Here is a 144,179-nt window from a genome sequence, read left to right on the forward strand (position 1 = left end):
ATGATTTTGATTCTATTCTTGTTAATTTCATTCTTTGTGTAGGTGTAGGCATACTACAATGGAAGAAAACATAGATGATCATGATGAACAGGAACAATCTGGTGACATGGATGCCTCCACTTCCCAAGTAAAATCTTCTACAAAAAAGGGACGAGGCCCGTCTAGAGCAGTCCAAACAACTACACCCATGTTCCTCGAAATTGATGAGTTTGACATGCCTATTGGAAAGTGGGAATCTGCTTATGGGAAGCAAATTGGTAATTGTGCTCAAAGAGTTAACATTAATGTGAAGGGATAACCGAAGTATGATAAAGTTCAAAAGGAAAACTTGACGGAGGAGAGTAAGGTAATTACGATATAAATATGGTTTATTGCTCTAAATTTAACGATACTTATAATTAATTATGAATATAAACATTCTCTAATTTTGTAGCGGAAGTTCCACATTGACGATCCCAAGGGTAATAAAGAGAAGAAGTTCCACGAAGCTGTTGGTGCTAGATTTAGGAAGCACAAGTCTTGGTTAGTTTCACGATTCATTACTAAGGAAAATGCACCTCCGCCTGACTCACCAAGTGCAAACATTAAGTCCTGAGAGCTTTATGAAGGTTACATCACAGAAGAGCAATGGAAAGAGTTTGAGACATATTGCAATACAGATGAATTTAAGGTGTGTAAGATATTATGAAAGTATTTTTCACATATATACTTTATTTCAACTACAATAATACTTACAACAGCTTTCCATTTTGTAATAGGCTCTGAGTGAAAAAGGCAAGGAAAATGCAAAGAATAATAAGCATCGCCACCATCTAGGCTCCAAGAGTTATGAGAGGGCTCGAGTTGATTGGAGTAAGACCAGTAGAATTCCAGCAGAATCTTCAACCTCAAGCACCACAAAGTCCACGACAAGCTGTGTAAAGAGTGAAAAGCTTAAAAATCGGTCTCTTTATTGGATTTTGGCCCGTCAAACTCGTAACGCAGATGGATCGTGGGCTATAGACCCGAAGAATGCCGAAACCCAGCAAATAGCCAATGCTATTGTAAGTGTTGTTCTAAGTAACCAAGTATAGTTTTTTTTTTCAGTTACTTGTTTATACTTTTAAGCTGATCAGTGATCAGGCCTTTTCTGTTTATTGCTCATTTCCTGCATTGTTTAATGGGAGGCCTTTTCTGTTTATTGCTCATTTCCTGCTTCTTGCGTTGTTTAATGGGATTTGCTAAAATTGAGGCCATTTCCGATCAGTTCTAATTAGTTTCGATCTGTTCTGATCCGTTCCGATCAGTTCTGAAATTACAGTTCTGATCAGTTCCGATCAGTTCTGAAATTACAGTTCTGATCAGTTCCGATTAGTTCTGATCCGTTCCGATAATTTCTGAAATTTCAGTTCCTATCAGTTCCGATCAGTTCTGAAATTTTAGTTCCGATCATTTCTGAAATTTCAGTTCTGATCAGTTCCGATCAGTTCTGAAATTTTAGTTCTGATCAGTTCCGATCAGTTCTGAAATTTCAATTATGATCAGTTCTGAACAGTTCCGATCAGTTCTTGTTGTTTGCTTAGTTGTTGTTAACCATCACTAAAATTGAGCAGAGTATTCTCTGGTCTTCCATTTTCTTTCTTGCTTTCTCTCTTGAAAGCATTTCTTAAAGGTTGCTAATAATAATAATAATATAATTGAGCTTGATAAAGAGAAACAGGAATTTTGCACACTATGGTCGAAGCATCCAACTTATTATATAAAGCCTTTCTCTATAGTAGTGAATCTAGTGATTTAGTCCTATTGACTAATTACAGCATTGCCTAAACTACTGTTGTAATTAGTTGTCAATAAAATCATACTAAATCACTTCTGATCCCCTACCACTTTTAAATATGGTTTCTGTCATACATAAGTAAGAATTTACCATCAAATTTAAGTTTCACTTTTAAAATAGAAATACTAAACAGGATAATTAATCTACAACACTATTTTAATTTGAGTTGTATTTATTAAGGTGAATAAGTTGTTTGGTGCAATTTGGATAATAAAACATTAATTATCAAATGCATATGTACTTTTATTTTTTTGGTGATATTGTAGGGTGCTAATCGATCTTAGAATAATTTAATGAGGATCGGATTTGTTTGTAAATAGAGTGACGTATGGGTTTTGACTTTTGAGCTAGTGTTGGCTTGCACCAACAGTACAAGGTTGACATTAACTCCACAACAAATCCCAATATTGTTCTTCAACAAATTTTTGGTACATTTATTGACAAACCACTAAACCCTTAATGTTCCATTATACATATACTGATATACTGGTAAAATATATCAGTATTGTTCTTCTACTATATTCTCTGTTTTCCCTATGTTCCCCTCTGTCCCTAATCTGAATGTGGCTCACCATGTCATACTAGTGGTAAGTATCTGTCTTTGTGCAAATAATCAAGTCCAGCAATCATGTCATAAGCTCTTCTGAAATTTCAGTTCCGATCAGTTCTGAAATTTCAGTTCTGATCAGTTTTTATCAGTTCCGATCAGTTCTGATCAGTTTCGATCAGTTCTGAAATTTCAGTTCCGATCAGTTCTGAAATTTCAGTTCCGATCAATTCCGATCAGTTCTGAAAATTTCAGTTCCGATCAGTTCTGATCAATTTTAAATTTTCAGTTCCGATCAGTTTTGAAATTTCAGTTCCGATCAGTTCTGAAATTTCAGTTCTGATCAGTCCCGATCACTGAAATTTCAGTTCCGATCAGTTCTGAAATTTCAGTTCTGATCAGTTCTGAAATTTCAGTTCTGATCAGTTCCGATCACTGAAATTTCAGTTCCGATCAGTTCTAAAATTTCAGTTCTGAAATTTCAGTTCTCATCAGTTCTGTTCACTTTTATGCTATATATGCTGTAGGCTACAAGTTTATTTATGCATATCATTTTTTTCCAATTCTGGTTCTTGTTCTGCCATATCTTATATATGTTTTTTTTTTAAATAGTTGGAAAACTTGCAAAAGAATGATGAAGGAAACAATTCAAGTGATGGTATTGGTATGGATGCCCTCGACAAGGCTTTAGGAAAAAGAGATCACCGCGGGCATGTAAAAGCACTAGGAAGGTGTGGGGTTGGAGTTAGTCACACACAAGTATTTGGGAAGGGATACAAAAAGGGTAAATCATCCGGCCAAGGTGGATGCTCATTAGAAGAGTTAGAATCAATGAAAGCTACCCTAACTCAAGAATTTGAGGCGAGGCTAGAAGAAAAGATTGAAGAGAAGCTTCAAGAGAGGATTGAAGAGAGGATCGAAGAGAGGTTGGAACAACGGGTGGCAATGGAGGTGAAAGCTTATCTCGCCAATTTACTACCACAGATGACCGGTGACGTGAAGGCATTTCAAGGAATGCAAGTGATGACGAACATGGAGGCAACACAAAGCTCTCGTGTAATAGAGGTATATGTCTTTAACTAATACTAAAGATATGACTTTACATGGTTAACATGTATAATATTGATTGAGTTTTTTGTAATATGTAGGTAGCCACTAAATGTCGCCTAGCATTGAAAGATGAGTACAATCAAAATTTAGTGGTTGTGGCAGATGGAACGGTATATCCTGTTACCGGTGAAGTTACTCACAACCTGAAGATGTTACCTGATCATTACAGGGTTAGTGTGGACAACCCTTATCCCGACTGTTCCCTCCTCGATATACCGGTACCGTCTCCCGATGGTGTGACTAAGTTGGGAAAAACCAAGTCTTCCTATGTACTATGGCCTATAGACATGGTTTTTTTTTTGAAGAAGAGGTATATTCTCCTACTATTAACATTAAATCCCATAATTTTTGTATACTTTATCTAGACTAATATTCACCTATTTGTAAAGGTTTCACCATCGCCCAAAAAGAAGCATAGATCTCGCCAAAGCAAAGAAGGGGACGATAGTTGTGGTGTGAAATCAAGGCAATCTACCATCAAACCCACAAAATTCCTACCACTTGAAGATAAAATTGTCGATACTTTTGGCGAGGGGTGTGAGTTGTTGTATTGGTTAATGAATTCTGATGATGCAAAGTATGATACAACATCGGTACTTTAAAAGGCCTCAATGTTTAATTTTGATAGCGACAAACAGATTTGGGTAACCGCTACCGATGTACGTGAATTTCTAAGAGGATTGTAGGCTAATGTTTCATTGATTCATGTTTATATCATGTAGGTTACTTAATCTTCCTTTACTTTGGTTCTTATATTCACTATAGTAATATTTTTATTGCTAATAATGCTGAATTTTTTGTTTTCTATGTCTTTATCATGTAGGTACTTAGTAGACAACTTCATCGACCTTTTCAACAGGACTGAGATCACATTCTTTTGTCCTCAACTCATTTCTGAATCTTCAATTGAGAATGATTACCTTGAAACTTATACATATGTGAAGAATACATTTTTGCATGAAGTAAGAAAGACGGGTAAACGTTGCAAATTCATCGTGGCTCCATATGTCGCAAGGTTCGAAATATGTTTTTTATATTGCCACTAAACTTAATCATATAAATGATATGTTTTTCTCCAATTTTCCAATACTCTAACTTGTGTTTTCCTCTTAAATGATGTAGTGGTCATTGGGTTCTTGTGGTGGTCGATCTACAATTAGGTTTAGCTTATGAGTTTGACTCTATGAAGCTACCTACAGAAAATCCACGAAAATTGAAAATTGCCGAGATTATGATGACGTGAGCCACAACCTTGAAATTATGCCCTAGTTTCTATATCATTTTTGTATGTGGTGTTGTAGATTATTTTGTTCTAAGTGTTAGAATATATATTATTTTTGTAGGGCTTATAAAGTATATCGGGCGAATCTCACAGGGAGTGAATTGAAATCACAAAGGCAAAAATTGAAATTCATACAAATGGAGGTAAATACACTACTCACCCCATATTGTTATACATTGTTCACTTTGAAAACAAAATTTTTAACTATTTGTTATATATACTAGTGTGCTAAACAACAAGGAGGCGTTGAATGTGGATACTACATTATGAGATACATGTATGAGATTGTTACTTCTCACTTGGAGTGCAAAGGTGTCTTAGAGGAGGTTAGTAGTTTTATTTGCAAATTTTGAAGCCTTTTTAGCTCTATACGCTCCCAAGAGTAAGATAATGGTCAATTGTTATTGATTTCAATTCATAAAAACCAAAATATAAGGTAATTAAGGATGTTTAGTGTTATATTGTGTTAATTTGAACAAATACTTGAAAGATGGGAAAGGTAGAAGTCCCTTAGGCAATTTTGAAGCGTTTTTGGCTCTATACGCTCCCAAGAGTGAGATAATGGTCAATTTTCATTGATTTCAATTCATAGAAACCAAAATATAAGGTAATTAAGGATGCTTAGTGTTATATTGTGTTAATTTGAACCAATACATGAAAGATGGGAAAGGTAGAAGTCCCTTAGGCAATTTTGAAGCCTTCTTGGCTCTATACGCTCCTAAAAGTGAGTAAATGGTCAATTTTCATTGATTTCAATTCATAGAAACCAAAATATAAGGTAATTAAGGATGTTTAGTGTTATATTGTGTTAATTTGAACCAATACATGAAAGATGGGAAAGGTAGAAGTCCCTTAGGCAATTTTGAAGCCTTTTTGGCTCTATACGCTCCTAAAAGTGAGTAAATGGTCAATTTTCATTGATTTCAATTCATAGAAACCAAAATATAAGGTAATTAAGGATGTTATGTGTTATATTGTGTTAATTTGAACAAATACTTGAAAGATGGGAAAGGTAGAAGTCCCTTAGACAATTTTGAAGCGTTTTTGGCTCTATACGCTCCCAAGAGTGAGATAGTGGTCAATTTTCATTGATTTCAATTCATAAAAACCAAAATATAAGGTAATTAAGGATGTTTAGTATTATATTGTGTTAATTTGAACCAATACATGAAAGATGGGTAAGGTAGAAGTCCCTTAGGCAATTTTGAAGCCTTTTTGGCTCTATACGCTCCTAAAAGTGAGTAAATGGTCAATTTTCATTGATTTCAATTCATAGAAACCAAAATATAAGGTAATTAAGGATGTTATGTGTTATATTGTGTTAATTTGAACAAATACTTGAAAGATGGGAAAGGTAGAAGTCCCTTAAACAATTTTGAAGCGTTTTTGGCTCTATACGCTCCCAAGAGTGAGATAGTGGTCAATTTTCATTGATTTCAATTCATAAAAACCAAAATATAAGGTAATTAAGGATGTTTAATATTATATTGTGTTAATTTGAACCAATACATGAAAGATGGGAAAGGTAGAAGTCCCTTAGGCAATTTTGAAGCCTTTTTTGGCTCTATAAGCTCCCAAAAGTGAGTAAATGTTCACTTTTTATTGATTTCAACTCATAGAAATCAAAATATAAGTCAATTAAGGATGTTATGTGTTTTGTTTCTATATTATGAGTTTTATTTCTATAATTTGGTTCATCACATTTATTCTAATGATTGTTTTTATTATGGATTGTTTTTATTTTGTAACCTCTTTCATATGTTTTTTTTTTCAATAGAATTTTTGTCCAAGGACCGCCCCGTATGATGTTGACGAGTTGAATGTGGTTCAAGAACAATGGGCGCAATACTTTAGAAGTAAATATTTATTGAATGCATAACTATTAGCATAGGTAGAACAACGTATTATTTTTAGTGTTGTTGTATATGTTGGATAAATTTATACAAGTTTTTATTTGTAATGTGTTACTACTTCAGTTTTTATATTACGCCGTATTAATTTTTACGAAAGATTGTTCGGTACAATTGCTTATTTACAAGAACAGGTTTATTATAACAGGTTTTAATTAATATATATTAATTATATATAAATACATGCTGTCGAAATTAAATAAATTGAAAATTTAATTTAATAATTATTTGTAACGGGCAACATAATTGTCAGTTACAAATAACCAGTTATTCGTAACGGGCATTTTTGTTGCCCGTTACAAATAAGTGTTAAATTATATACAATAAAACTTTATTCGTAAGGGACATTAAAGATGTCAGTTACGAATAATCACTCATTCGTAACGGACGTTTTAGGTGCCCGTTACGAATAAGGACTTATTTTAATACAAAAAAGGATTTATTCGTAACTGACATTTCATATGTCCGTTACGAATAACCCCTTATTCGTAACTAACATTTCAAATGTCTGTTAAGAATAACCCCGTTATTCGTAACGGACATTTGAAATGTTAGTTACGAATAAGGGGTTATTCGTAACGGACATATGAAATGCCCGTTACGAATAACTCACTATTCGTAACGGACAGTGCCCGTTACGAATAACAATGGTCATCCATAACGGCCGTATACGTAACGGACGCTGCCCGTTACGGATGGCCCCTTTTTGCCCGTTACGGATGATGTTTTTTCCACTAGTGTAATTTAATAACAAAGTTTCAAATCTCTAACTTATTCAAAATAATCCATCAAAACAACTTCAAATTAACCATTAAAAGTAACATACCAAATTTCATTTATTTAAGTACCAAGGTTAATATATATTCTATAATTAATTCAAAATTATTCACCAAAACAAATTAAATTAACCATTAAAACATAATAAAATCCAACTAATTGAGTAACAAGGTTACTAATCTCTAATATTTTCACAATTTCCCAATTATATTCAAACCTAAAATTGAGAAAAATTATATTCAAACATATACTTTAATTTGCTAACAATGGTTCAAAATGCAAAACAAATTAATATATATAACTATACAATTGGAAAATAATGTAAAAAAAAACAAAAAAAATTAAAAGGAAAACCTTGAATGGAAGGAGAGAAGGAGGGCAGCAGATGGAGGGAGAGCCTCGGGGCAGGGTACGGCTCGGTGGTGGAGGAGCCTCAGGGTGGTGGCGCGACTCGGTTGTGGAGGAACCTCAGGGCGGTAGCGCGACTTCAACACATTGATAGGTGCGGCTCGATGGTGGTGGAAACCTCAGGCCTCGAAATCAAACCTCAAGCCTTGGTTGACGGGAGAAAGAGAAGGGTGGTGAGGGTTTTTGAAGCGCCATTGAAGGTGGCACCTGTGGTGGAGGGAAACGGAGAGTAGGGAAGTAAGGGTTTACGCTGGGTCGAATGGAACAGTGAAGGCTGAGCTGAACGAAATGAAAAAGGAAAGAGAAAAAAGAAAGGAGGGGGAAGGAAGGAGGAGGAAAGGCGAGTTTTTTTTTTTAATTTGGCACCGGTTCAATTGGCACCGGTTCAAACCGGTGCCCTTTTCATTTTTGGCACCGGTTCAGGCCAAACCAGTGCCATTTCTCTTATTCTAAAATCCCTCCCATTTCTAGACCGGTTTTGGCCACCGGTTTGGCCTGAACTAGTGCCATTTGGGGGCTGCCTATTGCTATTTTTCTACTAGTGATAAGTGGAAATAAGGTGAACTTATCTGAACTCATTCCTAAGACACCCCACCCCCTCCATTCCCCAACCCCGATTCACAACTAATCTAGGAACTTCAAAACTCAGCTCTACAATTTCAACCTTCACCTTCAATTTCGTCGGCGTCTTTTTTTTTTTTTTTTATCAATTCGCTTCAAATTCGATATTTTCTCTCTTTGTCAAGATGTGATGTGTGGATATTTCCCTTGGATCTTCCAAATTAGGATTTTCAATAGAGAAGTTGGGGATTTTTTTATGGTTATGGTTAGTGCTCCCCATTCTTGCCTGCCGTCGGCGACCCAAATTCCCCCCGCTGGACTCCCCCTCTCATTCTCTCCACCTCGGTTCCCCATCCCTCCTCCCAATCCCCGATTTCTATAAGAAATTAACCATAGTTAATGAGTTTATATTAAAATAGCTTATTATCTATGGTAATCAATATTTTTTTAACGTTTAGCACTAAGAAAATTAAAAAATTTGAGCTTACAAAAGAGAATTTCCCTAAATTGTTATAAAATGATTTACACTTTTCTATTTGCTACAATATTATATACTAGTTAAATTCATTTTGTCCATTGGTGAATACAAATTTATATGGACTCATTTAAGGCCGGGCCAAAACTTGTGGCCTAAAAAATTCGCCGAAGCCTGACATCTTTTCTCAAGCTAGGCCAACGGGGTCGAGCTAACTTCGGTTAGGTCTAATGAAGCCAAAAAGCTACACAATTAGTAAATTATGTTTAAAAGACTATTCTAATATATAACCAAAAGAAATAATATGATTAGAAGAAGGTTAAAAACAAATAAGAGCCTAGGACATAGCAAATGATTCAAGCTGAGTTAACCGAATTTTGGTCTATTTGGTCTAAGCTTGACAATAATTGTTAATGTTTAAGCTATCTCAAGCCTGGAAGAGTTTTTAAAAATCTTGTTCGAAATTTACTTGCATTGTCAAAGGTTTGGCTTGTTTGAGTTTTGTTCACAGTTGTTTACACTTTGTCATTTTAATTTTAATCTCAAGATTGATAGAGTTTAAATCGGGTTTGATTAAATAAATGAGTCTTGATGTACCATTAAAGTGAATTCCTTTTAAGTTTTTATGCATTTACCTAATTTCGAGTCCAAAAAGTTCAGTTTAGGAACAATGAGTTCTGATAAGGGTTAACAAAGTTCAAATTACAACTAAATAAAATTTTAATAAGGTCAAATAGGTTTTTGTTTAAAAAAAAAAGTGTCTATTAATTCTGAAAGGTATAATTCTTTTTTGACGGGAAAAGTATATTTTTTTTAAAGAACGTTAGCAGGCAATATTATTAAATCAAATCAATTTCCGTCAAAGTGATAAAGCTTTGAGGGAAATTATCAAGCCATACAAAAGTAGTTTCACTAACATTGTATCTAGCAACTAAGTGCGCTAGAGTATTACCCGACCTCCGAACATGACAACATTTATAGGATATAAAATCAGACTTCATTCTCTTAACATCCTCATAGAGCAGCATTAAAGGAGAAAACCCCAAAGTCTCATTGTTGATCGTTTGTACCACTGTTAAAGCGTCACATTCTAGCACAATGTTCATGTGTCCTAATTGGCGTGCGATCTGAACCCCAAACATGGCAGCAGCAACTTCAGCTTGTTCAATAGCCCATCTTGCATACACAACCTGTTTCGCAGCAGCCACCGGACCACCATTCTCATCACGCAAAGACACACCCAGTCCAATGACATTTCCAGCAGCCATGTGAGCATCAGTATTCACCTTAATGGTGCCTGCAACAGGGGGGGATCCAGTGATTTTGTATGCCAACTGACACAGCAGTAGGTCTGAAAACACGCTTTGCATATTCAACATAGTCAGACAGCAACTTCAAGTAGTTCACAGCAACCTGAATAGGTTCATTCACTGGTTCATTATGCAAGCGTTCAATTCATTCCTACAAAACCAGGTAGCCCAAGCAAACATGCTGAATTTGCTGATCTCCTTTTTACCAATTCTGTCAGCCACCCAAACCAAACGTGCAACAAAACTTGAGTTTGGTGCGTCAGCTAACAGGCCTGTGTAATCATTTTGAGCCCAAATTGCAGCAGCATCACGACATTCAAAAATAGCATGTAGCACTGTCTCAGAAGCAGTCCCACACCCTTGACACACACTGTTAGTCGCTATGTGACGGTAGTAAAGCCTCTCTTTTACAGCAATACTCTCTTTGCAAGCCCTCCAAATAAAGTGACGAAGCTTAGGCAACCCTTCAATTACCCAAACTATTTTCCACAACTCTTCTTCCTGATTGCCATTGACAGTTGACCATGCTTGAGTACGCCCAAGTCTTTCCAGCCAATACCCGGATTTAACCGTGTAACACCCATTTTTTGTAGTCCACCAATACCTCTGATCAGATGGCCAGTAAGGTGAGATGGGTAAATCTAAGATTAAATCGCACTCATTCTCCGCAAAGGTGTTCTTAACAAGCTCTACATTCCAGCATCCCTTCTCAAAGTCAATTAAATGAGCAACCTTCATGTCAAGATCAGCATTCAAATTTGGAAAAGGCACAAGAGACGCCCCATTTCCAGGTAACCATGCCTCATCCCACACTCCTATGCTCATCCCATCACCCACCCTCCACTTTAACCCTTCAAGTAACAATTCTTTAGCACCCCAAATACTTCGCCAAGTGTAACTAGGATAGTGCCCAACTCCCGCTGTCAAGAAATCACTATTCTTATAGTACTTTGCCTTCAACACCGAATGAAGCCGAGAGCTTGAATCGTTTTGCAATCTCCATGCTTATTTAGCAAGTAGGGCTTTATTTAAGCATTTGAGGTCTCGAAAACTCATCCCTCCCATAGACTTTGGCAGACACATCGTATCCCAATTATGCCAATGCATCTTTCTTGTAGTATTCGTCGAACCCCACCAAAATTGAGCGAAGAGAGCATGAATATCATCAAGGAAACCATCCGAAATTCGAAACACACTCATCATATATGTGAGAATGGTATGTGCTACTGGTTCAATTAAAATTTCTTTTCCGGCCCGAGATAACAATTTTTCCTTCCACCAGTTCAACTTCTTCCATAGTCTCTATCCCAAACACCAAAAGCCTCAATAATGTCTTTTCTTCGATCAAAGTTCACCAATTTGCTAAAAGTAACTTTAGACTTGCATAAATTAACTTTTTGACCCGATGCTCTCTCATAACAACTGATAATTTCAGCCACTTTAAAGCATTCTTGCACGTTTGCTCTAGCAAATAAAATACTATCATCAGCAAAGAAAAGATGGGACACCCTTGGTGCCCCTCTGCAGACTCTAGCTCCGTGAATCAACTTATTCCTCTCTGCATATGAAATAAGCGTGGAAAACACATTGGCACAAAGAAGGAACAAGTATGGGGAAATAGGATCGCCTTATCTAAGCCCGCGTGTCGGAATAACAGAGCCCGAATTTTTCCCATTTATCTTAAAAGAGAAAAAGACACTTGAAAGACACCCCATGATTCTCTGAACCCAACCAAGATTGAATCCCTTTTTCAACATTACTCTTTCCAAAAAAAGTCCATTCAACACGATCATAGGCTTTGCACATATCAAGCTTGTGCGCCACATTGCCATGTTTCCAAAAAATCTCAAAAGCAATCAGAGCATTATTAGAGCATTAGAGCACCCACAATGGTGGGGTGGCTCGCTACTTTCTCTTCCCTACTTTTCTCCCTTCACATCATATTCCACTATCTTGAGTCACTCTCTTAAGTCACTCCCTTATTTTTCCTACAATGGTGAGTAACCACACTACTCTCTCTCATACTTTTATCAATACCCCACCATAATTTATTAGTACCGTTTTAATTCACAATATGGAAAAAAAAATTGAAAAGATGAGCTAAGCTTCACGTGGGCCGAGGCGTCAGGTGACCCGCCAGAGAGGGCATCCCCAACCTATGGGTTACCCATGAGTCACCTCCTATAATGGTGAGGTAGCTCAAATGGAGGAAAGAGAGAGTTGTGGGGAGGAGGCTCCCCACCATTGTGGGTGCTCTTAGTAATTAGTCTACCCGACACAAACGCACTCTGATTTTCCGAAACAATTGACCCTAGAAACAGTTTCAATTTATTTGCCAACGTCTCTGAAATAATTTTGTACAACACATTACAAAGACTAATTGCTCGGTACTCCCCCATATATTTTGGCTCATTGCATTTTGGTATCAAAACAATACAAGTCCTATTTATCGATTCAATATCCACACTCCCATTCCACCATGACTTCACAAAATGCACCACATCATTTCTAATAACATGCCAGAATTTTTGAAAAAATAAAGCGTGCATGGCATACCATCAACACCGGGGGCCTTATTTGGGTGCATCTGAAAAAGTGCATCTCTAATCTCATCCGTTGTTGGTTCACGATCCAATGTCATATTCATCTCTTCTGTCACCACCCTCTCCACACCCACCAGAGCATCCTCAAAATCTGTCGGATTATCAGAGGAAAATAAATCAGTGAAAAAATCAGATACAATCCGCTGCACTAAAGGAGTTGTGTCTTCGATAAGTGCAATTACTAGATATATCAAGGATCATTATTATGGAGATAATAAGTTCGTTCTCTTGGGGCGTCATCATCTGTTGCTAGACTATGAGAGATGATCTTTGGGCTAGTCAAATGGTCCAAAGCCCGCTAGAATGGATCCTATGAGGTCACACACAAGGGTATTGGGTTAAGCAAGTAAGCAGTCATAATTCACACACAGTGAATTTTGACATCAAGGCAACCAATCCCAAAACCCTAATTCCTCTCTCTAACTCACGGCTTTCTATCTCCTCCCCTCGTCCGTACGGCCGGCCACCTTGGTGGCGCGTGTGGTGGTTCGTGGTGGTTCATGGTGGTTCGTTGCTCGCACTTCTCCATAGAAGGTCAATTGAAGGGTTCAATTGCAACTAACTAGCATTAGTGGAGGTCTTAATCTGTGCCCGTGGACCAAGTAGAGGAATCACGTTTGAGGTTCTTTATCTCCCATTGTTCTTGCTCGATCGCACGTGGAATCACGCTTCAAAGGTACGATTATATGTTCTTTATATGTTATGCATTAGATCTTGGGATTAGGTACTGTATGAATATGATTCATGGTTTTCCGCTGCGTAGTACCTATAATTCCCTACAGTGGTATCAGTTAGCCTATTGCATTTACGCATATTGACTATAATTCTTTGATAGTCCACAATTTTAATTCAATTAGGAGGGAGAATAATTTAATTATGGTTCAATTGTTATATTTAATGTGATTAAACTTTTGGAATTAATTAAATGTGATTTAATTATGCTCAAAATAGCCATGAAGAGGACCGAATTAAGCCCTAGACCATTCGAAAATTTCGAATCCTAGAACACTAGTTTCGGATTTTCGAAAACCCTAAACTAATTTCGAATTATTTCGAAAATTCCTAGCCTAAAATGTGATTTTTGTGCTTGATTTTGATTTAATTCGATTTGTTTTATGTTTCATAATTTTAATCGGATTGATTTATGCATAAAAACGTTTTGTGTATGATCATCGATTTCATTTTAAAAGTTAAAATTAAATTGGGATTAATTTTATGATGAACCCTAATTTTAAGATTGAATGTTGATTTAATTTTAATTGGATGAATTAGCATAAAAGTTATGTTTTAATTTATCATGGACCACATGAATTTTATTTAACAAAAGTTGTTAAATAAAATTTACATAAAAAAAAATTGGTGTAGTTTTGGGCGGCAGCCACGGCTAGGTGGCGCAGCCACGGTGGCTGCCGCAAGTGGTGGTCCAAGAGGGAGGGCAGCAGGGTCCGAGAACAAAAGAGCAGCAACAGCACCGTGCAAAGTGTTGCACGACACTGTTGCCGCTGCTGCTGCACCGCTGCTTCGGCAGCGTACACCGCAAGGTGTACGGCCACCGTGGCCGGCTTAGGCTGGCCACACCACGGTGGCTGGTGCACGGTTTTCAAAAACAAAAAAAAAATTATTTTAAAAATATTTCAAGATAAATATGATTTATTTTGGATGAGATAAAATATTTTGAAAATATGATCTTTTATTTTGAAAGATAAAATCAATTTTATTTGGATAAAATATTTTATTTTAGGATAAAATCAAATATTCAAAAGTTGTTATATTTGATATTATCCATATTTAAAGTTGTTAAATTGGTAATTATCCATAATTAAAGTGGTTAATTTTGGATAAGATTTGTTAGGATATTTTGAGCATATTCCAAAAGGATAATAATTGATTTAAATAATGTGATTATCCCATAATTAATTTTGGATATAATTGATTTAAAATTTTGTGATTGGCTAGTAATTAGGATAGAATTTCCTAACTTTGTTAGGATAATCTTTGAGGATAAATATGATTTATCTTTTAAGATTAAAATAAGATTTGATTCTATCTCATGACTAATTTAGAATATACGATATTTTATTGATGGTCATGAATAATATATGATATTATCTAATTGCATTAATTAAAATATGAGATATTTTGGTGTCATGTTTCCTTAATTATGAACATTCGATGTTGTAGTTTAGGAAAGCATGATGAGTGATTTATTATGTGGCACTTTATAATATATGATATTATTTACTGCTATATAATGACTAGTATGGCCCAGTAGATTGCTAAATACGATCTGCGCATCGTGATGTATTTTTGTAATCTTAGTACGGTCTACGTACCGATAAAGTATTTTTGTAATTTTATTTCATTTTATTTAAGTAGTAGATAGAATAGAGTAAAATTACAGGTTGCAGTTAATCCAAGAAGCCCGTGAAGTGAAGGCCTAAAGGAGCAAGGTGGATGAGATCCATGAAGGTTCAAGTGGGAGTTTTTTGCTTTATTAGTTTCTTAGGATTAGGGGTCATGCTATGTCTTGTTTATGCATTCAGTTTATTATGCATGTTAGATTTTATTAATGTTTTGTGATGATGCGCTAGAGTTCACTATTTAATCACAACATAATAAATCTAGGTCCTAGTAATATTGAGGTTGCTTTTCCAATTAAAAACCCGATGAAACCTTCGATATTTATGACAGGTCATGCCTCAGCTGGGTGTCATACTATATCTTAGGGGAGTGGGGGTAAATCACGTTTTACACTTTTAATTGGTTATACTCAACAAGGTTACCTAAAGAGTTTAGAACCTTGAAGCTAAGGGTGATAATTAAACATGTGATGGATAATTATTCAACCAAGAATTACAAAGAGTTGTAATCAGTAAAGAGTTTACTCACCTTGAAAATGCAATACTTGATGGTAGGGCCTCAGTCCGGTCAATTATTGCACAAATAAAGGATCTTGGAATCATTCTATTCAATAGGGATCAATTACAATTGAATAAATGCTTTAAAGTTGCCAATGTAATTCGCTTATGGCACTTTAAATTTTTATTAAACATAATTGAATTTTGCGTTTACTTACAAGTAACATGTCGTTCTGATTTTATTATTATAATCTCCTCGATTGAAAATAAAGTTGAGAAACGTTCTCAAAAGGTTAAAAGATAATCCATAAACCTATATTCTAATTTTGCTAAGATGGTTCTAAAAGGCAAGTTTTAGAAATCCATGTCACATGTCTAGAATGGTTTTATTCAAAATGTTTGAGTAAAATGCCAACACATCTTCATTTTGAAAAGTGTTTCAAGGGATATAATGAGATGGGAGGTACAAACCCTCTAACAGACAAGTATAGAAGTCCAATAAAATCTCTTATCTTCAATATGATTGAATATAAGAAAGTGATTGGAAATTTCTATGATCAAAAGTTGATCAAATGATGCTATTCTTCATCCATTTTATGTAAGAGTTAAATAGTTGATTAAACTCTAATATGAATGATGATTGTAGACTTAGAAAAATCATGAAAAGTGCTTAAAGTATTTACGCAAAGCATAATTTTGAACCTAAGAGAAGTGTTCTAAGTGGGTCAAATGGGAAAGGTTTAGGAATATATGAGGATTGCATTAAGAAGTTATAGGCCAAGAAATGCAAACAAGTTGCTACTTCTCAAACCTAGAACTACTTACATGCTAAAAGTTGTTATGAATAACAAATGTTTCAAATTAAATGGACCAATTCCAATTGATTAGAAACTACCTCATATAGTTGGAAGGTAAAAGAATGGAAATGTTCCAATTTAAGAAGTATATTATAGAAATTGTTTTAGCACATTGATACTTCTTGGACATATGATGTCTTGTTTAGTTCTCTCATTGAAAATGAGGTTGAACTAAATGAAGAAGTATGGCTAAAGGAGAAATAAATCTACAAGTTTAGAAGCAAATGTTGCTACTTCACAAGTAGAGTCTACAAGTCTGGAAGCAAACGTTGCAACTTTACAAGTAGAGCCTATATTTCACCTTACCTTGTTATTGGCTAGAATTAAATAAATGTTATTCTCTCTTGCCATTATCAAAACACCATTCAATTTTAGTAATGACTAAGCATCGAAGATTCAAAAACGTGGAATAAATTTTATTCTATGCTTCATTGAGTTATAATGTGTTTTGAGATTGCTAAATAGGTTCAAAGTTCTATATGATAGAAATAATTAAATCATTTCTATATATATAAATTGTCTTTAAAATGTCAAAAATTCGACTGAAAATGAACATTGCATGCGAAAGATCCAAAGGGATGGACTTTGAATATCATTGGATTATGAATCCATTGATATATGTAAATATCATTCTAATTTGAAATTATTGACAAAGTCACCATTTAGAGAAATGATGATGAGAACTCAAGGTCGAATACATATCGATGTAAGAAAACCAAAGGTTCAAAGGCTAGAGACGAACAATGAAACTTCATTTGTGATACAATCACTACTTGTGCTTAGTTGAAGCATAAGAGTGAAAATTTTTGAAAAGTTCAAAATGTTCAGTATGAAGTTCAGTATCAACTTGACAAGATAATAATTGCATTACAATATGATTGTATTGTGAAAATTTGAGTCAAGACATTTACTTGGCAACACATTCAAAGTATTGTGATATGATCGTAATAATGAGAATTTAAGCCAAGACCTTGATGAACATCCAAGAGTTGGGAAATCGTTTTACAACAAACTCCGAAAGAAAACCTTGTGAAATGTTTATGAAGGGAGCTATCAGTCTATATAAGATATATTTTGATAATGGATGAAAATTACCTATCTTCCAACCATTGTTCAAGGGATATACTTTTAAGATAAGCTACAAAACTAAACAAATTATATATGCCAAATCAAGTGTAGCAAAGACTCCATATATGATATGGATAAGAAGAGTTCTCATAAAGTCTTTCTACAAAGCAAGGAATAAATATTGTATTAAAGCGTTTAATGCACGATCAATTCCTACACAGAGCACGGGGTACTACTACACAAATCATACTTAGCACAAAATGTTTGTTGCTCAAGTAGGTGCCCTTATGGAAACTGTTCCAAAAGGTCAAGTGGGAGTAGTGTAAATCTTGACAGAGTTCGAGAAAAGCAACAAACAAACATGGTTCAAACCATGGTTGGTTCACCCTATGCTGAAAAGTGTCTCCTCAAAAACCATGGTTGGTTCACCCTATGCTGAAAAGTGCCTCCTCAAAAAGGCAAGTGGGAGTATAAGAATCTTGAAAAGTTCGAGAGCCTTGAAAGAGTTCAAGAAAAATGATTTCAAAATTCTTGAAGAAATTTGAGAAGTAATCGAATCAAAGCAACAAAATGACCATGATTCACCTCATGTTACAAGTGACAACGCATGGTCTCATTAAGTGTAATGGGAATAATAACCATGTGTCGAAGGTAGTACATTCCAAGTGCATATCCTCAATTGTCGTTTCTCAGTGAAAACTAAACAAAGTTGTTGTATGAGTTTCAATTATTGCATAAAAACCCACAATGATGACTAGCATATGTAAAACTTAGCCAAAGAAATATGATTTAATATTGACTAAGAGTTCTAAAATATTTATTTTGGAACATGATGATTATGCAAGTAATAAAGATGATTTGACAAGTTATAACTCCAAGTGGTTTAAAAACCAGGAAATCTGAAATAAATTCTAAATATGTAAGCAAGTGTATGACACTTGAATAATTTGCCTAATTGGGTGAGACCCATTATAAGCAAAACAGACAAGAAAGAAAAATGTTTTCTAAGTACGCAAAGACTTGTTAAAGGATTCAACTAATTCATAGTATGACTATGACTACGACGAAAACTTTACATTAGTCATGTTGCAAAGATCTATTAAAGATATTTTAGTGATTACTACCTTATAAGATTTGGTAGATGGATTTCAAAACACTTTCTTGAAAATGTTCATGAAAGAAGATCTGTATACGATACAATCAGAATGGTTTTGAAAACCAATAATCATAGGGATGCATAAAAGATCATTAATGGATTGAAGTTAGCATCTGGGAGTTAATATTCTTAATTTTGTGAGTTAATCAAATCGTTTGATGTTCTCGTAAAATGAATAAAAGGTCTTGTGTGTACAAGATGTTTAGTGGGAGCTATGAAGTTTTCTTGGTCTAGTATAAAGAGCAAATTATTCATTGCTTGAAGAGTCAAGTGGTGGGTAATGCATTTTGTATGAAAAACCTTGAAGAAGAAGATGAGTACATTTGGGATTCAAGATCTATAGAGATAGGTCTCGAAGGATGTTTGAGTTTGGTTATGAAGCTTATATTGATAAGATTCTCATAAGTTAAACATTATATTGAAAGGAGTTTCAATCCCATGTAATATGGCACGTTGCTTAATGATTCAATGCTTTGAGAAAGGTTGATGAAATTAAGGTTTTGAGTGATGATCCTTATGCAATTCGCAAAGGATGCATCGCGCATGCCATGGACTATACTCGTCTATTTGATTCACGTGTTTTTAGAACAAGTGATAATAGGTTTCAATCGAAATCCAATGTGATGTTGGAATACAAATTAGAAATTCCAAAATTCCTAGTAAAGGGATTAAAGAAGATTCTTAGTGTATGGAGATGAGTATTATTAAAATTTAGAAATTGCAAAATTCATGTTTATGAGAATGTCTCATGAACTTTACTTAGTAAACCCCTTCCATTTCCAAAGCATGAGAAACATGCTAATGAAACTGGATTGAGGCAAATGATGTAATTAGAAGTTGTATTTGTTTTTGGAGAAAAACAAGTTACATATGTAATACATTCATTTGCAGAATTATGTTTATCAATTGAAACAATGTTTCAATCTTATTTAATCGTGGTTTCAAGATTAAATAAAATGTCCAAAATAACTATGAATTGATGGGCTCATCAGGTTGATGACCTGGTGAATGGAACCCCACAGGTGAACTAAATTCATATATTATTTAAGTTCCTAGTTCGAAATCATTAAAGTGGACATAAATGATTTCAATTAATGAACTAGCATGTAAGATTAATTGGATAGCGCAGTTTCATAGGCTATAGGAGCGTAGTGAAGCTCGGTCAATCACATGGATATGCATGAATGATGCATGATCGAACTATAGACCTACTTTGAAGTTCAAGTATAGAGCTTCCGGATATATTAGTGGATTCCTTTGACATGAGTGGAACACTGATTCCATTCAATGGCTGATTTGACTGTGGTACATTCAAACGTCTGCCCGTAACTGGAGATTATAAAGGATGTTTCCCGGTTACTTCAAAAGTTGAGTGGGAGCTTTGGTTGCCATAAGATTGGATTGAGTCTACCTATTTAATTAGGAATGTGTCTTGGCCCCTTGAAGAGGGAGAATTCAGAAAAATGCATGGTCGTGCTCAAATGCATTACATAGTAATCAATTGTTCTGTGAATCTCACCCAATTTTTTCAAGAAAATATTTGTAGACTAATATGATCACGACATGAGATGCAATCATATTATCAAATCGACACAAATTGACTTAAGGAATTTGAATATTGCGCACTTGTCTCAGACAAGTGGGAGATTGAAGGAGTTGTGTCTTCGATAAGTGCAATTACTAGATATATCAAGGATCACTATTATGGAGATAATAAGTTCGTTCTCTTGGGGCGTCATCATCTGTTGCTAGACTATGAGAGATGATCTTTGGGCTAGTCAAATGGTCCAAAGCCCACTAGAATGGATCCTATGAGGTCACACACAAGGGTATTGGGTTAAGCAAGTTAGAGGCCCATTAATGGGCCTCATGAGCATTTAACTAATCATGAAATGGATTGGGCTAGCAAGGTAGATTGGAAATAAGTTTGGGCTTTTGACATGGGCTCTTATTTAGAGATGAGATCTATAAATAAGATCCATGCCTAGGGTTGCAAGTAAGTAGTCATAATTCACACATAGTGAATTTTGACATCAAGGCAACCAATCCCAAAACCCTAATTCCTCTCTCTAACTCACGGCTTTCTCTCTCCTCCCCTCGTCCGTACGGCCGGCCACCTTGGTGGCGCGTGTGGTGGTTCATGGTGGTTCGTTGCTCGCACTTCTCCATAGAAGGTCAATTGAAGGGTTCAATTGCAACTAACTAGCATTAGTGGAGGTCTTAATCTGTGCCCGTGGGCCAAGTAGAGGAATCACGTTTGAGGTTCTTTATCTCCCATTGTTCTTGCTCGATCGCACGTGGAATCACGCTTCAAAGGTACGATTATATGTTCTTTATGTGTTATGCATTAGATCTTGGGATTAGGTACTGTATGAATATGATTCATGGTTTTCCGCTGCGTAGTACCTATAATTCCCTACATGCACCTCCTCCTTTTTAGAACACCAATTCCCATCTTTATCATGAATGCCTTTAATAAAATTCTTCTTTTTCCTCTGACTTGCTTTGTGGTGGAAATAACTGGTATTTTTATCCCCATCACGAAGCTCATTTGTTCTTGCCCGGACATGCCAATACGACTCCTCTAACATATGAAGCTCATTTAATTCTGTGCTAAGCTCCTTACACCTTGCAAGAACATTTGCGTCCGGGCTTTGATTATGAAGCTGCTTCAGTTTTTTCTCAGCTTTTCGTATTCTTTTCCTCACATTACCAAAAGTTGCAGAAGCCCATTCAGAGAGAGCAATGGCACAATACGCAACACTATCAGTTATCGTTCCATGTACACCCGAGCTCCATGCTTAATTGTGACACCACAGTCCCACATTCCTCTCTGGATAACCATAATGATTCGAACTTGAACAATCTCTCCTCCTGATCTCTTCCACTAGTATAGTCCGTCCTCATAAGCAACGGTGCATGATCCGAACGATTCATGGGAAAAGATAATTTAAGTAAATAGAACACACCCTTAAACTGAAAAAATAACAGCAAAATTTTCTCGCCTATGTATAATGAGATCATTTGTAACTATTACTACAAACATGGAAAAGTAAAATTTACTTGTATTAGTTGCATACGAGCGTTTACTAGGGCCTCATAGTTAGACACAAACAAATACATAAAAATAACAAATTTGTAAATATTGACATTTTAAGAGTACTACTGAGAGGGAATATAGTACTAGTGAACAATCTCAGTAGTACTATATATGATTTCAGTAGTACAAATTAAAAGACACTCTGAGTAATACTAAAAAAAAAAAAAATCTCAGTAGTACTAATAGAACTTTTAGTAGTACAAAAGGTTATGCAATTTTGTTTGTGTCTAACGGTGATGAATTAGGACTTCTTTAGTTATATACTCCCTCCGTCCCTAAATTACATTCCTCTTTCTAGCATTTATTCCTCACATAATAGAGAGAAAGAGGAATGTAATTTAGGGACGGAGGGAGTACAATGGTAGTAAGACCATGTAGTTCTCGTCACCTTTTTTTTTTTGCTAAAGTGAATTATTTTTAGCATTTTTTGTAAAAACACCACCTCCGAATACACCACTTTTCTAAATAACCACCCTTTTTTTTACGAAATTAAAAAAAAAACACCGGCAAACACACGAAACCTACTGATGATTCCTACTGGTTTCGCATGTGTTTTTTTTTGTTTTTTTTTTATTTTAAAAAAATCGTAAATAAAGGATGATCCTTTTTTTTTTTGAAAGAAGTCCTAAAGGACACTAAATTTCATTAATATAAGTCATACGACAAATACAATTTACAATGAACGATAATGAAAACGAATTTAACAAAATCAAACAAGAATTAATCGGGGAAGGGCTAAGAATCCAAATACATAAATATAACAATTCGACATATTCTCGATTCGTTGTCTCATACAACTTTTTGAGTGGATCCGTCGTCGCTTCACAATTTTGTGAGAAAGTAAATTCTTCTGCTTATTCCATAACTCGAATCCGAGCCATAATCAACGGTAGTCCCGCACTACCGGAGACCAAATTAAGCACAAATAAAACATTGTCTTTCGAAGGAGATCGAAAAAACCTTGTCTTTCAAAGGAGATCGAAAAAACCTTGTCTTTCGAAGGAGACAAACCCTTTCTTTCAAGGGAGACATTATTGTAACCTAAAACAAAAAGCTTAAAAGAAAATAAAGATTGGGGCTTTCCACCGGTGAAATCCGATGGAAGCCCCTTTAAAATTGACAATGGAGACTAGGTTTAGGAGAGAAAAGAGAGAAAAGGAGGCTAGGGTTTAGAATTAGAGAGTGTGTTTTATAAAGGATGGTTCTTTAGAAAAGTGGTGTATTTGGAGGCGGTTTTTTTAACAAATTTTTCTTATTTTTATCAAATCGAAATTATTTTTATTGAATTGATATTATTTTTCCTCAATTAAAATTATTACTGACTCAAAACTATATCCCTGATTCTTAGTTATATTTGTTATTTGAAGTTCCTAAATTTATAGAATAAACGCTATTTCTACTAAATTGAAATTATTTTTGCTAATCTAAACTTATTTTTATTGAATAACAATTATTTTTATCAGATATTATTTTAAAAGTGTAGAGAAGGGCCTAAATTATACTCCATACTTGTATACATTGGTAGCTTACCTCATTTTGTTGTAGTGAGTAATTTTATTAATATAGTATAAATTATTTTCTACTCATTCACTACTTTACGAATTTTTGCTTCAAACATCAAGCAACTACTTATCACATTAACATCAAACAATTACTTATCACATTATGATGTCAATATTTTATTGGGCGTGTTCGACAAAATATAGCTGTGAAATTTATCCACATTTGATCTTCAAAAATTTATATTTCTAACTTTGGGAAATTTTTTAAAAACAATCCCAACTTTCACCTGTTCGCTCAAAATAATACCAACTTTGGATTATTTTTGTAAATCCCCCAACATTCGAGTGTTTTTAGAACAATAAGAATAACCTTTAACTTTCAAAACCCAATCATCGAAGTCAGGGAGTGTTACTGCTGCACTTATTTTCCGTTGAAAATAAATGCAATGTGTTTTGCTGAAGCTGTGCACTGTATTTGGATTCAAAGGAACACTATGATTTCACAGGGAACTATAAGTCTACTGATGTTGTTGTTAGAGACATAATTTTTGCACTGGTGTAGGGAATATTTCAAGCATTATCCCTAGCTTGAACCCCACTGTGGTCATACACTAAAGTACGGTGTAACACCCCAATAATTCTCTCTTTAAACCTGTGAGGACCCTGAACAATATTCAAGAGAATTACTGGCGTGCTACCGCCACGTGTTCAAACGTTAAGGCTTTATCAGAAAATAGCAGCGGAAAAACTAAATCAGTTATAAATAAGTTTCAAAACCAACGAATGAAACCAAATTAAGTCATACAACTTGGAACCATTAAGGCCCTTATTCAAAACCCAATCAAAGTAGTAAGTGATTAAATTCAGTGTTCAAATAATTTCAAACCCAAAAGAAATAGTGTCGAATAAAATCGAATTAAAATAAATTCAAACTTGCAAAAGAAATAAAATGCAAACAACCAACTCTCTACTCAAGATCCCACAACCCTGATGAATGCTGCATGTGTAAGAACCTGTGGTAATTCTGCTCCCCAATATTACAAGTGTAAAAATTGGATCGTCACAGGGTCATTGAAAGGCGAAGGCCATGACCAAAGAAAGACACACACAAAAGCACGCAATCAGCAAAGCTGAGTACATACAAGCTGCAAAATAAATTAAGAAATCCATAACATGCTACTAATAATCAATCATCATGCACCATTAAATTATAGACTCAACACTCGACTCAACTATTTATATTACTAAGACTCCATTAATTAATAATAGGTAAATCATTATTTTTATTCATTGGATTACGCAATAGACAAGGTTGTCCAACCCATGCTCTATTTGGAACATCAATAAAAGAAAAACCCCATGCCTCCTTTCGGAAACATCAATAAACATCCAACGAACACGGGCGCGACTTCGTGACCGTAGTTAGTATGAGATCTCACCTAACTCCTAGTTTTGAAAAATATTTGAAATAAGAGACTCGTAGATCAGACGGCCTCGAGAAAAGTACACGGCTAATACCCCATGTACCCCAACCCCTGATTGTCATTACTCCAGAAGTGCACCAATCCAGAGTTTTATTGCTCATCCATCTTGCACTTTACGTGATTTACAGGTTTAGACTTGGTGATGACTCATATACATAACAATACAAACATTCTAAACACAATTTAATCAAACAAGACAAGTTTCCAATTTCAATTCTTGATTTATTAGTGACAAACAACATTTATTATTTAATCCTTTACTACCTCGGTGTATAAACACCTTGAGTGCATAAGGCACCCCAAAACCTTAACCTCGTCTTATAAGACTTAAATCCTTCCTTTACTCATCCTGTTTGCATAATCATGAATGAGTAATAAATTAATCTTTTTACCAATCACATACCTTTGCCTCTAAACGCACCTTGCATAATTAGAGCACAAATAATACTTGCATTATAAAATAGTGCACATCATTTGAAATTCACAATGTATAACCAAACAATTTAACCCGGTCAATCCTATACATGATACTAAGTTCTCGATCCGTCCTTAAACATGCACCTAAAAGAAAGGTTTCGTAACTCGTACGTACCTTGAGCAAACGAATTGGTATGCCACTTTACTAACTAGAAATCACCTTCAATAAAATCCTCTCCTAAGCCAAATAATAACATCTCAATCAATACCCAATCAATCAAATTTACAGCAATACTAACGTACTTTAAAACCTTCAAAATCCAAATCAAACAACACTTTAAAACCTTCCCTTTAGTTAAAATTAAAGGCTTATATATAGTTCTATAAATTTTCTTCATAAAAACCTTAAAATACACTCTTATACATGAAATTACAGCAAGTTCAAAGTCTAATAAAAAACTGAAAATTATATAAAAACCCCTATTAATCTCCCTTTTTAATGGGTGATTAAACCCTCTTTATAAAACATCAAAAGTAGTACTTAGAAACTATTTCCAACACTTAAAACTTCAATAAAAAAATATATTTATACTTAATTAACTTTAAACATAATTAATTTTATTAATCAAACTCAAGGATAATATTTTAAGTATAAAAAAACTTCGTTAAAATCAAAAACTGCCCGAAAATCATATTTGGAGGCTGAATTTGGCCACGAAAGGGTGGTGCTCAAAACCAAAGGTAGTGAGTCTTTCTTAAAACGTTGTTTCCACATGGAAAACACTACTTTTTCATCAAAATCGGATGAGTTCAGAATCTGATCGGGATTAAAACGGGATTAATATTAACGAACGAAAATCTAAAAATTAAAACACGAATCTATGTGTTCAAAATAATCTGGAATTAAGTTAAACTAATCAGTAGTTATAATCACCAAAATTTCAAAACATCATTACTATAAAAGCCCTAAATCAATTGTTCATAAAAACCCTAAAATCATGATTTTCAATAAGTTGAAACCCTAGGTTTATAATTCATAAAATATGAAATTTATAACATAAATATAATCTGAAATTTATAATCTTTATACCATTAAAATATAATTTGATACTAAAAATATAATCTTTATACTAAAATCAAAACCCAAAACAATTAAATTAACATTAAGCAAAATAATGAAACAAAGGAGGATGAAAATAAGACTAACCTTTTTGTGTGGGAAATTTTTGGAGATTCATGGGGTATTTATAGGAGGGAATTATTGTAGGGTAAAAAGAAAGATTGGGCCTCATAAAAATAATGGGTCGATTAAGTAAACAAATGGGTTAGGCTTGTGTGATTGGACATAAATTGTAGAATAAAGGTGCATAAAATAATTTGTTCAAATAATTTTCGACCCAGATTAATAATTTGAAACTTTTGAAATTAAATTATGAAAAATAACAAATAAATATTATAAATAAAATAAATTTTCATTTATAAAATATTTAAAAATACGGGGGATTACATACGGTGGCGTCCAAAGGGAAAGAAGATAGAGCAAAAGAGTCGCCAACAAGTTTTAGGAACTTGTAAACCGTTCACGAGGTGAAGGTTACACCCCTTAACGATCCAGGAGATCGTCAACTCCAATAGGTCTGGAACCATGACTGGTAGTTCGGGGATGAAGGTACAAATCCAACCTAAAAGAGATTGAACCTGCCCTAATAATAGGCCTCTACTTTATTCTGATCGTATTCATGTGCGCTTTCTGACTAACATGCAATCAATAGGTTTATCCTAAACCTGTTTATCTATGTTGGTTGAATATTAATGCACAAATAAATCTATTATTGACGATCACTTGAATTATAATCAAATTAACTCTAAACAAGATTATTAATTATCTTATTAAGCGTGATTATAAGTACAAATTCCCTTTAACATGCATAAAAAGGCGTGATCAAGCAATAACAATAAATATCAAGCAACATAATAAATAATCAAAATCATAATAATAATCAAAACAATAATCATCATAAAAATAATTAAAATCATAACAATAATTATTAAAATAATCATCATAAATTATAACAATTATAATCATAATTAAAATAATCATATTAAAGCTAAAGCATAATAATAGCAAGATCCTAGGCATGATACTAACATGATTAATAACAAATCCTAGCATGTCACTAAACAATAAAAATCAAATATATTGCCCTAACATGATACTAACATTAATATTAGGAAAGAAAATAGGAAGCATCGCAGGAATCATAATAAGCATATTTGATATTATAACATATGCATTTTCTCTAAACATAATACTAGGAATCATTGTTGTCATTCAAAACATCAAGAATCCTAACATGATACTAGGAATCATAATAACAACCTAGACATGATTTCTATATCATAATATCAATAAAGCAATTAAAGCACTTACTTGGATGCCTCGTATCTCTTTCTAATAACAAAATACAGACGTTAGTAACTTGAAGGAAAATAATAATTAAAACAATCAAATTAAATAATTGAAAGAGAGATTTGGGACCAAACCCTCAGAAATTAAAACCTTTCACGTCTAGGGCGAAGGCAACTTCGAATATGGCTAGGTGTATCTAAGTCTTGCGAATGCGAAATTTTGTATTTGAGAAAAGGGCTAGTTTAAAAAAGAGAGAGAGAGAGAAAGTAATCAAGAATATCTTGATGAGAGTTGGTGAATGAAAACGGAGTTTTTAGGAAGCTATTTATAGAGAAAATCAGCCAAAAAGATAAAAAAATCAAAACAGAGTTCTGACGCATAAAACCGAGGTTAGCGCCAGACGGTGACATTAGCGCCAGGCGCTAACGCTAGCGCCAGGCGCCAAGCTTAGCGTCAGGCGCTAATGCTGGCGTTTGGCGCTGACTAAAATATTGACGCGTTTTCTAAAATCAAATAGAAATTGCCGTACAGGAGGATAAAATCGTATTTTCCTCAAAAACATTCTTTTATTCTGATTAAAACTCTAAAAAGTCAACAAAAGTCAATTTATCAATGCTAATTGAATTAGGAATGAAAAGAACCTTCTAGAAGAATCTAAAAGACTAAAATCATTCCTAATTGCATTAGGAATGATAAATCTATATTAGGCCCTCCTCTAGATCATTGGGCCGCATATGAGGCTCAAACTAGGCCCAGTTCAGTAATTTGGCCATAACTTCCTCAATATTCATCGGAATTGGGCTTATAATATATCGTTGGAAAGCTCTTTTCAAGTCCTATCCAACTACACTATTATTGGACCCATATCATGGACCAACCAAACTGGATTGGCTGTTTTCTTAAAATAGGTTTTCAAAAACAGAGAGAAGAGAAAAGAAATTAAAACTTTCCGCAACACTAAACGTTCCACACTTTCACTTCATTCAATTATGATTCGACGTGAAAGGTACTCATCACTGGGTTTGGTTTTGGGGAGACACAAATGGGTGTCTACAAGTGGCTTGAAGAAGTATTGAAGCTGATAGAAAATTGCTTTATTTGTAATTTAGTTTGTTTTTGGTTGTGGTTTGTTGTATTGCCTTTGTTGTCTAGTCCTGCTGTTGGTTTGCAGTTGAGTCTAGGATTGGCATTTGTTTGTTTCTCCTGTTCTCTTCTCTTTGCACCCTTCCTGGAAGGTGGCTAAGGTTGGGAATAGGTGTTGTTCCTGGTTCTATGGTGAACCCTTCCTAGAAGGTGGCATCATAGGTTCCAGGAACTTGTTGGGGGTTTGTGTGTCTGTGTTTACAGACTTGTGTAGTTTGGGGGATGCAGCTTAGCTTTTGTAAGGCACTGTTCTCTTCACCTTAAAAAAATAATATTAAGTAAAAATAATTTCAGTTTAGTAAAAATAAGTTCAGTTCAGTAAAATTAATTTCAGTTCAGTAAAAATAAGTTCAGTTCAGTAAAATTCAGTTTTCTTAATGAAGAATTATAATATAATAGAAAATCAGTAAAAATAATTTCAGTTCAGTAAAAATAATTTAAGTTCAGTAAAAATAATTTCAGTTCAATAAAATTAAGTCCAGTTCAGTAAAAATAAGTTCAGTTCAGTAAAAATAATTTCAGTTCAGCAAAATTAAGGTGAATCAAACCGGGCTTAAGTTGTATTGTTCTTTTCTCCTTTTGGTAATAAAATTTTATTTGCCAAAAAATAAAAAACCAACAAAACTTAAAAAAAAAATAAAAAAAAAAAACAAAAAGAGAGAAAAGAAAACAGAAGGAATGAGATGAGAAAAATAAAAACTAGAAGTAGAAGAAAAGAGAAACATTAACAGGTCGAAGCTCGAAGCCTGGCCAGTCGCCGGTAAGTCGCTTCTCTAAGGGAATCGCCGTTCGCAATTCTTAGGGTTTTGGAGAATTGGGGGAAATCAAGTCCCGGAATCGCCGTTCGCAATTTTTTTTGTATTGTTACTTTGTTTCATTGATAACTTTGAACAATAGTTTCTTGCTTAATTTTGATTTTTGCAATTTTCATTTGCCATTTTGTTACTAAAATGTTGAATTTGTAGGATATAAACAATGTTCGAGGGACCAGTTCGACAATTGCTACTTGGTTATCTTGGAAAATACATCAAAGATTTTCATCAACAGCAACTTAAAATCACTTTAGGTAATTGTATATTACTGCGTTATTAATTGATAATGAGAATTATGATACATTCGATTAAGAGGAGTTTACAATATAGTGATGTTTGATACTTGTATTATTGTTTGTGTTGTTTATTTTGTTCAGATGAAATTGTATTGAAGGATGTGGAGCTTATTCTTGAAGCATTTGACTATCTTCAATTGCCGGTTGCTCTCAAACAATGTAATTTCCTATTCGTACTTGTAAACTGTAATTTTTGCTTAGGAAATTTCATGAAAGTGCGATAATACCACGTGGCTCTAGAGTTTTTGAGATGATTGAGAAAAATGTTACTCCCTCCGTCCCTAAATTACATTCCTCTTTCTAACATTTATTCCTCACATAATAGAGAGAAAGAGGAATGTAATTTAGGGACGGAGGGAGTAGTTAATATTGTGAGGTTAAACCAGAATTGTTTGTTATGTTTGCCGAATTGACAAATATTATGGGATTGCCTTAGTGTTGAAATTTAGTAAATTTGTAAATATCATCATTTTTACCTTATTTTTTTACAAGCTATAAATCAAAAATCATTTTTCTAATAATTTCTATGTTTATGTTCTACCACCCATTGATAATTTATACGAAGTATTTACTTGTATTTAACGTGTATACTGATACTATTTGACCCTTGTCTAATTAGAAAACTATAAGTTTTACAAAACCAGAGTATAAAGCAGAAAAAGGATTATAACTTGGTATCATAGAGGTTGCGAGATGTTTTGGAGATCTAAATTTTCTACCATGTGCTATGCTCTTAGGAAGATTTAAGAGTAGTCTTGCTAACTTGGTTGTGACTTATCTGAAAATCTGAACACTATACTCCTTATTTCAAATTAATATCCTTGCTAGGTTTCAAATTCCACAATTTGAGGCCTTTACTAGGTTTAATATATTAGTGATTATTGAATATATTTTTTTCCCCACCTTGTCATTTTAATTTTCATGATTTTAGGATAAATTGCTGAATGATTGGTTAAGGTCCTTGTCGGCATGAGCCTTTCGGTTGTTAGCCCTCCTTTTGTACATGAGTGATACTCCATTTGTGTCTTTGTAATATATCTCCGTTTTTTAATTGTTGCAATACTTCTCTAAAATAGAAATGTCATAATACTTGCAACACACTATAATTAGAAAGATTTTTGGGTAAAAATTGTACTGTTACAGCTCATGGCCCACATAATAATACTCTTTAAATCACTCAACCCCATTTTATGTATATTTGATCACGTGACCCACTTTTCTTAGATTCCGTGAAAAAGTGTGTTGCAACTATTAAGAAAACGTAGGAAATATATATTAAGGAGGTAATAATTTTTCTTTTTCCCTGGAAGATTGCATATAGAGGAAAATGTTGTAAAATTTTTGGGCCTTGTTAGTAGCAAAACTAATGCCACTTGGATGTTGGAACCATATTTTCCTAACTATTGGGTAGGATGATACGTGGAAGGTTAAGAGTACATTTATTCCTTACCTAAGTTTTCATAAGTTGGGGTTATGCCAGTTAAGAATGGGGTTAATATGATGCTGCAATATTAGTTTGTAAGAAAATTGCCTATCATTGCTGAAACTTGCAGAGGGTAACCCTTGGGGGGGGGGGGGGGGGATCTTTTTTTTTTTTTTTTTTTCCTTATAGTTGTTTTATTGCTATTGTTTTAATCCGAATCACCTGTCACACAAGTCAAACTTATGATGATTTGTGCCAGTGATTTTTTTCTTGTTTTCTTTTTGGTTTTTAGAGTTGTTTAAAGTATGCATGTTTAAATTTTATGACTTATTTTTCATTAAAATCCGCATTTGATTGACTGACAGGTCATGTTGGTAGGCTTAGAATTGGAATTTCTTGGAAAAAGCTGAGTTGGGAGTCTTGGGACCCTATTGTAATAAGCTTAGAACTTGAAGATGTCCATTTTTGTGCTGGTCCACGTGATGATCATGAGGTATCCCTATCTTCTATGCACTTCCCTAGATGAATTCCTTGGGGAAAAGCATATGATGCTAGCCTGTTGTTTCTCTTTCTTGCGCATTGGGTAGAAAATGTACTTTGTTATCTCATTTACCCTTATATCTGCAGTGGAGCGTAGATGCTGTTGAAAGAAGAGAATTAGCTGCTAAAAAAGCAAAGCTTGCTGCTGCAGAGTTGGCAAAACTGTCAAGACGTGTCTGTGGTGAGACATGATCTTATGCCTCTTTATCATCTCTTAATGATGTACTTGTTGTTGCTCGAATGAGTCGTATTGAATGTTATAGTCTAGGCTAGTGCTTTTATTAAGATGTTCTTGACAGGAAGGTAAAGGTAGGAAGGTAAAGGTAGACAGATAAAAGTATAATCTACTAATCAAGAGACAGCCAATTGTCAAAAAAAAGTTGTGGAGAAGATGAAGGATGGCAAAGCAAAATTTGTTCTGATATTATAATTTGCCCTTACTAGGAGCTTCTTAGTTTGGAAAGGAACCATCAAAGTCATTGGTAATGAGCCCTTGGTCGACGTTTGGCCCTCGTCAATCGTCATCAAGATCCAAGGTTTCCTCATCCCAGTCTACTACAGCATTGCCAAAGTCTGTCACTATTATATGCTGGTTGATTGTTACTTAGTCTAATTAGTTATTAGTGGTGCTGTTTGCTGTTTTGTCAACTACACCTTCTGCTGTCTGCAATTTAGACAGTTAGCCTAATTATCTGACCATATAGTTTTTGGAGTTGTTTTGGTGTCATCTATAGATGTTTAAATAAAAAGGTAGATGTGATGGGAGATGGTTGGGTAGTAATATGCTAGAGATTAGTATGAGAACAGTAAGTAAATCAGCTAATTAGAGAGAGAAAATAGCAGCCAAGGGGATATTTGTATTACTAAACAGAGAATTCAGTAATACAATGCCTTCAATACGAGAAGAAGGAACTCTCCTACACAACAATCTTCACAATTAATTTTCTGATGCCTTCCCCTTAACCCTTAACACCTATTAATACCCCATTGAGCAAGCTACAGCTAAGAGAATCCAAAATAACAAACTCATAACAAACTTTCATATAGATTACTATTCTACCCTCTTCTCCCCAAAACTGATTTTAACAAACTTCCAACTCAGCATTCTGATTAATTCTTGAGCCTTCTAGAATAAGTGAAGCGTATATTGGGCTGATTCCTTGCATAATATTTTCGAATTAGTTGTGATAGAGATAAGTGGTTGGCCAAGGGTAGTAAAGAGAACTAGAGAAGTAATAATAATAGTTGGCCGTTGCCAGAAAAATAGGCAATCTAAATTGGGACAGCTGAAAAAGGTAAATAGGCAAACTAAGTTGGGGTGGAAAGAGTATTTAAATAGATGCATGATTAAGTAAAAGAAGAGTATGACATATGCTTGCCTTGTATTTCTTTCTCTCCTTTTCTTTCCTCTCTAAATTCCTCTTCTCCTTTTTATTTATTTGTTTGTTTTTTTGCAGATAATCAAGCAGGGCAATCATTGATCTCACATGTGACTGGAAGGGTGATTTTCTGTTTTGTTATTGCTGTTATTATTGGAAATTAATATTCTCTTTAAGTGTTGCTCTATGAGTTTAGTGACTTAAGTCTGTCAAAGTACTCACATTATACAAATTTGTTTGTACAGATCCTTGATAGCATTCAAGTATCTATGAGGAATGTTCATATAGTATATTGTGATACAGAGTCTCCATCGGTATTACTTTTCTCTTTATAGTTACTCTCTTTAATTTCTGTGAGATGAATTTTCTTGTTATTCTATCTATGTGTATCTGATATGATGGTTTTTTGTTTTGTTTTTTTTTGTTTCAATTTTTATGGCTTTGATTTTCAGTATTTGTTGCTGATAATAGATACCAGAGTTAGTGTTTGTGAGCCTGTTTGTATGTGTATATCTGGTCCTAGATTTTGCTCATCCACACTGTAGGATTCTATTGTGTGAATGAATTTCTATTTGGTCTGACAATCATCTTCCTCCCTGTTTTTCCCTTGTTAATTGTTATCTTCCCTTATTATTATTTTCTCTTTTGAAGTTTTATGTTATTGAAATGACAATGTTATCGGTTATGCTTGTATATACTAACTCCATTTCCTTAAAATTGCAACAACTTTACTTTCATATTTACCAGCTTACATTTTTTACCATTAATATCATTAATTATCTATTAGTAAAAATTTATATAAAATTGATTCTTTGAAAATATAAATAGTGACTAATCCAACAACATTTTACATTATATAAAATACGGTTGATTTATTTATTTTTAGAACTTTTTATAAACATATGCATGTTTGTAAAACGTGTGCTCAAAGTTAATGTATTGAAAACATTAGAAGTTGTTTTTGTAGGGAAGCTTACTCTGATGTGGATTTTGTATGTTTTGATCGAAGTGTTACATTTGCAGTATCAATTCATGTACATGGTAGCTCGATGTCATTGTAGATTTGTAGTTTTCACTTTGGTTATTTCAATTTTGGCCTCTTTAGCTATCAAATTCATAAGCATCCAATCACCTTATCTGTTTTCTTAGGTCAACATGCTAATGGTTGATTCCTTTCATTTATTACATTCATTGTACGAGTGTTTTTAATGGATAGATATAGTGGTCTCCATGAAATTTAAGCAAAAGTTTGTTTCATACTAAACAGTCTATGTCTTCTAATCTTATTTTAGGTCATATTAGCCCACACTCGTCTTTGGAATGTAGGATCTAGAAACAGATCACATTTCTTTTTGTTTTATTTAAATATTTATTTATTTAATTTTCTATGTGATATGAGCTGGATGATGTTTAAAGACTGAATCAAATGTGCACCAACTATTTCTTTGATGCAGATGCTTTTTGGTTTAAGATTTTCAAGCTTGGAGATGAAGCAAGCTCCTGATGGGTAATCATTTGTCCCTGCAAAGAAATATGTGTATGTTACAAGTTAACTGTTCATAATGTTCCTTTGGAAATTAGAGCAATGCATAAATATGTACTTCTTGCGTTGCTGGCAAAAATTGTTTGAGAATTTCAATGTTAATGAACATCATAACCAAATCAAAGATGTTCTGATTTGAACTGCTCAATCTTTATGGTCTGGTTTGGTGTAAGCTGAATGTCTGATGCCCTGATGTGATTTAACTTAAACTGTATTTAACACTATTGTATAAGACAAAACATTGTCATGTGGGTTCTTGTTAGATTCTTCTCAATCTTTACGGTCTGGTTTGGTTTGGACTTCTCTGATGTGATCAGATGCTTTCAAGAATAACTATGGAGCAATAAATTTCTAAAATAAGGTGAAAAGAACTAGTTCATAGTTTTATTGTTTACTACTCCGTATATATCTCATATAAACTATATAAATGTTGTGAGCTTGTTGCATATTGCCTCTCAAAATGTTTGTGAGACTTGCTGTGTGTTAGCAGCTGATGGTGGTCTTGAGTGAGCACTTGTCAGCTCTGCTCAGTCCTGTCTTGCCAAGTGACCTCGATGAAATAAAGTAAAAAAGCTTACCTATTATTTACAAGCTAGGAAAAATAGTAGCCCAGCTAAATGGGGGATTTGATGATTCAATAGAAATCCTTTCTTCTTGTGCGTGTTAGGTAAATATCAATCTGAAATAAGAGGGATTTGAAAGTTTTCCATAAAAGTGTTTTTTTTTTTTTAATTTTTTTTTTTATTTTTATTTTTTTTAATTTTTTTAATTTTTTTTTAAACGGTGAACAATACTATTAACTCTTGTCAAAAACAAAGTGCTTTGAAATTCTGCTTTGCTTGTTGGTCTTTGCCTTTACTACTCCAATCTTGGCAGTTAGGCTGTTGTATTATTTAATATTATTGGGGTTATATCACTTCAGCTGTTTCAATCCTTGTTGAGCCTTTTACATTGTCTTCTGACTGTACCTACCTCATCTATAATTGATTACCTTCCAATCTTCAATTACTTGCATTGGTCAATGTAATGCCTTTTTTTTATTTTTATTATTTTTTTGTTCCTAGTTTAATAGTATAAGTAGCATGATTTTTGTCCATCTACTGTTTCCAGGCCCTTGAGCTCAAAGGCAAGAGGTGGTCAGGTCAACAAGACTGTGGAGATCTATGGTCTGGGGATTTACTGTTGCACCCTTGAAGGGTTTCTGAATTCCTTGAATGCCAATGTTATTAAAGAAAATGTATTGTGGCAATATGCAACAACTAATGTGGATAAATATGACTATTTAGTGACACCCTTTGATTTATCTCTACAGGTATTGATGTCTGCATTTGTCTATACAAAAAACTTAAAAACCTTATTACAGTATAGTTTGTACATAAAGTTGCTTCTTTTAAATTCCCATTTTTTAATTGATCTAAATCGTATTGATAGGCTTTACTGTGGCTTGTAACCTGATTAAATTTTTTGAAAGCTTTATTTTTTTTCTAATTGAGAAACTAGTACCATTTGTTCCTTGTCATTCTAGACATGATGAATCTTGTTTTGAAATGAAAATTGTAACTTATGCCTGGCCCTGATACGATTGTCTTGCTCTACTCAAGGTGACAAAGTCTGGAAAGCTTGAGCTTGATGCTCCTCAATATTCTGTTGCCGCTGAGTTGACTAAACTGGTTGGTTGATTGATACGGAGCAATCTCTGGGTTCCAAGTTATTGAATGTCTAGTTAGTTTCTTTACTCCCCTCATTTTTTTTCTGTCAGGTCATGACCATAAATCCTACTCAGCTACAGCACATCTTGAAGTTTTCAGACTATATCTGTACATGTCAGCTGAGGGAAAAGTAATTTCAACTCATATAATCTACTACTTTCTCTTTTCATGTTTGCACATAATGTTTATCTGCTTCATTAGTTTCTTGTTGGAAAAAGTTATCTTTTGAATTTTAAGCTCTTGAGCAAGTTTAATTGGGCATGTATTTAAACAAATGCTATAGTCCCAATTGACACCGCAGCTTTAATTCTGTTGGACATAATGTGTTAGCTTATCAGTTGTCTGTGCAAGTGTATACACAACTGGCTGCCTTTCAACCCTAGGCTCAATTAGGCTGTCTTTTGCTTATCATTTTATCAGACATCTTAAGATCTTGTTTCTTTTGGTATTGTTCAAATTTCTGCATGCTCATGTAACATTGCTCTGATAGTCTGATCTATTCCACTTTTATTAATGTTTATACTGTTTCAAAAATCTGAGCTACTGACCACTTACCTACCAAAACAAGCTATTTTCCACAGGACACCAACTGAAGATGGTCAAGTGTCATGTGTTTCTGAAGCTAATATCAAATACCATTTCGCAAATCTATGTACTTTAATTGGTTTAATATTCACCTCTTGTCAGTTCTATGACCCTGGGCAGAAGCAAAAATGACTTTATCATAACCATGATGCTATCTTTTGAATCCCCACTGTGTAGGTATGGACGCTACCGTCCTTGGGACTGTCCATTATCAAAGAAAGTGAAAGGATGGCAGAAGGTCTGGTGGCGCTATGCTAAAGAATCTGTTCTTTTTGATGTTCGTAAGAGACGGAAGAAAACATCATGGTGGTATCTCGGGCAAAAACTGTATGTATATCAATATAAAGTTTTCCCCTTGTTTTGTTTGTGTGTTTTTATTTTTTATTTTTTTTAAGTCCGCGTTTCAGCTTTGAATTGAGTATGCTGGGCTTTAGTTTTCCTTAGTCTGGTTGTTTTGTTGAATCAATTTAATTTTTTGCAGGAATTTTATCTGATGTTGTGACATTGTATGGTCAAGATTTTAACAACATGCCTGTGTTATTTTGGCTAATACATGCTGTATGCTTTAGAAATACTTATTTAAAAATTTTTCCAGAGTTTTGTACCATATAAATCTGGATCATAGACCAAAGCTCGTACTTAAATAGTTTGCGTCAGCTCGAATGCATGGAACTAGTGGGACATTTTTATTGTTAATGTCAGCAAGGGTGACTGGGGCTTGGTTTAGTTGGTTTTAAAAATGTTTACACAGTCTAAAGAATTCCTCAATATTGTAGATACTAGTACCACCATTTAGAGAATGAGATCAAAAATTTCTGTTTAGTGTTTACTCCCTCCACTTGGAACTTTTTGAGTTTATATGTATTTTTAGGAAGTATTGCGGGTATTACATAAAAATGAAAAAACTGAGATGCTAGTAAATTGAGTTGGGGTATATTAAATTGTTTGTGAGATAGAGAAACAATAAAAAAATTAGTGCAAGTAAGGTTGGGAGAGAAACATAAAGATCGTATACTAGTGGGGCTATTGGAAGAGAGAAACAATTAAATATGGTGGTCTCTTGCTAAAGTAGGAAGTGTTGTTATAAGTACTTGTATTTGGAAACAGACATAAAATGCAGCTGTTGCAACTTGCAAGTGTTCAGGAATGGATGCATTATTATTTTTAAATAGAACATTTTGTAATTTTTTTTTTATATAAATAAATATCTATGACAAGACTCTCATTATGACATTTGTGGTCAGTCCTTTAAGCTGACCACAGCTTTGTTGAAAATTCATGGATTTTTAAATTGTAAAATGCTTTTTTTTTTTTTTTTTCTTTTTCTTACAAAAATAATTGCTCTCATAAGCGCATGCTTTTATAATTTTTATGGACATATAATGGTAAAGTACACATTTTAAGGTTTAAATAAATGGTTAAATTTTGTTCCTATGAGGGGAGTACTCACAAGAATATAAGTTCCCACAACTTTTTAAGGTGTAGTATGATGAAGTACGACTTTTCGCCCAGTTGACATGTAGTTGTGAATTTGTTTTGAACTATCTGTCCACCTGATCATATTAATTTCAGCTCCACTGGTATCATTTATATTGATCATTGTGTCCTTCTGACTGAAAATTTTGAAGTCTGTATTTATTTCTATCATTAGTACTATGCAATCTTAGCGGCAGAATGGCAGATTTAGCACAATGTCACCAAAATGTTTGGGATGGAAATCATAATTCGCAACTCATTGCTTTAAAGTTTATCAAAATGTAGTTCTGTTATGTTCAGCTGGCTAGGGTTTATTGCCAGACCTCTTTATTAGGCTGGACCAAATTCATTGCCAGTCTAAATCTTTTCTTTTGACGTGATGTTTTGAAGTTGATGTTGCCATTTTTTTATATGCTTGATTTTAGGATATTTGTCTTCTGAGCATCTTGACATTCGTTTTTTCTTTTAAATGGGTGTTGTCTCTCTCTCAGGATATATGTATATTATTTTTCTTGCTGAAGTAATTTACTTATATCTCCCAGAGTTCATCTTCGGAAATATGTGAATTTGTACAAGGTCAAATTGGATTTCCTTCAGAGGGAGCAGGTAACAATGGTTACTGATTTTGGAATTTGATACCTTTAAGACAATTATATTGTTCTTGTGCAGTTGCACTTTTGCTGTGCTACATCGACCTACAATTTTTTTTATATATATGGCGAATGCAATTGTGCGGAAGTAGAAGTATTTTCTGTTGCAGAGACCAATTTTAGAATCTGTATTTGTTCAACCTCCTCAGTCTCAGGCTCTCAGCCAGTCAGCCACCTACCCTACATTAAATATGTCCCAAGATTTAGTGCATAATTCCATACCTAGTCCCTGCTCAGACTACATATCCAGTCCAGCATGCAAAAATTATTTTCCAATCAAATTTCCCTTAAGGCTTTCATTTATTGCATTGTAGTATTTTACTCGATTAGTTAAATCGAGCCAGCCATGTCTTTATGGTCAAGGCCTTACTTTCAAGAATCTTATTCTATAAGAGCAATTGGTTTGTGACTTTCCTCAACCAATCACGTATATGATATTATTCTATCCAAAGAAGTTGTGGATGCTCTTTTTAGTTTCGTCGTGTTTATAACTTTCTCCAAGATTGTCACATGTTTACGACTTAGGCACTTTAATTGATGAATCACTATTGAACTTTGTATGCAGTAAAGATTAGGTTTGGGGGCTAGACCTTTTCAGTTTACAAGATATAAACTAAAATTGAGTATGCTTCAAAGATATTACACCAAGTACTATTCCAAATGAGACTCAATCAGTCAAATAAAATTCCGTATAGCTAAAACCCCCCCTATCATATTCAAACATGATAATATGAAAATAGAGCTGAAAAATAAAATCAAACTAATAGATGTTTGGCCTTTTTAAATGACTTTCAATTTCTGATATGGATGGAAATTAAAGTTCAATATGTGGTAGGATGTATATGTTGTATTTATGGACATGGGTGGGAGTGTTGTAGCTTTTGTATACTTTTATAGTTGTTTATATATAGAAGGAAACAATCAAGTTAAAGCGAGGGGAACGGGAAAATTGGGATCCATGTGTTGAAATGTTGGTTAAAAATTTAATTACATCTAATATTACTCTAGAAAGATATGTGTAGTTGATTCTAATAGAAATTTATAAGGTCATTTTTTTTTAAAAATTTAAATGTAAAAGGTAGTTACTTGCAAATGTATTTTATATTTTTACGTCCTTATTATATTAAGCTTTTTACTTGCAAAGAAAATACTTTGTATAAAGTAACAAAAAATATGTTTAATTCAATGGCGTGAGTGAGTATTGTTTGTGGGCGCACCTTTTACACGTTTTCTCATCAGTCCAATCTTCATGTTGCATTTTGAAATTTCTATAATTATTTGAAGGGATCCTAGCTTGAAGGTAATATTTAGTTGGTGGGTGAGTCAATTATGTTTTGAAGTCTTTATCTCAGTTTTCTCCACGCTAATCCTTTTGGAGTTGACGAGATTAACAAGAAAAAAGTATTTGGAATTGCGTGTTATGATGGTTCTAATTCTATTTACCTTTTATAGTCTTTGAAGGCATGAACTTTACTATCCATAGCTCTCCTTTTGTGTATTGTCGACTTGGAATCATCCCCTTGATGCCTTTCTTTGGTTTACCTGCCCCTGCCTTAGTCACTCAAACTTCCTATCTTTATTTTTGGATGAAATTACATTATTGCCCTAAAAAAAATTGTAGACTTAGTTAAATTTGTTACTTGTATAATACATTGGAAGTACATCAAGTTAACCAAACAAAACATATGAAGTTGATATATATAGGGAATACAATTTTCTTTAGTTTTAACCAAACATGATAATAGTATTTCCTAGGAATTATAACGTCCCATGAATTGTTACTTCCTATGGTATTTAATTCCCGAACGCAACCAAACGTGCCCTAATTATTTCAATGAGACCAACATTGCTGGGAAGCCTTTTAAAACTGGGGAAAAATGAATTCCTCTTGTTTTATCTTTATAAATTTGATACTTAGTTGATGTGGTATTCATGTTATCCTGTTTACTTGGCCCTTTAATTTGTTCCAGCCAGTTGATCAAGATACACAATTCAAATTGGAGCAAATGGAGAAGGATGTTGACTTGGAGGATATCTTACGGTTTCGATCTATTGCAGAACAGGAGTTAGAGGTATCTTAATACTGGCTATCAGATTTTTGATTTGCAAATAGATAGAAGTTGAGTTACTATGGTAATTAGGAATAATTATCAAAACTAAACCTTTTTGGTGTACACCAAAAACAAGTGAATTATCTCAAAATGTTACAACCTTTATTGGGTATCCGCCTAAAATGCAAAATGACCTATTGGTAACTTGTTTGACAGATAAGTGTGACACATGTCACTATTTAATTGGTCTGGATTTATCATTATTTTTCGTTTGATTTTTAGAATATTAATTCCAATAATCCTTCTCTCTATTCCCTTTCACCGGTGCTGCTTTGCGGCCGCCCTTACCTCTATGTTGTTTCCCCACTCTCTCTCTTGGCTCTGTTCTTTATCAACTTGACTACAAAAACACCATCTCACCCCCACCATCACCACCGTAATACAATCAAACTTGCTATGATATCACAACTTTAGATGTTATGTGTTTCCCTAGATATCTATATGTTTACTTGTCAATGAATGCTCCCAAAAGCACGATACCATTAAAGTAGCAAAACAATATGCCCACAAGAAGATGAATGCTAACATTTCGGGTTGTGTTTTCTTACTTGAATATTGTTGCTTCTTGTGTCTTGTCGCTTTTTAAAATATTGCACACCAAATGTTTGATGAAAAGTCTCACTAAAGTTTTCTTTCTTTAGCTAATTTTAATGCCGACGTTTGAGCAAGCTTTGGGTTTGTTGCCAAGATGCATTGATGGTTTATTAATCAGGAGTGATGAGACTGGAGACCCATTATGAGCATGGAGGTTGTATGCAGCCTGAGGAAGGTTGTTTTAAAGGGGAGGAGTTGGATTTGTGCAAGTATCTCTAATATAGTAAAGCCATTTAGTGGGCATGAGTATGGCAAGAAGAATAAATGAGGAGGTGTCGGTGGTGTGGCTGCACGAGCGGAGAAGTTGGTGGTTGTAATGTTGTAAGACATGGGTCTGATGATAATAGGGGAAGGAGATGATGGGGCTGGTGACCGGGCGGATCTTGTGGTTGGGAGGTAGGGCGAGGTGGTGTGGTTGAGAAGCTTTATTTGTTTAAAAACAAAATCCTGATTACCCGGTTATAGGTAGTTTCTCTTGTGAAAAGCGTATACCTTTAAAGATTGTATTATTCTGAGGTAATATGAATTTTGACTTTTTAAGCGGATGACTGAAAGGTTTGAGAATTTTTTCCTTAGTACTGTATATTGAAGAGACAAATATTGGTTTTCCTCATTTTTGCAAGATCACATTTAAGCACTATATGTTAAATAATTGTTAATATCTTTGTAAGGATTCTCAAAGCTCGGTATCCTCTGATGCTATAGAAGGCAGCAGTCCAGCAGAAGATGGTCCGGATGACGAAGTTTCAACTGTTAAATCTCGTGGATGGCTGAACTGGTTATCTCGTGGGGTTCTGGGTGCTGGAGGAACTGATGATTCTAGTCAGTTTTCTGGAGTAGTCTCAGATGAGGTCTTAAAGGTGAATACAAAACTTTTATCAGTATAAAGTTATAATTTTCATTTCCACCTTTTAGCTCTGATCTGGTGGGTCCAGAATCTAATGATGTACTGTTCCTTAGGATATTTGCAAAGCTACAAAGTTTCAGCCTATGCCTAATGTGAACTTAGCTTCCAGTGGCGTAGCATTCCTGTTTGCTGTCAACTTCCACATTTCTGAGATGTCAATATCGATGAATAGCTCGTAAGGGTTCTAATTCTGATACTGAAATTGGGCTTTTCTTATTCTGTTATTTCTTGGATTGTTTCTATTTGATACTGTCTTAAATTGGACTTTTCTTTTGGAATTTACACCTATACATGTCATCTTGTACACCTCTCTAATATTTTCCATATCTTTGCTGATGAATTTTCTCATCCAAATAAACTCATGACATCAATTTTCACCTTATTTAGGAAATTGGGCCAAGAGATAGCAGAGTTGAGCAGCTGTGCCAATCAAATTGAGTTCAATGTCTGGGAAGAATCCACTACAATCCTAGCGAAAGTTGGGTCTGCAAAGGTCACCAGTTCGTCTAAACAGATGGCAGTATTGCAAATGAAAAAGGTGTTTTTCACATCAAACATTATTCATAACATGCTTTACTCTTATGTGGACTAAATATCATGGAAGTTGGTTTTCATAGATATATGGTCTAAGTAGTGGAACAATGAAGTGTGTTAGCCTCTTTATGAAAGAGTGATTGCTTTGGCTTCTCTGAATGATCATAAATCTGGGGTAGTACTTGATTTGGACCTGAAAATGACATTGGAGATTGATGCTGCTGTGAATTTTAATATCTTTTGCTAGAGGCTGTTTTAAGAAGAATTTACCTCTTATCTTTAGGATCTGATGGTCCATGACTCCATGGCATGTTCTTCGCATCCTATAATGTGATTATCTGTGATGGATAGATCTGTAGAAACTAGTTTTGGGGAGTTCTATCTACAAATGGGAATGATAATATCTGTGGACATAATTTGTTTCTACTTGGGTTTATGTAAATGTCCTGTTTATGAAAACTCAGGGTATTGCAATTTATGATGATATTATGTAAATGGCTTATCATCCTCATCTTAATTATTTTTATGCTTTGGTAATGGTTACAACTCTTCGAAGCGTAATTTTAAATAGAAGTAAAGCTAAAGCATAAGCTTTGCTACTTGGGTTTATGAACCTTGGGCTGTCTTAGACCTTGTAATTTGAGAAGAGGCGGGGGATTAAAGGTTTAAATTTTTCTATAATATTTTCAATATAGTTCCCCTCCTCCCCCCTTTTTCTTCCATCTTTATGAAACAGACATTCTTTCTTTCTCTATTCATTTCAAATATAGTAACCCCCCCTCTTCTCCCTCTTCTAACTTTTTGGAACAGACATTCTTTCTCTCTTTTCATTTCAAATATTCTATCTGGGACAGTACATCTGTTCATGTGATACATCTAGTCAAAACCAAACATGTAAATCATAAATTGACCGGAAATGGTAATGAACAATTTTTAGCAGTGTATATAAAAGTTTGCCTAGGCGACTGTGGTCAAGCACTAGATTTATTCTAGGTGATGCACTTTCAATGGACCGCCTTTAGGCACATGAGATGCACCTGGGAAGCATTATTTTCTATTTTACACAATTTTTTTGAGGCACTGCAGGACCCATATCTCCCGATTAGTCTTTTGCTGCATTTATACATTGATCCTTAGCGAAATCTTTTATTTTCTTGAGCTTCTTAGATGCATGGAATCTCTCTCTCTCGATTAAAAAAAGTTTTGCTCATTTTGGAATGCTGCTGTTTCTTTCTACTTTTTAATCTACAGGTATTCAATGGAGAGAATGGTTTGCTAAGTGTAACATCTCCCTCAAGCATCGAAGTTGATATTGCATTGAAGAATCAGATGGCAGAATCAATGTTCAGGGTATTTACAATACTCATATCCGACATTATTTATTACTTATGAACTTGTACCTGTATACTTTTGAAGTCCTCGTCACTATAAATTGTCATCTTGATGTGACCAGGTTAAGGTTCAGCCAGTTGAAATATATTGCGATTTGGAGTCTCTTCTTCCTTTTGGGGAGTTCTTCAGCGTTATGGGATCCCACAAATCTTTGCAGCAAAGGGTATGCAATTAATTTTATAAATGGTTTAAGTTTCTTTAGGTGCTGATTGCTGCTTATTAGCAAATTGCTTTCTTGTCAACCCCTCTTTTTCTTTTTTGCTAAGAAGAGTAAAAGAGTTACGGTAAAGCTGCACAAGAGGTTTTGTTTGATGTGTGAATTTCTGTTCAAGAGGTTTTATTTCCTTCATTCAAACTAAAGTACGTGATGATGCGACCGAGTTTTGAAACCGTGGTATTTATTGTAGAAAAAGACAATTTTTTTTTTGACACAATCCCACCTATTAGTGACCTTATTTTGGTCCGGCCTTTTAATTAATTTAATTAATTTAATTAAGCATCCATCTTAAAATGGACCCTAGTAAAAATGATCAGTTATAACTGTTAAAAACTGACATGGCAATTATATACATATATTTATAAAAGTCCGACGTAGCTAGTGAAGCATAAGTGGAACCCTATCTCCTTTCTTCCTCTCTCCTCTTTCCCTTTTCCTTCCTCTTTCCTCCTTGTCTTCCTCTTTAGCTCTTTTAAAAAGGGAAAAAAACCTCATTCTCTTTCCTTAATACGGGTAAAATCTTGGTTCTATGGTTGCAGCTACCATTGACATGAGGAAGGTGATTGGAGTTCATTGTAATGGTACAGTTTGTCAGTTCGGTGGTCACTGTCAAGAGGCCTGGGTAAGTGGGCCAGTGGTGTAGAAGGTTAGGACATTTGAGCAACAATTTATCTCTTTGGTGTAAATTCAAGTGCAAAAAGATTTGTTCAATTTAGCGTATTAATTTGAAACTATTCATACAAAATCAATCTAATTTTGCGTGAAATAGGTAGTATTTTGCGACTAAGGGCTTGATTAGTTCACCTTATTTTTGCTGATTTGATGTGATCTGATCTAATTTGGTATGATTTGATCTGATCTTATGTGTACGATAATCTATAAAGAAAGAATAAATAAGGTGGGGTCTTGTTAGATTCACAATAATGTGTATTTTATTAATATGTAATTTTCATAAATTTTTCATCACAACAGTAAAGATATTTAGCAATAAATAACCGCACTTAAAACGATAAATTGTGTCGAACTTTATTTTCTAATCTGATGTGATATGAACTTATTTTTTCTAAAATAAGTAAAGATTGGTGAACTAAACATGGCCTAAGTTGGTCCTCTAGAAGTATAGTTAGAATGTTAGATTGGGGTGAATTTTGTAGCGACAGTCACCGCCTCACCAGTGCAAATTGTTGTGTTATGGTGGTTGCGATGAAAGTGAATGGGGGTGGGTTGGGAACTGTAGCTGCTGGGTTGTGGTTGTTCTTTGTGGCAAGGACTGTAGCAGCTGGGTTTTGGATGCTAAATGGCTTTGTAAAGGGATTCTTTTTAATATTTTAATAGAAGAGAGAGGAAGAGAAGGAGGAGGTTTAAAAAAAAGGGGGCTTCATACTTTCACTTAGGGGTCGTTTGGTTCACCCGAGGTAAACGGATTGGAATGAACAAAGGGAATGGAAGAAAATGGAATAAAAATACTCAATATTCTCTATGTTATTTGTTTTAGAAACAAAGGGAAACAATCCCATCAACCCACCACCACACAACCACCCCACAACCACCACACAACCACCCCACAACCACCACACAACCACCTAATTCATTCACTTTCCACCTTTTGTAGCCACCATCCGTCCACCAAACCACCAGCCGCACCTTCGCCGCATATTCGCCGCCTTTCGCCGGCCCCGGGCAGCTCTCTCTTCCCCGAAAATCAACCCCAAAAACCCTAGAAACTAACCTCGCCCCTAGAATCCCCCCCCCTCTCCCGGGGGTTTCGAGGGTGGGGGAGGGTCGGACGGCGGTTTTGCGGGGAGAGGGAGGGATTTCTAGGGGCTGGGTTAGTTTTTGCGTGAGGAGAAGAGAGTTTTACGGGGAGGGGGAGAAGCGGCGAGGGTCGTCGGCGGTGGTTGGGTTTCTCGGTGGTGTGTGGAGGTAGGAAGGTGGTGTGGTGGTGGCTAGGGAATGGGAATGGAAAAGTGTAGGGGGGGCAGGGAATGAACTTAGAGGGATTTGAGGTAATGTAGAGGGGAAAGGGAATGAAAGAAAGTGCTAAACAAACATCAACAAAGGGAATCGGGCCAGTTGATTCCCATTTTCTTTCCTGATTACCCTCAACCAAACGGCCCCTTAGTCTTATAGGATTTTTTTTCATTTTCATAAAAGCCACGTAAACTTACCTGCTCAATCAGACAATTACCAGTAAGGCCTATTTGAAGAAGATGGATGCTAACGGTGGGATTATATTGAGTTAAATGAAAGGTCAGATTAATATGCAAAGCTTACTGAATATGAAAACCTCTAGGTTGTTAATGAAGAAAGACAGAAAGCATGGAAGGATGATTATTGAAAAGTGTATCCTTGTGCAAATTTTGTCACACCCTACCTGTTACATCTTCCCTTTGTATGCTAGTGTACTTGCAATTAAGTACATATTAAGTCTGCTCATACCTTTTCTCTTAAGTCTGTTTAAAGCTCGTACATCTGATACTTGTATCGAAGTTGAAAAGTTTCGGTTATCTGATATCTGATGTCCTAAACTCCAAATATTACTGGATTCTATATACATGATATCCAATATCCAAAATAATATGTTAATGATTTTAATTTTGAATCTTTGTATATATATATTTTTTAAGAAACCCAATTTTAAACTGAATAAGAGCTCTGAAGTATTCCGGGTATCCAAAAATTCTGAAACTGATATCAGAATTGGTATCTGATGTCTGAAAATTTCAGACCAGATATACGGTTCTATTGATAGTTTTATCTTCCCTAGGTAAAATGTCTAATCCTTTGTTTTTTGCCACTCCTTAGAGTACGCGTTTGTGCTTTATGATGTTGATGTGTATTTGTTGTTTCTCAGGTCCTTTTGTCTCTGAATGGCATTAAAGATGCCAGTTGTCGACTACAATCTAAAGCAGAGTGAGTGTTATAGCATAGTTGCTGAGACATTTTGTTTTTCATGGATACATATTGATGTATGCGATTACAAACCTAAGTTTTGCAGAAGATTTAACATTAAATTCAATGACATTGATATTCTATGAATGATAGCTGGAAGTCACATGGCACTTCCTGACTTGAAATACATTATTACAACTATGGAAAATGACGATGATGTGCTGTGGGGCTGTAAAATAGTGTGTAGAATTAGAATTAGATATATTTGATTGCATGAGAGATAAATGAGAGTCTTTAATATGTCATTTTTTTTTTCTTCTGTAATATTAGATACATAAATGGAATAAAGAATTTATGCGGAAGACTGAGACTGATAGGGATCCTAAACAATAAGCTTAAACAAATTGAAAGAAAGAGGGTTGGGCAATGGGGCTCTGCATGGCTGGCTGAGAGAATTCGAATGAAAGCTTGGGCTAGTGTTCTTTGTTGTTAGGTATTGGCGTTTTCTTATAGTGTAACTAACATTTATTGCATAGAGTTCAATCAATGCAATCCCAGTTATATTAATTATCTGATGCAAAATATTCTGTTTAAATTGTTAATATATGTTACACTCTATGCTAGGGTTGACTTGCCATTTTTGTTGTAGGTGTGTTCTGTCTGGTAGGCAAAGGGTCGTTTGGGATGTTAATTTTGTCAATGTCTCCATCAGTTTCCCTTGGAAAAATGCTAATTCAGAATCATGCACCTTGGTAATATACTTATCCTTCAAATTAACTCCCAGTTTCTCTTCTGCATTTTCTGGGTACATCCTTTTTGTTTTTTATTTTATCATATTCTCTATTTGTCTTATTATAGGAAATTATCTTTTGCTTCTTCCGCACATGTGTTTTTATATCAATATAATCACTAGTCTTCCAACTTAAGTATTTTCCTGATGCTTCTTTTTGGAGTACAGACAGTACAGACTAATGGTCTATGGGTGTCGTCCAACTTAAATATCTCTTCTGTTTCACTGAAAAAGAAAGATCAATATCAAATATCCCTCATGAAGAGTTTGCTTGGTCGGGAAGATGGTGATAAAATTCTTAATGCACTGCCGCTTGACATATATGACCATTATGAAGTGAGCATGGGTGATTTTCAGGTCAGTCTTGCTTAACTTCATCTTCTTAAATCCTTTTAACTAGTATTTGTATGGATTGATCTATATGGATTGACCTTGATGTGCAGGTGACCTTGAATGACCCCGTTTTACCTCAAGGATTGTCAGTGGTGGAGAAATTCTCTGTTTCCGTCTCGCTTGCTCATTGCATCATCCCAGATGAAATGATGCTGAAGCAACTAGAGGTGGCTTCATTGTTTAACACCAACTTCATACTTTGTTTTTTTATTTGTGACTCCAAAAACCTTGATGATCCCTTCTCTCCTCCTTCAACTGATAGACTTATTACATACTGCTTTGCAAATCAGCATTTGCATCAGCCCTTAGCAAATAACATGTCTGACGAAAACTTACAGGATTTGGTCTTCATGGCTTTACTATGTTGATATGGAGTATGGAATTAAGGAACCTGATGCCATGCTAGCACACTTCTAAAATTGCCTTATGCCTTACCAGTCATTTATTGAATCAAAAGAAACCAAATTGTACTCAATTTTCAAAAAGTAGGTTTATCTTATTTGGGTAATTCCAGGCTCTAGCAAATGCATTATTTTGTTTCTCTTTGTTGCGTCTATAGATATTACTCAATTACGTAACTAATTTAGCTTCTGCTTTGTTGTTCATTATATCATTGTGTACGTTGCAAAAATGCTGACATGCTGTCCAGATGTTTCTATAGTCAAATTTTCATTACAAGGGAGATGCATTCTTTCTATTTCTAACTGTTTTCTGGCATGCTTTGTAATCCTAGTTGTTTTTATGGCAGGCTCACTTTATACTATCATCTCTTCATGTGCACTTTTCTGCGGTGATTCATAATGCTTTTCTGAGCCTAGCTGAACATATTCACCTTTTATCTTCCAACTCTAAACAAGCCCTGGAGACAAGCTCCCAACTGCCAAACACTTCATCATGTTATCCAACAATGCCATTTCATTTTTCAATAGCTGCGAATTTAGAACTGTTCAATTTGGAAGTTGATCTTGGTGATTGTCAGAATAATATCTTTATGATGCTCAGTCTACGGAATGTAAATCTGAAGTAAGGCCTAGTTTTACACAATCTCTCTCTCTCTCTCTCTCCATTGATTCTGTAATGACAACTTGGTTTCTAATGTTGTATTTTGTTACAAGCTTCATTAAGTTCATTACATTAATATTATAGGTTTGCTCACAGTCAAGTTGAAGATTGCTGGGTCTCTATAAGGGTGATAAAAATCTTTAGCTACAGACAGATGGATAATCGCAAGATTATTTGCTCATCCAGGATGACTGGTGACGAAGATATTTTGCATCAACAAACTGTAAGGAGTGAGAATGGTGATGATTGTGATTGGAATGAATTAATGAATGGGTGCTTTCTTTTGCATTATGTAGCTGACACAAGTGGGCAGTTAACTAATCATCGTTGCACGTTATACTTAAGTGACATTGATTTTCATTGCTATCCTGATATAGTGCAGTTGCTGGTTGGTTTCTTTGAGAAATTGATGCTTAATGGATCTGGGGTTGACAAAAATTCTCTCTACCAGGAGTCGAAACCAACAAATGCTCTTACTTCTAATTTGCAGAGGTTTGGTGTATCAAATTTTTGTGAAAATGGACAAGCTGAATGGGCAAACATCCCTCTGGATCGATTCCCCTTTATCTCAATACGTAATTCTGGTCGACTCCGAGATCTTGATAGCGCCATCATTATTCCCGAGTGGATGAATATTAAAATGGGAGAGAAGAATGTTGGGAATTTAGACTGTAAGAAGAATCTAAAAACACCATTCGTGAAGGCCCCTGAGCCAGGTGACAACTGTATGAATTTGAGTTTATTGAATGCGCAAGTAGACATGGAAAATGTTAGAATACATTTTCATGATTCGTCGTGTGTTATAGGTAGCATTACTATACCAGTTGGTAAAGCTTCAATTAGTAGTAACTCAGACCAGTTTGATGTACTGTCTTCTGTTGAGGGGCTTACTCTCTTTTCTGAGTGGTGGACATGTAATTTTCAGGAGTTTCTGTGGGGGCCTACACACCCTAATATTTTTCCTGTGTTAAATATACGGATAAGGAGAGGAAGTGCTTACCATATGAATTCTGATTTGGAGATTAGTTTTGGCATTCAGCATGTTTGTTGTGTACTACCCCCTGAATATTTAGCAATATTGATTGGTTACTTTACCTTGCCTGATTGGAGTTCAAATGATGGTGAGCATCAGGCAACAGAGAAATATGAGCATATTGATACAGATTATCATGGATCCATAGTCTATAAGTTCGAGATAATAGAGTCCGTCTTAATATCACCTGTTGAAAGCAACAAGAAGCAATTTCTGAAGCTTGATATACCACAGCTTTACTGCAGTTTTATTGAAGATGATGCCTTGGAAAAAGCATCTATATCTGTTTTTTCGGAGTTTTCTATTCAGGAGGATGAAGTAGCTGATAGAGCTCACTCTTTGAATATGTTTGGACGGGATTTGCATCTTTCATTTCTGACTCTTAAGGACTTTGGATCTGAAATTTCAGTATCTGATAAAAATTCTGAGAATGAAAGCTGTATTTTAGTTCATTCACTTGGTGTTGATCTTTGGCTTAGGCTTTCAGAAAATTCAGGCTCACAATCACCAATGTATATTTTGACTAAAATTGCATGCTGCGAACTCAATGCTGAAGGTAGGCTATCCTATAATGACACTCATATTTTTTAAAACATTTATTTTTTGATATGTTCTTCATTTATTATGTCATTTACTTGTTTCTACTTTCTTCTTGGTTCCTGTCACAACAGACAGCAATTTTATCTGTGGGTTTGGAGCATTTACAGAGGTAATTGATCAGTATGCATTGGTTGACAAAAAATCCCAATATTTCAAAAGCGACATTCCCGGATTTTTTGAGTTGATTAATTCTCTCAAGGATATCAACAGTGGAAATCCAGAAGACTCAAGCATGGCAGTGACAGAAATAAGGTGCTGCGTCACATCAATGGCTGTTAATCTAATTAGCTTAAAAAGAGACTCAAATTCTCGAGATGTGATTGGGAGACTGGAGTTGGATTTTATACTATCAGCAACTCTACAGAATGACTTATTATTGTGTTTGGATATCCAAATCTCTACACTGTTGCTGTCTGCATCGCATAAGTCCATACGTCTAGCACAATGTTTATCGGACAGCGCATGTGCATCAGTTCGTGATATATGTCTGTCCGCCAATCAGCAATATGTTATCGACCTTCACATTGCAATTCCTTCCTTGGATATATGGCTTCATCTATCTGATTGGGTCACGGTGATTGATCATGTGTATTCATGTTTTTTACAATGCCCCCAAGGTTCAGTTGGGGACACTACTGGGCTGGGGGAACTTTCAGAGCAGACGTCCCTGCAATCTCAGACTTTATCATTGCCAGGGTCAAACAAGTTGGGAGACAATGCTGTTTCTGTAGTTGTGAAGTCCAAAAACATTAATGTATCATGCCATATCCCTCTATGGGTCAGTGAAAATGCAATTGCACAATCAGATTACTTAGAATCTCATGGCTTGAATTCAGAAACTCATAATTCATTAAGTGGAGGAAAGGACACCAAATTCCTAACAGTTACTTTGCAGAGCCGAAGCTTTGAACTGCAAGTTAATGGCCCTAATTTGAATTTAAAATCTGATTTTGAAAAATTAACTGGGTCAGTGGGAATATGTGAGAGTGGTTCTGTACAGTCTTGGCCATTCTTCCAGCTATTTCAGCTAGGCATAGATATGCATATCTGTGAATATGAGGAAGTCCAAATAGGGGTCAAAGTTCAGGTCCATTGTGAAGCTTTTGATGTTTGGTTGTCACAACAAGTATTCTACTTTTGGCAATGTATTGAGTTTGGGACAGCTGAGGCTAATTCAGAGATCACTTTCAGGACTTTTGATCTGAAACTGCAACTAAAGAAAGCCTCACTTTTGCTCACTGATGGAAGGGTATTTTTCTACCTCTATAATTAAAACATACTTCCTCCGTTCTGTTAATATTGCAACAAGGAGGAAATTACGCATCCCAAAACACATTTTATATGCTAAATATCTATAATTGTATAAGAGTAAAAATTATAAAAAAGTTGATATTGTGAAAGTATTATATGAGACGAATCCAACAAGATGTCATTTGACTATATTTTGCTTAACGTATAACTCATATTATATGGTCAAACAAGAGTGATGAAAAGTGCAAAAAGTCCATTGTTGCAATATTAATAGAACGGAGGAAGTAAATGATTCTGTGTTTGGAAATTTGTTCTGCTGTTCTTATATTGCTAATTTTTCTTTCTTTTTTATTTTTTTTTATTTTTTATATTATTATTATTATTATTATTATTATTATTATTTTAAAAATATCTATTAATGCTGGTAGCAGTTTGGTATCATACTAATCAGCAATCAGTTATATGCTCATGCTCTGTGGACCATGAACAACTTTTTCTTTGCATTTCTTTCTTTCTAGCTTGCTCCTTTATGGTATTTGTTTTCTTTTTTTAAAACTCTACTCTGTTGGGTCAACTAAAGGGAGGAATCATGGTTCGAAATTCGTTTTTAGTTTGAGTGTAGGAACGGTCATAGAGTGGCAAAACTGGAAATGATTTGCTGATCACAGTCTGTGTTGTGCTCTCCCTATAAATTTAATTTCAAAGTCTTTTAAGGAGTTTACATAAATTTTGCACTTTTATAGTAGTTAGACTAGACTATTAGAGCCTCCACCTTTATTGTCTAGGTAGAGCACTTTTTTAGCCATAAGCGAGCCGCATTCAAAGTGGTGACTTGAACTTCACATGATCTTTTCATACTCATGTTGACAGAACCCAATCTGACATGACGTTTGGTTTGTATTCTCTAGAAGGAGAATGAGTGCAGAATAGTATCAGGAGGAAGGAAGGAAAACCTTTGTCAGGTTTTAAAAAATGCTAGATCTGAAAAGTCAAAGCTTAAGTCAAAGAGGAAGGAAAATATAAGGTTGGGGCTTTTGATTTCCTGGTCATGCAAGCCCATGAATATGTTTCCCGGCTGCACTGTCAATGCCTATGAGAATAAATTTTATTTCCTTAAAACTTGTAGTAACAAAAAGGTTTTGATATTCTTTCCAATATTTAAGTTAAGCCCTTATTTTGGAGCTTCTTGAGCTCGGTACTGAAATATGCCCGATTCATAGAATCCTAGGTGATGGGTCGTATTTGAGTCTACATTCATTTAGCTAATAATAAAAGAATATGTTGTTTTGTTTTTACTGATGATTTACCTAAATATAAAGTTAAATGGTATTAGATTTGTATCAGTGTTAAAATATTGTACTTTTTATAATATTATACTTATAAGGAATTAATCAAAGTTGTATTTTGACAAAAGTTAAAGCCAAAGTTGTACAATTAAAAACAAGTTAACTTTGTTTACAGTCTTCATATCATAGCATAATTTTTGCAGGTGGATTTAGAGTGTTTACTAGGTATATCAGGTCATCGGGTATCCTAGTATGGGTTAGTTTTGGCAAACACTTGTCAGTGATAGACTTGAAAAATATCATTATTGTTTTTATGATATTAATCTAATGCATTGATTAGCTTCATTCCATTTCACGTGAGATTCCTTGACCCTTGATTTTAATCTTTTGTGCAGTTGAGTGGTAATGGGCCTTTGATAGAGTTACTCATGAAGGATTTGTTTTTCCTTGTGGAGAATGCCACTAATTTCTCTGCTGAGGGAGACCTGCTTGTCAACTACAATAACATCCACAAGGTGTTTTATCGCAACTTCATAGTGACTCTTTTTTCTGAGACTATAAATCTATAACATATTATTCTGTTCATTTGCAGGTCATGTGGGAACCCTTACTAGAGCCTTGGAGCTTTCAGGTTACTATGACCAGAAATTATGATAAGGATGCTCCCCTTGGCTGTGGCAATATTACGGATGTACTACTCGAGTCGACCACTCAACTGAATATAAATATTACCAAATCACTCTGTGAGGTATGCTCTCGTTTTAATTTCATCACAGAGATGGACCTTTATAAACAAAAATTGCATGTATTTATGATAAAATCGTGTATGCTTGATTGTGTCTCACAGGTTGTCTTGAGGGCCATGGAGATGATCAAGGAATCTAGGGACCTGGTGCAAACATATGAGGTTCCTAAGAGCCAAAGACTGCAGAATCTTCAGTGCATTGATAATTTGTGCACAAGAAGATATGCTTCTTATACCATTCATAACATGACCTCCTTGCCCTTTGTATTTCATGTCCATCAAGGTCTTGGACATTCTGAGAATGTTGATGTGTCTACTTCAGCATACAAGAACACTGTTCAACCAGGTGCATCTATTCCTATTTACATTAATGGGACACTTGAGGAACCAGCATTTAGTGATAGACCAGCTTCTTCTTCTGAAGGGCATAGCAAGAAATTATCAAGCAAGGCTGGGCATTCTTTCATGACCATCCAATTTGAGGGAACTTCTGAAAGTTCTGAACCAATCTCAATGGATCTTGTTGGTCTTACATACTTTGATGTGAACTTTTCAAACGACAACAAGAGGGCAGATGCAAATATTGGGCTTCTTGTACCTGTGGTGTTTGATGTATCTTTGCAGCGATATAGCAAGCTCATACGACTGTATTCTACTGTAAGTTAGATGGCTAACCCTTGTCTTGATGATTACTTTCTACCACTTATGATATATAACATAATTTTCCTTATTCAATTGCAGGTCATATTTAAAAATTCAACGTCTATGCCGTTGCAGCTACGATTTGACATTCCTTTTGGCATGTCATCAAAGGTATATCCAAAGGGAATATTGTTATTTGCTTATTAGCTGCCAAGTGTAGATATGGTGATAGTTTTTTTTGTTCGTTGCATTATTGATATCTCCAACTTCTAACCTCAATCATACAATAGATTGTAGATTCAATAAAACCTGGCGATGAATTTCCCCTGCCTTTACATCTGGCAGAAGCAGGTCACATGATGTGGCGTCCTAATGGTAACAATTATATGTGGTGTGAAGTGCATAATCTTTCAATGATTCTCTCTCCTGAAAACAGGAGTGGATTTTTGAGATATCTTGCTTGCAATCCATTTCATCCAAGCAATTATTTGTTTCGTTGCTGCCTATCTGTTCAAGACATAAGCTTGTCTCTTTCTGGGAGATTGAGGAGATCACCCTGTCTCAGTAGTTCTTTGAAGCAATCGGTCACAGCTTGTGATCAGCCACAGCAACATAAAAGGTCAAAGACCAGGTTCATACATCGTGTGACACTCACCACACCCTTAACAGTTAAAAATTATCTTCCTCACCCTATGTCTGTCACTATAGAAGGTGGTGGAGCTACTCTCACAACAGTAGTCAAAGAGGTATACTGAAGCTTCCAAGCCCATATGTTACTAAAGACCTTGTTTCAGAATTCATTATTAACAATTATGCATGTACCTTTTTTTTTAGGTGGAAGCGTCATTTTTTCATGTTGATTCTTCACATGATCTTGGTGTGACGTTCAACATTGCTGGATTTGGACCAGCAGCAGTGAAATTTCCACGTGCAGAGACATTCAGTGCAACAGCTAAACCTAGTGGAACTGTGTTGTCGCTGACAGAAACAATGGCTTTAAGTGCTGATTTGTCTGATGGTAATTTGTTATAAATTTATAATTTAACTTTTGGAAGACCTAATTCATTATGTTCTCTAATACCCTTTATATTTTGTTTTCTGTAAGGTTCTATATATGTTGTGGTTGAGAAGATGATGGATTCGTTATCTGGTGCTCGGGAACTTTGCATATCAGTTCCATTTTTGTTGTACAATTGCACAGGATTTGCACTGACAGTTTCAAGATCAGACCACGAACTACAAGGAAATCATTGCATTGTTCCTACTTGCTATGATTCAACTGAGCAGGGATTATTCATTGATCAGAAGGATGGTCTTCATCTCTTACCATCTGAGGATAAGCCACATCCTAGAGCCTTGAATTATGACAGTGAAAGTTATCTGTCCAAAAAACATGTTATTCCTTCCAAGAAATTCGTTAATCCACATTCAGGAATAATACTAACGCAGTCGTCAGTTTCACATGGTACTTTGTATCATCAATCTGTGAACCAGATGGATTTGGTTGAACAAGAGGATTCTCAAAACAACTTGACCAGGAATTCAGACATTGACAATCAATCCGAATTTAAAGTCTCCAATGTTTCAAATAATGAATGTCTAAAAGCTATCCCGGTTATGTACTCTCCTGATCCTAGTTCTGTTGCTAGTGAAATAATGGTCAAAGTGACGAGGTACCCTGCTGAATATCCAATAGAAAATTTACCCAGCTCATCATGGTCAAGCCCCTTTTTCCTTGTTGCTCCTAGTGGGTCAACTGCAGTTTTGGTTCAAGAACCATCTTCAAGCTCTGCATCTGTTATATCTGTGACATCACATCTACTTGATACTCCACTTATGGGTCGGACAAGAGCCATAACATTCCAGCCAAGGTGATAGATTTCTCTGTACTCTGAATTTTGTTTTCTTTCCTGAATGTACATAGGCATATTAATGAGCTGAAGAGCCTTTTGGGCCCATAACGGGCTGCTTGATTAAGGTTTGTGCAGCTCAACTAAGCTTTAAAAGCGTCATATTTGAGCTCAAGAGCTGAGAAAATGATTTTTATTCTTTTGTATCTTATGTCCTAAAGCCTACCAAAATTAACCTGGCAACTTGCATATTATTTTAAACATTCAAGTACCCTTGAATAATAATTGATACAACAATTACAGTATGCTACGTCATTGGATCATTTGGAATGTGAAGAGTTTCATGAATTTGAGATTTACTTCATACAATTTTTGTGGAAAGTATACTCTACATACTTTGTCAAATTGAGCCTTTCCTTAACCCCTTAACCTATCATGTAATTAATATTGATTGTGTTTCGATATGCTCGGTTGGTCTTGGTAAAGTATTAAGTATAGTTGGAAAGGATTCAGTTCGAGATGTGTAGAATACTAACTTAGTAAGTCTTATGCCTAGAGTGAGCTATTAGTGTGCAATTAGCTGATATTTTTCTAAGGTTTTCTTGGTTGCATTTTTTATTTTGCAGATATGTGATCAGTAATGCATGCAGCAAGCCTTTGTGGTATAAACAGAAGGACACTGATTTTCTTGTCCGTTTAGGCGTTGGGCAACACTCTCATCTCCACTGGATAGATACTACAAGGTACAGTGAACTAAAATGTGTTTGTGCTGTAAGCTTGGCACACAAAATCTGGCAATAATGAATTCAAGAGTGACATACATGCTTAGTGAAGCTTGTGTGGCTTTAATTCCCGTACAACTGGATCTGCTCTTTTATATAAAAGGATAAAAGACTTTTCAGAAAGAACTTATGTTTGTTGCTTCTCTAATGATGCTGCTGTCTTATGAGGGGTTTTTTTTTCCCAGCACTTAAATACAGCACCCTTACATACATGACAAATCAGCAAGTTTGCTTGCTTTTGCTTTAATTGTTTGTTGAACCTGCTACAGGGAGTTGCTTCTTACTGCATGTTTTGATGAAACTGGATGTCAGTGGTCAGGCAGCTTTCATCCTGATCATCTGGGCGATACACAAGTGAAAATGCGGAATTATTTTTCTGGTGCATCAAATGTCATTCGAATTGAAGTTCAGAATGCTGATGTCATTCAAGATGAGAAGATAATTGACAATGCCATTGGCAAGTCAGGAACAAATTTCATTCTTCTTTCTGATGATGACACAGGCTTCATGCCTTACAGAATTGATAATTTCACTAAGGAGGTATGTAGCTGTCTATTGACTGTCTAATTTACAAGGATTGTTGAAAGCTGTATTGTTTAGGACAAAGAAGCATAAATGGTAGAATTTCTTATTATCTTGCTGGTAATGTAGCTTTAAATAGTCTTAATGTGTACCCTCAGTCCCTCAGTCCCAGTCCCTGTCCCTGTGTTAGAGTAACATTTTTTGTCATTTATAGGGCAAAGTTAACTCACTACTTTTGGAATATATTTTTTTACTAGCTTAGGTCCCATGCAACTCACGTTTTACCAAATTTTATAAATCATTACAATACTTAGTTCAACAAATTATTACCAAACTAAACGTCGTTTTTATGAAGTAAAGTAACTTTAATTAGTCATGAATACATATTGACATGACCTATAAGGCTATAACAAAGATATTGAGGTTATTGATAAATAAGACATTGTATAAACTACGATAGAGATTTCGGGACTATATTGTTTTACTTTAAAACAATGAAGTAATTTTGTACATCTAATTATAAAATACATGATAATAAGAGAGTAAATTTTAAGTTGGTAATTGTAAGATATTCGAATTTTAAAATTAAAATTGTGTAAATATGTTTCTTAATAACAATTTCCGCTAAATTTTATATAGAAAAAAAATTGCATTTTACCACCCCTCTAAACACCACCTGTTTTTTCGTTTATTATTTTTTAACCACCTACAAAATCGCAAAATTATAGATTTCACAATTCCATTTTTAAATAAAAAACATCAATTTTTATGAAGGTTTTGGGTCATTTTGACCCTTTGTGTTCGATTTGAGGTCAAAATTGAAAAAAAATTATTGGAAATGCCTTGTTGCATGCTAAGTATAAACACGGTTTGCGTGACACACAAAATGAAGCATTTTCGATATATATATATATATATATATATATATATATATATATATATATATATTTGTTTTGACCCCCAAATCGGACCCAAAGGGCTAAAATGACCTTCAAAATCTTAATAAAGCAAATTTGTCACAAAATTCGATAATTTTTAGTTAAGAGGTGGTGGCATCTAACTTTTTGCTATTTTGTTGGTAGTTAAATATAATGAATGAAAAATAGGGTGGTTTGAGGGGTGGTAAAATACAATTAATCCTTTTATATATGTAATTGCAAATTTTTGTGTGGTGTATTAAATTTTGGAGGAAAAAATTGCATTAAATGCACAAATTAAAATTGTATTAATATCAGGACGATTTGGAATTTTAAAAAAATTATTATACATGGAAGCAACATGATTATTAAATAGTAAATAAAATTTAATTAGTGAACTAAATTTGTTGCTAGAAGATTTGCCTTTAGTATGTAGTTATAGATTCTTTGCTTATTTTTCTCTAGAAGGATCTAGTATCCCATTTCTGCGACAGAGACTTGTTACTCCCTCGGTCCTAATTTACTGCCCACAGTAAAATGGGATGAAGTATTACTTTTGATATTGTGGGAGGAATGAAAGTATCTACTGCTCTATAAGTAAGGTCAAAAACATTGAAATATGTCGGTGTTTACCAAGATAATTAAGATACAAAAATCCTCCTTTTGTCTTAAAAATGTTTAGCTATTCACTAACTAAACTGAAGGTCCATAATTATCTTCCTGTCATGTTTGTGCACTAACTATCAAAGCCAGTAACATGACTTTTAAAAGTCAACATTCATTTGATTTAAGCTGTTTCATTTCACTGCTTTACATGATTTGAAAAGTCAAGATTTATTAGGGTTAAATCTTTTTCGTTTCACGCTCTCCTGTCATTTACCTCCTCTTCATTGTTGCTATATCCCTGCTCCTTCTGACAATCAGAGTACTGGTGATAGTGGGGGTGAGGATACTAGTGACACGTATAGTTGAAGGGGTTTGCCAAAATTTACCTCAACTAGGTTTACATGTGTACAAGACAACTGAAAAGGTTGTGTTTTGGTCATTCTGGTTGACTTCAATATGCATGTCAATAGCTGAAAAGGTTGGATCAGAGCATCATGCATTCTTACCGAAAAACTTTTGGAAGTCGTTTCTGTTGTGTACTTTTTTTCATTTTATATCTATGTATATTGCATACTTGTTTCAAATTTGCAACTTTAAGGACTCCATCTTGATACAAACTAGGTAATTTTCTTGAGAATTCCAGCATACATCATAACTTCACTTGAGAAAGTTTTCTTCCTTATTTTCACCAATATTGTATATTAGTTTGTACTAAGTCCAATAGCCCATTGGTGCTCTGTTGTGGGGGCTTTTAATGCCAGTACTAATATTTATTAGTGTCAACCTTCTTCACTTCCAGCTCTTGGCTTGGTGTTAGTTATGTGTGCTTTTAATCTATTTTAGTTATACTGTCTACATTTTTATGTTTGAGCACTACAAATCTCCCTTGATACCAGTCAACTGGATGAACTAAAAACTGCTATTGTATGGGATTTTGAATTGAACACAAATGACACTTTAAAATTTTCAAATTTTATCATATAAGCACTTGTTACTTGATTTTGATTATAGTAAGTTCACAATAAGCTTATGGATAGTGCTCGCATCCACCTTGCAGACTCTGCGAATTTACCAACAGAAGTGTGAAACTCTGGAAACAATAGTCCATCCATACACTTCGTGCCCTTATGCTTGGGATGAGCCTTTTTTTCCCCATCGACTGATTGTTGAGGTATGCAGTCTTTTCCATGTATTCTACTATTCCCCATTTTCTGGATAATCCCTATCTTTTTGTCAAATTTTCTCAATCTAATTTACCATATCCAGTTTTATGTTTTTTAAGTTTTGTGTGATATTCTTCCTCTTGATTCATTCATTTCTTCTGGAACCAGCCCACTCATTAGATTTGATATGTTATACCATTCCGATAAATGTTTCTCTTATTACTTAAATTTTGGTATTGCTGCAAGATCCCTGGAAAGCGCACATTAGGGCGGCTGGGACCATATACCCTTGATGATGTCAAGGAATATCCACCTATAAAGTTAGTGACATCTTCAATGTCATTAGAGGTACTTCATCATTAGCCAAATTTCTGCTTTGCTCATATCATGAGCTTTTTCATGCAGCACTTTATTTGAGAACAAATTTTCTTTCCATGCTGAAAAGCTTGATAATGCTAATATTTTTACCTCTATCCAACATATTCCTTGCTCTTTCTTTCTTATTTCAATTTTTTATTTCATTTTTTTGGATGGGAAGCAGAGGCATGAAAAGACATTGCTTTCAACAGTCCGTGCAGAGGGTGCAATAAAGGTAATGGCTATATGGTTCAGGATCTGTCCACTATCTATCTGTTCTATATCTTCTCATGAGTAAATTTTTTTTTACAGGTTCTCAGTATAATTGATTCAAGCTGTCATGTTTTAGAAGAGGTGAAAAGTCCAAGCTCAATTTCATCTGGGAAAAAAGAAAATAAAGGGGTGGAAATGAATATTGATTACAAGGAGAAAGTATCTGTCAAGATATCATTTATTGGGATCTCCTTGATGGACTCATCTCCTCAGGTATGCTTTTCATGGGATCATATTTGACCTTATCCCAACTTCAGCTAGTTTGTTTTCTGATCTCTTCTATATAATAATTATCAGGAGTTGCTTTATGCATCTGCAAAGGACATAAGATTTGATTTTCTCCAGAGTGTGGAGCGACAAAGTTTTTCCTTTCAAATCTTGTCATTACAAATTGATAATCAATTGCGTGGTACACCATATCCAGTTGTTTTGTCTTTTGATGAAGACTTCAAAGGTAGCCTTGTCAGCCAGATGAGAAATAAAGATGGAGGAGCAAAGACTAAAATTGAAAGTATGATGACTTATGCTGTTGGGATCTCCTCTGAACCTAAGATATGTTTGGCAGCTTCAAAATGGAGGAATAAAGAGATGATGTTGCTTTCATTTGAATACATAAGCTTAAGGTTTGTGCGGTATCATTCAATGTTCTGTCAGATATATTCGCTAAATAATCCTTGTAGACTTACCATTTATATTGTTTACAGGATTGGAGATATATCTCTTGAGCTTGATCTGGAGCTACTTTTGAAGCTGCTTGAGTTTATTAAGGCAATCCTTTTGTTAAATTCTGATAATCCATCTTCAGTAACAGTGAATGATGATTTATGCAAGCTGGGTGTAGTGGACAGATCTTTTTCTTTTGCTCCACAGAATTCTGAGTATTTGCAAACCAATGGGGATAATCAGTTCCCTAAGAATCTGTATACTCTATCTGATAATCACACCAATACCCCATTATTGCCAGAAGTAGTTCCTATAGGAGCTCCTTGGCAGAAAATTTTTCTTCTGGCCAGAAGACAGGATAAGATTTATGTTGAAGCTTTTTCTTTGGCTCCTGTTAAAATGACTTTGAGGTATTGTACAATCAATTGTCACAGGAATTTTCTCTTAATTTCTTCTACTTGTATTTCTCTTTTGATTACATATGATGAACTTGCAGTTTTTCAAGCAATCCATGGATGCTAAAATCAGCAGGTTTGTCATCTGGTGAATCTCTCATCCATGTAAGTCCCTTTGATTTAGCATCTGAAACTAAGATTTTGGTGCTTTCTGTGATAGATACTAGTGTTTTATATTCCTATATTCAGTTGTGGAACTTTCCCTTTCTTCATCTTTAAATTGTTGTTTACCAGATTATAACATGGTTGTGTTAAGTCTTGATAATCAAACAAGTGTTTGAGCAAAGTTTATTGTGATGTTTCTCTATGAGGAAAGTGGGAAATATTCTGATTCGAATAAAAGGAAGGCAAACTAAAATGTTTTCAAGTTTCAACAATAGTGAGTGAAATCTTTAATTTTCCAACCTACCTCTTCCTACCAGATGAAAACTGTTGTCCTGTAGTTACATGCAAGCCAACAATATAATTACTTAGTGTACGATCAGTTTAGTGTGAACCACAACAAATACTCATCCATCCTATGAATACAGTCATTCTGTCTTACAGTGTTTTGAAGTCAGTTAGAATTTGAAATACTCCCTCCGTGTCTGTTTAATTTACACACATACCTTTTCAAGGTTACCAAAAAAGGCATGTTAAAAAAGAGTGAAAAAGTAAAGTTTGAAAGTGAAATTTAAATATTATTATTTGTAATGAGTAAAAGTGGTGGGTCTCTTTTCTAAAAATAATAAGTTAAAAGTGGATAAATTAATCATTCTAAAAAGGAAAGTAAACTTAAAGAAAACAGAGGGAGTATAAATTTTCAGTCTGCTTGTGTTGTTGGCTAAATGGTGCTACAATCTAGATTGGTTTCTTATTGTTTATCTTTGTAATCCTAAGTTGTTTCCTCAATACTGATGCTATTATGTAATTACTCTTTACATCACGAAGAAAGTTTTTTAGAAGAGTGGAAAAGAGGTAGTTTTATCTTTAACTTGTGACTTAACATTAATAAAGGTGCCTGTGGACCAAAGTGGGGGAAATTATCTATTTTTGGGTAAAGACTATGCATAAGTTTGTGTTAACTACTCTGCAGCAGCTTCCTTGGATTTGCAAATAATGTGCCCTGTTCTCTGATACCAATTTTACATAAACTGGAAAAATAAATCTCTCTTCTCAGTTCTAAAACTTAGGGTCACGTAATCTCTATCTCATTAGATGATTATCCTACTATCTCCATCACATCTACCTTTTTTTTCACGTAAATAACCTTTGATAGTCAAACACCCACTTATTGCCAAAAACTATGTGCTTTGATAAGTGTGTAAGCTAAATTTGGTTGTAGAGAGTAGAACTCAATTGGCCCTTATAATTTTTGCTGTCTGATATATGCCTTTGCAGTCGCAAGCTGCTCATGTAATTATATACGTAGTACATAATATCAAAGCACAAGCCAGTTATTGAGGTTCAATATTGTTCCTATGCCAGTGTGCCCTAACAAGTAACAACTATGGTTTATGACCCTGTGGTGATATTTCATGGTCAAGGACTAGTTTTGCATGGAGCTTTTAAACATTTAATTTTCCCTAGTTTTTAAAGAATTCTGTAGGATAAGTCTGTATGTCTCTTGACTTATTATCTTATGCTCACAGAGAGGTATTATGGCTCTTGCTGATGTTGAAGGAGCGCAAGTCTGCCTCAAGGAACTAACCATTACACATCATATGGCTAGCTGGGGATCCATTCAAGAAATCCTCCTCAAACATTACAGTAGGCAATTTCTTCATGAGATGTACAAGGTACTGCACCTTGTTTGTGTGCCAGGAATAATTTACTTATATCTTGCATGTTATAGTTTCAGTTTATTAAAATAAGAAGCGCTTGTAATTATTCAATCCATATCTAAACTGTTTTTCTACTTTATTGATGTATGCTCATCCCAGCTCATCCCATCTGCTTATGTGGCATTTGTCTGTTAGGACCTGCTGTGGGGATATTACTAACTTTACAATCAGAAGTTGCTTACGTCGATTGCTACATTCAGCTGTTCACTGTAGTGAGAGTGGATTTTGATGTGGCCCTATCTCAATCAAATATCATTTTTGGTCACAATTTGCTACTTTTTTTTTTTTGCTTAAATGTCTTTTCTTGCTAATTTTTCTATCATATACTTCCTCTGTTTTTTAATACTTGGAACACACCCTTTTTCACGGTAATTAAGAAAAGTGGGTTCACATGATTTAATACACTTAAAATGGGGTTGAGAAATTGTTAGGGGTATAATTATGTGGGTTGAGAGCTTTAAATAAGGGTAACTTTTACAAACTAATTAAAGTGTTTTGCAGGTATTGTGACATTTCCATTTTAGAAAAGTGTTGCAAGTATTAAAAAACGGAGGAAGTACATGTTTTGCTTTGAGATAAGAGGGTCAGAATAATGGAAACATCAATTTGTTGCAGAACTGTTGAACCGTTTGTAGGAAGTTGCTTAGTTGATAATTCTATTCAAAGTCTAATATTTTTTTTTCTGCTAGATGTACTCTTATTAGGTAAACATGTCTATGTTATTACTTTAAAGAAAATTCTATCATATGCTGATATTTTTGCTATTTATGAGTCAGGTGTTTGGGTCTGCTGGTGTGATTGGAAATCCAATGGGCTTTGCTAGAAGGGTTGGGCTTGGAGTCAAGGACTTCTTTTCCGTTCCAGCAAAAGGAGCTCTGCAGGTATATAATGAGTTGAGGATGGCATGAACTTACTGATAAAAACTATTGTTTTTGGTGCATTCTTATTTTTGCAACTAGAGTGTTTCCTTTTGTCAAAACAGTAATTTTAAATAATGCTCTGGAGTCTGGATATATCATTTGCCAATATATGATAATCTTTTATAGTTATTGGGAAATTAGTGGAAATAGATGGTATTGGGGAGGTTACTTAAAAAATAAGAAAAAAATATAAAATAAAAAAAAGAAGAAGAAAGAAAGTGTAGTTAAGGATTTGGTTTTGGTGCAAGTTGGATAAAACTGATATACTAGAATGTCCATGCTAGTTCACATGATATATACTTTATGGAAAGTACAATATAGGAAGTTATAGGGATGTTATTGGGGTTGATAGTTATTTGGGAATTTTCTTTGAATTTTGTTTTTTGTTTTGTTTTTTTTTTTTTTTTTTTTTAAAAAAAAAAAAGATAAATATAGGTTGGAGTTTGTAGAATTTGGAGGTTTGTAGTTAATAATTAGGAAAATGGCTCCTCTATTATTATGTAAGACTAGTGTATGCCTGTGCAGAATTGCACGGGACATTGTAGTTAATAATTAGGAAAATGGCTCCTCTATTATTATGTAAGACTAGTGTATGCGGATGCAGAATTGCACGGGACATTGATGACATAGAGAAACAAAAGGATATTTTTTGAAAATCTAAAGGGTTGAATTATATATATTGCACTTATTTAATAATTATAAAATAGTTTTCATTGCACTATAAAAACAGGGTTAATCTTTTCAGTTTCTTGGAAAATTAGTTGCGCTATTTTTTATATTTTTTTTGTACCTCTCATCTTGGGGGGTAATTGTACCCAATTTAAATTTATAATTTTAGATTTATTAATTTTTTTTTTTTTTTTTTTTTTTGTGGGGGTTGGTGGTGTTTGGGGGAGAGGAGGGGGGGGGGCAAATAGGGAGTTTTGAACGTTTATGGAGAGATAACATAATGTTTGAGGGTTGGTGTTTTGTAGGTTTGCGGTCAAACTTTCTAATCAAAGTTAGTTTCTTGTCAAAAAAAAAAAAATCATAGCTAGTTTTTTTTTTTTTTTTTTTTTTTAAATGTAACTATCATCTTGGGGGATGATCATTCCCAATTTTTAATAATTTATCTTTTTTTTTTTTTTTTTTTTTTTTTTTTTGAGGTTAGGGGTGGTTTGAGCCTTGAAAAGGGGGGGGGGGGGGGGTAGGGAGTGTTGAATGTTTATGGAGAGATAGCATAAAGTTTTTGGATTGGTGTTTTGGAGCTTTGTGGTTGAACTTTCTGATTAATATATTGATTATTTTGTTATCATTCTAATCAAAGCTACTTTCCAATTAGCAGAGTCCTTCTGGGCTGATCTCTGGAATGGCCCAAGGCACTAGTAGCCTGCTTAGCAACACACTCTATGCTATGAGTGATACTGCAACACAGTTCAGTAAAGCTGCTCATAAGGTACATAGCAATCAATCATAGACAATAAATGGGTAAAAAATGCAGTTTGGTAACTAACAAATTTGTGCCTCTAGGGAATTGTTGCTTTTACATTTGACAACCATGATGCCTCAAAACTGGAACAACAAAGGGTGGTTACTTCATCTCGGAGCAAAGGCGTGATAAATGAATTGTTTGAGGTATGTTAAAGCAAAGTTACTTTAAGCTTCCTTAGATATTCTCTTCATGCTAATAAAAACCCTCTTTACAATCAGTCATATCTTTTCTTCAGGGACTAACTGGTCTTCTGCAATCGCCTATTAAAGGAGCTGAAAAGCATGGACTTCCAGGGGTTCTATCAGGTATTTCTTATTGGGAAGTTGTATAGTGGCATTGTCCTTGGGAAAATTTACAGAATAATGACCCTGTATACGGTATCACTGACACCTGTAAATGAAAAGGTCAAAAATGGAATTCCCAAGTTACTATTCTCTACTGAGAGTACCACTGATTTACTCATGGAAATTTAGAGGTGATAAACCATAATCAACATTAGTTAGAGGTTGCTGTCGTTGACGATTAAAAAACTTTTCCCAAATATGAATTAATTGTTTTGCTCCAAAAACATCCTTAACTTCTTTTATCACAATTCAGCCTCTATACAAGCTATTTCCAATTTGGAGCCTTTTGTAATTAACTTTACTAATGACTATTACTTTAATATACTTCGTAGGTATCTTATAAACTTAACCTCCCTTCACACAGCATGCATCTACATGGCATCATGTCGGTTCTCGGAATCAACAGCCTTTGTTATGCTTGTATAATATTCCCAATAGATATCCTGGATGGAAAGAGAGTTTAGTTGTAAAGAGAGAGATAGAGCATGGAAAATGAGGAGGGATCCAGGGCATGGAAACAAATTTGATAAGAAATAGAATTTAATTCTGCTGGAAATAAGAGTGCAAAGAAAGAGAACAAGCTTTTAATTTCTTTGAACCACCCTCAATCAAATACTACATATTTTTTCTTGCACTTTGACTTATGCACAATTTATCTATCCCCCTTGACTGACTTTAATGATTTGTTGTTAAAGAAAAATATAGTCACGTGGGATCTTGTTTGATTTGCCTCTATTATACTTTCATAATATTAAAATTTTTATAATTTATGCATATTGGTAATGAAAGATATAAGTGATTGGAATAATGCAATGGCAAGTGTAAAATGAGAAGTTTTTGCAAGTAAAATTAAAAAATAAAAATAGAGGAAGTAATTCTTAAAAGTTCCAACGACACCTTAGCCTATAAAAATACTCCTAGACTAATCATATGATTATTAAGTAGACAAGATAGCTCCAATCCAACAAATGAGCTTGCATGGAGTCCTAGGCAAAATTTGTTTGTATGTGTTGAATGGAGAGAGAAAGATAGTGATGTGAGGAGAGAGATAGAGATAGAAAGAAACGACAATTTAAACATTTGTTGCACATAATGTATGTGTAACAACCTTTATTAGTTAATGTTGCACAGAATATGAAACAGAGGTAGTATTATGATTTCATGGGGTATAATACATCTAATAAGGTAAATCGAATATTGATTTGCATCTGCAACCATGACATGCAGCAGAGAAACACTTGAATTTGTGGAAAAGGATATCATGTTAGCTTTTTGGAGTTGCTGAATTTTGTTACTTCTTGTACTGCAGGATTTGCCTTGGGTGTAACTGGGCTTGTGGCAAAACCTGCGGCTAGTGTACTTGAAGCTACTGGAAGGACTGCACAAAGTATAAGAAATCGGAGTAGGCTTTACCGAACAGGACCGCATCACTTGCGTGTCCGTCTTCCCAGGGCTTTGAGTGCAGAATTGCCCCTCGGATGCTATTCTTGGGATGAAGCAATTGGTACAGCTGTGCTCTTGGAGGTTGATGGTTCAAAATTCAGGGATGAGGTCCTAGTAATGTGCAAAGCACTACAGGTTGCCGGGGAATTTGTTGTTCTTACTGAAAAACTCATCTTGATTATTGAATGTTCTAGTTTAGTAGATCTGGGAAAGTCTATGTTTCAAGGAATTGTTGCAGAACCAGAGTGGAAACTGGTAGCTGAAATTGCTTTGGAGAGCGTGATACATCACAAAGTCGATGGAAAGGTTATGCACATTGTCGGAAGCAGTTCGGAAGCCTTGATTGGGAAAAGTCAGCATCATCACCATAGATGGACCGGAGGTAGGATGAAGCTATGGAGTAAATCTCCAAATCCACTTCCTCTCTTTCAGACTGATTTGGAATTCGCTTCCAAGGAAGAGGCTGAGTACTTCCTGGAAGTTTTGTCGTCTATAATCAAGAAGGGAAGAGAGCAAGGTTGGGGAAAGATGTACCTTCTCCACCAAAGTAATTTAAGAAAGTGAATAGTCCATTTTCTTGCATTGTAAATTTGTAGGTATTTGTAACTTGTAAGAATTGTAACCTGTAAATCCACCCAATTTTGTATCTCCATATGTTTCCTTGCCGTAGATTGCAGAGCTAGCTTATGTGTTTCGATTGCACACATTTTGTAAATACGAGGTACAGTATATAGGATTGTGTACATACATTATTCACTTATTACTACCTCCGTTACATATTATTTGCAACGATTTGACATAAAGTAGAGAGGAAAAATGTCTAATCGTTGCAAATAATATGTAAAGGAGGTAGTATATGTTTATCCAAGTTTTATATATTTGAAATTTTCACTGGATGATTATAAAGCCGACCAATATTTTGGATGAGACAGTCTCACACTTTTGTTGGTCCACATAATAGTTAGAGGAGGCTTTCTAATTGTTAATTTAATATTATGTCTACTTATGCACATTCTGATTTCTTATCAGAAAAATGTTTGGTAAATAAAAAAGACCCTCAGTGACAATTTGGTTAAAAAATTAACTCATGCGACAATTTGGTAAAAAAAAAATGTGGATTGGCTGGTTGGTCCACATTTTAATAATCTCCCGCATTGTCAGGTGAAATCTGGTTATCAAAATTCTCAATACAATCTGTATAAATCCAACAAGAAAAAAATTAACATTCTAAATATAAAATTCAATCAATCAATCACATTTAAATAATCACACCCAAAAAAATCAAAAAAATCAAAAAAACTAGTTCAAAGCAATGAACACTGATTCTCTCTCCTCTTCTTCCTCTCCTCCTCCTTCTTCTTCTCCTTCTACGTCGTTGTTTGTCACTCCACCATCTTTGGTTGAATTGGGTCCTTCTTCTCCGACGATTTCTCCTTCTGGGGATGCTCAATTTTCCCCAAAATCGCCGCCGCGAATTCCACCGCCGATTTCAGGAATTTCCACCATGACTACTCGGGATCCTGATGCTGTTTTCAGTGGTGGTGGTATCAGGTATTTTTCTCTTTCCTTTTTTGATTTTTTAATTCCCATTTTACATTTTTTTTTCAATTTTTGTTGGTGGGTAATTTATTTTTATCATGGGTTTGAATTTTTTTTGGGTTTAATTTGAATTTGAGTTGATGGGTTATTGTGGGCTGATGCTAAATTTTCGTAGTGATGTATACATTTATTTTCTTGGGTTAATTTTTGAAAGAATTTGTGGGATTGTTATGGTTATCATTGATGCATTATGGTTTAATTTTTATGTAATATAGAGTTAATTAAGTTGTGTATATGAGAAAATTTTGAACTTTTGTTGGTTGTTTTACAAATTTGCATGCTTTCAATTATATAGTATATGAAGATGGAATGGAGTTTTGGGCAAAAGGAGGTGGGATGTACACATCTTTTACCTTGAAAATGTTATAATTAATGAAGTGTTGACATCGAAAGACCGGGTGTGAGCACTTATTGAAGAGGGGATTGTAATAGTATTGTTCCTGTAATAAATTGATTAGTATGGCTTTGGTGTTTTCATGACTTGTATCAGTTGTATGCGCGTTTGAGTTTCCGGGGTAGCAAATTCATTTGGTCATTGGCTTCTGGAAAGTCTAAGGGGTAAGGAATTTGGAGAGGCTTATGAAGCTGCATTGCACTATTACAGGCTGGTTTTTCATCTTTGGCCTTTTGTACAGTGTGGTTTAGTGTAATGCTTTATGGAAGTGAAATTATCTAATATGTGTTTTGTGTTAATTTGAAATTGCCTGCTATGGCTATTGGCTTCTCTATTGATGTTCAAAAATTATTTAAATTAATGGTTATATAAAATTACTCCTTTCCAACGATTGGCCAGAGTTTTAGGAGAGGCACTTGGGTAATGAGGTATTGTATATTGTATTCCTGTTTTTCTGTTCTATAATATACCAAACAAGCCAAAGGAGAGGCAGTAGGATAATGAAGTATCTGTTCCAACTTTCATTGTTTTATGTGAAGTAATAGAAAACAAGGTTATACAAGTGAACAAGTTTTTACTTCTAGAAAAGATATTAGATATGCCGACGTTTTTGATAGAGATAGTATTAAAAAATGGAATTAGTTATCCAAAATTCTTAAAATCATAAGATTGATGCATCCAATCTAAGGTTTTAACAATACCATTGCCCTTTAGTGCATGTGAGATACTCAACATTTGACATTGTGTAATAGACTAACCTAAGGAGGGGTAGTATAGCTATTCTAGTAATATTAGTTTACTAGGTTAATAGTCCTATAGAGAGTAGAGGGAAAGAAATTATAGGTAGAATTTTGGAGTGAATCCTTTTGAGAGTTGTGACCTCAAGTCACTAATATGAGCTTTGTAGGCTAAACCTATACCCTTTTGTTAGAAACCATTAGCAAGTTTAATATAATTTCAAGCTTTCAACCTTAAATTTCTGCTTATTCATATAAATACACAAATCAGATTGCTAGCTCATCACACATTGGTATGGTACTTAGACACTTCTTCTCGAGCTTTAGGGGAAAAAATCAAAATATAGGTGTGTCTGAAAATTAGACAAATATGTGTCAAATGAGCCTGAGTAATTTACATCACTTTAATATTATAATTTCCAACATTGTTTAACGTGGCCGAACAAACAACTGATGGAACTTTGTTTTTTTGATAGCTTTTTAACTGGGGAACGCAATGTAAGGTTCAGCTATGGATATTCTACTTTCAAGGGTAAACGAGGCTCAATGGAAGATTATTTTGAGACAAAGATATCTGAAGTTGGTGGTCAAATGGTTGCATTTTTTGGTGTTTTTGATGGTAGGTTCAGACCTTTTTTATTACTCTAGAATTCTAGATTAAATGTCGAGGTCTCTGCAACTGAGATACAAATTTTCTATTTTGTTGTTACCGTTGATGCAAACATTAGCCGTCAATCTCGCCAGAAGGGAGGTTGTGAAATCTTGTATGTAATGTGTCTTTATTCTAATTTGTCACTGTTCCATGTTTAGGTCATGGAGGTCCCAGAACAGCTGAATATCTTAAGAACAACCTTTTTAACAATTTATGCAATCATCCAGATTTTATTAATGATACAAAATCAGCTATTGGTATGTAATTGCTCAACATGCTGGTAAATTTCTATTTTTGCCTACTTTCATAACGTATTTAATCATGGATCACTTGTAATGATGATTTCCTTTTATTTTTCCTTTCATATTGTAGTTGAAGCATTTAAACAGACTGATGCCAATTTCCTCAGTGAAGATATAGGACAACAAAAGGATGCAGGATCAACTGCATCAACTGTGTTGTTGGTTGGTGACCGCTTGCTAGTTGCCAATGTGGGCGACTCCAGAGTAGTCTCCTGCAGAGATGGATCCGGTAAGTTCAATGCCTGAATTTAGTGTATGTTCGTTCTTCTGCATAAAATAAAACAAAATTTGTTAAAAAAAGACAACAGATTATAAGAGAAAAGATGGTGGCAATGTAGCATCAAGTCTAATTATTTTTTTTAATTGTTAAAAGGTTTTATTTATGTCTGAGAGCTTATAATGTCCAATATCTATATACTATATGTTGGACTTGTGTATGTTCTCTTTTTTACTCTGTCGAGAGAAAAAGGGGTGTTAGGATAAATGGAATACAAGTAGAAAACATTTTAAGAATAATGCCACAAAGTTCTATTTATGTTGATAACAGTTGAAAAGAATTCTTTACCATTAGCAAATACTCAAAAATGGAGCCAAAAAAGCCACTTTGTTCACACTTCCTTTTAAATGAAACTGATTGGAACTAGAAATTTATGGTACCCTTAATTCTATCTTCCAAAATATTTACTTGGTGTGAGAAATAAGTTCAAAAGAGGTAAGTTATTAATGATATCTGTATTCATTGTGTTGGGAGTGCAGCTATTCCATTATCAATAGACCACAAGCCTGATAGATCTGATGAGCGTCAAAGAATTGAAGATGCCGGAGGCTTTGTAATTTGGGCAGGTGATTCCATGTCTGATTTTCACAATGAATTAGTAGCTCTTTATAAGTTTATTTCATCAAAATAAATGTTTGTTAACACCTTCGTCTGTAAAGCATTTATAAAACTTCACCTAGGTTCTTCTACTGGTGTTATTTATTTCAAAACCATATGATGCTTCATTATGGAATATACTTGTGATTTTAAGTGTAACATCAAATCGGAGTTTGCAAATTTGATCTATTTTCTTTTTGCGTTACCGTAAATCAGTCTTTTGTATGTTTGGCAAAGTTCTTGCAACTGTTGCAAGTAGTATTTCTGGCTTATTGTCAAGCAACACAATGTATTTATTATTAATGATTACTACTGCTTTAACTTTTACTTTTAAAACTTCACTAGGCACATGGAGAGTTGGAGGAGTTCTGGCAATTTCACGAGCATTTGGGGACAAATTACTCAAACAGTTTGTGATAGCTGAACCTGAAATTAAGGTAGTCATCTTACTTTAGAGTTGACATAAAATTTTCAGCTTCACCTTCTCGTTAATCCTGCTACTACCCTTGCCAAGATCATCTAACTTGCATTGTATAGTTGCAACCTCACTACTATCTTGCACATGACCTACCCCATACTTGCTTAGTTGGCTCAACTGCTTAAGAATAGGGTATATAAGGAAATTCTATTCTCTGTTGAACCTTATAAATGATCTTGACTCTTATGTTCTCGGACATACGATGGTAAAAATTGGTCTTTTTGTAACAATCATAGGTAAAGCTATTACTTTAAATTGGTTAATGAGGTTTTCTTACATCTGATAGAGCTACTGTCATGATTTTTTATTTAATTATATTTGCTTGTTTATTTAGTTCACCCTTGTTTCATGTGTTAAAATATCCAGGAACAAGAGATCGATGGTGTAGATTTCATCATTATTGCAAGTGATGGGTTGTGGAATGTCATCACAAATAAGGCAAGTTATGGCAAATTACATCTTTGGCATTACTTACTTTACAGAGAAAATGTGTTAGGGTTGTGATGTTTTGTCTTTTTGGTTTAGCATGGCATAGCCTAGCTTGGTTATGTAGTGATTTTGCCTAAAACCTCCATTATAGGTGCATGTAGGCTCAAACCTGGGAGTGTGTTGTAGGAAGGTTATTGAATACATAAATTTCAAGTAATTGTGGATTTTGCTATTCAGTCAAAGTCTTTTCTGTATGTGACTATTTGTTTGGATATTGTTTGATATGAAGTGTAGTAATTTATAGAAAAGGACTAATCAAAGCAGGGAGTTAACTGAAAGTTTATTTACAATGTTTAACTGGTAAATATTGTGTGGTCGTAATGATAAGAAAAAATTGTGTTGGAAATCAAAGGTGTTGATGCACTTAGTTTCTCTATTTTAAAGTAGGCAAAGAGATGTGTAAATGTTAGAGGTCTAGCTTGGACAATTCTGTTAGAAAATATGACGGAGAAAGATTAGTCATCCACCACTTGCAATTTTGCAAAGCGCTAACCTGCCCTAATCCCACAAAGAAACACTAATTTGACAGTTTGATTTTGATATGCTCTTCATTACAATTATTGATAAGGTTGGGAGTATAATGAGAATGTAAAAGACTTTTTTTGCCTCTTAATGTGTGAATGGAGCTGAAGTTGCAGTTAGTGCCTAGAAAGTTAAATATTTGAAATGATAATATTGATATAAGGGGAAAGAGGTAATAGTTTCAAGATGGATACATTGCAGTTTTGTTTGGAGATGCGAAAGATGGCATGCGTTCATTTTTTTAATTTCATTTTTTGAAGGATAACGGCTAACAGCGCTGTATCAGGAACCCAATTTTTTTTATTTTTTTTTATTTTTATTTTTAGAAGATATTCTATGTAAACTAACTAGTATAAATGAAATCTTATCAGAGTTTCAAATCTTTATCAGTGTTGTGTAAATACAGTTTACATGTGACACTACATAAAGTTATACCCTGAATAAAATCTGTATTCCTTTGTATTGCTGATATTAAGTTGATTCAGAACCATTTCATCGTCTCATGCTGGTCTCTACAATTAGGAGTGCACAATCTGGGCATCATCTATGTTTCATTGCCCAACATTCGATAGGATTGATTTGCTTGTTTTGCTTAATTCTTTCTAGTCTTTTGTAATTGACTATGGATACACTCTGCGTCTTCAGGATGCTGTTTCACTTGTGCAAGACATAAAGGATGCTGAAGCTGCATCGAGAAAACTTACAGAGGAGGCTTTTACAAGAGGGAGCTCCGACAACATTACATGCCTCGTGATTAGATTTGAAAATGAAGATTCTCAGTAGAATTTAGCTCCCCTGTGCATTTTCTAGGATCTTTATACAAGTACTTGGTAAATTATGTTGCAGGATTCAAAGGGAAGCTGACAAACCTGATGTCTGGAAAAGTTTCTCGTTAGATGTAATTTACCATTCTTTTCAACATTAGAATTGTTTCTACTAGTCTGTAATTGAGTAGGCAGGTCGGGTTCCATCATGCTGGGTATTGTTTCTCTCTTTTTACATTGTAAATCTATTACACCCCTGTAATATTGTGTCATTTAGGGACTTTTTACCGGCCAGCATCTACTACTTGAGTTTCTGGACTTGGTAATGAAGGTCTGTAATAATAGTTATCCACCATAGTTTCTAGTCCAGAAGATAGGCAAGGAATTGTTTAAGAGTTGCATAAGAGCGACAAGACCTATAAATTTGTTCTCTCATTTTTCATGTTTGAACTCTTGATGAAAGAAAAAGCCACACCATGAGAGGAAAACTATGTAGTATAGTGTAATTATAATTATATGCTTCCATGTATAAGTTTTCCATCAAAAATAAGATGCTTTGATATAAAGTTCTAAAATATGCTTCGAATCTTATTTTGCATTAATGAAGTTTACCTATTGATGGATTACAATGAGAATTCGACATTTTTCGTTTCTTTCTACAACACCCTGTTTTGATCCACTTATTCTGATTTTATTAAGATTGTTGATGTTTTGATCCACTTATTCTGATTTATTTAAGATTGTTGATGTGGCCCCGTTCATTGTTCAAGTTAATTATCAAATCACCATTTGATAAACATAAAACGTTAAACATGAAGATCAATGGGGCCGGTCCCATGACCTATATATTGACACACTTTTTGTCGTGTAAATTCGGGCAATTGGGTGTAGGTTGGTTCTAATCAAATCACTTCTAGTTTGAGTTAAATCATGCTAAATCATTGTATTTAAATATATCTAAAAATCTAAATTAAGCTTAGGAGCAAGCCCTAGTTTCTCAATCTCAAATGTTATTAACTTACCATTCTTCCTCCTTTCTACTTGTTTTCTCAATGTAAACAATCTAACAGCATTACATACACCAACCCTAACCAACCATTTACGACAACCATTTCCTATGGCAAAGCCAGTAGATTTTGAAAATTGAAAATTTGATAACACAGAAATTGCTTCAATGGTGGAAAGAATATTCAAGGCTGCTTTAATGGATCACCGCTTCGCGACGATATACCAGTCAGCCGAACAAAAGATACCCTTACTAACCCCTTAGGGAAAGGTATTTCCTAAGTGAAGGAGAGACAAAGAGGTAAAGAGGAAAAATAATAAAATTACTCTGTTATCCGTATTTTATTGGCTAAAAATATAGTTTTAACCCTTTTTTTTTTTTTTTTTTTTTTGAGGAAACAACTTTAACCCTTTTGAGAAACACGTAAGGTGTTTCACTTGAAAAACTTTTACTACGACATTTAACCTTAAGTTATTTTTAAATCGGATCGAATTAGTTTTTTACACCTCCATTTCAACGTGGCATACCAAACTTTTATTGGGCTCGAATTGACCTATATTCATTATTGGCTACTCTGCGAGCCTTCCTCTTCACCTGTAAAACGCTAAAACCCTTTCCTAAAACCTCTCCTCATTCTCTCTCCTCCTTCTTCGCCATCTCCAATGGCGAAAGACAAGCACAATGGAGGTTTCCTCGTGAGCTCACAATCAGAGCTAGCTCACAAAGAGAAAGCAAGCAAGAAAGCAAAAGGAGGTGGGTTTGAATCCCTAAGACTTAGCCCTAATGTCTTCAATGGAATCAAAAGGAAGGGTTACAAAGTACCAACCCCAATTCAACGCAAAACTATGCCGATTATTCTTGCTGGGTCTGATGTTGTTGCTATGGCGCGAACTGGGTCTGGTAAAACGGCGGCGTTTCTTATCCCTATGTTGGAGAAATTGAAGCAGCATGTTCCTCAACATGGGATTAGGGCTTTGATTTTGTCTCCTACTAGGGATTTGGCTCTTCAAACTATGAAGTTTTGTAAAGAATTGGGGCGTTTTACAGGTTATTTTTCTACAGTATCATTTTTGTTGATTATGGTTTTGATTGAAATTTTGAAATTTGGGTATTTTTGTTGAGTAGAAGTAGCTTGATGTTGTGTGTTTTTATGATTATAATATGTGAAAAGTAGTGTGCTTGGAATTTTGAATTAATGGTGTAATTCTTTGTTTATAATATGTGAAATAATGGTGTTTTGTTGTTTATATATAAGCGAATTAGAATGTCCTGCTCTTATCGGGCATTAACGAGGTCGAACTTTGACAAGAACAATGTATCTTATATAATGGGAGGGTAGTTTATACTTTGGTGAGAGGGAGACCTTTTGTAAGAAATAAAATTTTGTTAACTGTGATATGGTAACTAAATGGATCAAGTATGTATTGCCATTACCATTTTATCTGAAAATCAAGGCGTTAATAAAGCGTTGTTGGGTACGGATTTTTGCGTTTGAGTGTATTTCTAAGACTGTTGTTGTGCTTTATTTTTCGTGGTCATTTTATATGCAGATCTCCGTATGAGTCTTTTAGTTGGTGGGGATTCAATGGAAAATCAATTTGAAGAATTGGCTCAGAATCCTGACGTTGTTATTGCTACACCGGGCAGGCTGATGCATCATTTGGCTGAGGTGGATGACATGACACTTCGAACTGTGGAATTTGTGGTCTTTGATGAAGCTGATTCTTTATTTGGTATGGGTTTTGCTGAGCAACTGCATAGCATTCTGAATCAGTTGAGTGAGAGTAGGCAAACTTTGCTTTTTAGTGCAACTATGCCAGCTGCTTTGGCAGAGTTTGCTAAGGCTGGTCTGCGAGATCCTCAGGTTGTACGCCTAGATGTGGAGAAGAAAATAAGTGCAGACTGTAAGCTCACCTTTTTTACCTTGAGGCCAGAAGAGAAAAATGCAGCCTTAGTATATTTGATTAGGGACGTGGTTAGATCTGAGGAGCAAATGTTAATCTTTGTTTCCACTAAACACCATACAGAGTTCCTGAGATCGTTGCTTTTGATAGAGGGTATTGAGTCCAATATATGCTATGGTGATATGGATCAAGAAGCTCGCAAAATAAGCATATCAAAATTCCGATCAGGAAAAACTAAGCTGCTAATTGTTACAGATGTTGCGTCTAGAGGCATGGATATTCCTTTGCTTGATAATGTACTCAATTGGGACTTCCCTTCAAATCCTAAAATGTTTGTGCATCGTGTTGGAAGAGTTGCCAGAAATGGTCGGACCGGTACAGCTTACTCCTTTGTTACACCTGAAGATATCCCTTACGTTTTGGATCTTCATCTCTTTATGTCAAAACCCATCAGACCTGCTCCAACAGAGGAGGAATATCTAAAGGATATTAATCAGGTTATGGATAAAATTGAACAAGCTATGGCCAATGGTGTTACTGTGTATGGGCGTTTTCCTCAGACTGCTTTAGATCTTGTGCAAGATAAAGTACGGGACGACATTGACTCATCTTCCGATATACAAGCTTTGCTGAAGGCTAGCAAAAATGCATCCCATCAGTATATAAAGACAAAACCTGCACCCTCAAAAGCATCAATCCGGAGAGCAAAAGATTTACCCCGCGAAGGCTTGCATCCTATGTTCAAAGGTGAGTTAGAAGGCAATGAGCTGAGTGCTTTAGCTTTCACTGAACGCTTGAAATCCTTCAGGTAGGCATTGATTTTTGACGTTTGTTTGTTTTTCTTTTTTTTTTTTTTTTTTTTGTCTTTTTTTGTCTTTTCTCCATCTCCTCTCTTGCATGCATCCATACCTTGTGTATTGGCATTCATCTAACTCTTTAATATTGGTAATGTGAGCTAGACCCAAGCAGACAATTTTGGAGGCTGAAGGCCGTGCTGCAATGTCAAAGCGTCGAAAGGTTATACTTAAGTTTATGATTGTACTTCTTATACTTGTCACTGCATTGTTTCTTTTGCTATTTTAAGTTTTTTCATTATGTAAAAGTCTAGCAAAATGTTGTTGAAAATAGATATGGTAATTTTATTTATGAATTTCTCATTGTATGCATACTGTACCCCATCTCTTCTGATTATATCTCTTGTAGGATCTGGCTTGCTGAATTTGTAAGGTGTTCTGTTTGTATGTCAGTAAGTGGGTTTAAAGATGAATGAATTATAAATACTCTTCCCTCGTTCTCAGTACGTGCAACAATTTGACTTGTAATGAGTGTATAATGATGTTAACTTGTTGCATGTACTAAGAAATGGAGGGATTATTATGCTTGAAGCCGAAAGAAAGTTATACAAAATCAATTCATTCCAAGTAGTGTCGGCTTAATTATTTGACATCTATTGGATAAATTACAAGTCAAATTCAAAATTTACCCCCACACCTTGATGCTGGTCTCTCAGCTAGTTCATACTCTGATTCATTGTTAAAACTATATAATAAAGTATTGTACTCCCTCCGTTTTTTTTTTTTTTTTTTTTTTTTTTTTTTTTATATCACTTGGGATTGAACGAAGTTTTTGGAGAGTAATATAATATTGTGAGTGGGTGAATAAATATTGTAAAAATAAGATGGGGACCATGAAAGAGAAATTATGTGAGAGATGATGGATATTTTTAATTTTTTATAATTTAAGTGGGGACCATGGAAGAAAGAGAAATGATAAAATAATTTGAGTGGGGTTTAAAGTAAGAGAGAGAAATGATAAAATATAGTATGAAGTTACCAAATATAGACATGATGCATTTAAAAAAATACCCCTAAATGGGAAGTGATGCAAATAAAAAAAAAACGGAGGGAGTAACAAATTAGGCAAAGCAGTGTATCTTACTACTTACTAGAGTTGGGTTAATGTTTGTCTTGAAATTTACATGCATATAGGTAGTGCTTGTGAAAATGTTGATCCCGGTATTGGCTATTTGAAAACTAATTACTGAATTTATGTCCAGTAGTATCATCAACTAGTATGCGATTTGTTATGCTGAAGTGGGAATATGTTGATATACCTTCTCTTGGAAATCATAACAAGTGCTTATATCAATCTTTTTATCTGTGTACCATGTTTGTGTTGAACTTTGTGCAAGTGACGGCGTTGTAAAATTTATGATCGTCGCATTCATCATTTGGAAATCAATTAGTGATGTGTTACACCTTTAATATTATCTATAATATTTGTCATGCTTGTAAATTGGGAAATTGTAATGATGACAACCCTTCAATATATATGCTTTTGACAAGTTTATACTACGTATTTATTTATCTTTATCATTCCTTGCTCCCGTGGACTTTTCTTATCTTAGGGCCTCACGGCTTCATGAAATTTGAATTGGGAAAAATGATAGAGTTAACAAGGTTGTCTCTTCTGCATATGTGATTTATTTATTTATTTATTTATTTATTTATTTTTAATTTTTATTTTTTATAATTCCTAATAGATTGTTTTTACTGACAGCAGGGTCCTTCTAGTCAATGGGTTGATGTGATGAAGGAGAAAAAAGCCATCCATGATCACATTATTAAACAAGTGCAGCAGCAATGTTCTACTGCTACGGAAGCCGAGGTAATACTTTGAGTTTTAGATGCAATACTTCATACCCTATGCTGAACTTTAATGTGAACTGCCATTGATGCATTTAGTACTCCGTTATTGGTAGTTTCATCGTTTTTTTTTATTTATTTATTTTTAATATGGGTCTTCAGGAGGACTCTTCAGTTATTCCCCTACATTCTACAAAATAAGATATCTATTTAATACTCCCATTGTTTTTTTAAATGCATGAGTTTGACCGCCACATTTGTCGAGACGTAACTTTAATATCTTTAATTGTCTATTAGCAAAAACTATAACAAAATTATATTATGAAATTAGACATAATGATATATTATATAATAACATTTATATATTTTATAATTGTAAAATTAATTAAGTTAAACACGGTATGTGAATAGTGCAAAAGTCAAAGCGATGCATTAAAAAAACAGAGAGAGTATAGATCTTACCCTCCACCTGTTGCACGGAGGGAACCTCTTTAGGCTATGTTCTCTTCACATTATTTTCACTTATTTAAGGTTTATAAGTTCAGATAAAATAAAATAAGGTTGATAAGCTCAATAAGATAGTATAAGGGGGCTAATAAGTTAAGATAAAATTAATAGGCTCATATAAAATTAAATAATGGTTAATAAGTTCCAACAAGGTCTATTGAGAGCATGCAATAAGGTCTATTACGAGCTTATGGTAAGGTGAAATAGGGTCTAACAAGTTCCAATATGATGATGTAATATAAAATAAGTGCTCTTAAGTTTAGATAAGATTCGGGCTAGTAAGTTTAGGACTAATAAGTGAGATTTAGGTGAAGAGATCAAGAGAGCTCTACCTTTAAGATATTGAGATTTTTAATGTTAATTGCTGTTGTCTTGGTATTTTGTTTTGATGGGGAGTCTTGCTTATGCAGGAAGAGGAACCCATGTCCAATTTTGTCAATGAAATGGAGGATAAAGGTTTATCTTCTTCACTTATTTTATTTTTATGATGCTGCTGATTTTTTTTCCCTTTTAATTTTGAAACCCTTATTGTAGAGATGCTACTAAATGTATATTTTATGAGATATTTATGACTTGAAGTCCTCTTAAGTAAATATATAATCTGATGTTTGAGATATTGTGGCTGATTGGAACTCAGGCAGCAGTCTTTCAGTAGCATAGAAAGACTAAAACATATTCTCTTCGTTTTAAATGATGTTCCTGTTTTGCTTTTTCACTGTTTTTAATGCACAATTTTAATCATCAACATCTTTAATTATGTAGAAGTTTTGTAATCATGGAATTAAGTCAGTATGGTCCTTTGCTAATTGTTTAATTTTGGTATTCGTCAATAACCTTTTCCTTTCTTTTTACAAGGGATGCTAAACTGAGTCTATCTTTTTGGTTCCCTGCATCTTCGTAGTATTTTAGAATTCAAGCTTATTGCTGTGTTGGTAATAGACGTGGTGCTGCTATGCCTGCTTGTGAGAAAAGGGTAAATCACATTCTCCTTAGGGTACTTGTGTATATGTGTGGCAGACTGGCAGTGTGGGTAAAGCTTGGTGAATTTCACCCTAAAACGTAGGAGGAAAAGTGTATATTGAATCGATGTTCTACTCGCACTCAATGGGAGATAAAATGCATGAAGTATTGTAATTTCAATGTTTGCAATTTTCTTTTGCATGCAATGCTTATAAGTAGTTAATACTTTTCAATGGCAACAAGAGGGGAGGCAAAAGCTTTTAGTATTCTATTTATTGTGGGTAGAGATTGAAGAGGGACCACTATGATGAGAGAGAGAGAGAATCTTGCAATTAAAAGAAATATTGAGAAATTTACATGCTTTTAGGCCTAGTGTTCATAATACATAGTAGATACTCCCTCTTTTTTTCTACGTTCAATTCACTTTTCGTTTTCATGTGTTTTTCTAAGCTCTACTCACTTTTACTCTATTCTTTTTATGATAACTCTTTATTTATTTTTTGTTATCCTCAACCTCACTTTTACTCTATTCTTTTTATGATAACTCTTTATTTATTTTTTGTTATCCACAACCTCACTTTGTGGGGCGTAATTTTATTTAATAAATCTCTTACGCTCTATTTCTCTCCTCTCTAAGACTTCCTCCATTTTTTTTAATCGAATCATTTGGATATTTTAACTATTTACACATCCCAATATGACCATTTTTTGTGTTTTATATGTATGAAAAAAATATAGTCATGTGAGATCTAACTAGATTTGTATTGAATTGTACTTTTCAAATATCAATTTTTTACTAAAATCAATTCATAGATATTAATGTCCAACGTTTTGTATTGGCAAGTGTAAAGCACCATATGGTGCTACTAAAAAGAAAAGAAGGAACTATAAAAGTATCCACATGCATAATTTTCATTTCTACTTTTTCTTGGTTTGTATAGCTATAGTGACTTGTTGACAGAAAAACTGATGGAGTATTTTTGTTATTTTTTTTTTAAAAAAAAAAATTACCTTATACATTGTGGGAAAATTTGCATTTTCATTGTATTACCTGCAAGGCTGTAATGGTGAGTAAACTGACATACTCAGATATATCCTCCAAGCAAAGGTGTTTGAATGCATAGCTTATGCCCTAAAGATAGCTGTGTTGTCATCCCTTTTAGGCTATAGTATAGCTATGTAGTTGTTAGGATGTAGGTTAGAACTTAGAAGAGTTAAAGTTTTGAAGAAAAGAAAATACTGAAATGAAAGAAATTGCTATACTATCTTGTTCAATAGTTCAATTTTCCCTGTCCTGGCATCTTTTGAGGCCTTGGAGCTGGTATTTTTATAATTTAATTTTCTCACGCTCGAATTTACATTTCTTACTATGATATCTTAGAGTCTTACAGTCTCACAACTCTCTCTCTCTCTCTCTCTCTCTCTCTCTCTATTTATTTATTTATTTAACTGTATCAGAAACTGTTGGTTCTAAAAGGAAAGCAAAGAGCTTCAAGAATGAGGAGTATTTTATCAATCCAGTGCCTACAAACCAGGTATTTTTCTCTTTGGTTTTTCCTCTGATCTATTCAAAAAAAACTTATCATACTAGGAGTACTGATACTGTCCATCATGATATTGATGTGACATCCCTGGGATACATTGCTACTCCCTTCGTTTCATAATAATCGTGACACTAGGGTATGCACATAGTTTTGGAAATATATAGGATGGGGACCAATATAAGATTTTGTATAGTATAAAGTATGGTTAGTAGGAAAAAGAAATTATATAAAATAAAGTGTTAAATGGAATTGGTAGTAGAGAGATAATAAAATATATTTGAAAGTGTGGTTAGTGGGAGAGAGAAATAATAAAATAATTGTGTGTCCTTTCCAAATATGGAGGTGTTGCAATATTATGAAACATTTGTAAAAGGAAAGTGTTGTGATTATTATGAAACGGAGGGAGTACTTGTCTTCTGTGGCTTTCTTTATTGAAGTGATACCTTCTTGTGCCTTAATGCTATTTGTAACTTCATTTTCTTGGCTTTATCTCAGCATACAGAGGCTGGACTATCAATGCGAGCTGAACTAGGTTTTGGTTCAAATAGGTGAGGCTGCTAAAGAATTATTTAGCATCATAATTGGTGCTGCTATTTTTTTTTTGTTGTTGTTGTTAGATACATGTGTGATCTTGTCAGATTTGTCTCTGTTATGCTTTCATAATATTAAAAATATATAATCTTTACTTATTGGCTATAAATTGTGACTGAAATAGAAGTGTTGCAAGTTAAAAGAATTAAAGAAATTATCCGTTTTTATGCCAATTAGGTGGGGGATGGACCATCAATAAAAATTTCATGTCTAATGTGTTTGTAGACAAAGATCCTTTGAGAAATTCACAATAATGCTTGGTCCAGGGTTTAATAACTTAGTGATCCAAATATACTGCTTTTGCAATAGGCTAATTAAGCTTAAGTTTTTTTTGGTTATGTTAATTATTTTGTAGGCTGGATTCAGCTGTTATGGATCTAGTTGCAGATGATAAAGTGGGAATGCAGAAACAAAAAGTCCACTGGGATAAGGTACTTCTGTGTGTGAAAGATCTTCTTTGGTCAACTCTGATCAATTTTGTATTAGTGGCAGATAATTTTTTAACACATTTGTACTTTTATCCATCAGAAAAGCAAAAAGTTTATCAAGCTTAACAATGGTGATCGTGTGACTGCCACCGGAAAGGTACTTCATTTCACTCCTTTGTATGGATACTTCCTCCCTTTTTTTAATATTGCACCACTTGCCTTTTAAGGAAGTTTCACATATATTGCACCATATCCATTTCAGGAAAAGAAATATTTGTGTTCACACTATAAATACCTAATATAACCCTTGCTTTTCAACCCTTTTTATTTTGTGTATAGAATAACATGGGTCACTTGGTATTTCTACCTCTCTCTCATCCTTTTTTCCACAACCAAAAAATTTGTGTCAAACCCTTATGGTGCAATAATAAAAGAACAGAGGAAGTATTATATTTGCACTTCTCTCTCCTTTTTTTTTTTATTTTTTTTTTTATGTGGATTAACTGCTATGTAGTAACTTCATGGTTGTTACATATGGGCTTAACGTCATGGTGGAGAACTGGTGATATATCCCCCCCCCCCCCCTCTTCTGACCGTCCCTTGAATGTTTATGCTGTTAATCCTCTCTCAGACCTTTTGTTGTTTAATTGATTGTCAAATGTTCTTTGTAGTTATGCTGTCTTCGTGGAACAATGATCATTTAAATTTCTGGTCTCTCATTAGACTTTTTTTGCCTTTAAGCAAATTTATTTGCTATTTTTTTTTCCCTTTCTTTTTCCTGTTTTGGGGCTTATAAGTATGAAAGCTTATGTGCAGTTGCCACTTGCCAGTCAACCACTCAAGCTGGAATAGTGTGATGTCTATTAGCAGTGGTGCTCTCTCTTGTTAATTTTTTTTAACCCTTACCCTCTCGAACTCTAAAATTATGAAAGAAAGTTGGCGAAAATTTTTGATAAGAAAAAGACTACCAACTTGACTTTCTGCTAAACAATTTTAAAAGAGGTCACTGTGTTCATCCTCTCTTGTGTAGGCAATAATGAATGTATGTCAGCAAAAATAGTCAGTCTCAAACATATTGATCTTGTGTTGATTGGATCTGCTACCAACTTGACTTTCTGCTAAACAATTTTAAAAGAGGTCACTGTGTTAATCCTCTCTTGTGTAGGCTATAATGAATGTATGTCAGCAAAAATAGCCAGTCTCAAACATATTGATTTTGTGTTGATTAGATCTGCTCTTTCTTCAGCATCAAACTAGAAAGTTCATATATGGGTCATTTCTCTTTCGGGTTGATTAGTTGGGTTGCGGTGTGACAAAAATAAAGATATGCGTCTTATCAGTCATTTAAGAAGTATTGCAGGTATTGAGGAGATTGCTTGCATTGCATATTTGCGTCAGCTTCTGGGTCTAGCCGAATATCCATTTTTATAGGATTTTCTCTTGAATGAACTCTGTTTAGAGTAATTTATATGCTGTCAACCTTGGCAATCTAGTAAACATGTTATTGAGATCCTATGGAAGCAGAATCATTAATCTTGTATTGCTCTACAAAAACATTGCTCTTATTTGTTTATTGAAGTAGAATCTGTAAACCTATAATCTTTGACTGAAAATGTTGAATTTATCAGAGACCAATCATATTCTATACATTTTTTTGATTAAAAAGTCTGTCCAGGCGTCTCTTTTTTTTTTTTTTTTTTGGTCCAGATGCCTTGGTTGTCCCTTTTTCCCCACTTGAATTATTTAATTATGCATGTATGATTGTTATTGGACAGATTAAGACTGAAGGAGGGAAAAAAGTGAAGGCTCAGAGAACTGGGATTTATAAAAAGTGGAAAGCTAGTACACATAATAAAATTGCTCTAAAAGGACACGATAGTGGAGGCAATGTGGGATCATCCTCTGGATTTTCAGGTATTGTTCAAAAACTAGGCTTTTGGTTTCTGTAACTTATAATGTTGGTCACCCTCTAAGCATGCATGTATAACTAGCAAATAGGTCGAAATTTTTGTAATGAAGACTTGCATAGTCCACTCACTTACCTCTTCAACAACATGCTCAAGTCCCAAAATAATTTGGGGCTGACTAACATGAAGATATAAGATGTTATCCAGAAAAAAAATGTAATTAACAAAGAAAAGTGATACTATGAAATTGGAAGAAAAACGAGAAAAAGTGAGCTGGGAAAAAAAAAGCAACTAAGGGTTTTTTTTTTTTTTTTTTTTTTTTTTTTTTTTTTTTTTGGGGGGGGGGGGGGGGGGGGGGGGCGGGCGGGCATGTAAAGTAAAAACATAAAAAAGTGGATATAAAAATCATACTTGTATTTGAGAAAGTTTATTAATAAGGTGCCAAGGGAAGATTAAACGAGAGGACAAGCATTTGATAGATGTTTTTGTCACACTTATCTTGCAAAATAGTTTCAACATGCTCTATTGCTCTTTTAGTCGGTCATGCTGCTTTGCACTTGTTTTGCTGCCCATGCAGCTCCGGCTTATATGCCTGCCCCTCATCTGTTATGCCTTTCTCATCATTTTACTAAACTCAATTGTTTAGAACCTTGAAGTTTTTGCCCAAAATTTTTTGCCCAAAATGTCAGACAGGTTATGTTGACACCCTAATTTACATTTGAAACTGATTCTTGGCGATTTGAGAGCATGCCTAGCAGCCTAGGAGGATATTATCCCTGTTGTTGGTCATCTCATTGGACATCAAAAGGATATTTTTACTTTTTGGCGTTCTTACTTTTAGTACCTGTGTTTTGTTTATTACAGGTGGTGGTCGGTTTAATAAGAGGTTCAACGGACGCAACCAACAACGTTCAATACCAAATGCACATGTTCCTTCAGAAATCAAAAATCTTGAACAGGTTCGAAAAGAGAGACAGAAGAAAGCAACCAAGCAATCTTTGATGAAGCAAAATTCAAAGAAGGGGAAAAACTCTGGTAAAAACGGTAAGAAACGAAAGTCCAGGTAGAAGATACTATAGTGCATGGTCCTCCGTGCAGAGAGGATCGACTGAATTTTTGACCCTTTGTAACAATTGTTATTGTAATGTTATGATATTTCATTATAATCTGCAATTCTTTTTGAACTCTACTTTGTGAACCAAAAATCCTTAATATATATGAGAAATGAGTTTTGTTTATAATATAGTGGTTCGCTTTAAATTTTAAATCCTGCTTTCAAACCTGCACAGAAGCACACTGACTTCATGTTCAATTTCGCTGTGTACAACAACAATAAAGCTCTTTCTATAGGACAACAAAATGCTCCAAAATTTAATTTTACGATGAGTTTTTCGATGGTTAAATCTGTATGTAACTTCTTGAAGTAAAGAATACTTCTCAAAAAAAAACTTCTTGAATTAAAGAATACTTACTGAAAGTTACCGTGCATGGCACGGAACCTAACCTAGTTAATTGATATTTCAAAGTTCAACTTCTAACTTAATCCGTACAAAAAATTAATATAACTGATCCAACCTATATTAAACCTCGAAAGCAGAACTACCAGTAAGAATACTCTTAAACTTGCGAAATTATTAGTACGGAGTATCTAAAAATTCCTCGTTCTTTGGGGTGATGGAAACTTGCAAGTTCTTCAGATTCACAGAATCAACAAGTTCCTCGTATTACATTAGCCTTGATCGCTTCCTAATCACAGGACCACAGGCAAATTTTATCTTCTTGGAGTTTGTTTGTCTTCACTAATTACTGATTTAAATAACCACAGTCTACAGATTACTATATTACCTTATTCAGCAGAGATCCCAACAGAAACATCCATTTTTTATGAAATTTTCGCCTTTGTTTCAGGCTTGATCGAGTTGCTAACAAGAAACAGCTAAAGAAAATACAAGAATTTACTTTTGAACTACATGACTTTTAACTGAATAACAGAAGTTTTTACGAGAATGATCACCGACATATTCACAGAAAATCGATAATTTATATACAAGCTGCATCCCCTGCATGAACAGAAGTTGCAAGTAGTTACAGCCTCCCTTGTAAGTCTCTCTGCAAGCTTAAAAAATCACACTTTAGAGAATATATTTCTAAGGTAGTAACAAACTTTGGTTTAGAGCAACCCAATGAAAGAACACTACTGTATATTTCTCAGATGATAATATACCGCGTCTTGAGGCAGGAGATCATCATTAATCTACTGCCTTGAGGCAGGAGATCACTGCAAGTGCAAGCACACAATATGTTGTGTACTCCTCCAAGGGAGACAAGTTGAAATCTCTATAATAAGCTACCATACATAAATTTATACACAAACAATGTTATAAATTTAGCAGGATCTTTAGAATTTTAAATACAGAAAGCCAATGAGATTGTCAGGAAAGGGTATATTGTGACCCTGAAAACAAACCATTCGTTTATATAATTATACCTTATCTAGTTGTTGACGAAACAGGAAAGTTATATTATACATTACAGGGGAAGATCCTGCTCAGAAACTGTGAGCCGGAGTCTCATTGGAGAACTTTTGATCGCGACACACATATTTTGTGGAAGAGCTCTGCTCAACTATACAAACAATGAATCATCTAAACATTTTTACAAATCCAACAATCAAATATACAGCTAGTCGTCTGTTCTAAAAACCGTGTAATGTCGGATTTCAGAAGAATAATGTTATATGCATTACTGTAGGATTAAAATTGAGTAGTAAGCTTGTTTCTTAATTGTAATTGCTATTAGGATCAACAGCAAAATGAATATCATGTATCAAACGTTCTGAGTAAGGGTGTAGAATTTTGACTTATTTTCTAAAGGTGTCCATAATTTAGATTAAAACCGAAATCTAATTCAACCCGAATTATCAATTCAGCTCAGATCCAAACTTTAAATCAAACCAGATCGGATTGAGATTTTTTTGAAAACTATTGACAAATTTTGATTAAAATAAAAGATTAAGAAAGATAGGTTAGATATAAAATGATGTAGGAAATTATCAAAATTATGTTAAAAATGTTTTTATTCTAAGTAATTATATTATACTTGTATATGATTAGAGAATTATTTTAACCAATTGGATGTTGGTGTAGTGGTGATTAAGACTACACTTGGTAGGGAGGATCCGTGTTCGATCCCCCGCAACAACAATTGGGGTTCGACTGGAACCTAACCACACACAATTGATCCCTGAATCCGGATTAGCCCTAAGGGTGAACCGTTTGGAACACCAAAAAAAAGTTAGGGAAATACTTGTAAACAACCCAAAAGTAGTGGAGATGTCCAATTGGTGAGAGAAATTAATAAAATATTGTAAAAGCTTTCTAAATAAGAAAATGGAGAAGTATTTACAAACGGCCGGAAAAGGATAGTGGAGCAAGTATTTATAAACGGAGGGAATATTTTTGTAGAAGATATGTTTCTTTTTTGAAAAAAAAAAAAAAGTTTTTTTAATAAAATTTTATTTAAAAAAAATTATTTAGGACACATCAGGATAAGACACATATTATTGCTAATGTGTCTTTTAATATATAGTTATTGATTAGGATTTTTGGATTGGATAGGATTTATCCCAATTAGATCCAAACAAAACCGAAAAACCGAATTTTAAAACTAAGCATGTATAATATGGAAGTTGTTGTCTTAAGGGCCTGTTCTCATTGACTGAACTCAGCTGAACTGAACTGAACTGAACTGAACTGAAATGAAATGAATATTTTATAAGAGAAGGAAATTAGGAGCTGAATTGAACTGAACTGAACTGAACTGAACTGAATTTCAACGTAAGAGAACAGACCCTAAGTCTTAAACTGCTGAAAGTTGTTGCTTGTAGTGTTCTTGATTTTTTTTTCTTTTTTTGGTACTACTACAAGGAGTTCCCGCCGCATTTGGCGAGTGGACTAATCTCCCGCGGAAGTTTGCATGGTACCTCGATGGGCAACATCCCTCCCAACTGGGATTTTCCATACCCAAGGCTCGAACCCGAGAGGCTCTTAACCACTCACACCAACCCCAGTTGGTACTATTATTGAATTTTAGTGCATGGAGTAATTGTTGTAATGGACTAATGGTGTTGACTTTTAGTTGTACTAGTTATTTTGAACAATTTATTTTGACTTCATGTTAAACAAATTATGTTAATCATGACTATTTTCAAGATATGTACTCCGTATTAATCCTAAGGATTGGACAAAATGTTATTTTTATAATTGCATTCTTATTCTTATATTATAGTACTAGTCTATTAGACGTTATAAAATAATGTATTTTAATTCGGATTTTCGGATCGGATCAAAATGACCGAACTTTAATTTGGATATGATTGGGTTGGGGAGTAATTCGGATAGGATCGGAGTGAAAAATTGAAAACCAAATTATATTTCGGATCGGATTGATTTTAGCCTAAATTCAAATCGAAAACTAAACGGACATCCCTTCGAATTGTACTAAGTTAGGTCCCGTGTCATGCACGGTAACTTTTAATAACTATTCTTTAATTAACATTATATTTAATTATAAAAAAATAATTTTCTTTTTGAAAATTAATTGGGCTAAGTTATTAATTTGTAAAATGAATTTATTAATTATGAAAGTCTATTATTAGCAAAATAGATATCTTAAAATGGGTATGTATGTATATTTACATATATTTCACCAACAAATTTATATCGTTTCATCTTATTAATCAAATGAGAATCTTAACAATATGTACAAGTATTTAACCCGTAAACAGATTTCTTTTTGGTACACTGTTATTCATTTTCTCTTGTGTATGTTGTAATTTTTTTTTCTCAATAATCAAATCACTTAAAATATTTTTTCAAATCTTTTTTGGTGGTATCAATATATATTTGGAAGGATACATTAAATCTTTTCTAATCCTTTTTTTAAGGAAAAACTTTTGTTATGTATAAGATTTATTTCCTATACAATTTTCTAAAAATGAAAGAAAAAAAGGGATACACCAGATCAAAAATGGCACACGTCATTGCTGGTGTGTTTTTTAGTATATAGTTATTGATTTATTAATTGATGATGATTGTTATAATACACGCGGAAAATACAAGTTAATATACTCCGATTTGTTATCTTGTTTGTTCAACCATCGTTTATAAATACTTTATCATGCAACACATTGAACATATGACACTATAGATTATACTATTACATGGGACGACCTCGATTGTAAAAGGACGTATTTAACTAAAAGAAAATTAATCGTTGAATTCCACGAACATGTTTTATACTCTATCAGTTTTGATATTTGTACTAGAAATACTTTAACTTTTTTTATATAAAGGCTAGAACTTATAAGATAAAAAAAAATATATTATAATGCCCTTCTCACAAGGGGTACAAGAATACTTCAACTAGATCCTTTACAGCTCTATAGTTTTTTTTTTTTTTTAGGAAATATAGGTCAATGTATTAAATAGATTAGACTTATAAGGATAAAAACAAGAATTTAGTTGCAATAAAAGATCAAAACATAACCCAAACTATTAGAGTTTGGTTTGTCATATTTATGTTAATATTGTATATTTGGCAAGTCTATCTTGTTAGGAGTTTTAGGCAAGTTAGGTATTCTATTGTATTGAGTATATATTTGTGATTAATAGAATACAAAAGGCTAAGCCGTTTTCTCCACAATATTCTTGAGTTTAACATGGTATCAGAGCCCAGGTTTGTTGGGCCGTTTATAACTGGGCATTTGTCAAGCCACTGGTTAAGGGGCCTCTATTGGATGTTCATTCCCAAAGAGGACTTATATTGTACCTTCTGGTATGCTCTAAAGTTCTAAGGACACTCACAAGTGAGGGGGGGTGTTGAAACCCATTATAGCCCATTTGTGAGTGTCCCACATTGGAGAAAGAGGAGAGGTAATTCCACTTTATAAGGTAGAGGACTTACTCCTACTATTGCCAATTGGTTTTAGTATGGAAGCTCCAAAGCCTTGTTTGTGGATCAAACTCTCCTCCTCCTTATTCGGGTTGCCCAGACCCATTTCATATTGTTTCGAAATTTAACAAGGTCTCTCATTGGGATGCGGCCATTCGTGTCTTGCGTTATCTTAAGGGTAGTCCGGGACAAGGTATTTTGTTGCGACCTACGACAGATTTACGCTTGACGGCGTTTTGTGATAGTGATTGGGCGGCGTGCCCGTTGAGGCGGCGTTCCTTGTCAGGTTATTTTATTTTCTTAGGTCGTTCCCATGTTTCTTGGAAGACTAAGAAACAGCCAACTGTAGCCACATCCTCATCTGAAGCCGAATACAGGTCTATGTCCCTCACTTCTCGTGAGTTGAAATGGTTGAAAATGTTGTTGTTTGTTCTTGGTGTTAAGCATTCAAAGCCTATGCAGTTGTTTTGTGATAATCAGTCGGCTTTGCATATAGCTAAGAATCCGGTGTTTCATGAACGTACGAAGCATATTGAGGTAGACTGTCATTTTGTTCGTGATGAGTTGATAAACGGTAATATTTCTACCTCATATGTTCCGACAGGCCATCAGTTAGCAGATATTCTCACCAAGGCTCTTGGACGTCAGCAGTTTGGTTTTCTCTTACGCAAGTTGGGCATTCGTGATTTACATGCTCCAACTTGAGGGGGAGTATTAGAGTTTGGTTTGTCATATTTATGTTAATATTGTATATTTGGCAAGTCTATCTTGTTAGGAGTTTTAGGCAAGTTAGGTATACTATTGTATTGAGTATATATTTGTGATTGATAGAATACAGAAGGCTAAGCCGTTTTCTCCACAATATTCTTGAGTTTAACACAAACCACACGATCCTCTTTCGATCAAGCTGCAAGAATAATGATGATTGACTGCTCAATATTTCATTTGCTTTCCTACTTTAATTCCCTCGTAGTTGTGGGTGAGAATATTAACGATTAAATTGTCATAGTATAAAAAGGTGTTCAATAATAATGTAAGAACATTTTCAAAAAAAAAATAATAATAATAATAATAACAATAATGTAAGAGCGAAAAAAAAAAAGAAAAAAATTTAATTGTTTTAAGTTTAATCGTTGAATTTAAATTTCAATGTCATAGTGTCCTTACAATATTTTGGTATAGTGTTTGTAAAAGTGAGGAATATTTCAAGTGGTTAGAGCTTCGGAGTTTACCTCCCGATTTCAGGAGATTTTGGGATCGATTCTCACCTCCGCCTTTATGACTCTCTAACACCAAATCTTGACTTGGTGAATATTACTCACTCTCATAGGCCCGTTCTTTAGAGTTGTTCTGCTTTGCTCTGCTCTGCTCTGCTGAGGCCTGCTTTACTCTGCTCTGCTCAAATCAAATCTGCTCTGGTTAAAAGAAATCTGCTCTGCTCTGCTCGGCTCTACTCTACTCTACTTAATTTTCAAATAATAATTAATAATAACAACAATAATAATTAATATTGTATTGATGATAATAATTTATTATTTTGAACAATTATAATAATTATTAATATTAAAAATAATTATTAATAATAATTATAATAATTTTAATAATTAATACTAATAATAATAATTTTAATAAAATAATAATAATAATAATTTTAATAATAATTAATAATAATAATAATAATAATTTTAATAATAATAATAATAATACAATAATAATAATAATAATAATAATAATAATAATAATAATAATAATAATAATAATAATAATAATAATAATAATAACAACAACATTAATAATAATAACATTAATAAAAGTATTAATAATAATGTTGAAATCTGCTCTGGTCGGCTCTGCTCTGCTCTGCTTAGGGATGGCAATTTAATCCGAGTTCGATTCGAATCCGATCCGATTTGAAGGAAAAAAATCCGATTCGAATCCGTTTAAAATAAATCCGAATTCGATAAAATCACCAGTAGAATAAACATAATGGCAAGCGCTTCAAACCCCCTAATGGGAAACGGTTTTGAACCGCATGCCATTGGGGGGCTTGCCATTAGCCTTTTAAATGGCAAGCGGTTCAGAACCGCTTGCCATTTGTAGTGAAAGAGCAGCGGTTTTGGCGCCAAACCGCTGCCCATTATGGGTATAAAAAATAAAAAAATAAATTTTTTTTTTTTTTTAGTTTTTTCAATTAAATTGAAACACAAACATAATATATGCAAAAACATTAATATTTTTATTAATTAATTGTTGTAATATTACATTTTCATAAAAAAAAAAAAACAAAAAAAAACAAGCAAAATAAAACTGATGCTGTTCACCAGCAGTGCACACCACCAGTCGCGCGCACCACCAGCCGCCACCACCAACCACCTTAACCCGTATTACCACCACCACCCTATCCCGATTCACCGTATCTGCCAAACAATAAATTGAAAAAATAAACAACAATAATTATTAACTTAATTTCAGATCTTTTGTGTAAAAAAAAAAAAAAAAAATTCAGATCTTAAATTATGAACAACAAAATTTTAAAGCTAAAAAATCGAAAATTATATGTACACAAACATACCGGGTTCAGATCTTAAATTATAAACAACAAAATTTTAAAGCTAAAAACTCGAAAATTATACACAAACATACCGGGTTCAGATTTTAAATTATACACAAACATAATATATGCAAAAACTCGAAAATTAGCTAAAAATTTAATGAAATACCGGAAAATCAAGTGACATATGACTTGAGAAGCAGCGATCTGAACCATAACGCCGAGCTGGAAAACTGAACCCAAACGTTTTCTTCATTCTCGTCGTTGGGTAGTGAGGCATTCGTCGTTCGTCGTTCTTCGTTCTTCGTTGTGGTGAGGCGTGAGATATGTGTCCGTTGTTCTTCGTTGTGGTGAGGCGTGAGAAAGGAAAGAAGGGAGGCTGAGAAAGGAGATAAGAGAAGAAAGAGAAGAAGATAAAGGATGGAGGGGAGATAGAGGAGAAAGAACTGAGGCGTAATGGAGGGGAGAAAGAGGAGAGAGAACGTGAAAATGAGAGGAGAGAGAAAAATGAGGGGATAGATCAGAGGAGAGAGAGCGTGAAAATGAGGGGAAAGGGGACGGAGGAGAGAGAAGATGAGGCCGTGAGCTAGTGGGCCGGGTTTTAATTTTCTAGGGTTTTTTTACCAAATGGCAAGCGGTTCAATGCTCAAACCGCTTGCCATTTACATTTTGGTAAGCGGTTCACCCAAAACCGCTTGCCATTGCCATTTTGACAAGCGGTTCATCCAATACCGCTTGCCATTTACATTTTGGCAAGCGGAATTCAATAACCGCTTGCCATCTGTGGCTGCCCATCAAGTTTATTCTACTAGTGAATAGATCCAAATCCGAATAGGAGGTGGATCGGACTTGGACCCTACGCAAAGTCCAACGGAGTCCGATTCGAGTCCGAATCCGAGAGTATAAGCATATGCTCAATAACTTGGGACAATTGTTTGCTTATTTTGTAGCAAAATTTTGTTATGTAACTTAGTTTATATTTAAATATGTTATGTTTATATTTTAATTGGTATGAACGTACAAGCAATTATAGGTATATGACATTACAAAAAAAAAAAAAAAAAAAAAAAAAAAAAAAAAAAAATATTCGGATCATTACGGAGGTCCGTGTAAATGGACCCGATTCGGATCCGAAAATTACGAGTCGGATCGGATTCGGACTCGGATTTTTCAGATTCGGATCCGAGTCCAGGGTCCGTTTACTAAACAGATCGGATTCGGATTTAGCCACATCCAACCCGTATCCGATCCGTTGCCCTTCCTAGCTCTGCTCTGCTCGACTATCCTGAAATCTGCTCTGCTGGAATTTTATCTGCTCTGCTCTACCTGGAAGCTCAAAAGAACAGGGTCATACTCTATTATCCTTTTACTTTTTTGTAATATGATCTATCAAATCGTTACATGAAGTGTGTTAGACTATTGTGATAATTTCTTAGATCGATAGTAACCTTAGTTTCGATCACAAGTATGACGTATTGACGTGTTATTAATATAAGATCATGTCAACTTCAAACATGCCATGAGTGCAATTGCACCTATAAATCCATTTTGGCCTTGTATAGCTAACTTAAAAAAGATTTCGATGGGTCAAGACGAATTAGGTCATGGGTTAACATGGTCTAGCACCACCAACAAGCCCATAGATCGTGTCATGCATAGGCCAACTTCCTATAGTTACAGACATGCATGGACAAAATATCCCCATATTATAGCCTAGTTAGTTAGTTGTGTTTAATGAACCTATCAGCACAACAACCCTAACACAAGACACGACTCGACCCAACCCGACCCTTCAAATCAACCAACTAGTCCGATCGACCCACCTAAAGAGAGAAACAAATCCAACCCAAATCTTACACCCATCACACATCCACATTCTACACCAACACACCCTAAACAAAAAGTTTAATTAATTGAAAAGTAGGGGACCTCTCTCATGATAAACGCCACCACCTTGATCAAAGAAAGCCTTTTTATGACATTTAAAATACTGTTTATTACCCGGGAAAAAGCGTTAACACCCCATTTCTTTATTCTTGTTTCTCTTCTGGAAAGTTGATTGTTGCTCGTGAAAGATTAGCTAAGCACTTACAATCTTTCTTCTTTTCTCTACTTTCATTTACACCAACTTTTTCTTCATTTTCTTTCTCCTTTTTCCTCTGTTTTTTCCTGTTTTAGGCCTTGAAAATTGACTCCAAGAACATAAAAAATGGTGAAGGAAACTGAGTACTATGATATCCTTGGTATCAGCCCTTCTGCGACCGATGAAGAGATTCGTAAAGCTTATTATCTTAAGGTTCTATACATTCTTGATTAACCCTTTTAATGTTTTTGCATTATATGGTTTAAGTCATTGTTGTTTGTGATATTGATCATGTTTTGTTATGTGGGTGGATGGTTTTTTGTCTTTTCGTGTTTTCGTTTTGAAGATCTTGGAATAGAAATTCTTACTTGATTGTTTGTTTTGTTCGAGTTTTTATTCAATTATAGGCAAGGAAAGTTCACCCGGATAAAAATCCTAATGATCCTCAAGCTGCTGAAAGATTTCAGGTAATGTGTCTCAAGAATTAGCAACTTTTTTGTGTGTAATACAACAGAATTTAACTGTAAATTTATGAAATCGCGGTATTATTTTTCAGATATTAGGAGAAGCATATCAAGCTCTAAGTGATCCGGTGCAACGAGATGTATATGATCGAAATGGGAAGCATAGTGTATCTAAGTAAGCTAAACAATATTAGTAAATTATATCACTTGATTTATATGTTTAGATTACTAGCTAATTGAATGATCCGATAAGTTGCTGCTATAAATTATGTATTGGCTAATTTTGTTATGATTTCGAGTCACAAATTTTAATCATTTAGTACAATTCTTGGATGTTGAACCTAGTCTAGTATATGTGCAATTAATCATGAGAGTTTAATATAAAAGCAATATATAAAGTAATTATAAATGTATATTTATCAGAAGTACTTTGCAGAAAAAAAAGTATAATACTATAATGAAGATGTTAAGATATCATCATTTGTGTTATGTGATCCTGCAATATTAAGCATTAGTTGATTATTAGCCCATACTTCTATTTTTCAGAGATTCGATGCTTGATCCAACAGCGGTATTTGCCCTGTTATTTGGAAGTGAACTTTTCGAGGACTACATAGGACACCTAGCTGTTGCATCGATGGCTTCATCTGAATTTATCAGTGAACATGACAGTCCCGAAAGGATAAATGAAAAGTTGAAGGCAAGTATGTCACAGTAAACACTCGTTTCTCCAAACTTGTAGAGATCGAGCTATGTTTGAGCTATGCATTGCTGCCTATATGAGAAGGATTAACAATAACAGGACAGTATAAAGTGTATTCTTATGAATCAATGAATTACTGTAATGCAGGCAGTACAGAAAGAAAGGGAAGAAAAGCTGGCAGTGAAACTGAAGGATTTTATTAGCCTATATGCTCGAGGTGATAAGAAAGGATTCATACAGCGAGCTGAAAGTGAGGTCAAGCGCCTTTCAAATGCAGGTAAAGACAGCCATGTTATTCTGACTGTCTTCAATGTTCATCGAAATTGATAGTTGTAAAAGATGGGAATACAGAAAGTGTTGTTGCTTTCGAGTATGTTTATTACCAACAGATTAAAAACACTCTTGCTGTCAACTAGGCCTTATTTATGCCTTATTAGTACCGAGTTTTTGAAGTATTTCATTGCACTTACCAAAGCCTTTTATATATTAGATCTAGTTACATTTGAATATATTTGATCAATTATGGAAATCATACAAGTATAACTTATCTTTTCAGACAAAAACTATTCTAACATCTTCATTTGTTGCACTGCATTGGTACAGCTTTTGGCTCCGAAATCTTAAACACCATAGGCTATGTTTACACAAGACAAGCTGCATTGGAACTTGGGAAGAAGACCATGTACCTTGGAGTGCCCTTTATGGCGGAGTGGGTACGAAATAAAGGGCACATTTGGAAATCTCAGATAACTGCAGCTAAAGGTATAACTATACAAATTAACTCAAGCATCACACATAATAAAGTAAAATCCATGAGTCCCCTAAATTTTGGGAGAATTTCATACTCATTTACAGGTGCATTTCAGTTGCTTCAACTGCAAGAAGATGTACGCCGCCAATATAAGATGGATGGTAGTGGCCCAGCTAATGACTTTGAATCTCACATACGACTAAACAAGGACATTCTCATGAGCTCCTTGTGGAAAATGAATGTTGTTGACATTGAAATGACTCTTTTACATGTTTGCCAAATGGTTAGTGTGTTTCCTTGGAAACGCTACATTCTTACAATCATACTGGGTTTGTCAGACTGTTCGGATATCTGAACTTCTTATACAAATTACAAAAGCTACAATTTCAAGGATTTTGATTGATCTTGCAGGTACTACAGGAAAAGAACATCAGGAAAGAAGAGTTGAAAGTTCGTGCTTTAGCTCTGAAGATCCTTGGGAAGATATTCCAGGTTCACCTTTCATCAGAAAGTTTTCATGAGAAAAGTTCAATATCATAAAGTACTAGAGAATAAGCATACTTAGAATGTATATATAACACTTCTACTTCAAATCAACCCCGACCCTTGTTCTAATCTTTAAATCGAAATAGGAGTTTGAGCTGATATGAGAGAAAAGTAGTGAACAAGTACATACAATTTTTTAAGATTTTTTTCATGTTCCTGATAAATGGTCTGCTGACACCAATTTCTTTCTTCTAGAGGGAAAAGCTTACACAGGAATCTGAAACATCAAAGAAGAAAACAGTAGCTGAGATAAATGAAGATGACAGTGATTCTGATTGCAGTTCTGAAGAGGATTCTCACCGGATGCTAAGTTATCGCACCCCTATGCTCAGTCAGGCAAGTTCTGGATCTTTGATGCTGAAATATTTTTGGATATTTCAAACTCAAATTTGTAGGCTCAAGTACATACATACACACACAACCATACGTATTCAAACTACATACATTGACAGTAATTATTGTGTATAACATCTAGCAGTTTTAGCTTACTGAATCGTTTCTTTTCTTTCATTACAGGGAATTGGGAGGCTGTTCAGATGTCTCTGTAATCCTGCTTTTGATGTGGATGATGACGAGATTGTCTACAAGGGGAAATGAGCCTACATACACCAGCACAAACTATTTCATTATTCAAAATGATGGCCAATGTACCAAAAGAAGTTGCTTGCACATAGTTGTTCGTTAACTCATCGTGTTCTACTTGTGAGCAGAACATTCAACCTGTTTTTATTAGCCTAATGGCATCTTCAAAAGAGAATCTGCTAGTCAGAAGGCTATATAGACATGGAGATAAGTTAACATTTTGAAAGTTTTCACTCAATTTTTTTTCAAGAAGTCGTCTTCTTCATATGCTGCCACCAAATTTGTTAATTAACTGTCAAAAGTACTTTGATCAATATGAAGTTAAAAATTCAGTTTCTACAGAAATTATGAATCAGTCTAGCAGCATATACGCTTTTCCTTTCATCAGTAGAGGTCTCTCATTCCATACGCGTCTCATTTTGTGTCTCATTATCTACGACTATGCCTATAATGCATTAGCTTACCATCAAAGTCGGCACGAATGCACCATTGCATGCATAACAGAAAGAAAACAGCCCACAAAACTAAGGCGGCCCATCTCCCACCACCAAGAAGATACAGATTCATAACGCATGTTTTGATGTTGAAAGCTAATCAGTAAACACCTCACAAAGTGATTAGAAAGATAATTGCTCCCTTTTGAGTCAGCCTCAATTTAGGTATCATTGTCAAAAGCTAAGATTGGATTGATGCAATCAGTACTCAGTAGATATCAACTAGCCAATTTGATGGCTCAAATTCTTTATTTATCTTTTGTTGATTATTAAGATTAGAATATGTCACAAAACAACAGAAAGGAACACCCCACTTCAAGATCTTTGAAGAATATACACCTTCCTCTCGAAATCATATCACTCCATTACTAGAAGTGCATTTAGAATCGAGCAACTCCAACCTCCGCCCCCACTTCTACCCAGGCCACCCCGAAATAATAACTTCCCGGTATGTAAGCCCATCTGCCACCGCCATCTCTCTCTAGACACCTAAAATGAATCGTTTGAGGGACCATACAGCCGCTTTTGCAATGATGTGATCATGCAACTAGTTAAGACAACCGAACAAAATAGATGAATGTGATAAAACATAACAAAGAAGATTACATAAGTGGACCTATATAAAACAAACTACCCAGCAGTGCTTCAGAAAATAACTACTTGTATATACAAATTTTGGACCACATTCATGAGTCAAAGTCACTGTTATCAAGTTCTTCAAAGCCTAACAAAGTACAGCAACATATTAAAGTCAGCTTTTTCCACAACTCTAGCTTTTTCATTGTTTTTGAGCTTAAAAAAGCAGTACAAAACACTTCCTACAAGGATTAAATAAAACAGAAGACCACCTTTATTTACAACAGGAAGATATTGATCATTGAGATTTGAACAATCTCTCTCAATGCGCAGTTGTGCTTGCAGCGCGGTGAGCTTGGACAGCGCAGGCACAATGTACGGTCGTCAAATTAAGACAACCACTTTTGATAAGAGAATGCCGTCCAGGACATGTGTGAAGGGCAGGGGAGGAATCACATAGAGCCTGAACAGCATGAGGTGTAAGAGCAGTACACTGACTGATGTTGAGGTTCACAAGGCCGTTGTCTTCGTATCTGCTTTTAATGGACTGCCATACACCGTGCTTGTTTCTGACACAGCTCTGAGCCAGAGAATACATTGCTCGGTCCGTGATGTTCTGGCAATAGTAGAGACCCAGAGATTTAAGGTGAGGGCATCCGTTTGCCAGAGCAATCACACTCTCATCTGCAAACATTTACGAAGTATGTAGGATTAGGTGACCAACATATAACAAAAGCAAAAGGCACAAATACAAAATCAACACCAAATTTAAATTCAGGAAACTGAAAACATTACTGTTGTTTGTAGCGACTCTGCTGTGTTACAAACTCACAATGGTGAATAAGATTTTAACTTTAGCAATTAGCACTGTGATTAAGCTTTATTCGCTCAACCCACTCTTAGGCTTGGCCCTTGGGTAGGTTGAAGATTAGCTCACCTCTTTTCTCACCTTTTTTTATTTTAAATAACCATTTTGATTCCAAATTCAAAGCACAAAAAAAAATGGGTGGTGCTGGAGGACAGGATGCCAACCAAGCATACAAGGTTGGAGCTTGAACTCTCAAGGTTCGGTAAAATCAAGCCCGACTGAGCTTAGTAGTAAACAGCTATTCCAAGCTCTTAAAAACAAGTATATAAGATTCCTGGAAGAGTACATACAGTTTAAAATGTAGCTAAGCTGCTAGGGGCAAGATGCAGGGTAAAACAGGACGTGAAATCTAAATGTCGCTTATCTGATTACAGCCATCTATTATGTAGTTGGAGGAAGTTCAGAAAAGGATTCATGAGTTATATTATGAAGAATCCCTTTTGATCCTCTATAATCTTCACTCAGGGTTAACAAGGCAATTAGGGATTGTTCATACCAATGTAAGAGAAAGTGAGCCAACTGAGAACTAAGAATAAGCATGAAGTTTATTTTAAGACTTTCCAAAAAGTAAAATGTAACTTTTTTACCTGTTATAAGTACACAGCCACACAAGTCGAGGGCTCTCAAATTGGGGCAACCATATGCGAGACTTGTCACTCCCACATCTCCAACATTTTCACACCATCCCAGATTGAGAATCTGGAGATCCTTGCAGTTATATGCAATGGACTACATGCAAAAATTGTCACTGTTAAACAAGGGATACAATATTCAGATAAGGACACAGGTGAACTTTTGAAGGACAACATACCTGCAATGCCTTGTCAGTTGCAGTCCTCACACATCCACATAGATTTATTGACTTCAACTTTTTACAAAAGCTAGCCAAATATGCAAGTGCAGTATCACTGAAAGCTGAACATCCGCTGATATTCAGCTTCGTGAGATTTGGGCAACCATGAGCCAATGCATAAAGAGAGCGATCAGTTAGTTTGAAGCTTTTGCTCAAGTCGAGCTCCTGTAGGTCATGGCAGAAGTTTGCTATCGCCTCAACAGCATTATCCTCAAGCTGCGCCTTATCTTGACGAAGTATCAAGGTCCGCAAATTTGTACATTTTGGCACAAGCGAAAGGACTAAGTTGTTCATGTCGTTATTGCACCTACACAAAGATTTCATGCAAACATTAGCAACAAGCAAAAAATTCCACAACTTAAGGTTCTCCAACTCAAAATTGCAATAAGTTAGCAATGTATGCTTAACATCTCATTCTTCCTGTTTCAAAGATAAGGTGCATACACTTCTCCAGGTTGAACTTGGATGTTCATTTCCCCTGATAAAGCTTATGAACACTATAAAATTACATGAAACTTCCAGTAGATTTTGTTTATTTGTTTTTGTTTTCTATAAAGAAGTGGGATCCTTAAATGATTAATCAAAGGGAGTATATGTAAACCAATAAACCAATCCCCATTCCATAAAAACAAAACGAAATCATATCAGTAAAAAATGCTAAACCTCTAGAAAAGTTCAATAGGTAAGTGATTATGATCCCACATACAAAACATTTTTTATTTCAATATCCGTTAATGGTGAGAAAACGGTTAAACAGTCGTTTCAACCACAAAAGATAAACAGAGTCAGCCTACCTATCAGTAAAATAAACATACAAACTTGAAAAAAAACACAGGGACTACGATCAGCAGGCATATTTGGCATAAACTGCTAAACACATCAAAAATACCGAGAAAAAGGATTCGGATATGGGAAAGAGGTTCAGGGATACATACAGTAAAAAGGGGAACAATTGACATTACATGCCAAAGAATAAGCTACTTCCAACCAATGGAAGCCTTAATCAAGATAATAGCATATTACATCAATAAGGCCATAGATATAACATTCAAATTCATAATAACAGAAGAACAAATTAAACCAAAATTGCAACAAGAAACTTCAAATTCCTTGTACTCCACATCAAACCATTATGCATAATCAAGACCCTTCTAGACATACCATGAAATCAATGTGAAAGATAAGATAATAACCCAAAAAACCAAGCAAGAAAGGGTAAAAACTTGACACACTAAGGACAGAAGTAATATACCATGATAGACAAAGACGCGTTAGCCCAAGGCAAATCGCATCCCTCCATCCACTGCACACCCCGGAAGCCCTGATAATTGTCTGATCATCAACAAGTGTCACGATTCGCAGGAGCAACTCCATAGGGATATCTTTCCACTGAGCTGACATCTCACCACTCATTTCAACACCACCACTAACACCGCCATCAAGACCAGCACTGAACACCATCAGCTTCTTGAAGGAGTCCAAATCTTCAATCCTTAATCCACCTTGCATTGCCATCTATTTTTTCAAAACCAATGAAAGCTTTAGGAGTTTTCCTGATTTTAACACCCAACAAGATAAAGTAAAAATATTGTCAGATGACTAGATTTTATTAATCAAGCTGCATTAAAAGGACAAATAGAAAGTTACACAAGGCATCAAAGACACCCCATTTGTCAGCAGTAGAGTAAGTACTCAGATATCTAAGACTGACTCATCACAGCCAAAAAAAAAAAGAAAAAAAGAAAAAAAAAAAAAAACACTCTTTCCTAGATTCCCATTTCTGAAATTCTATCCACGATTAATCACTAGACATAACAGCCAACCCAATCTCCATTCTCTATATAATTCAATAGGAAAAAAAGAGAGGGGAGGGGGGGGGGGGGTTAAAAACTCGTATTTACAACAGTAGGTCATGTATACAACGAATGTAAGTATGAAACTTAGTCAGACTAAATTATAAGTAATAAGATTATTAAGTATAAGTCACCCCTTTACAAAGTTGACTTTTATGCAAATATGTACACCATAATTGGTTAATTACTAAACTAATTGTATACGATATATCCATTGAAGGTACATAGCATACAAGTTCTTGCCTTTACACCAAGGAACTTCCTGGTCCCTACCCCGTACACGTTACGCCCCCTTCCTTCCTCCAACAAAAAAAAAATAATAATGAACATCATTTATTTTACTTATCATAACCTATCTATCATTCTATCAATACCTAGCTTAATAAATTGGCAATGGAAAGTTCTAGAGCTTCCATACTAACAAAAAATAAAATATGAGTCGATTTCAACTAGCTTAGTTGGTAAAGTCTAACGAACAGTATTCATGACCTAAAATCAAATCTGGACTACATCATCAAAGTTCATATGGCTAACCATACATACACCCAAAAATAAGCAAGAGACCAAGAGCAGAGAACAAAATAGGGAAAAGGAATAAAAAAGACATAACCAAGTAAGGAATAATAAACAAAATAACTCAAAATAAAATAAAATAATTCGATCAGTGTGCAAAATTGATCACTATATTCACTAAATTCAGACATAAAGAACCAATTAAGCAATCCAAGCAAACAAGTTTCCACAAATAAAACCAAAATTTGAGCCCATAATTTCACCATTAACCAAATTTCCAGAAAAAAACAACCAAAATAAACCCAATTCCACAAAGTTAATCACAATTTCATAGCTTATATTATACACCCAGAAATTGAAACAAAATATATGATCATAACAGCTAAAAAGAAGGTCAACCCATGAGAAAAAAAACAGAATTGAAAGTCATAAAAAGATAAAAAGATTTCACCTTTGCAAGAAAAAGAGGGTTTTGAGCTGAATATCTCTTCTGGGTACTTGAATTTTTTTCAGAAGGCACAAATTGTGTTGAATTTGTGCCTGCTTTTTTTTGCAAGAAAATTGTGAAATATAAAGAGGCAAAAGATAGCTAGGAAGAGATTTAATAGAGAATCAAACGGTTATAATTTTTGACACGTGGATGGTGTAGATTAGATGTATATATGTGTAGGGTGGGTCCCAATATAAAGGATTGTTTGATCAAATTAAGGAGAATGGATTGCTACGAAAAATAAAAAATTATTTTAAAATAAATAAAGATTAGATTATACAAGAAATAATGAGAGAGAATAAGGAGGTGATGGAAGTTTCCAGAGCTCAATGAGTAAAATATGTGTATAATCGAAACCGCTTTGCTGTATAAAAAGCCAAAATAAATAAATTGAAGGAATAGAATAAAATTGGATCAAAGGGGGTTTTAGTGCTTTATATAAAGTATAAAATTAAATTACATAATTTGAGGATCTTTAGCAAGGTATACCTGCTACTTTAGTGTAATTGTGTGTTTTTTAAGAGATCGTTGGATTTATGGGACTGTATTGCACGGTAAAGTTTACACTTTCTATTTTATGTCTGCTCAAAACAAGGTTTGTGGCTTTGTGCCACATAATAGGGCAAGACCGCAAGGGTCATCATGGGACTCGTGTCATCAGTGACGGATTCAGGATTTCTAGCTAGGGCCTAGGGGTAGCACTACGCATTAAATAACGTATTAAAAAAAATAGTAAATAACTACGGAGTAGAACTCATAAATTAGTCGCTATATCTATCTATAACTAATACTAAAGTAGCAACCGCTGATGTCATCTTTTTTTCAAAGTTGTATACGTGGCGCTATCTCATGAAAAGATTTCCCGCTCAATTAATTTTTGCTTTTTTTTTAAACAAAATGCTATTTAATTTTAAATAGGTAATAACTACTTCCTCCGTTTTCTTTTAGATGCAACACACCCTTTAGCACGGTAATTAAGAAAGGTGGGGTTTACATGATATAATAAACTTTAAAATAGAATGAGTGGTTGTTAGGATTGTAATTTAATGTGTCATGTGCTTTAAATAAAGGATATAACATAGTTTTCCCTAAAGGAACTTTCCTTTTATAGTGTGTTGCAAGTATTGTGACAAGTCCTTTTTAGGGAAGTGTTGCAAGTAAAAGAAAACGGAGAAAGTATTTTTTAGGTAATTAATTTTAAATAGGTACCTATTATTTTGGTAATTTAGGTTGATAGTAGGTAGTTGGAGTTTTTATAGGAGTTATTAGCATTTTTTTTTTTAAATTTTGACAACAAAAAATTGACATTGATTAATAAAATAATAAGCGTTATTAGCATAATTGAGGTCAATTAAAGTGAGCTTATAAACATTTTGCGCTCAAAAAAAAATGTGAAAACAAAAATCCAAAGTTAAATTTTTGTGAAACCCGTGCATTGCACGGGTGCTAACCTAGTAATATAATATATTTGCTCCGTTTTTAAATGTTTGCTCCACTTTTCATTTCCAGCCGTTTTTAAATATTTGTTGTCTTGCTCCATTTTCTTATCTCAAAAGCTTTTACAATATTTAATTCACTTCTCTTAACTAGTAGATCTAATAAAATGATTTTTATTATTAACTTTGGATTCTCTCTTTTCTAATTTACCTTCTACTAACCCAACTACCTCTATATTATATTACTTTATGACTTTCTCTAATTTCTTCTAAATCTCCGCGCATAGAGAAATAAAACAAGTATTTAAAAACGGATGGAGTACTATTTAGATTATTATCGCTTTTTAATACTAAATAATTTAATGATTAAATACGGGCTTTTAAAAAAGATATGTATGAAAATGGGAAGATAATATGAATGGAGAGAGTATGATAGATTAGAAAGCTATTTCTACATAGTAACTCATATTATGGGAAGTTTTCATTTAAAAGGGTTTAAAAAAAATTTGAAAAAAACTGACCACCAGTTCATGCATACAACTTTAATATACATACTTCCGCACCACCAAACCATCGCACATTACTATGTCCTATTATACAAGGAATTATATATATACTAAGTAACTTCTGTTGTATATTGAACACTTTGCCGATTTTTTTTTTTTTTTTTTTTTAGGGGTAGCACGTGCTACCCCTTGCCTCTATGTAGGTCCGCCAGTGCGTGTCGTGTTAAATTAGTGTTATAGATTGGGTTTATGGTGGGTTAGAGCGTAGGATTGATTCATTAAGGTTATGGGTCGAGTTTAATTAGGGCAAGGCCGCAAGGGTCATCATGTGACTCCGTGCTGAATTAGGGTTATAGATTGGGTTTATGGTGTTATAGTGTTAAATTAACCGTGCGGCATGAGTTACTTGAGTTTCTCGGTTATGGGTTACTTGAGTTTTCAGGATTACTTGTGTTACTTACTAGAGTTTCTCGGTTAGGGGTTACTCGAGTTTTCGGGGTTACTCGACTTGCCGGAGTTACTCAAGTTTCTCGGTCAGGGGTTACTTGAGTCACATTTTTTAAATGCGGCCTGACCGAGAAACTCGAGTTTTCTCGGTCAGGGGTTACTTGAGTTTTCGGGGTTACTCGACTTGCCGGAGTTACTCAAGTTTCTTGGTCAGGGGTTACTCGAGTCACATTTTTTAAATGCGGCCTGACTGAGAAACTCGAGTAATCCCTGGATGAGTAACTCTTAACCAAGTGAACCCCTCGGGTAACCCTTATCCGAACCCCTCAAATAACCCCTAACTAAGTAACTAAAGTAACATCTGACTGAATAACTCGAGTAACCCTTGACTGAGAAACTCGAGTAACCCCTGACTGAGTAACCCTTAATTTAACCTAGTGAACCCCTCGAGTAACCCTTACACTAAAAGAAAACAGTCATTTTTTGATGGAAAAATTCCGTCGGAAACACCCTATTTTCCGTCGGAAAAGCATTTGTAGGAAAAATAACCTTTTCCGACGGATTTCATGCATCGGAAAAGATATTTCGGCCCAGAAAAGTCTGTCGAAAATTGGTTTAGTAAGGCCAAATTCGACCATAAAAAGTCTAGATCTAGAATTTTCATGGTCGAATTTAATGTTTAAAACCCTTAAAAACAAAATTAAAAGGGCATTAAACCCGTGCGCAATGGAACTAGAGGTGTTTGCAGAGAATTTGGGGTTAAAACCATAAAAAATTAGAGAAGGATTAGAAAAAGAGAAAAGAACGAGAAGAGGAGATGGAGATTCCGACGAGAAAAGAACGAGAAGAGGAGATGGAGTAGAGAACAGAAGAAGAGAGCATGAGGAGAGGAGAGAGGAACGAAAGAGAGAGGAGGAAAGCTGAGAATAGAGAGAGAGAAGGAGAAAAAGAAAGAGAAAGAGAAAAAAGAGCCGGAGTGAAACAGGGATGGGGGTAGGTTAAAATAGAGTTCAGGGTTTAGTTTTTATTTTTTTTCCTTTTTTTTAATTAAATATCGACGGAAATTCCGTCGGAAATTAATTTAATTCCGTCGGAAATTTGACTTTTCAACGGAATATTCTTTCGGAAAGTACATAAATTCCGACGGATTATTTAAATTCGTCGAAAATACCCGACGGAATATAAATCCGTCAAAAATTTCTGTTTTCCGACGAAATTATTTGTCCGTCGGAAGCTATCCAACGGAAATCGACTTAATTCTAGTAGTGCTTGATTCTAGTAGTGTTATTCGAACCCCTCAAATAACCCCTGACCGAATAACTCAAGTAACCTATGACCGAGTATCTCAAGTAACCCCTAATTGAAAAACTCAGATAACCCCTAACAAAAAAAAAACTCGGATAACCTCTACCGCATAGTGTGGCCTGCAGCACCCGCTGCCTTTTATTTTGCTTTTTTTGTATGATAACATGCCATAAACAGTTATTAGATGAAGTGTCTTTCTTAGCAATCTTTCTTGTGCAACTTGACCAATATGCTCGATACCTATTTAAGGGATGTAGGTTTTTTGTTTTGAGAAGGGAAAGATGATGATAGCTATTTTATCACAAATATTAATTTAAAAAATACAGAAGACATTACTTGCGGATTTTATTTAAGTATTTTAAACGTAATTTAATTACACCTACATTTGCTTATATGAACGAGATCACATGTTAAATAAATAAAATAAATAAAATGTCTTACAAATGGCCGAATGGGAAATATACATATATTGATATACCAATTCCAGCACTCTCGCTTGGAAAATGTTAAATACACAAAATATACAATTATGAGGTCAAACTCTAATCTTGTTTTTGTTAGCAAAATAAGTTATATTTTTAAATTGTAGCCATTTGAAAAAATAAATTATAAATTATAAATTACAACCCGATTTAACTTTTTCATTGGTTTACGCGTTGAAAAATATTCGGTTAAGGTTTTAGGGGCCATTTTTTCTCTTAAGGATCCGAATTGAGATCGAAATTAGTAAAAAAATAATGTAAGTGCCTCGTTTTACGTAAAAAAAATACGTTGCATGTATGAAAAATATGGAAGGTATATGACATGTATCAATGTATGCCAAGGTATAAAGCGAATAGAATTTGTAATAAACCTTAAGTTTCCGCTTTAAACAAGCTGATTAAGGACTAATTAGCAACATACCTTACATAAGTACGTAACTACATTGATTGTCTAATTAAACACCCCCGATCGAAATAAAAGCTCTTCTAAGGAAGGATATCATAGGAGTGACCTTGCCACGGTTTATCTATGTATTTTTTATTTATTTATGAATAAATGGGCTTGACCCTCGTTTGCATAAAAAAATATAAAAAATAAAAACTCGCCTTTTCCCTTTTGTTCTAGGAGTGATTTTTTTTGGTTGCTTTCATTCAAATTCCATACAAGTTGCACTATATTGTTATCAAATGTGCAATAATAATAGATAAACCATAGACGTGATAGTGAAGATGGTGGCCATGCTGCATCAGCTGATTGCTACGTTTACATGTAACGTTGAAAAGATTTTTTTAAGTTAATAATCCCAATTTATAGGTCATCTTCTATGCCTTGACTTTGTACTTTTGTATACATTGTAGCTAACTGAAAACATCAATGGTAGGACCTAGCTTTATAAATCTTGCATTTCTCGTGGGATCTCTTGTTCAAATTCATGCACAATTAAGCCATTTTCATCACAAGTATTGCTGCACACACAACAAAAAACAATTTCCTTCGCTGGTCACAGAAAACCGTTGTTAGCTTAAACCGGGCATTTACTTTTTTATTTCAAAATGAACCTCATATATATTTTTTTGGTGCGCAAATGAGCCCGAATCTAGTACAATACTGCTATACGCAAAAATGATTTTATCAAACTAAAAATGTGTTTACAATGCTCTTCTCACAAAGAGATGTGTCAAAATCAGTTTTTCTTTTTTTGGGTGTATGTACGAGTATTTTTAGTTGTTTACTACTCCACTAGTATTGGTTTCAACTCTCTAAATGCATGGACTAATTAACCCAATCAATAATGAGTTTATGACTCATTAATCTCAAGCACTGCACCAAACCAAAATAATCAAACAAAAAGCCATAATTACTTATAAAGGTTTCCTATTATTATGAAACACTATACTATATCTATGAAAAATCGACCATCAAATAGCTACCTATATTACAAAGAAGATAATAAATCCCCACAAAGAAAAATTAGTCACGCAATTATCTATTCCTTTTATAGAAAGTTTTTATTTAAATTAACATTCTAAATTTGGAAATTTTTGCAAATTTACACCTTGCCTTATCTTTACGTCAATTATTGTACGAGTAGTTTTTTCACATTAAAAAAGATAAATCACAAAGCATTAAAAATAAAAGAATATGACCAAAGATTTTATGTACGTTATGTTCAGCAATGAACCCGTCATTGATTATCGTCTTCATACATGCAATTGCACGTAATCATATATGTTATGGTATGATTTTATCTTTTATTTAATCTCGAATAATTTCATCCACTAAAATTTTTAGAGGGACACTAAATTAAATTATTGGACACCTAGTCAATGTTCGTGGAATTAATAATTGATGACATGATGAAATAATGAATTTAGTTATAGTATCCATCCATGCTATCAAAAAAAAAAAAAAAAAAATATTATTTCTCAATATTTTAGACTTGTTTTGATTGGAATTTGGAAGTCTTATTCCTTTTGTTAGGTTAATTAAATGATGGAATCATAAAGTATGAGCAAATTATTATGAACCCTTCCTCATGCTAATAATTGAGCTAATCAAGCATCTTCAATTGTTGTAACTAGGGAATTACTTGCAATTTAGAAAATTTCCTAAATTAAATGTTAGCTTGATCATTGGAGCTAAAAAATAAATTAGCTTGGTCAAGCATATTAACTTGGCCAAGCTAATTTACTTGAGAAAATATTTTCTAAAAAGAGAGGGGTTGATATATTAATAAAATTAATCTTTGAAAACTAATTAAGATATTAAGGCTCATTTGAATCGCAAGTTAGTAGCTAACCATAGGAACACAAACTAGTTACAAAAAAGATTCGCTTAAATTTTATTTTATTTATTTTTTTTTTGAAAAAGATTCGCTTAAAATTTTATGTGACATATCAAGTAAACTAATTTGCTAATTTCGCTTACCATTAGAGTTGCTCTTTTACCCTTTAAAAAAGAATGACCATGTACTCCGTACGTTAAAAGGTTTTTAATTTTTTTTTATTTATTATTATTTTTTTTTAATTTTTTTTTATAAAGTAACTATCTTTGTTAAATATGGAGAAGCAAGTAATGTGGCCTAATAGATTCAATTCACAACTAAAGGCATGCATGCTTGAGACTAAGGGTCTGTTCTCATTGACTGAACTGAACTGATGATGAACTGAATTAAACTGAATTGAACTGAAATGAATATTTTATAAGATAAGGAAATTAGGAGCCGAACTAAACTGAAAATAAACGTATGAGAACAGTCCCTAAGGGCCTGTTTTCATTGACAGAACTGAACTGAATTGAACTGAACTGAACTTATTAGAATTGAATTGAACTGAAATGAAATGAATATTTTATAAGAGAAGGAAATTAGGAGCTGAACTGAAATGAACTTATTAGAGCTGAACTGAACTAAAAATAATCGTATGAGAACAGAAGGCCCTAATTGATACAGAGTATAAGGTTTGAAACAAAGGTAGTATTACTCTAAGGGTCTGTTCTCTTCAGCTTAATTTCAATCTAATTCAGTTCAGTCGATAATTTCCTTCTCTCATAAACAATCCAGTCCAGTTCTGTAAATTAGAATAGGCCCTAAGTTGAGTTTAAAAAACATAAAAATAATAATAATAATAATAATAATAATAATAATAATAAGATAAGGATGATATTGCGTTGCTGAAGCGGGTTCAGGCGTTTGCTAAGATTCAGGACATTGGTGCTCGTGCGGCAGCTCACATCTTCAGCAGGATCGGGTTCGCTATAGCTAGAGGGGTGGGGGCCCAGATTGTATCTCGGCTCCCCACTAATTTCTTGTAAATTGATTGACTTTGTAGGTTTTTTCTGATATAATAATAATAATAATAATAATAATAATAATAATAATAATAATAATAATAATAATAATAATAATAATAATAATAATAATAATAATAATAATAATAATAATAATAAATCTTAAAAACTAATATATTAGTGATTAAAATTATACATTGACCAGCGTAGAAGTGAAAATACAACTATAAAGGACCGGGGAGAGTCTAATGTAATGTTAATGTGTTAGGAGGTGGAAGAGTTCCATTTACTCATATTGTTAAATTTATATTATATACATGTTCCATTAAAATAATTATGATTATTATGAACAAGTATTTTAATTAGCTAACAAGCTTTAATTGACAACGAGGTGTTTGCTTGCTTGTTCGAAAACTCTTGATTCTCAAAGTCAAAGACAGGCATGTTGAAGCAATATATGTAGGAACATCAACACCTGAAATTGTCATATTCCAGATCACACTGATTTGGCAATACCGCATCTTTATAATTGCACATAATAACGTATAATGTTCATTTTATGATTTTCTCTTCGTTCAACATGCTTAATATATACTCTGACCTCAAAATATTTATAAAATAAACGTTTTTGTGTTTAATGTACTAGTGTGTGTAATACGTCTTAAAACTCCATTCTCTCTATGGTTATTGTTACAGTGTAGATGCTAACTTTGTCACAACTAAACCTTCTAACATTCTTGATTTTAAAATTACACTATATTTTTATTCAAATTAGGAAACAATAATTTTCGTGTATACAAACTTCTTACCCCTAATTGAGCCCTCAATTGACCTTCTAGAACTTTGTAACTTCCATTTGTACATAGTTACAATTCTCGTGAAAAGTCATAATTAATATCTTATATTCTTAATGGAGTAGCCTTTTATTTTACCGGCAAATACAAGTTAATTTGCCATATAAACGATTTTTTGTTAATCTGGTGTCATTTCTGTAAATATATTGAAAAAGGTTGGTAATTTATTCAGTACTTTTGGTGAGCTGTCCAATTACTGTTTGCAACTTGCTTTTATTGTTTGGTGAGGAAATTACACATGCACCCCTCAACTAGTACATGAAAAGACGCATGTACCCCTCAACTGATATTTAAAAAGACGATTATACCCCTAGATAAACAAATCTGGGGAATTACTGGGCACAACTCTTATTTTACTAAATTCAACTATTATTATTATTTTATTTTTTTTGGTGCAATAAGTTAAACTTTTTGTTTATTGAACTTATTAACGCTAAACTCAATTCCAACGTTAAAATTCAAGTTCTTACACTGCACAAAACTAGATTTGATTTGAGTCCTTAATTCATTATACATTTAATTTCCTTGTGGCTTTATATAATTTTCGGTGTAGTTTGGAAACAGCTTACATCAACATGAAACCAAATTTATGACCTAACTGCATAAGTCACCAGCTCTATGAAGAGCAAGAAATTTTGGGCCTGTTTCATATTGAACTTTATGCTGTCCTAATAATGTTTCTCATCCTACATATCTACCACCTAAAATTAATCATAAGATTCACAGTTCTGATGACAATTAGAGGCTTTCTTTGGTGAAACTTTTATTAGTCTATACACCAAATGTTACATACATATCATATGCCATAGTATTTGTTTGGCATGCATTATATTCACGGCAAGAACTTCTCCAGCAGACCGCCAAAGAAGAAGCTGGTTTTGGCCCATCCTTTAGCTTCCGCAGGTTCCCTGGAGCTAGCTGGGGCTTTCTTCACATTGAGCATCATGGTAAGCCCAATCTCTTTTCGGAGTGCTTCGATTGTTTTCACATCTACTGGATTCCCTGAAGAATCCCTCACATAGAACACATTCTTTGCCTTCTCTCCTACAGTGGACACACCTGCTCTCATTACTGTCAGTCCATGTTCTCGGAGAATCCTTGTCACTTCCGACAGTAAGCCAACTCGATCCTTTGCACAGAGTTCTAGGCTTAGACCCTGTTTCACAAGCATCAGATAAATTCCAAATTCCACAAAATAGCGCTGTTTGTTACAAAGTCATATAATATGACAAGTATTCTTCAAGATATGCTTATAATGCCTAAACCCAAACTCATTTGATTATATACTCACTTAGTTCTTCCATTCCATTGTAAGGTTTCACATCTCCTAAAATTTCATACAGTCGATAACTTGAACAATAATATCCCACCCCCAAATTTTTGTTTCGTATTAACATAAAAAGCTCAAGGGTCAGTAAGCAATCTAAGCATTACAAGTCAGTAGAAAGCCAACTTGATCACGGTTCAGTTCAGTAAGTGGTACCAACGACTGAAGAAACCATATTTTCAACTAGAACTTCCTACCATAAAACATTGAAGGCAAAAGAAAGAAAGTTTTGAGACAGTACTTACCTCACTTATTCTCCGTTGAATGGCAGCTTCAAGGCATTTGATAACCCTTTCCTTCTCCATTTCCATGTCAAGTGTACAGCCATCCATATGTCGAATGTAGTACTCCTGTAACTCTTGCTCATCAGCAAATTTAATGTTGCAGTACAAATAAATTTTTGTGACTGAGGATTTTTTTGTCATTAGAAAAGGGATAAAAAGCAAACCATCATGAGGATCTTTGAGCTTTTTTATGCATATGGTAAACACATGAAATGTAATGCCATGCATGCATTTAGAAATTAAATTGGGGGGTAAAAATATTTTCAACCTAAAATGAAGACCAAGGTGGAAGTATTAAACTTCCAACACTTATTATAACTAAGAAACAGAAAGGCCTTAGTTGAACAATGTGCATCTCGAACTTCCTGGAAAATATAACAGAATATCTGTTAATATTTTGGACGATACACTTGTCTGTCAAAAATTGTAATTTAAACCATAAATATGATAAGAAAATTTAAAATGTAGTAAAATTCTTTTGTAACTTGAGATATCCACTGTGATGATGCTTAATTTCTCCACTCTCCAATCTACCAGATGATATAATTTTAGCATGGTGTCTACGTATATAACGGAAGCATAGGCAAAAGCTAAGTCAATTCAAGAAAACAGTACAAAAAATCCCACAAATTTGGCAAGGAGAATGATCTTGATACCTGTGATGCATATGGGCCATCAGAGGAGATGGTTGCATGGAAAACAACATACTGCATATCTGTAAGTGTGCAGACAATATCAAACATAAGCTTTGGTCGATCCTTGCACTTCAGTGTAACCACTGAGTACCCTTTCTCCTCACAATGTTCAACAAAAATTTTAGGCTTGAGAGGAGGAGGATATTCCACAATATTGGGTGTGTCAGCACTTTCATAATCCTTGTCAGCGAACATCATCTGATGAAGACGACGGTCAACATGGGTAAAACCCATGGAGAAACTGGTGTGAGCCACATGTTCATCATCTTGGGTGCCACCAAGAATGTTCTTGAGCTGCTCTTCCATCAGAGATAATCTGCTGGGGTCATCTACAGCAAGATAGGTAGTATCATCATTGACATAAAGAACGCAAGCTATTCTTGTGTTGTGGGTCCAAACTTCAGCAGCAGCTATGTTGAAGTGGAGGTCAGCAAGCACCGCAAAGATCTCTGACAAGAGCCCTGGACGATCCCTGCCTATCAGCTCGACAGCAGTGTGATTACCAACAGAGTGTAGTCCAACTCTTTTTCCTGGCCTGCTCTTTATCCAATCAGCTGCTTGGCCCTTGGGTCCCAAAGCCTATTGCAAGATGGGGTGCAAAAATTAATTAGTAACCTGATGATGCATCAGAAACTTCTTACATGGTACTGTATTTTGTAAAAAAAACAAAACTATGGTCTTGCTGTCCGTAATCTTCTTACATCAGATAGGCATACCTTTTCAATATAATCTATGGTCTTGCTGTCTGTAATCTTCTTCCCGTTTTGATCAGTAACATGGAAGACTGTTTTTCACAAGGGAAAAAATAATCCAACATTATGAGTCAGTAAAAGCAAGAATATACATTTAAGATGAGTAAAACCCCAAAAATATGCATGACTAAGAGAACAGCTCTTGTCAACTTTAATTTATATACAATATACTTTGTAGTTGATAGTATCAAAAATAGGTTCAGATGTTATTAGATCAATAATACCAGAAATACTTTACTAAAGAAATACGCACCATCCATAAACCATCCACCATCAGAGGAAATGTAAGCTTTGGTGATGAGGAGATCAAGATCAGTTAAGATTTGCACAACTTCCAAAAGTATCCCTGGTTTATTCATGCTATCAACCTGTAACAAAACAATTGTGTTTTTTTTTTTAACATATTAGCTCTACATATATTGTCAGAAAGCAGTATATGACATGATCATCCATACAAGAGGGAGGGGGTGTGAGAAAGTGCAACTTTTGTTCTGAAATTCAGAAGATGAGATTCTGACCTTAACTAGGGTGCAATCACGGCAACTGGTGTTATTGACAGATACCCTGAAAAACAGGCATGTTAGAGGCAGATGTGAATAGCATGTACAAATACAGAGCTTCATTAGAAAGCACAGACTAAATAGGAACCTGGGAGGATTTATTCTGATGCTTAAGTTCTCATATTCAGGATCAAAATATGGCCCAGCCATTTTGTTGTCTTCGACAAAAATTCAAGAGACTTTCCACGGGTGGCAGCTACCTGGTTCAACAATTGATCCATTATTATATCACATGATGTATAGATAGCACTACAAATTGCACATGGCTAATATGGCTAGGAACATGACCATACCTAATTGCACAAGATGAGGGCGGAGTCCTGAATTCACCGTTGAACTCTCCCTAATCCTGCACCAACTTACATCGTACACCTTCACAGTACAACTACAATTTTTGACCCTGCAAAACAAGAAAAGCCATGTCAGCCAAATTTGACCTTGTGAAGAATAATCTCTCAATATATAAATGAGTACCAGTGCTACCTCTATTGTGACTCCTGAGTCCTGAGATACCAGTTGAAAAAGAAAATTTTGTCCAACAATGGCTCTCTAGTTACCACACCTTTTAAAACAGCCACTTTACTCACTGCAATAAATTGGCAATAGCATATCACTAAACAAAAGGTATTTAAATTCAAAGTCGCCATAAAATCCTAAAAACCTAATCCAAACATAGGGATGATGCATAAGCTAATATCAGTTCAAAAGTGAGAACAAAAACTCATGAAAAATCAAACTTATGCAACTTATGGATATTACATAGCTTAGATAAACTGTCAATATTCTTAGAAAACATTGAAGTCAACGTATTGAACACAGAAAACAGGTCAACCTTAAGCATCACCAAATTCAATATCATCATAATATCTTAGAGACCTAATCCAAGCAAAGGTATAATGCATCGGCTAATGTCAGTTCTAGAATAAACACATGGATATCATATAGCTTAGACGAGCTGTCATTATTGTTACTGAACAATGAAGTCATCATATCAAACACAGAAAAACAGCCAAACACCTACACATCTCAGATTGATTCACCTCCACAGCTTCCCATATCATCTCAGCTCTACCTCTTATCCTACTTAAGTGGCTACTCAAGGGAAGAAGTAACCCATCATGGGGAGTCCTCATGTTAGTTATGTAGCCGACCCCACTTATGGGATTTAGGCATTCAGGTAGTAGAAAAAGTGAAGAACTATTCTTGCTATCACTGTAATTCCAAGTGGCCAATGTATGCGGGTCACTCCAATATATGCTATACAGCCTATACTTATATAGAGTTGTCAAAAACTAACTCGAACTAAGATTACCCAATATGACAAGCCATCTAATTGACCCGTCATAACTCGACCCAAACACAACCTGAACAACTGATTTGACAGTACTATTCTACTGCCCAAACAGAATCACACAAAGTTATCTAGCCAATATTAACTATCCAACTTTTGCACCCCTTTCCAAACCCCAAAGGCCAAAACTCCTCATCCACCATAAATTTAAAAATTATGATTAAACCAGCCTTTGTAATTTGTATACATACTAAATTCCCAATTAATCAAATACAGTTCTTATCACAAATATCATGAATTATAATTTCTAGGATTTCAAACACCTTCAATTTTTAAATAATGATGAAAACCCAATTAAACCAAGCAGAAAACTACTCAGAACAGAACAAGAAAAACAAGAACATCAAAAGAATAAATGCTGAATTAATAAACAATTTACCAAACAAGCAATCAATCGCTATAAACCCATCATCAAAACTAACAATTAAAAATCACTTTCAATAAAAAGAAAAGAAAAGGATGGAAAAGAGAAAAACTTACAAAATGGGTGTTTGAGAAACAGAGAAAATCAGCAAAAACTAATGAAAAAAGACTGGATTTTTAAGCAGAAATTGAGAATTTCAATAAGATGTTGTCAGTGGGGTTGAGTGATGCATCAGCAGATGGCGCACTATATTGATGCTGAATGCTGAATGTTGGTTGGGTTTTGAGTGGAGAGAGAAAGAGGAAGACACGTTCGAATTGCGTGGCTAGAATCACTTTTTTGTCAAATCTCACTCTTCTTTCTTGTTTTTATTTTGTTTATTTATTTTAATCAAAGAGTTTTATTGTATCCCCTCAAAAAAAAAAAAAAAAAGTGTTTTATTGTATTTCTGCTCATCTAATGGTTGTATTAAAATATTATGGTTGTAATAATCTAAGTCAATTTTGCAAGATCAACTTGTGTTTCTGTGCAACTTGTCCTTTGTCTAATCATTTGATCTTCTTCTGTTAATTATTGCACAGCCGTCTTTTTCGCTGTGGGGATACTTAAAGGTGTGTGTTTTTCAGAGGTGACAAATAGATTGTTCGGATTGAGTTTACATAAATTATATTAGGTTTTTTGTGTCGACTTTATATTTGACCATTTGGGCAATTTGGGTTATAGTCTAATTAGATTTCGGTTTTGTTTGATTGACAAAATAAAACATAGGAAGTTGAAATTCCTAGGATTTGAAATTCTTTCATGGTGTTTGGTTGAGAAATATATGGGGATATAGAAATTCCTAGGAATTTTCACTTCCCACAAAATGGAGGAACTAAATTACCTAGGGTGGAACTTCCCATGGGAATTTCCACTCCCATGGTTAATCAAACACTTTTTAGAATTTCCTAGGAAGTTTAATTTCATGGGTAATCTTAGACTATATGTTGAGTATATTTTCGGTATACTTTTTGCGTATATTTTGGAACTTTGGTAGATGACGCTCTGATTGGATACGATCAAATTTAGTTCAATTTTGAGTCGAGTCAACATTAGATGGGTTAAGGGTGTGTTCTACTCACCTGATTTTCACTTATATAAACTTATTTAAGTTGTGATTTGAATTTGGGTAACCCTTATTAGAATTTTTTTTTGAACTGAAATTATCTGATCCTAAATGAACTTATTAGACTTGAAATAAGTGAAAATAGGTAAATAGAACAGGCCCTAAGTTAAAATAGCTATAGAGCCTATAGTTTTTTATCCCACAATATAATTGGTACACTTGACTTTTTTTTTTAAATCAACTTTGACTTTTTTACCTTTTTTTTTTATATTTTTTTTGCATTAAAAAATGTTGATATAATGTTTCAAAAAAATGTTGATATATAAGTTGTTGTTGGATTTATCTTAATGTATATTATTAGAATGTCAGGTTTTATTAAAACTTTATTTTATATAATAACGATAAAAGATGATCACAGTACAGCTGATATAAAACACTAAGTTTCACAATTATTCTAGGACGATAAGCAGAAGACAATTAAAAACACGAAAAACGATATTAGGGTTCGTTTGGCATTGCTGTGGTTTCTGTTTTTTGATTTTTTTGTTGTATAAAAGTATATGATATATGTTACATAATGAATCAAAAATTATTTAAACTTATTAAAATCATAATAATTTTGAATTTTCATGTTTTATATAATAATTTTTCTTGTTTCATGTTTTTGGTTTTTAATTTTCAAAAAAACAGAAAACTGAAAATAAAAAATGATGTCAAATAAGCCCTTAACAATTCTCTTTTTTTTTTTTAAAAAAAAAGAAGTTGTTTGCACTTTATAGATTCCAATAATTTAATAGTATATAATACTGTACTAGTACATAGTACTTTGTCATGAAGTAAATAATTCAATTAATATCAATTTGTTTGATTTGCTTCACCTTTTGTGCTTAGGTTATGCAAAAAATTTTGATTTATTTGACCTGTTCGATTGGGCAGAAATTTCAAATGTTTGGTTTGATATTACAATTTTGGATATTTGAAATTAAATATTAAAAATATATATATATAATTAGTTTTTAAGTCGTTTATGGTCTTATCGATTGAATTGATTACAAATCCAAATATATATCCGACAGTCAATTGATTACAAATCGCATCTTTTTGGATTCAAAAATCTCAATTTGATGTCCGAATTTCATAACCCTATTTTGCATTGTATTTGAATTCCCTTTTCATAGATATATATGGTCCATATGTAATGATATAAATGAATCAAAAATACATTGAAAATTATGCAGATTACCAAGTGCAAAACAAAATGAGTAAATGAGAAACCAAGAGAGTACCATAATTGTGGAAATGGTATTAATATTCCAAGTCTAACTAAAATTTGTTTTATTGTCATTATCAATTGCATAAAATTTCAATCAATAAATATCAGTTTAATTAATGTAAAGAATGACGTACAACTTGCATATTTGTGCATGAGCATTCTAGTAAATCATATTTGAAGTATTTGGTTAGACATGTAAATGTGACTACATTAAGATGCTACAACATTTTTCACAAATTGACTTTAGCAATTTTAGAGGACAAAAAGTCATTAGTACTTTATAAAGGGGGTCTATTAGAAAATATTGTAATTTTAAAATAGCAATCATGTATTTATATCCAATATACAAATACAAATGAAAGTGGTGGAATAATTTGAAAGATCTTTAAATTAGATGTTTTCGTATTTATTCGTTAAGAATTAGGAATTACAACCAAAGAAGTGGAATTCTCTTTCAAGCAATTATAATATAAAGTGGATAACCAATATACTTATAATAGCTCTATCATACTTTATGTTCTTTATTTAATTTGTACATGTACCTATTTCTATTTTAGTTTATTTTTTGCTAATTACACACTTAGGCTCTTTCTTTTGAGCTTCTGGGCACAGTTGAGCAGATTAAATTTCAGCAGAGCAGAGCCGAGTCGAGCAGAGCAGAGCAGAGCATAGCAGATTTCAACATTATTATTAATACTATTATTAGTGTTATTATTATTATTAATGTTGTTGTTGTTGTTGTTGTTGTTGTTGTTGTTGTTGTTGTTGTTGTTGTTGTTATTATTATTATTATTATATCTCAAAAACAAAAGTCATACAACCTACAATAAATTACAGGGAAGCCGAGATACAATCTGAGCCCCAACTCCTCTAGCTATAGCAAAGCCTACCCTAGTGAATATATGAGTTGCAGCACGAGCCCCAATGTTGTTGTTGTTGTTATTATTATTATTAGTAGTAGTATTAGTATTATTGTTAGTATCTTAATTACTACTACTACTACTACTAACAATCAATACCCACATACATATAATGTTTCTACACATTGTGATTCTAATATCAAATGTTTATAAAAGAAATTGTTATTAACTGTTATTATTATTATTATTTATTTATTTTTTTGAAAGAATTGTTATAATATTAGAAATTATTAATTAATAATATTATTAAATATTAATTCTTAATAGTTTGAATTATTAAATATTAATAATTATAAATATTATTATTAATTATAATTATGATTAATAAATATTAATTATTATTAATATTAATAATTATTAAAATTATTTTTAATATTAATAATTATTCAAAATAATAAATTATTTTCATCAATACAATATTAATTATTATTACTATTGAATAATAATTATTATTATTGTTATTATTAATTATTATTTGAAAATAGAGTAGAGTAGAGCAGAGCAGAACATATTTGATTTGAGTAGAGCAGAGCAGGGCTCGGTAGAGCAGAGCAAAGTAGAGCAGAGAAGCTCTAAAGAACGGGGCCTTATCTTGTTTTAGGCTTTATTTGTTTTAATGGAAATTATAACATAATAATTTTTCATTAATTAAAGATGATTTTCAAGAGCTAGTAAAACAAAATTGTAATGAGTTGGTGAAAAAATCCATTAACGTCGAAAATAGGGGAACACAATAATCTTTGAAAGAGTGAGTAGTACAAGAAATCTCTCATTGTAGTGCAAAAAGGAATTGTGGATTAATGAATAGATTGTGTGTATGTAGAAACTTCGATTGTCAGATCATGATATCTTATTACGTTATTATTAGGTAAATTCTCCGCATAAATATTGTATGGAGGGACACTCATAAAGTGTTTAGTATCGGAGTATTAGAGGATATATACTTATATAGGTGCATACATGCTCTCAAATGATGCCCAAGCCAACACCACTATTTATAGGTGGTGTATGGAGGTGGAAAAATGCGTAGAAAATTTTACACACATGTTCTTTAAATTGCCACTTAAATCAAGAATCTTTGTGAGTTATGAAATTCACCAGTTTTAGATTCTTCCACAAATCTGTATCGATTTCTAAACGCAACAGGGTTTTCTAGAAACCTTGAAATGAAATAAGTTAGTGCTATGAAATTTGGGCCACACTAACTCAACCAAATATTTTTCTTTGTTCATTTAAATTATTTACAAGCAAAATTTAAGAGAAAAAGGTAAATTAGGCGTGGAAGTGGAGTGAAGAGAAGATTTTGGTAGTAAGAAGGAATTTGGACATTCCTTCATCTCAAAAGGGATATGTTTTATACTCTACAAAAAATTAGGCGTGCACAAATGTTTTTCGCCTTAAATAAATTGAATAAATCTTAGGGCCTGTTATCATTGACTGAACTCAGCTGAAACTGAACTGAACTAAGCTTATTAGAGCTGAACTAAATTAAACTGAACTGAAAGAATATTTTATAATAGCAGGAAATTAGGAGCTGAAGTGAACTGAATTGAATTGAATTGAACTGAGCTAAACTGAACTGAACTAAACTGAATTGAAAATAAACGTATGGAAACAGACCCTTACTATAATAAATTAATCATTGATTAAGGGTCTGTTCACATTTACTGAACTGAGCAGAACTGAACTGATTGGAGCTGCACTGAACTGATTGGAGCTGAATTGAATATTTTATGAGAGAGGGAAATTAGGAGCTGAATTGAACTGGTTGAAGTTGAACTGAACTGATTGAAGCTGAACTGAACTGAATTGAATTGAAATTAAGTAAGTAAACAGGCCCTAAATGAGAAGACTCAAACAAAGTATCACAATTTTCATAGAAAACTACAACCAAAGATGTAGAATCCTATTCGTGAATAAATGAGATTGTTTCGAAAATCCCTTCTTTTTTTTTTTTTTTTTTTTTTTGAATAGAAATAATATTTAGTTAACGTTAGCTTTGTGGGCTTTTGTCATCACATGATCAATAATTAAAAATTATTACTAATAATTTATTATGATTGGCATAATGGCATTTGTCTCTTGATGAGTTGATAGATGTTACGTTATGTATAGAATCGATGGAGTAAGGGTTACTCTGTAATAGCTACGGCCTCTCAATTATTTGTAATCTAATATTTTGAAGTCTTGTACTCCATATAATATTCTTGATTGTATGGAGGTTAATATTCCTTTACATGGCCGGTAAGAGTAGAAGTAGTACAATTTCTGATTTTTAATTAGATACTAAACCATGTAGTAACTTTATAATTTTATTTAAAAACAACATATATAAATCGGAAGTCAATGTAAGACATGTTATAATATATGACCTGAATATGAATATGTTGGTTGACATCTAAGACCTCCAAAATAGAATTTAAGCTCACGTTATCCTGATTATGTTGATTGACATCCAGGACCTCCAAAATAGAATCTAAGCTCAGCATTCTGGACAAATTTACTATCATAACATTCCGGCACAGATGTAAGGACTTCAAAATCTTCTTGTTTAGGATGAACTTCTTTGAAATTATTATCAGCATAATCAACATAGAATAAATCACGAATATAACATGATTTACCAAAACCTTCATTAGAGAAATGTCCACTGCCCATTTGTGTAATAGTGTTGTTGTCTTGTGCCATTTCATCTGCGACTTCTCCACCCCACGCTACTATATCACCACCTTTGTCTGTCATGCTTGTGAATAGGGAAGCTGGCCAATATCCCATTGCTTTGCCACCATAAATTAACCACCAATCTTTTGTTGATTGATCCTATTACAAAGATATCGCGAAAATTTGAATTTTTTAAATGACATATATCTAACAAGAATTCGCATGTATATTAAATTGTTTCTAATATTACCAATTGGTTGTTGGTGTATTGGTGATTGGGACTACACTTGCTATGGAGGATCCGTGTTGGGACTAAAACCTAACCACCCAGAACTAATCCCCGGATTCAGATTAGCTCAAAAGGTAAAAAATTGTTTCTAATATTTTATGGAAAGAGTTTATCATGGTTTTATGACCAAAGTGTACAATCTCATAGGAAAGAAAATAAAGGGACAAAGCCCGTAACAATTGTACTCAATAAGTTGTGAATTAGGAAATTTCGAATCAAATTAGATCAGGTGAATTAAACATACTCTAAAAATTAGTCATCCACAATTTTTGAAAATTTTCTCGATCTACTACCCTTAACATTAGTACTCGATAAAGAAAATTATGAGAATTGTGTAAAACTATTACCTGGTATATGTATAGATTAATCGATTTTTGTAATCCGCCATAAACAGAGAAGGAATCTATGTATGCACCAACAGCGAAATCCTTGTTCGTTTGCACAAAACCCGGACAACTTAGGTCATAGCAACCCGTAGACATGTAGTTATCCCTCTAATAATTCAAACATTAAAAAATTTAAATTATATAATTAGCTGTAAAATTAAAGTAAATTTATAACACATTAAATTTGTATTAGTCCATATAATACTAAGCTTACTAGCTACTTACCGTCCAATATATGAACAACCTTGGTCTACTTTGACTATCGGATGGGTGTACCTACACAATAATGTTCATATTTTTAGTGGGTAGTGAAATATAAACTTTAGTTGTTGAGAGTATCGTTGAGAAGGTTGTTAAAAAAAAATGGATTGATCGCGTATTAATTGGCATAGGAACTACTTCATACATTTTGACATTTTGTACAAGTATATTATACTACCTCCGTTACATGCATATTATTTGTAAGTTTTGAGTATTATTTATGAGATATAAAATTCAAAAGTTGCACATAATATGTAACAGAGGTAGTAGCTAAAATATGGATATTGCGATACATACCCGCCAACCAGCCTCTATTGTGTTGAGATTTTTAGCATCGCCAGCAACGATCCATATTTGTGAAAGGCTTAGACCTATTGGGTTGACAACAGGGTTCCATACATTCAAAACTCCATGCACTCCTCTGAACTTTCCAGGTTCGTCACCTGCTTTTATTTGGATCATAGCATACTAGTACCAGACCCAAATTGAAATAATGATTCGTAAAAACACGCAAAAATTAATAATTATTAGTTTTAAAATTGATGTGATCTGATAAAATCATAAAATAAATCGCTAGGAAGCCCTCTTCATGAGGTCATAATATGATGGAAGACTAGTCTATTTTGATTGAGTATAAAATATATTTATGGATTTCAACTATTACTTCTGTTACAGGTTAGGTGCAACGATTTACATAAAGCAGAGAGGGAAAATGTCTAATTGTTGCACATAACCTGTAACGGAGGTAATATTAGTAGTTTTTGGTTGAATAACTCCTTTAACATGGTATATATTAAACAATGGATAACACAGAGGTCACGAGTTCAAATCTCATCTACCCCCTACTTCCAGGTGGAATATTTCACGCTAGGTATGAGGAGAGCCCATGTAACATCCACTCAAGAGTCCGTGACTTCAAGCTCAACAGACGTGAGGGGGATGTCACCATGTGATAGAGTATAAACATATTTCTAGAATTCAACCATTAACTTAAATTTTTAATTGAATTAGTCCTTTTAACACATTTAAATGTTGTACAGTGAAGTGTGAATGTATGACATAAAATAAGATTAGTAACGAACTTATAATAGTACAGAAAATCTAGTGGTCGGAGTTACACCACCTTTTACTCATGATTACCCGTTGAGGGTGGAGGGGAATTAATTTAAGTTGCTTGGGTAAGGTAATTTAAGAGCGGATTGTCTCAAATTATTCAGTAAATTTTATAAAGAATGAAAGAAAATAAAGAATCACCTTATGCATCTTAAGATTTGATAATGCTTCTGCAAAAGGTGATGATGATTTTCTTTGTACATTGCTAGAGTTATAACCACTGTATTTTCGACTAATAGGGATGGAACCGTATGGACACCGTCCATACTTGTGCCAAGACTGTTTAAGCTCAAATGTTCCGTTCATTGATTTCAACGTACTTGGATACGTTCTCGGTTCCATCTGCCAAATTACAACAATTACGTGTTACCACTTATTAGATTAGAATTTCTCACGGGTCAATAAAATATTATTATTAAATCATCAAAGTTCGACAAAAAGTTAACCGAACCAATGAGGTTATAAATAATTTTATTTTATTTAAAAAAAAAAAAAAACCAACCTGTATATTGTGGTTTTTAAGGAGTGGATGAGTCAAAGCTAGTTGCTTGTGCACGTCAATACAATCAATTATATCTTCATCTCCAACCTACAACAAATTTACAGAGTTAAATAGAAACATTGTTGCATGCATGCATAATTAATGGAGTAATTTTATAATCTATTGCACATAATATAAACTTTACTTTAGACGAGGGATATGAGAGTAGAGTAGTCTCTTATTATATCTTAATACTCAATACATATAACATACAAGTAGCGAATTAGTACTTGGCGCGGTTGGAGTTTATAGATGCGTTAATAATATAATTTGAGCTAATATTGACGTACTGTGACATTTAGGGTTCGTGTCATACACGGTAATTTTACTACTTTTAATTAGAAAAGTAATTAATAATTTTTTAATAAACAAATTATGAAAAAAATATTATTATAATATATTTATTAACATGACTCAGCCTGATTAAGAAAAAAACCTAATAAATTGTGAAAATTTAATAATTTATTGAATAAGGCTAATATTTTTTCATATAACATGATAACATGACATGAAACAGACACAAATTCTCTCTCAAAAAAAAAAAAAAAGACACGAAAAAAGCGGGTTAGTGTCAGGGGCTACTGACTTGTTAATTAAACATGACACATGTACATTATATGGGTTGGGTTAGTGTTGAAGCTTCCCAACCCGTTTAACTTCAAATCGGAACACAACACGACATGACACAATACAATTGTCAGCTCTAATTTGAAAATTAAAATATACAAAGTAAAAGATATGAAAAATATTGTAATATAAATATGGAAAATATATAAATCTAAATTATTACAATTATATGATATGGTGAATATTTTGTGCAAATTTTATAATAAGTAATTGATTGTATATATTGAAAATAATATTAAAATAAAATAAAATAAAAGGGAAAAGGGGATTTTGGAAGGAAAATAAGAATAATTAAGTCAAGCAATCTCAAACTGTAAAGGAAAATAAGGAATAATTAACCTTCTTAAGTTCTTATTAATTAAGTAATATTTTGCTCCATTTATAATTGTCCTTTGATGTAAAGGAAGTTAAAGAGAAAATGTTGTACAAATATGGAAGTTAATCTCAAATTTATTTATTTATGATATTATTCTCTAACCAACTTTTTTTGAATTACGGAGTATTTGACATTCAAATCACTTGTTCTATATGTTATATCCGTGCCATATTCATTTTATTTAGCTACCAAATGAGTGAAATAATTTGAAAAATAGCATATTGATGAATTAATATATAGTCTTAAATGCAATAATTTATTTACCTCTCCAATTTGGTTATCTATTGATTCATGAATTGTTTTTGAAGGTTTGAGGGAAAAGTTTGTTAATAGATAGGCTAATAGCTCTTTTTTTTTTTTTTTTTTTTTTTTGAAATAATTTATGATACTCCTTTTGTTCTAGCCATTACATACTACAGAATTGGCGATAAAACAACGTATATAACAGTAATTATACCCAAGGCCTTATACAATATATTAACATATCATTAATAAATTAAATTTAACCAAGAATATTAACCATAAATTATGGGAATGAAATATTATGAGTATACCTTAATTGTTTTGACAATGCCATTTGAGCTCCCAATTTGTCTTCCTCTTCCAAAGGGAAAATACAATAACAATACAACAGCAATTTGTAGAAGAAACACAAAATCACCACCTCTCATGTCGATATATCGTTGAGTTTAAGGATGATTATCGTTTTTGCTAATCCTTGTTAGTAAAAAGATGATTTAATTTTGTAACAAAAGTTTCATGGGATAGTATTTGCTTAGTGATGTAATATATATATATATATATATATATATATATATATATATATATATATATATATATATATATATATATATATATATATATATATATATGTAGGAAGGTAATCCCCTGCCTTTCTCATATATTGGCAGTGTATATATATACAAGTAATCTAGGTAATTGCTATCTAGGGAAGTAATACACAATCATTAATGTAGCAACCTAGGAACCATATATACAGAGTACATAGTCTAATACACCCCCGTAGTCGCAACGGGAGGCAATCGGACGTTGAGGCTATTGCGAAAGTCTTCAAACAGCAGCTGTGGGAGTCCTTTCGTGAAGACATCAGCAACTTGATAGCGTGAGGGGATGTGTAGGACTCGGACTTGACCACGGGTGACCTTTTCACGAACGAAATGGATGTCCATTTCAATATGTTTTGTCCGTTGGTGTTGCACGGGGCTGCCGGTGAGATAGACCGCACTTACATTATCACAATATACGACCGTGGCTTTCTTGATTGGGCAACGAAGCTCAAGGAGAAGGTTGCGAAGCCAACAAGATTCGGCTACCACATTTGCCACCCCACGGTATTCGGCTTCAGCACTTGATGGGGAAAGAGTGGGCTGCCGTTTTGCTGACCATGAAATGAGGTTTTCCCCAAGGAAAACGCAATAACCCGAGGTGGATCGTCGTGTATCCGGGCAGCCACCCCAATCGGCGTCGGTGTATGAGAGCAAACCCGCAAGTGATGAAGAGTATAGGTGCAAACCGAGCTTCAATGTGCCTTGTAAGTATCTTAAGATGCGACGTAGAGCATGCATATGCTCCTTGCGTGGGTCATGCATGAAAAGGCACACTTGTTGGACAGCATACGAAATGTCGGGGCGAGTGAAAGTCAAATATTGTAGTGCACCTGCCAAGCTTCGGTAGAGGGTAGGGTCGTCAGTTGGGGGACCTGAGGATGCACTCAATTTTTGCTTGGTGTCGACTGGAGTAGAAGAGGGCTTGCAAGATGACATGTTTTCCCGAGCAAGAATGTCCTTGGCATAGGATTGTTGTGACAAAAAGAGACCGTGGCTATGGTGAGTGACTGAAATGCCGAGGAAGGAGCTGAGCTTGCCTAGATCTTTCATGGCAAATTCCGAGCTTAATTTTCCCATTATAGACTTGCGGAGAGAATCGGAGGAGGCGGTGAGAATTATGTCATCCACATAGAGGAGTATGTATGCAATTTGTTTACCATGGCAATATATAAAAAGAGAGTGGTCGGATTTGCTGTGAATGAACCCAAGTGTTGATACAAATGTAGCAAACCGATGGTACCATGCCCGTGGTGCTTGTTTGAGACCATAGAGAACCTTATTGAGAAGGCACACATGACCCGGGTTGTCCTTGTCTCGAAAACCGGGAGGTTGATGCATGTGAACAGTTTCTTCAATGTCACCATTCAAAAAAGCATTTTTCACGTCCATTTGATGAATGGACCAAGACTTGGAGAGAGCGATGCTAAGGACGGTGCGGATGATTGCCGGTTTTACCACCGGGCTAAAGGTCTCATCACAATCGACACCAACCTGTTGATTCCTGCCATTAACAACAAGTCGGGCTTTATGCCGCTCAAAAATACCGTTAGCATCTTTCTTGTGGCGGTAAAGCCACATGCAAGGAATAATATTGACATCACGAGGACGGGGGACCAACTCCCACGTCTTATTTTTAATTAGAGCATTATATTCGTCGAGCATGGCATTTTTCCAATTAGTATCACCTAATGCTTTGATTGGGTTGCGTGGGAGAGGAGATGGAGTTGTGTGAGTATGCAGAGTGAAGTGTCTTTTGGGCTTGAAAATGCCATGGGAACTCCTAGTAGCCATTTGAGGGGAGAGAGGTGGGGTGGGCTGCTGTGTGGGCCGTGGCATGTCATTGGGCCCAGGGGAGGGGATGTTGTTAGAGTTGTGTTGATGTGAGGAAGTGGGCTGGGCCTCGTGAGGAGGGGAGGGAGGATGGCGAGCAGGAGAGTGAGTGTGGGTTTGTGGGGTTTGCACGGTTTGGGCCGTGGCTATGGGTTGGGCCGTGTTTGAAGAGGGGAGGGAGCTCATTTGGTAAAGGATGGAGGGAGATAGCCCATGATCTAGGAATTCGTAAGTAGAAGCAGTAGGTGTGTGGATTTTTGAGAAAGGAAATTGAGACTCATCAAATAGCACATGACGAGATACGAAAATTTTATTTGTGGACATGTCATAGCATTTGTAACCTCTATGATTAGGAGGGTATCCCAAAAAGACACAAGGGGTAGAGCGAGTTTGGAGTTTATTTATGGAGGTAGAGGGAAAGAGAGGGTAGCAAAGGCAACCGAAGATACGAAGGTGAGAGTATGAGGGATCCTTTTTGTATAGTATTTGAGTGGGAGATTTGTGATTGATGACTTTGGATGGGAGTATGTTGTGGAGATAGGTGGCCATTTGTAAGGCATGATGCCAAAACGAGGGAGGCATGGAAGAGTGTGCTAAGAGAGTGCGGATCATGTTGTTGATAGTGCGAATTTTTCTTTCCGCCTTACCATTTTGAGATGAGGTGTGAGGGCACGAGAAACGGAAGAGCATACCATTTTGTGCACAAAATAGACGGAATGGACCATTATCATATTCTTTCCCATTGTCACATTGAAAACACTTAATTTCTCTTTCAAATTGAGTTTTAGCATATGCACGAAATTGGAGAAAATAAGAGTGAACTTGAGACTTTTTGCAAATAGGAAATGTCCACAAAAAATTACTAAAATCATCCAAAAACAATACATAATAAAGATGTCCGGCGGAACTCAATTTTGGAGATGTCCAAAGATCACTATGCACAATATCAAATGGCATATAAGTATTAGAAAGAGAGGGATAAAAGGGGAGTTTCACATGTTTTCCAAGGGGACAAGAGGAGCAAATAGTAGCACTAGAAATTTTATTACATTTCACAAAATTGTTCCCTTTTAGAGAACGCAAAACATTAGTGCCGGGATGCCCTAGTCTATCATGCCATAGGGAAGGGGATAAAACCGCAAAAGTTGAGGGAGATTGAGTTTGAAAGATGGCGGTGGTGAGGGGGTATAAGTCGCCGGAGCTATCACATCGCAAAAGAGTTGTCCCCGTCGGAAGGTCCTTCACAGAAAAACCAAACGGGTCAAACTCAATAGAAACCCAATTGTCACTAGTGAATTTTCTCACCGAAATCAGATTTTTAATTAGTTTGGGGGCATGTAGAACATCATTGAGGGAAAAAGGAGGGTGGGGAGGAGGGAGGGAAGCACAACCAATACCACTAATTGGAATACCATGCCCATTGCCAACAATAATATTTCGACGATTGCTCAAATTAAAATAGGACGAGAGAGTACCTTGATTAGATGTCATGTGGGATGTGGCGCCGGTGTCCATGTACCAACCATCATCTGGTGGTGTGAGAGAGAGTGTGTGCATTGCGGCAGCAATATCGGTCGGAGCATAATTGTGGGTAGAAGGAGCTTGAACAGAGAAGGCTTGTTGTTGAGGCCGAGGGCCAAGAATTCCTTGCTGCCTAGGCCCAGAAGGACGAGGCCAAGAGGGGTAGGGGCATGGTGGGACGGCCCACTGCTGCTAGGCCCATGGAGGGTATTGTGGCCACGCAGCCCATTGCCCCCAAGGCTGCCATTGCTGCTGGTGGTTTCGGGGCCCCTGGTGGTTATTGTTCTGTCCGCCACGGTGGTGGTTGTTGCGGTTGTGACGACCTCTGCCCCGGCCACCACCGCTGCGGTGGCGACCGCCGCGACCAGACCCGCGGTTGTTGCGGTGAGGAGGGCGGTTTGTGTCTTGAACAGAGTGTGCTTCATCAGAGTAGGGTTCAGAATCATTGCCGTTGGCTAGAAGAGCGGCGCCGGCGGTAAGGGCCTCGGAGGCGGCTTGGTGTGCAAGTCTTGATTCTTCGAGAGCAAGCATAGATCGAGCCTTGTGATAAGAAGGTAGAGGGTCGGTTTGTTGGAGAATTGCAGCAACTCCATCAAAGGATTTAGGTAGGCCGCGAATGAGAGTGAGAACTAGGCGTTCATTAGACACCGGAGCATCCACATTAGCGAGTTGATCGGCCAATGATTTGACGTGCTGGCAGTAAGCAGAGATGTCGGAGAAATTCTTCATATCGACATTGGAGAATTGGCCTTCTAATTGGACAGCGCGAGTGCTTTTGTTATCATGGAAAATGTCCCGCAAGCGATCCCAAGCTTGCTTTGCTGTTGAATTGGGCTCGAGAATGGTGGTGAGGAGGTCACGAGAGATGGTGCCGTATATCCATTGGAGGACAATAGCATCTAGGCGAGACCAGAGGGCGGCGTTGGTGGTGGTGTCTGGTTCTTCAGGCGGAATTATGTGGTGAAGGAGTTCGTAGGCACGAACGTGAATTTTAAAAAGCTCTGCCCAAGAGGAGTATAGAGGGGTTTTGCTCATCTCCAAAGTGATAGGAATGACGGTTTTTATATTATTGACGGCAATTGCGGGGTGGAAGGCTGCGGATTTTACTGGTGGGTCAGAAGCCATTGCGGCTGATTTGCAGAAGGAGGAAGATGAGAAGAGGAAAAGACAGAGAAGAGTCAGAGAGATCGAAAATAGCCTGATACCATGTAGTAAGGTAATCCCCTGCCTTTCTCATATATTGGCAGTGTATATATATACAAGTAATCTAGGTAATTGCTATCTAGGGAAGTAATACACAATCATTAATGTAGCAACCTAGGAACCATATATACAGAGTACATAGTCTAATAATATATATATATATATATATATATATATATATATATATATATATATATATATATATATATATATATATATATATATACTGCATAATTAGGGAGAATGCAGAAATATGTAATGTATTTAACTTATGTAATGTCTTGATATTGGTAATATTAAGGTAAATTATTTGGAGTATTTAATTTATTGCCTTGTGTTGTTCCTCAATATTATAACACTAACTTATTTGTTAATATTATATGATACTTTTTTGATATCAAATGAGACAGTATGCTCTATATCTTGTTTTTATTGGTTGTTAATATCTTATATATTGTGGACTTTGTGATATGTGATTCTGTTTTCTATATTTAGCTCATGCATAGATGCACCATATAATCAATTGTACCTAGCTAAATTCAATCGGTCCCAATACGGTGAATAATATGATGAATTGGTATGGTTAAACTTTACTCCCTCGTTTTATAATGTTAGTCCCATATACTATTTTGAGCGTTTGAAAATCTACTCATATTGAATATATTTCATTTATAACTTGATTTTTTTTTGAATTAATTGATTGTGGATTGATGACATGACTCTAAGTAAGGAAATTTTTACCTTAAATTATGCAATTATGACTTGTGCTATCCTAATAAAAAATCAAAAAGTTAAATAAGGTAAACTAATTATGAATTATGTTGTACTTTAATGTTAAATTCCAAATATATTTTTTTTTCTTATTTTGTGTGATTGATTTCATATGGGACTAAGGCCCTGTTCTCTTTACCTTAAAAAAATAATAAAAATAATATTAAGTAAAAATAATTTCAGCTCAGTAAAAATAAGTTCAGTTCAGTAAAAATAATTTCAGTTCAGTAAAAATAAGTTCAGTTCAGTAAAATTCAGTTTTCTTAAAGAAGAATTATAATAGAAAATCAGTAAAAATAATTTAAGTTCAGTAAAAATAATTTCAGTTCAGTAAAATTAAGTTCAGTTCAGTAAAAATAAGTTCAGTTCAGTAAAAATAATTTCAGTTCAGCAAAATTAAGGTGAATCAAACAGGGCCTAACATTATAAACGTAGGGAATAATAAAATAAAATAAAAAATTTAACAAATCGCAATATGTATTTTCCAAACATGTAATTTTCATATTGAGTAAATATATTAGTAATACACAATTAAAATATGTAGCAATTATTAAGACATGACCATCATTATTATTATAGCCATGATGCAATTCAGATTAGTAGGAATCATAATTAATCGGTATTTGACAATTACTATACACTATACATAGTAATTAAGTCTCATCAAAAGCCTTTTCAAGCTAAGATAAGTACATCATTACATAAATATACACATCTAAATGCACTTTGCAACATCAGATGGATAATCTTTAGGGTGCTTCTTAATGGATTCTCTAAGCAAGATTTCTTGCTCAACCAGATCCTTTGTTGGTTCATCATACACATCTGTAAACATTTCCGAAACCGGTGGTTTTTCCAATTTTTCTGCCACTTGAATTGCTTGAAGAATCTGCATTGACAAGAATCAGATGAAACATTGAAATTGGCATATATAGTAGTATGGTTATCATACCAACTTAAGGAAGATAGTATGAAATACTCAAACTTTCAGCACTAGTAGTGGTTTTCACCTCTTTCTTGACCTTCTTTCGAATTTCTGATTCATCATCTTCATTCCACCAGCCATTTCTCTCAATCCACCTCCTAAATTTTGTGACAGGACTTTTTTCTATTTTCCAGTGTTCGATTTCATCAGTTGACCTGTACTTGGTAGAATCATCAGAAGTAGAGTGGTGTCCTACTCGATATGTTAGCGCCTGAATATATAAAATTGATCAAATTTTAGTCTCCAATTTGGTTAAAATGTAAACAATATCTAACTATTGCATCGTATCTCAATGATAGGTCACATTTTTTAATAGAGGTCATTCTCAAGAACTTTAAGTTGAAAGAACACAACTATTCTTAATTCTACACCACATATAATTTTATATCTTCAGGTTCAAATATTTTACTAAATTAAGAAACATTGTAGTATTAAAATAGCCTTATGCAATAGATTATTCAGGGTCGGATGTACAGTTCAATCGATTATTCAGAGATGGAAGTAAGGTTCAAATATGTTACTCTCACTTGCATAAGATAATCATCTATTTTTAAGAAAGAGCTTATTACCTCAACCAGAATAGGTCTTTGTTCAGAGATTGCCATTTCACGAGCAGTTTGAACGACTTCATAGACAGCAAGAGCATCATTTCCATCAACTCGAATGCTACGTATTCCATAAGCTTGTCCCTTGACCACAACACCATCACCTTCAAGCATAAAGATACAGAGGATCAATTTTTTTTCAAAGAATTACTAGATGCAATTGTGAACAAAATACGAATACATAATTATATATTAAAAGACAGCATAATATTAGGGTAATTACTTCGAAATTGGTCTGAAATAGGAGTACTAATTGCATATCCATTGTTACGACAAATGAAAACTATTGGAACTTCCATGACTGCCGCAAAATTCAAACCAGCATGGAAATCTCCCTGAGGAAAATATTTTAAAATTAGCACTGATAACATTGTTAAGGCCCTCAATAATATAATCCAAGTACTAAACTTATAATTAGTATGATATGTACCTCACTAGTGCAACCATCTCCCATGTAGGCTACAACACAAGCATCCTTCTTATCCATTTTAAGAGAATAAGCAGCTCCTGCAGCTTGAGGAAGCTGTGTACTGAAACAACGCCAATTTTTGTTTAATTTATCATTCACCAAACGTCTAATACATCAACCTTACAATCAAAAGACACAAAAGGAATTCTTACGCGATTGGGGATGATATTGTAAAGTAGTTATGCTTACTAGACCCATAATGATTTGGCATTTGTCGACCTTTCCCACAATCAGCCTTATTTCCGAAACACTGATTTGTAAAATCTTGCAAGGTAAAACCACGCCATAGTAACGCCCCAGGCTCCCTATACTGTACTTAACATAGATATCAGAGGTAACTGCATTAGTCCATTTTCATTTCTAAGCAGATTAAACATCTCATTTTCCCATATAGTACTACTTTTGACATAATTACGTATTTGATCACATAATACCTGAGCAAAAATAATGTCCTCTGAAGAGAGGGCTGCTGCAGATGCAACATTAATAGCTTCTTCCCCGAATGAAGTCATATAAAATGAAATTCTTCCCTGTCTTTGTGCTTCGTAAAGAAAAGTGTCCATAACTTGAAGAGTGATCATGCTATTATACATCCTTGTTGCCAAGTCTTGGTTCACCTATATAAACAAAGAATTATACAGTTATGATTCCTATAGTTAAATTATATTGTGATGTCCGCAGTTTAAGCACTACTACTTACAAGATCATGATCTTTGCCTGAAATAAGCTCCCCACTGTCATTTAGAACACGATAGCAAGGCACTCGTGTCTTCCCAGACTCGGCAATGAAACTCATTTGTGATGTAAACATAACCTTCCCTCCTGGAAAATCCATTCCCTGCAATATCAGTATATTACAAATGTAGTTTCAGGTTAGATGATCATCCTATATGTGTACTATTGTACTAATATTGTTTACCAAGACATGGCTTATTTTTCAGCATAAGACATAATCTATGGTCATTGCGTATCTATACAAGCTAAGGAATTCAAATACTAATATCAGAGTATCAATTGTGAAAATATAAGTTAAAAGTGGTATAAACTATCAAGTTATCAACGTGAAATTAGGAATTTGACACCGAAACTCAATGAATATTTACTTGTTTCTTTCAATAACATTTTTCCAAGACATTTTTTAGAAACGTGAACTAATGTTGGATCCATTTATCGCAGTATTAAGGAATTCATCTATAATTAGGATTCCAAACCAGACCCAAAGTACCAAATTCTAAATAGAATTGAATTTAGCAGAATTTCAAAATGGATTGAACTCAATATATAAAAATCAAAGTTTATATTGAATTCCTTGAGATATAGGCACAAAAAGGAACACAAATTCTTGATTAAGGTGGACTTTCATTAAATGATTGTTAACCGGATTAAAGTTATCCTTAAAATAATTAAAATTACCCTTATACTACTACTACACACGTTACTATTTTCCTAAAATAAATTTTACCCTTAAACACGTATGATGTACAAAGTACTAGATTAATCGTGTTAGCCTTTTATAACATGTATCCATTAAATCACGCATTAAATTACAATCAAATTCATTACAACATAAAATTAACCCTTAAAAAAATTAAAATTACTACAAAAATTGTTAAAGTTACCCTCAAATTGATCGTGTTATAATAAAATTAACGTAAGTTCACCTTATACAAGACTTATTAAGCACAGAATACCAAACAAACAACCTCACTCACGACCCCTCGCCACTCCTTACATAAACTAAAACATAAAAACTTATTTTCCGTACATTTTAAGATTAATTGTTCACTTTTGTCCCAAATGATTAAAAAATAATAGTTAAACTATTTTTATTTTATTTTATTTTATTTTATTTTTGGTGAAAATAACAGTTAAAACTATGAAGTATGTAAATAGTACAAAAATTTGACGGACCACAAAATTTTGTCCGCATATAACCATTGTCGGAACTAATATGGAACGTGGTAGATAAAACAATGAGGATGAGTTGGGCCACTAGGCCCACTGTCCCAATGTGTCATCTTGCCAGGTAGCCCACATCAAACAATGAGCTTGCATACAAGTCAAAGGTTAGACGTCTTATTCATACAAATTACGGTGACGTGGTATTGGAATTTTGCGTATTATTATTATTATAAATAATTAAAGAAAAATGCACTCCGTAGCAATCTATATCTATATCTATACTTAGTATTTAAAAACACAAACCACACATTACTCATATGCCACATGTCACCACAAATCACTCATATGCCACATGTCACCTTCTTTATCAAAAAATAATGTTCATGTCTTTATGCATTCTGTAACTTGCAAATTTAAGTAAGGAAATTAAGTATTTCAAGTACACCAAAATAAAGTCGTAGTCTTTTCATCTCCTAAACTTAAAATAAAGTAATAGTAAAAAAAAAAAAAAAAAAAAGTTGAGCTAATTAGTTCACATTATATAAATATATATATAAAGTACAATAAAACAATGCTTACTCATATAACACAAATAAGCAACACATTACAAGGAAAATATTCTAAGTAATAACCCGTGCATGGAACGGGCTAGAAGGCTAGTTTATATGAAATAAATGAATCATGAGGTAATTTCATGAAGTATATATCATAATGAATGGCCAATTGCATTTTATTTTAATAAAAATAGGTGTATGCAATCAATATATATGTATCTTCTTTCCGTATAATGATGCAAAATATAAAAAATATTAAAAATTCAAAATAATTCATTTCCCCAACTTGTATCAGTATACTGCAAGTTTTTTTTTTTTTTTTTTTTTTTTTTTTTTTTTTTTTAATTCAGATTGGAATAAGCATATGCAAAATGCAATTGTTTTGATAAAATATAAACTAAATTATATTATTCAAATAAAAAAAAATACGGATTATATGTAAACTACATTATATGCATGCAATCATTATATATCTTATTTCGCCTTAATTATATTTTCTACTTACGTATTGCAAGACTCTTTTTAAAGAGGGGATGATAAGCATTATATTTAGTTCCCATTGTTGACACATATACAATAGTCGACTTTTTATTACTAAATAATCTATATGCACATAATGCGTGCTTTAGACCTTTTTAATCTTTTATACACGGTTGGACTATTTTCAAGGAGTAGGTACGGATTATTTTCTAAAATAAACAAAGGTTGGATTATTTTAGAATTAATGAAAGTTGGGATCTTAGAATCATATGGTAATCCGAACTTTGGTAAAATCATATGGCAAAGTTGAGATTATTTGTATTACGAAATACTCCCTCCGTCCCTAAATTACATTCCTCTTTCTAGCATTTATTCCTCACATAATAGAGAGAAAGAGTTATGTAATTTAGGGACGGGGGGAGTATATATTTTCTTTTATGATATTAAAAGAATAATAATTTGCTATAATTTGTATTGATATCAATTATTGAATATATCTTATTGGTGCATAATGTCACCTAGACCCGTATATATTTAACATGGTATCAGAACATATACAATAATATGAGATATAATTATTATCAAAAAAACATATTTGTGTTGTACATTTTTCATATCGATATAAGTAGAATACTATCACTAGGATTATCTAATATCCATGTTAGGATATGGTTCATTAAATACTCGCACTACATATTGATATAAATTAGTGAATCATATCTTAAGCATTAATACTCGTTTAAGTATAAATACTCTACCTATCTGTGAATAAAATTAAGCAATCCTATTAAAGTTTTACCTGATAGAGTTTGGTAGAAAAATCAATCTTAGGATTCAACCATACAAAATTAGTTTATACTCGTAAATATTCTATCACGACCACTAGGATCACTTCTATAGGTCGTAGCTTTGTAAATATTCTATCAATATTTTTTACAATTTCGCTTTAAAATGTGCAGATGTTGTAATAAAAAAATAAAAAAAATAAAAAAAAAAGAAAAAAAATAAAAAAAATAAAAAAGAAAATTAATTTCAAAACTTATTTCTAAACAGGTAAAGTAATTCTAGTACAGTAGTACTTGTATAAATCTCATACAACAACCAACCAATTTTCGGCAAAGATCCACGTAACTACTTTATAGCTAAGAGCTTCAAAAAGACAAAACATATAAACTGTCTCACCATTAACCCGTGTAAACTGAATAGGGCAATTGCGTAATTCACTTTTTTTTTTTTTTTTGGAGGAAGGAAATGAGACGTTGTGTCTTAGGGTAAACAGACTCTTAATCTTTGCTACCAGAACAAGACTTCATTAATGTACACTAAAATACAGGGAAATAAAAATAAGAAAAAAAATAATTCAATCTATTTATCTAATGATCTGTATGTTGTCTGAGTATTGGACAACTAAGCAATGTTCTTATTTGCTTCTAAAATACTCCCTTTAATCTTTTATATTCCCTCCGCCCACAATTATGTGCAACAAAGGGATATTATTTGTGAGATATAAAATATTTTTTTATTGTACGTAATTGTGGGCAGAGGGAGTATTATTCTTGATTATCATGACTATTATTCCAAATGAAAACAACAAAAAGGATGGGAAGATCCGAAGATGTAAGACATTTTTAACATGCAAACCTAAATAATACATACCTTGCAAAAAATTGCAGATCTAAATAATCTCGAAATGAAAATATTGAAGAAAAAAATATATTTGGGCCAAATCCTACATTGTGGGGAGATTTCTTTTTTCAATGGAATTGCCATTTCACCCATTTTGTTATCAGCTAACTAAACAAAAATTAAAGAAGTTAAACAACAATCAACTCCATTTGGTGTTATTAGTTTAAATTATACGACGTACTATATGTATCAACGTGACAACTAATTTCGGACAGTTGTGATAAGGTTAAATAAAAGTGTACCTCGGGTTCGGAAGGATAAGCATCATCATGATCATCATCATCCTCGGAAGAAGAGTATAACTGAGGATCAATCTTCAACTCAGCTGCTTTAGTAGATTCTAAACGCCCAAAAACAAAGGAAGTAGGAGAAAAAACAGAGGAGTTACTACAAACATTATGAGAAATTCCTAAGAAACTAGGAATAAAACTACTTTGATTAGTAGTTAAACTAGATTTTGTTAAATATAATTGTTTCATAATGTTTGTTGTTCTTCTTAACAATTGTGCCATTTTTCTCACTCTCCTTTTTTTCCAACAATGTTTTTGAAGGCTAAGAAGATGAGTATGCCACTTCAAGAAATATACTTATATTGGAAAAAAAGGAAGAGAAAGATAGCAAAATGGATGAGAATGACACTTGTTTTTTTGTGTAACGTGTGAAGTGAGTAGAGCCAATGCTTTATCAACTTCAATTTGTTAAATCAATGCCATATTAGTCCATATACTACTGTAGTTTACAAGTTTTCCTGTAACACGTTTCGATTTAACCCTCCTTGGCCTAATTTGTCATAAATATGGTACTCTGGAAACTTCAAATCACCATTGAAAGTGATTTGTTTCAAAATAATTACACGTGGAGTATAATATTTTTCTTTTTATCGTATCAATGACGTTGGAATAACACTTATCTTACTCGAACTCAGATACTCATGTTCGACACGAGTATAAATAACACTTATCTTGCACGAGTATAAGTGCCTGACTTAACTATTTAGTGGAAAAAAAATTTATGATTTTGAACTAAAAAGTAGAGACCAAATACAATATCTATGTTTAAATACCCCAAACCTTCCCAAAGATCATGAACTGTTAATGCCCTCTCTCTTTCTCTCTCTCAAAGTAGAAACTCTTGATTAAGGTGCATGGCTAGCTTTCTCTAATACTCCAATATACTTCGTATATAAACTAAATTCACTAACTTTATGTTACATTAAATGCAATTTTATGCTCCGTAATTTTTTTTTCTTAAACTACATGTCCAAAGAAGTGTCTTAATATTTCAAAACGAAGAA

The 144,179-nt window shown here is 34.2% G+C and overlaps 8 protein-coding genes across 9 annotated transcripts; 4 read left to right on the forward strand and 4 right to left on the reverse strand.

Moving 5' to 3' along the window:
• Positions 1-29,434: 29,434 nt before the first annotated feature.
• Positions 29,435-70,136, forward strand: LOC145639191 (uncharacterized). The gene is made up of 48 exons (XM_081690360.1): positions 29,435-29,554; positions 29,760-29,860; positions 29,984-30,061; positions 31,691-31,818; positions 31,953-32,046; positions 33,323-33,366; positions 33,490-33,558; positions 34,699-34,751; positions 35,898-36,099; positions 36,389-36,457; positions 36,547-36,626; positions 37,259-37,408; positions 39,100-39,163; positions 41,178-41,279; positions 42,584-42,772; positions 42,873-42,994; positions 43,207-43,357; positions 44,605-44,703; positions 44,807-44,908; positions 47,817-47,875; positions 48,504-48,606; positions 48,813-49,001; positions 49,088-49,204; positions 49,786-50,060; positions 50,184-51,688; positions 51,804-52,981; positions 54,665-54,784; positions 54,862-55,017; positions 55,117-55,671; positions 55,756-55,827; positions 55,947-56,402; positions 56,491-56,674; positions 56,762-57,527; positions 58,133-58,249; positions 58,558-58,828; positions 61,391-61,504; positions 61,743-61,844; positions 62,038-62,088; positions 62,166-62,339; positions 62,424-62,749; positions 62,831-63,199; positions 63,286-63,349; positions 64,876-65,022; positions 65,844-65,948; positions 67,312-67,422; positions 67,497-67,601; positions 67,694-67,763; positions 69,112-70,136. The coding sequence occupies exons 2-48, from the start codon at positions 29,770-29,772 to the stop codon at positions 69,807-69,809; spliced, it is 10,446 nt and encodes a 3,481-aa protein (XP_081546486.1). The 5' UTR covers positions 29,435-29,554; positions 29,760-29,769; the 3' UTR covers positions 69,810-70,136.
• Positions 70,137-70,525: 389 nt separating this feature from the next.
• LOC145639193 (putative protein phosphatase 2C 11) lies at positions 70,526-76,571 on the forward strand. Its single transcript, XM_081690362.1, has 8 exons — positions 70,526-70,796; positions 72,452-72,594; positions 72,786-72,884; positions 73,000-73,158; positions 73,686-73,772; positions 74,149-74,240; positions 74,648-74,719; positions 75,938-76,571. Exons 1-8 carry the CDS (start codon positions 70,558-70,560, stop codon positions 76,073-76,075), a joined length of 1,029 nt encoding a protein of 342 aa, XP_081546488.1. The 5' UTR covers positions 70,526-70,557; the 3' UTR covers positions 76,076-76,571.
• Positions 76,572-77,650: 1,079 nt separating this feature from the next.
• Positions 77,651-88,789, forward strand: LOC145639192 (putative DEAD-box ATP-dependent RNA helicase 29). The gene is made up of 11 exons (XM_081690361.1): positions 77,651-78,109; positions 78,613-79,774; positions 79,926-79,983; positions 81,529-81,633; positions 82,529-82,574; positions 84,537-84,613; positions 85,118-85,170; positions 85,569-85,644; positions 85,742-85,798; positions 87,417-87,555; positions 88,413-88,789. The coding sequence occupies exons 1-11, from the start codon at positions 77,725-77,727 to the stop codon at positions 88,613-88,615; spliced, it is 2,361 nt and encodes a 786-aa protein (XP_081546487.1). The 5' UTR covers positions 77,651-77,724; the 3' UTR covers positions 88,616-88,789.
• A 9,306-nt stretch (positions 88,790-98,095) lies between these two features.
• LOC145638096 (chaperone protein dnaJ 10-like) lies at positions 98,096-101,525 on the forward strand. The gene is made up of 10 exons (XM_081689053.1): positions 98,096-98,347; positions 98,542-98,601; positions 98,691-98,773; positions 99,145-99,302; positions 99,453-99,578; positions 99,905-100,063; positions 100,157-100,335; positions 100,464-100,544; positions 100,794-100,934; positions 101,115-101,525. Exons 1-10 carry the CDS (start codon positions 98,261-98,263, stop codon positions 101,193-101,195), a joined length of 1,155 nt encoding a protein of 384 aa, XP_081545179.1. The 5' UTR covers positions 98,096-98,260; the 3' UTR covers positions 101,196-101,525.
• A 790-nt stretch (positions 101,526-102,315) lies between these two features.
• Positions 102,316-106,906, reverse strand: LOC145639196 (F-box protein SKP2A-like). 2 transcript variants are annotated; one of them, XM_081690364.1, is made up of 5 exons: positions 106,789-106,906; positions 105,224-105,486; positions 103,930-104,278; positions 103,706-103,847; positions 102,316-102,934 (listed from the first exon to the last, which is right to left on the reverse strand). In XM_081690364.1, exons 2-5 carry the CDS (start codon positions 105,484-105,486, stop codon positions 102,573-102,575), a joined length of 1,116 nt encoding a protein of 371 aa, XP_081546490.1. In that variant the 5' UTR covers positions 106,789-106,906; the 3' UTR covers positions 102,316-102,572. The 2 variants fall into 2 exon arrangements, with proteins under 2 accessions (XP_081546490.1, XP_081546491.1); XM_081690365.1 differs by having other exon boundaries at positions 105,224-105,524; positions 106,789-106,893.
• Positions 106,907-115,722: 8,816 nt separating this feature from the next.
• LOC145639197 (ACT domain-containing protein ACR3-like) lies at positions 115,723-120,884 on the reverse strand. Its single transcript, XM_081690367.1, has 10 exons — positions 120,596-120,884; positions 119,248-119,350; positions 119,058-119,164; positions 118,853-118,964; positions 118,723-118,768; positions 118,458-118,572; positions 118,169-118,236; positions 117,414-118,031; positions 116,719-116,823; positions 115,723-116,302 (listed from the first exon to the last, which is right to left on the reverse strand). Exons 4-10 carry the CDS (start codon positions 118,912-118,914, stop codon positions 115,979-115,981), a joined length of 1,338 nt encoding a protein of 445 aa, XP_081546493.1. The 5' UTR covers positions 118,915-118,964; positions 119,058-119,164; positions 119,248-119,350; positions 120,596-120,884; the 3' UTR covers positions 115,723-115,978.
• Positions 120,885-126,216: 5,332 nt separating this feature from the next.
• On the reverse strand, positions 126,217-130,702 carry LOC145640484 (protein neprosin-like). The gene is made up of 7 exons (XM_081691757.1): positions 130,586-130,702; positions 128,990-129,076; positions 128,629-128,829; positions 127,672-127,842; positions 127,339-127,389; positions 127,075-127,221; positions 126,217-126,597 (listed from the first exon to the last, which is right to left on the reverse strand). Exons 1-7 carry the CDS (start codon positions 130,700-130,702, stop codon positions 126,217-126,219), a joined length of 1,155 nt encoding a protein of 384 aa, XP_081547883.1.
• A 6,005-nt stretch (positions 130,703-136,707) lies between these two features.
• On the reverse strand, positions 136,708-143,425 carry LOC145638097 (2-oxoisovalerate dehydrogenase subunit alpha 1, mitochondrial-like). The gene is made up of 9 exons (XM_081689054.1): positions 143,128-143,425; positions 138,964-139,101; positions 138,698-138,880; positions 138,416-138,573; positions 138,225-138,324; positions 138,018-138,129; positions 137,759-137,898; positions 137,215-137,400; positions 136,708-137,093 (listed from the first exon to the last, which is right to left on the reverse strand). Exons 1-9 carry the CDS (start codon positions 143,395-143,397, stop codon positions 136,920-136,922), a joined length of 1,461 nt encoding a protein of 486 aa, XP_081545180.1. The 5' UTR covers positions 143,398-143,425; the 3' UTR covers positions 136,708-136,919.
• Between the last annotated feature and the right edge of the window lie 754 nt (positions 143,426-144,179).

Source organism: Chenopodium album, chromosome 7 (genome assembly GCF_948465745.1).
Source record: "Chenopodium album chromosome 7, dcCheAlbu1.1, whole genome shotgun sequence".
NCBI classification, from domain to species: Eukaryota; Viridiplantae; Streptophyta; class Magnoliopsida; order Caryophyllales; family Amaranthaceae; genus Chenopodium; species Chenopodium album.

Bases quoted from the DNA above. Each gene is read 5' to 3' on its own strand.
- LOC145639197 (XM_081690367.1), bottom strand. From the start codon at position 118,914: ATGGCTGGGCCATATTTTGATCCTGAATATGAGAACTTAAGCATCAGA. The intron at 118,769-118,852 runs GTTCCTATTTAG...CCTGTTTTTCAG, and splicing joins ATCAGAATAAATCCTCCCAG to GGTATCTGTCAATAACACCA. The intron at 116,824-117,413 runs GTATCAAGATCA...CAAGAGTTACAG, and splicing joins ATGGCCCATATGCATCACAG to GAGTACTACATTCGACATAT.
- LOC145640484 (XM_081691757.1), bottom strand. From the start codon at position 130,702: ATGAGAGGTGGTGATTTTGTGTTTCTTCTACAAATTGCTGTTGTATTG. The intron at 129,077-130,585 runs GTATACTCATAA...AATTTGTTGTAG, and splicing joins GCATTGTCAAAACAATTAAG to GTTGGAGATGAAGATATAAT. The intron at 127,390-127,671 runs GTATGTATCGCA...ATTATTGTGTAG, and splicing joins CAATAGAGGCTGGTTGGCGG to GTACACCCATCCGATAGTCA.
- LOC145639193 (XM_081690362.1), top strand. From the start codon at position 70,558: ATGAACACTGATTCTCTCTCCTCTTCTTCCTCTCCTCCTCCTTCTTCT. The intron at 72,885-72,999 runs GTATGTAATTGC...TTCATATTGTAG, and splicing joins TGATACAAAATCAGCTATTG to TTGAAGCATTTAAACAGACT. The intron at 73,773-74,148 runs GTGATTCCATGT...AAACTTCACTAG, and splicing joins AGGCTTTGTAATTTGGGCAG to GCACATGGAGAGTTGGAGGA.
- LOC145639191 (XM_081690360.1), top strand. From the start codon at position 29,770: ATGTTCGAGGGACCAGTTCGACAATTGCTACTTGGTTATCTTGGAAAA. The intron at 55,672-55,755 runs GTAAGTTAGATG...ATTCAATTGCAG, and splicing joins TCATACGACTGTATTCTACT to GTCATATTTAAAAATTCAAC. The intron at 58,829-61,390 runs GTATGTAGCTGT...TCCACCTTGCAG, and splicing joins TTGATAATTTCACTAAGGAG to ACTCTGCGAATTTACCAACA.
- LOC145639196 (XM_081690364.1), bottom strand. From the start codon at position 105,486: ATGGCAATGCAAGGTGGATTAAGGATTGAAGATTTGGACTCCTTCAAG. The intron at 104,279-105,223 runs GTATATTACTTC...ATCTTTGTGTAG, and splicing joins ACGCGTCTTTGTCTATCATG to GTGCAATAACGACATGAACA. The intron at 102,935-103,705 runs GTAAAAAAGTTA...AAATGTTTGCAG, and splicing joins TGGCTGTGTACTTATAACAG to ATGAGAGTGTGATTGCTCTG.
- LOC145638097 (XM_081689054.1), bottom strand. From the start codon at position 143,397: ATGGCACAATTGTTAAGAAGAACAACAAACATTATGAAACAATTATAT. The intron at 139,102-143,127 runs GTACACTTTTAT...CTGATATTGCAG, and splicing joins CTTATCCTTCCGAACCCGAG to GGAATGGATTTTCCAGGAGG. The intron at 138,574-138,697 runs GTATTATGTGAT...TGTTAAGTACAG, and splicing joins AGGACATTATTTTTGCTCAG to TATAGGGAGCCTGGGGCGTT.
- LOC145638096 (XM_081689053.1), top strand. From the start codon at position 98,261: ATGGTGAAGGAAACTGAGTACTATGATATCCTTGGTATCAGCCCTTCT. The intron at 98,348-98,541 runs GTTCTATACATT...ATTCAATTATAG, and splicing joins GTAAAGCTTATTATCTTAAG to GCAAGGAAAGTTCACCCGGA. The intron at 98,602-98,690 runs GTAATGTGTCTC...ATTATTTTTCAG, and splicing joins AAGCTGCTGAAAGATTTCAG to ATATTAGGAGAAGCATATCA.
- LOC145639192 (XM_081690361.1), top strand. From the start codon at position 77,725: ATGGCGAAAGACAAGCACAATGGAGGTTTCCTCGTGAGCTCACAATCA. The intron at 84,614-85,117 runs GTATTTTTCTCT...GCTTTATCTCAG, and splicing joins ATCCAGTGCCTACAAACCAG to CATACAGAGGCTGGACTATC. The intron at 85,171-85,568 runs GTGAGGCTGCTA...ATTATTTTGTAG, and splicing joins CTAGGTTTTGGTTCAAATAG to GCTGGATTCAGCTGTTATGG.